General features: G+C 44.6%; 5 protein-coding genes across 8 annotated transcripts; 3 read left to right on the plus strand and 2 right to left on the minus strand.

The window, feature by feature from the left end:
* Nucleotides 1-355: 355 nt before the first annotated feature.
* On the plus strand, nt 356-20,087 carry LOC118091319 (phytanoyl-CoA dioxygenase, peroxisomal). Its single transcript, XM_035128181.3, has 9 exons — nt 356-538; nt 5,846-5,901; nt 7,315-7,425; nt 8,843-9,011; nt 9,545-9,626; nt 15,812-15,993; nt 16,670-16,819; nt 17,054-17,188; nt 18,546-20,087. The coding sequence occupies exons 1-9, from the start codon at nt 398-400 to the stop codon at nt 18,597-18,599; spliced, it is 1,080 nt and encodes a 359-aa protein (XP_034984072.2). The 5' UTR covers nt 356-397; the 3' UTR covers nt 18,600-20,087.
* An 18,051-nt stretch (nt 20,088-38,138) lies between these two features.
* LOC118091093 (phytanoyl-CoA dioxygenase, peroxisomal-like) lies at nt 38,139-50,006 on the plus strand. The gene is made up of 7 exons (XM_088676966.1): nt 38,139-38,244; nt 38,988-39,156; nt 39,980-40,061; nt 41,180-41,361; nt 42,682-42,831; nt 43,081-43,215; nt 48,601-50,006. The coding sequence occupies exons 2-7, from the start codon at nt 38,998-39,000 to the stop codon at nt 48,652-48,654; spliced, it is 762 nt and encodes a 253-aa protein (XP_088533092.1). The 5' UTR covers nt 38,139-38,244; nt 38,988-38,997; the 3' UTR covers nt 48,655-50,006.
* Nucleotides 50,007-54,770: 4,764 nt separating this feature from the next.
* UCMA (upper zone of growth plate and cartilage matrix associated) lies at nt 54,771-65,360 on the plus strand. Its single transcript, XM_035128134.2, has 5 exons — nt 54,771-55,232; nt 55,608-55,676; nt 55,837-55,932; nt 60,535-60,633; nt 64,540-65,360. Exons 1-5 carry the CDS (start codon nt 55,166-55,168, stop codon nt 64,635-64,637), a joined length of 429 nt encoding a protein of 142 aa, XP_034984025.1. The 5' UTR covers nt 54,771-55,165; the 3' UTR covers nt 64,638-65,360.
* Nucleotides 65,361-68,197: 2,837 nt separating this feature from the next.
* Nucleotides 68,198-95,596, minus strand: MCM10 (minichromosome maintenance 10 replication initiation factor). Of its 3 annotated transcripts, none has more exons than XR_015945931.1 (20): nt 95,414-95,596; nt 93,032-93,078; nt 92,288-92,605; nt 91,082-91,186; nt 90,132-90,260; nt 89,085-89,256; nt 88,313-88,478; nt 87,567-87,734; nt 85,480-85,596; nt 84,323-84,522; nt 83,727-83,827; nt 80,923-81,033; nt 80,718-80,835; nt 77,592-77,820; nt 76,364-76,502; nt 75,139-75,381; nt 73,583-73,696; nt 71,388-71,533; nt 70,487-70,529; nt 68,198-69,609 (listed from the first exon to the last, which is right to left on the minus strand). XR_015945931.1 is itself a non-coding variant. In XM_035127655.3 (20 exons), the coding sequence occupies exons 2-20, from the start codon at nt 93,036-93,038 to the stop codon at nt 69,526-69,528; spliced, it is 2,586 nt and encodes an 861-aa protein (XP_034983546.1). In that variant the 5' UTR covers nt 93,039-93,078; nt 95,414-95,596; the 3' UTR covers nt 68,198-69,525. The 3 variants fall into 3 exon arrangements, 2 of the variants coding, with proteins under 2 accessions (XP_034983546.1, XP_060135464.1); XM_035127655.3 differs by having other exon boundaries at nt 75,263-75,381; XM_060279481.2 differs by having other exon boundaries at nt 75,263-75,381; nt 93,032-94,403; nt 95,414-95,556.
* A 504-nt stretch (nt 95,597-96,100) lies between these two features.
* Nucleotides 96,101-112,901, minus strand: OPTN (optineurin). 2 transcript variants are annotated; one of them, XM_088652481.1, is made up of 14 exons: nt 112,760-112,901; nt 111,343-111,495; nt 109,684-109,886; nt 108,575-108,739; nt 108,068-108,144; nt 107,792-107,920; nt 104,120-104,201; nt 103,005-103,120; nt 102,712-102,864; nt 102,028-102,121; nt 101,160-101,318; nt 99,630-99,760; nt 99,346-99,419; nt 96,101-97,281 (listed from the first exon to the last, which is right to left on the minus strand). In XM_088652481.1, exons 2-14 carry the CDS (start codon nt 111,491-111,493, stop codon nt 97,157-97,159), a joined length of 1,659 nt encoding a protein of 552 aa, XP_088508607.1. In that variant the 5' UTR covers nt 111,494-111,495; nt 112,760-112,901; the 3' UTR covers nt 96,101-97,156. The 2 variants fall into 2 exon arrangements, with proteins under 2 accessions (XP_088508607.1, XP_034983549.1); XM_035127658.3 differs by having other exon boundaries at nt 111,343-111,504.
* Nucleotides 112,902-138,571: the final 25,670 nt, after the last annotated feature.

Raw genomic sequence — 138,571 nt, forward strand, 5'->3', positions numbered from 1 at the left:
CGAGCAATACTTTCCCCTTGGGATGGAAATGTGAACCTTGTAAAACGTGCTGCAGTTCCTAATTCCCCCGCGGAATCTCAGGATGGGCGACTGGGGAGGGTACACCGGGGTCATCTAGTCCAACCCCTTGTTGCAAGTCATGACTCGGAGCGGTTTTTTCACACGTGACGCCTTCGAACCTCTGCCCGCCTTCCCTGCCTGCCACGAAGCGCTTGCTAGTCGCGCCGGGTCCTTCCTTCCGGTGGAGAGGAGTACGGGGGGGGGCGGCCCTCTCTCCCTCCCTCCCCCCCCGGTAGGAGGAGCCCCGCAGGGCCCGGCCTCTTCCCCGCCCTGGGCGGCGCTCCTCCGCTCCCTCAGAGACACCGAGGCAGAGGAGGAGTCCGCATTTGAGGGCGCCATGGCGGAGGCCGAGGCCGAGGGACCCAGCCGCGCCGACCCCGCCGCCTCCACCGCCTCGGTCCGGCTGCGCGCCCTGCTGCGCCACGTCCTGCCCTCCTCGCTCGGCGCCCGGCGGGCCTGCGCCTCCTCGCCGCGCCCCGTATCCTTTGGGCCGAGCGGGCAGCCGGGGAGGGAGCCGAGGCCGGCCGGCCGGGAGGAAAAGCACCTGCTCCGCATAGCTGCCAAGTTTTCCCTTTTCTCGTGAGGAAGCCTATTCAGCATAAGGGAAAATCCCTTAAAAAAATGGATAACTTGGCAGCTATGGCTCGGCGGGCGCCGGAGGGGAGGTCTCGCCCGGCTGGGCCGGCCCGGAGGTTGCTCCTCCTCGCCCAGGTCCAGGAGCCGTGGGGTTAAATGGTAGAGCTGGAAGGGACACCCGAGGACCATCGAGTCCAGCCCCCTGCTATGCAGGACTCTTTCCCGACGGGGGACTGGAAGCCACGACGCTCAGGTCCAGAGACTCGCCTGTTTCTCGTGGGGTTCATTTCTCGGACAAGCTTTCTAACTCCATCTGACCCTCATACAATCGAGAGGGTTGGAAGGGTCCCGAGAGGCATCTAGTCCAGCCCTCCTCTGCAAGGCAGGAATCTCAACTGAAGCCCCTCTCTCTCTCTCCTTCGCCTTTCTGTGCTCAATCACTTCCAGGTAGCTGCTCCCTTAACCTGCGTTTCCCTTCCGCGTCTGCAGACAAACAGAGCCATTGAAACTGGGGCTGGACACAATCTCTGGAAGACTTCTTGAGCATATTGGACAACTGCATAGCAGCAGAACTTTTTTTAAAAACCCCATATTTTCATCACATTCAAATGGATAATGGGAAAAAGCTTCACCTGTCAAATTGCTGCTTTTCTGACACTTGTTAGAAGTGCATAAACCTCCTATGGGGAGAGGGCAGAGAAGACCTTGGTAACCGCCTCTCTCAGACATGGCTGACCATGGCTGACCTGGGACTTAATTCTATTTCCCCGACCAGGTGCCTTCTCAGGCCTCACCACTTTTTGGGTTTTGTTTGTATACTGATTAGAGAGCTATGTAATTCTTTCATAACTTGATGGGCCACTTGAATGGCTGTGTGTCTATCATGCAAAGCAGCCCTTTTAATTATAAATCAAATTATCCTGTATCTAGTCAAGATTGCATATGTCTGAGCAAGGCTTGTACAGATTTTAGCCCCGGTGAAGCTGAAACTATTTAAACGTTTGAAGCATTTCAGGGGTTGGACTAGATGACCTTCAGGGTTCCTTCCAACTGTACAATTCTGTGTTTATATAATTTTATCAGTGGGTGACAAATTACTGCAAGTGTGTTTAAGCAAAATTGTGCACAGCACAAAGAATTCTGCAGGAATAGGAAAATACCTGCAGTGGCCTTTGCCCGCCCCCCCATCCTGATGATTTGGACATGTATCAATCTAATTTCTGTTGTCTCTCCATTGTTATTCACGACTTTGCAGGGATATATTTTGACGGAAGAAACATTTCCCTATATTGCATATTAGATCTACAGCTCTGATTGCTGCTAACCTTTTTATTTATTACCATTTTTTTAACTACCAATCTTGTTTTTGACCTTTGTACCTGGTACTGTTACATAAGGTATATGTGATTATCTAATACTTTTTCCTTGATTCTGTTCCTTCCCCTCTTCCCCACTATTACTAATGTGTTTCAAGATGAGGAACAATAGAGAAGTCTGAGCATTTTCAAGGTTTCCTGAAATTTCTTCTATTTGAATACAGACTTAGCAACTCCCTTTAATTCTGTCACTAGTTATGTGTATACAGTGGTACCTTGGTTTACAACCACAATTGGTTCCGGAAGTCTGTACTTAAACTGAAGCATACTTAACCTGAAGCAAACTTTCCCATTGAAAGTAATGGAAAGTGGATTAATCTGTTCCAGACAGGTCCGCAGAGTACTTAAACTGAAAATATTCAAACCGAGGCGTACTTAAGCCGAGGTATGACTGTAGTATTATGCATCCATATACAAACCAGGGACAGTTGAATCAGCACCTGTCCTGGCCCTTCTACTTTGGAGAAAATACTAAAAATGATCAGAATATTGATAGCAACAACAATGGATGTTTCCCTGTTAGAAGTTCCTATTGATGATCATTCCAGACTGAATTCTCTGTGAAAGAAATGAACATGAAATGAACCATGATTGTTCTTTCAGACTGGGCACCAATTCTGGAAAAAAATAGATTGAAAGAGTAGCATGTATGCCTTGGTCTTTTGACTCGTATTTTTGTAATTTTTGTAGATTGGAATGTGTGGCACAATGCGTTTAATGTTGTTGCAAAAATACTTTTTAAAACTGAATAGCGTTAATATCACAAATGGGTTCATCAGTAAGCTATGGTTGTCCACAGTTACCAAAATATACATACTTGCAAAACTGCCTGTGTGGAATGCCTTATTGGATAAATGAGCTTACTTGTATTAATATAAAACACTTTTTTCATTAAAAAAAAGAATGTCAAAGTCAAAATGCATATTTACATTATTACAATCATGAGCATCATAGTCTTGGAATGGATTAATAATTTTGTTGTTGTTGTTCAGTCGTTTAGTCGTGTCCGACTCTTCGTGACCCCATGGACCCCATAATTTAACCAAGTTTAAATAAAAAGGGGGGGGAACCCCAATGTTCTTCCCCTGCTATTACGGCATTTGCAACAAATGTATTTTCGGAATTACATAAATGGCATTTCCATTCTAAAATATATCTCCAGTTGCTATGAAAGACTTATTTACTTTTATTTGGCCATACCAAAGCTGCAACTTCAGAAAGGCCTTCAGTGAAATTAATTGCACTACTTGAGTATGGAAGAAGTCTGATATCCATTTGGAATCTTGCTCTTAAGGGAATACTTCCTGCTGTCAATTCAGTTTTTGCACAGTTCTTTGATATTTCCAACTAAAATTGTTCTATGATTTAGTGGAAGTGCATATCCAGTTCAGCTTATTTCTTCATTGAATTATTTCTTATTTCTATATTTCCATCCAACAAACCTTCATTTTGAAAGTGTTATTCCTACAGTTGTTTCCAACAGTTTCCTTTTTTTATTCTGTAGATTTTTCTGACAAAATGTTATATCACTGGTATTTTTTCTTAATTTTCTTGGAAGACACCACTTTGTGTTTGGCAATTGTTTTCCATCTGGTGTTTTTGTTAATATTTAGAAAGTACAAATATGGAAGGCACTATTGTAAAAAAAAAATGCTTTCCCCAAATACTTTTCCATTTGTCACTTTAAGTTGCCACCAAGGTGAGAAATAAAAACTTAAAGCAATCAATGTTTGTTATCTAAACTCTGTTAACTGTAATATTCGTTATAGAGAGTTTAGAATGCAGTCTATGGGTTACATTAAAATTTCCCCTTCCTATGCAGTTAACTTGCATCAGGGAAGGGAACCTTTGGCTCCAATCCTGTGCCTGATAAACCTCTTGCATTGCACAAGATGATAGATTGCATAACTCAGTTTAAAAAGAGTGAAAACAATGGGGAGTGTGTATGAGGAGAATCACTTCTTTTGTTACAATCTGTGGAGCGGATCCATCCATACATTCTATTCTATCTTCATATATCCATACTGCATCCCAGGCTTAATAATTTGCCAGTGTGGTGTAGTGGTTAAGAGCGGTAGACTCGTAATCTGGGGAACCGGGTTCAGGTCTCCGCTCCTCCACATGCAGCTGCTGGGTGACCTTGGGCTAGTCACACTTCTTTGAAGTCTCTCAGTCCCACTCACCTCACAGAGTGTTTGTTGTGGGGGAAGAAGGGAAAGGAGATTGTTAGCCGCTTTGAGACTCCTTAGGGTAGTGATAAAGCGGGATATCAAAGCCAAACTTCTTCTTCTTCTTCTTCTTCTTCTTCTTCTTCTTCTTCTTCTTCTTCTTCTTCTTCTTCTTCTTCTTCTTCTTCTTCTTCTTCTTCTTCTTCTTCTTCTCTTCAATTCTTATTTCAGCAGAAGGAGCCCTATCCAATGCTACTACTATTCTGCTAGCACAGCAGATTTCTACTGGAACTAAACTTTCCCTCTTCTCCTCTCTTTCTGGCAGTCCCCCTTGGACCCTCAAAATCTGCTCCAAAGGGTTGCAGAACCCTCCTCAGTAGATTGAGGGTGTGCAGGGAGGTCCTGTTATGTCACTGCAGCATTGGAATGTATCATATAATCCAAATATTCCTTATTTGCTCTCCCCTCCTTTCTAATATCATAGTAAGTATTTCAATAGGATAGTTCATCTTCTTTTCTGTTTTTAACCAGCAGGGTTTTTTCATTTCTGAAGGGCCATAATAATCCATATTTGTGAGAGAAGACACAAAGATCATAAACTTTTTAATAGATGCATCTTGTTTCAAATTAAAGTTGTTTGTAGAATCCTTTCCTCAGGTTTCTTTAGAAAAGAGAAGTGGTATATTTCCGGGGGGGGGGGGTATTAATAAAACATTCATTTTCAAAACTACAGTCTTTCCTTTCCAGGAAACTTGTAAGAATAGCAGTTTGCCAGGAAACAGGGAATTATGTCCACATGTTTAAATATGTACTTTTTTTTGCAAAGGGTGTTTAAGGAGATAACAAATCACTGGATTAAAGCTGACCAAAAGTCCAGAGATAGCATTATTATCAATATTATCAATTTATGATGGGGTGGAAGGTTCACAGGCTATGAAGGACTTGCTCACAAATTTATTGACAGCTGTTGCGCAAATTATTATAGGTAGGAAATGGAATGGGCAAGCAGAATATAAAATGGAAGAATGGTATAAAGAGGTGTGGGATATAGCTATTAATGATAAATTAAATTGTCATTAAGGTAAGACGGGGAATATTTTGAGGAGATATGGAGGGTGTTTGTAGAATTTGTACTGTTAAATCTGAAATGGGTCAAACCATCGCAAGAGGTGTTGAAATTTTGGGAAGTTGGATAGTTACAGTAGAATGGTCTCAGTGATGGGGTGCACATTTCAATTCTTATTTATTTATGATTATTGCTTTGTCAAAAAGTGGCAGTTTTCATAATTATCTTACAATTAACATGGAAATTTTTGTTTTATGTCAGGAGGGGAGATAAATGCTTAGGTATTTGATATTGGGTTGCATGAAAATCCCCATGTCTTACTATTTTTTTTAAAATCTACCTTTTTCAACTGTTGCTTAAAATAAATAATAATAATAATGTAGAATGGCTTTCTTCCAGTTGTGCTGCATGCAGATTTAAATTATTAGGAAAACTTGGGAGGTTAGTGGTATACATCAGAATAAAACTAATGTACATTATATTTCCTCCTCCATGTTAATAGTTCCTATGATTCAAAACAAGTTCTGAGTTTTTATTTCACCCCATAAGATATAATATCTATTCAAAACCGTATTTAGGTTCCTTAACTTATGCTCAAGACACAATTTACTACTTCAGCCCAAGTAACTACGGTGAAATATCCAATTCAGTACCGGTAGGTAATTTTTCTTTTTCTGTGTAAACAAACAGATGTGTTATGGTGATCATGGCAATGCTAGGAAACCATATATTTATTTTTGGCTAGAATTCCAAGCTTGGATTTGGTGAAGTTTTGATAATTTGGGGTGGATTAACCATCACATTGCTCTGAATTCCTGCAGATTTTGCAGTCCTGAAATAATAGACTAGCAAATGTTGGGATGCAGGATTGCCCTCTGTTCCCCAGTATTTTGCTATCTTTTTTTTTTTTACTCCTGCTTTCCCAATAGCTCCCTGCAACATCTTTGTGTGAAGTACAGTAAAGATAGGATACATAGTATAAACTAAATATACTAAATAGTTCAGTCTTGTAACAAGTCCCTTTGCATTCTGTGAGGGACAGGGGATATCGCGAAGTCCCTCCCCTCCTGAGTTCCATCCCATCCCCGAGCGCAGGGGAAAGCAGGGAGAGCTCCGTCTCAAGTGGGGAAGCAGGAAGTGGGGTCCGAGGCTCAGGCAGGGTAGCGGAGCCATCGTCCCAGGTGGGACAGGAAGAGGGAAGAAAGGGGGGCAGACCTATTCCCCCAACTCCGGAACTGCGCCGAAAACGTAGGAGGAAGAGGATGGGTCTCCCCAAGTTGTTGTGTTGGAGGAAAACGCGCCAAACGCCATTCGGAGGTTCTGATTCTAGCGGATAAGATGTGTCTCTGTAAATAGCACTGCCTTCAGCACTGTAAATACGCAGCACCAATAAAAAGATAAAATGCAGAGCGGTGTAGAGTCGTTACTCTGAAGTAGCCCACTCCGGCCACTGTGACACATTCATTATGTCAATGCTAAGGATATTTGGATTGCAACCTAAATAGTTTTATTTCATGCAAATATCCCCTTTTTGTTTGTTTCAGATGTTTATATGCCAAATTATCTGTCTCAGCAGCACTCAAAAGGGGCATAAAACATGAAATACAAACATATTTTGCTGATGTGGTTGTTTCTTACCTACTTTGGGGGGCAGGTTACAGTTAGCAATTGCAACACCTAAAACTTAATTTAAAAATATATACATTTATTATTTTGTAAATATGTATTTTTAATTTTATTTTTGTAATGGCATTTCTGGGCATGATTGCATCTGTGTATTTCTGAATTAGTAGAAACTTTTGTGCCTCTATTCTCAAGAAGCAAACAGCAAACTAACTTTGTGCTGATTTCATGGAAATAAATACTTTCACGGCACTGCAGACTTTGAACTTCAGGGGACCCCCCCCCCCAAAAAAAATGGACCTGCCTGTTTTCCATAGAGCTCCTCTGTGCTGCAGGAGACCCCAAGGTGTGTTGTAGGTTGCATAAGAGTTCCCAGGGAGCACTTGTCTCCTAGACCTCATCCTTGTCCTGTGAACTTACCCAGTGTCTGTTCTTATCTCCGCAGTTACACCTTAGATAATAATGTTCTAAGCCCAGAGCAAAGGCATTTCTATGAGGAGAATGGCTATCTCGTCATAAAAAATCTGGTTTCGGATGAGGATGTTGAACATTTCAGGTAAACTGTAGCCATGTGTCCTAATCACATATACTATAGTGATAGGTATCTGAAGAAGTGTGCATGCACACGAAAGCTCATACCAATGACAAACTTAGTTGGTCTCTAAGGTGCTACTGGAAGGAATTTTTTTATTTTGTTTCACATATAGTGAGATTGTCTAAAACAAGTATCTTCAATCTTTTCAGACCCAGAACTCACTTTTCACCCTAACATGCATTCAGGACCCATTTCTTAATCTCTTTTTCCATATCTTTGCAGGGTGGTAGTGCTCTTGTTACAACCCACCTTGGGTCAGTCTTGACCCCCCCCCCACTCCCAGTTGAAGACCAGTGATTTAAAACACACTGGTTGCAGTCCAGAGGTCTCTCTTTCTGGAGGTGGGCCCAAGAGCTTGTGTTTGCCAAGTAAGACCTGAAAGCCACAAAAAGGGCCCCACTCCATGAAGGAAATGAAAATTCCCCCTGGATTTACAAGAACATTCAGCCATTCGATACGAGGCATAATTCATTTCCAGCTTATAAATATAAACCCAAAGCCTCACAGAGAATGAATTATGTGGATCTCTAGATTCTAGTTATAGGGACCCAGGTGGCGCTGTGGTTAAACCACTGAGCCTAGGGCTTGCTGATTAGAAGGTCAGCGGTTCGAATCCCTGTGACGGGGTGAGCTCCCGTTGCTTGGTCCCAGCTCCTGCCCACCTAGCAGTTCGAAAGCACGTCAAAATGCAAGTAGATAAATAGGAACCGCTACAGCGGGAAGGTAAACGGTGTTTCCATGTGCTGCTCTGGTTTGCCAGAAGCGGCTTTGTCATGCTGGCCACATGACCTGGAAGCTATACGCCGGCTCCCTCGGCCAATAATGCGAGATGAGCGCGCAACCCCAGAGTCGGTCACGACTGGACCTAATGGTCAGGGGTCCCTTTACCTTTACCTAGATTCTAGTTATTACCCATAAACTTCATACCACTGCTGTCCACACACTGCTTTGTCACGGGAGGGGGGCAGGGAATCAAGGCCAAAATTTGACACACACACACACCCAGATAAGTGAGGTGCTGGACTTCAGGAAGGAGGCAGAATGCTCTGGCAGAGTTCTAGAGCTTTCCCACCTCTTTTCCAAAGCTGCGATTGTGCTAACTAGGCTTTGGGAATGAGGTGGGAGGACTTTAGGACCCTGTCTGAACCCTTATGCCTTCTTCCCACAGCCCGAGGCCTCTCTTACCTGAGTTTGGGAAGGCAGTCCGAGGGGTGCTGAAAAAGGCCTTAAGGGCTCTTTGTGCTCCTCAGGCTGCGCTTTGAACAGCCTTGTTTTGCGCTATGCAGTAGAAGTATCCAGTTCATTTAGCAAGGGCAATAACATGGTTAAATAGCCTAGTAAACTTTGCCGAAGTAAATTTTTAAAATTCCCTCTTCAGAAATGAGTTCGTGAAGATCTGCAGACGGGAAGTGGTCGTCCCTGGACTGTTGGTCATGAGAGATGTGTCAATTGCCAAGTCTGAATTTATTCCAGATCAAAAAGCAGTTTCAAAACTACAGGATTTCCAGCATCATGAAGAGCTCTTCAGATATTGCACATTGTCTCAGGTTAATTTTTTTTTAAAAAAAGAATATCCTCATCCCATTGAATGAAAAAGTCATGGGCCTCTGGCATCATGTGTCATTTTATTCTCAGGGTCTCTTAAATTTTGATAGATGGTGCTGTTCAATGCCATCCTATTTTGGCAACGTAAATAACGAAGGTGTCTGTTTAGTGCAGGCTTTGCCTGTGGCTAAAGAGCCGTGCAGCAATTTTCTAGAGCAGCATAGTGCAATATCTAGTAGATTGCATATAGAGCTTACAAGTTTCTTCTGAATTAATATACTGTAGTGTGAAGGACCACATATTAAAAAAATGCAGATTATTTGTGTCATAGGGAGACATTGCTGGTGGATTCTGTCAGTAACTTGGATAATGGCAGTTTTTGCACAGGGCAGCGATTTTGCATAAAACTGGTTGCTTCTTCAACACTGGTGTGTGATCATCCGTATTCACTTGAGTCTTGCCCATGAAATATAAGGGGTAATATGTTTTTAGCATGTTTAAATATGCATCTCATGAGAAACTTTCTTCACCTTAGATATTGAAATATGTCGAATGCTTCACAGGACCAAACATCATGGCCATGCACACCATGCTGATAAATAAGCCTCCCGATCCCGGTAAGAAATAATTGAACAGACGAGAAATAAAATACTCTGTTCAAGAATGCAAGTGTGTATTTAAATGCTGTTGGACTCGCCCTTTTTCTTTTTCTTCTGCAAGGTCCGGTAGGTATAATTAGCAAGTTAGCTGCTGTGATGCAAGTCTAAATGAAGATATATACCACTAACATGGTTAATATACATCAGGTTTGGTATTGATACACTCTAAACATTGGGACCTTTTTTCCTGTTTACGGCTTCGTTTCCTCAAGGTAATCTGTGAGCATAGAATCATAGAGTTGGAAGAGACCACAAGGGCCATCCAGGTCATAGAATCATAGAATCGTAGAGTTGGAAGAGACCACAAGGGCCATCCAGTCCAACCCCCTGCCGAGCAGGAAACACCATCAAAGCATTCTTGACATATGCCTGTCAAGTCTCTGCTTAAAGACCTCCAAAGAAGGAGACTCCACCACACTCCTTGGTAGCAAATCCCACTGCCGAACAGCTCTTACTGTCAGGAAGTTCTTCCTAATGTTTAGGTGGAATCTTTCTTGAAGTTTGAATCCATTGCTCTGTGTCCGCTTCTCTGGAGCAGCAGAAAACAATATTTCTCCCTCCTCCATATGACATCCTTTCATATATTTGAACATGGCTATCATATCACCCATTAACCTTCTCTTCTCCAGGCTAAACATACCCAGCTCCCTAAGCCATTCCTCATAAGGCATCGTTTCCAGGCCTTTGACCATTTTGGTTGCCCTCTTCTGGACACGTTCCAGCTTGTCAATATCCTTCTTGAACTGTGGTGCCCAGAACTGGACACAGTACTCCAGGTGAGGTCTGACCAGAGCAGAATACAGTGGTACTATTACTTCCCTTGATCTAGATGCTATACTCCTATTGATGCAGCCCAGAATTGCATTGGCTTTTTTAGCTGCTGCATCACACTGCTGACTCATGTCAAGTTTGTGGTCAACCAAGACTCCTAGATCCTTTTCACATGTACTGCTCTCAAGCCAGGTGTCTCCCATCCTGTATTTGTGCCTTTCATTTTTTTTGCCCAAGTGTAGTACTTTACATTTCTCCTTGTTAAAATTCATCTTGTTTCCTTTGGCCCAGTTGTCTAATCTGTTAAGGTCATTCTGAAGTGTGATCCTGTCCTCTGGGGTGTTAGCCACCCCTCCCAATTTGGTGTCATCTGCAAACTTGCTCAGGATTCCCTCAAGCCCATCATCCAAGTCATTGATAAAGATGTTGAACAAGACTGGGCCCAAGACAGAACCCTGTGGCACCCCACTAGTCACTACTCTCCAGGATGAGGAGGAGCCATTGATGAGCACCCTTTGGGTTCGGTCAGTAAGCCAGTTACAAATCCACTGAATGGTAGCATTGTCTAGCCCACATTTTACCAGCTTCTTTACAAGAATATCATGGGGCACCTTGTCAAAGGCCTTGCTGAAATCAAGATAGGCTACATCCACAGCGTTCCCTTCATCTACCAGGCTTGTAATTCTGTCAAAAAATGAGATCAGATTAGTCTGACATGACTTATTTTTCAGGAACCCATGCTGACTTTTAGTGATCACAGAGTTTCTTTCTAGGTGCTCACAGACTGTTTGCTTAATGATCTGCTCTAGAATCTTTCCTGGTATTGATGTCAGGCTGACTGGGCGGTAATTGTTTGGGTCCTCTCTTTCCCCCTTTTTGAAAATAGGGACAACATTTGCCCTCCTCCAGTCTGCTGGAACTTCGCCTGTTCTCCAGGAATTTTCAAAGATTATTGCCAGTGGTTCTGAAATCACCTCTGCCAGTTCTTTTAATACTCTTGGATGTAGTTCATCTGGCCCTGGAGACTTGAATACATCTAAACTAACCAAGTATTCTTGTACTACCTCCTTACTTATTCTGGGCTGTGTTTCCCCTGGTGAATCATCTGCTCCATATTCTTCAGGTCGGGCGTTGTTTTCTTTCTTTGAGAAGACTGAGGCAAAGAAGGCATTGAGGAGTTCTGCCCTTTCTCTGTCCCCTGTTTGCATTTCACCATCTTCTCCTCTGAGTGACCCCACTGTTTCCTTGTTTTTCCTTTTGCTACGGACATACCCATAAAAGCCCTTTTTGTTGCTTTTAACCTCTCTAGCGAGCCTGAGTTCATTCTGTGCTTTAGCTTTTCTGACTTTGTCTCTACACGTGCTGGCTATATGTTTGAATTCCTCTCTGGAGATTTCCCCCCTTTTCCATTTTTTGTACATATCCCTTTAAAATTTTAACTCAGTCAAAAGTTCTTTAGATAGCCAGCCTGGTTTCTTTAGGCACCTTCCATGTTTCCGTCTCATTGGTATTGCCTGAAGTTGTGCTTTTAATATCTCCCTTTTAACAAACTCCCAACCATCATAAACTCCCTTCCCTTTTAGTATTACTGTCCATGGGATTTCATCCAGCGTTTCCCTAAGTTTTCTGAAGTTGGCTTTCTTAAAGTCTAGAATTTGGACCTTAGTATGCTTGGTTGCTCCTTTCCGCTGGATAATAAACTCCAGAAGAGCATGGTCACTCCCACCTAATGATCCTGCCACTTCTACCCCACTAACCAAGTCATCACTATTGGTTAGGACCAGATCTAAAATGGCTGATCCTCTTGTTGCTTCTCCCACTTTCTGGACAATGAAGTTGTCTGCAAGGCCAGTGAGGAAATCTGTTCGACCTTATGCTCTTGGCTGAGTTTGACATCCAACAAATATCAGGATAGTTGAAATCCCCCATTACTACTATCTCACTTCCTTTGGAATGCTTGGCCATCTGTTCCAGGAAGGCATCATCTGTGTCCTCAGTTTGGCTTGGGGATCTATAGTAAACTCCCACAATGAGATCACTGTTGTTTTTCTCTCCCTTAATTTTGACCCAGATACTCTCAATTTGGCTTTGAAGTTTTAAATCCTGGATCTCTTCACAGGTATACATATCCCTAACATATAAAGCTACTCCTCCTCCTTTCCTGTTTGGTCTATTTCTCTTAAATAGATTGTATCCCTCTATTACTACATTCCAGTCATGAGACTCATCCCACCAGGTTTCAGTGATGCCTATTATGTCATATTTAGTTTGCTGTACCAAGAGCTCAAGTTCATCTTGTTTATTTCCCATGCTCTGTGCATTAGTATACAGACATTGAAGACCGTTGATCATTCCCCCATGTCTCTTATTTAAGGATATTTTCGTCCCACCACTAGGTCTGCATGCTGCTTGCTCCATTTGGTCCTTGACATTTGGATGATCATCTTCAGCATTTGATAGACTCCTACCTTCAGGACCACTGTCTCCCTCCCCCATATAAGTCAGTTTAAAGCCCTCCTGATGAGGTTTTTGAGTTTCGTGGCAAAAACATTCCTCCCAACTTTTGTGAGGTGCAGTCTATCACTTGCCAGAAGTCCATCTTCAAGAAACTGCAGACCGTGATCTAGGAATCCAAACCGTTCCTGTTTGCACCATTTGCGAAGCCAGTTGTTCACTTCCCCTATTTTTCCCTCTCTCCCTGGGCCATGTCGTTCAACTGGGAGGACAGAAGAGATGACAATTTGTGCATCTAATTGCTTCGACTTCCTGCCCAGAGCCTCATAATCATTTTTGATCTTCTGTAAGCTATGGCTTGCAGTGTCATTGGTTCCCACATGCACCAAAAGGAAGGGGTATTTGTCGGTGGGTTTTATGATTCCTTGCAGCCGTTCTGTTACATCTTTGATCTTGGCCCCAGGTAGACAGCACACCTCTCGAGACATCTTGTCAGGCCCACAGATCACTGCTTCTGTACCCCTCAGTAGGGAATCCCCTATCACCACTACACGCCTCTTCATAGGCTTGGTTGGGATTCTTCCATGTGCTGTCCCTTCCAAGGTTACCTGCATATTCCCGGAGGACTGACTTTGCTGCTCGTCTTCATATTCCTCATCAACTGTGATGAGGGAGAGATCCTCAGGTGGAGTCTGTTCCTCGTCTTCCATGAGCACTTCAAAACGGTTGTGTAATTCTAAGCACTCAGAGCGATCCCTGGGCCTTCTACTTCTATGAGTCACGTTCCTCCATACATCTGGCTGCTGTGTTGGGGAACTGACCTCCTCCTCAGGGAGGTCCCCTGTCTCCTCCTTGGTGCAGACAGTGTGCTCTGCTGCATCCAAGTAAAGCTCCAGTTCTTTAATTCTCTGGAGCGTAGATACACGCCCCTGAAGCTGCTGCACCTTCTATTCCAGAAGGGCAACCTTGTTTTCTAGTAGGGCAACCAACTTGCAATTGTTGCAGGTGTAGCTACCCACATCATTTGGCAAGAAAACAAACATTGCACAGGAATTGCAGGTGACAATGGTTGTTCCCTCCACCTCCATCTTGAAAACCTTGAAGTCAAGGGGGAAAGAGGAAGAGGCCTAGGTCCCCCCTAACAAACGTGTGAGACTTGCTGCCCTAGATAAAAAAGATGGGTCAAACTGCGCGCGCCACTAGGCGCGCGCCGCTGCACTCCAAGCTCTGACTAGCTCCGCCCACAGCTAATCACCTGACCCTCCTGACTCACACTTCTAGGTGAAAGGTCACAGCCAGAAACAAACAAGGTCACAGCCAGAAACAAACACCCACACAAGCCTGGACAGTCACCCAAATCCAAGAGGCAGCAGCCCTAGAAAACCAGCACAAGCACACAAACAAGTAAGAAAACAAATAAGCACACAAACTTACTCACACACAGCCCCAAAAGACAAAGCCACAAAACCTACAGAGTGTCTCCCAAGCTCAGCTCACCTTCTGCTCCTTCCTCAGTCGCTGCACTCCAAGCTCTGACTAGCTCCGCCCACAGCTAATCACCTGACCCTCCTGACTCACACTTCTAGGTGAAAGGTCACAGCCAGAAACAAACAAGGTCACAGCCAGAAACAAACACCCACACAAGCCTGGACAGTCACCCAAATCCAAGAGGCAGCAGCCCTTCTGCTCCTTCCTCAGTCGCTGCACTCCAAGCTCTGGAGTTTCATACCTTACAGGCCTTCAAAGTAGGTCCCCTCTGATACAATGCACCATTGACAATGTTTGTTGAATTATTGGAAACTTCTGGAGAAGTCTTCTTTCTGCTTTCAGTTCCCTCATCACAGCAGCTTGGACGTGTGAAATGTTGGAAAATCTGTGCCCTTTCAGCGCAAATTTCAGTTTTGGAAAAAGAAATCCGATGGGGCCAGATTGGGAGAATATGGAGAGTGGGATAACTCAGTAACCTTAGTAACAATTTCACATGGAATATGCAGTTATTCCGCCATCATTCGGATGGACAGACGCCGATCCCGCATCTGCCAGACCGAGGGTCATCTTTGATGGTTTGCCCACCCTTCACGGAAACGCTTAAACTACTCATACACTGTCTTTCAAGTTACAGCTTCATCTCCGTACACAATTGTGACCATTTTGTGGGTTTCCGATGCCGATTGTATGTTCGAATATTTCTCACTGTCCAATTTCTGTGACCATTCACCGAACTTTCCAGTCATACCTTGTAAAACATTTAATGTAGCTTATTCCACACCTGCCCACAAAAACAAGCTGAAATGCAGCAATCGTCTAATTGAGTGTGGTTTAAAACACGCCCACACATAACAGTGCTATTGCAAATCCCAAACCGATATAGTTCACTGTTCCCATATTGCTGGTTGGACGGATAATGTATTATGGCAGCTTTGTGGTATAACCATTTGAGCATCTTGCAACAATCCTGCCATGTTAATCCATTGTTTTTTCTCTCCACTTTGTGGATTAAGAAAGAGAGTTGTGCACAACTGCACCCTATTGCAGGCATGAGGACTGTGTTGTGATAACAGCAGTCCTGCCACAAAGTCCACTGTTAATATTGAAGGCCAGAGGCAGGGCTGCTTCAGTCTTATCCTAGGCAAAAGCCAGAACTCAGCTGCAAGATCAACTTCACATTTCATGCAGGTAGACCAGATACATTTTGAAATGTAAAAAAAAAATTAAAAATTGCACACAAAGAAAAACAAGTTAGTGCAGCAAGACCTGTTTGGGATGCAAACTTTTGTTCTGTAAACCCCCAGCTATAGACTCAGGTAAAACACACACAGCAGGGCCACACTCTGACAATTTTTTGTCTCATTGTGCTTGTATTTTCTTAACTAATTCTGCAGCTGTACTATGAAAGCTAATACAAATAATTTTTGCAGGAAAGAAGACCTCTCGCCATCCAATGCACCAGGATTTGCACTATTTCCCATTCCGACCTGCAGATCGCATTGTTTGTGCCTGGACTGCCATGGAGAAGATTGATCGCAGAAACGGATGCCTGGTAGTTTTGCCAGGAAGTCATAAGGGGTCTCTGAAACAGCATGATTATCCTGAGTGGGAGGTAATTTCTTTATGACTTCATCACAGGGAGGAACGGAGGGTGGAAGTATCTGCAAATTTGGAGGTAGCCAATAGCAGTTTTGCTAACTGAGTAGTATTTTCAGTGTCCTTACAAATAAATAAGAGGGCATTAAATTGAACTCGGCTGAATGGGGAGCCAGGGGATTTGAGTTACATTCCGAACACCAGGAGTAGGAAAAGCAAAGGCAAGAAAAATTAATTTCCCTATTTGGGAAAACCTGCAAGGTTTGGAATGGGGAAATCATGTTAGCTCTGAGTCTGGAGTTGCTGTACCACCAGGTGTGGGGAGGGCCATGAGCTCAAATGGCTTAGACAAAATGAATTAGACACGATCCTGGGAAATAGGCTTCTTAAATGCTGTGATAGGAAGCTAGGACATCCATGTTTCATTGCGGCATGCATCTCCATGCAAGATGCAAGGGAGAAAAGAGGCAGGGTGGCCATCAGCTTCACATTCAGCTTGTGAATTTCTCAAGGAACATTGCTGTCCTTTGTTGGAAATTGAATCCTGGGCTACATAGGCCTTGCTCTCATGTAGCTATGGTATGTAAACCTTTTGTATGAAAATAAGTTCTAAAAGTTTTTGAAGCTTGGATGATTGAAAATATTAAGCTTTTTAGGATAAAGAATATAATTCAATGCATTGATTTTTCTAGGGTGGTGTAAACAAGATGTACCATGGAGTGCGTGACTATGATAAAACTATTCCGAGGGTTCACCTTGCTATGGAGAAAGGAGACACAGTGTTCTTCCATCCCTTGCTAATCCATGGCTCTGGAATGAACAAGACTGAAGGGTTTCGTAAGGTAAGCACCTAGTTAAAGTTGCAGGTGTTGGAACACCTGGATTGTGTTCCTCAAGCAAAGTCAAGTCAAAGCTTCCCCATGTTTTTAATTAACATTTGATGTTTCTTAATCCTCTTGTTTAATTTGTTTTCGAGAGTGACTTAGACCTACATATTTTTAGTTTAAAGCTGGTATACAAAATTAGTGAAGTGCTTACAAAAGAGAAAAAAGTAAATAATTTGGGTCTTTTTACAGGCAATTTCTTGTCATTATGCAAGTTCTGACTGCCACTATATTGACGTGAAAGGTACAATTCAAGAGAACATTGAGAAAGAAGTTGTGGAAATTGCAAGAACAAAGTATGGTATAGACTCTCCTCTTCCTCTGAAGGTATTGTTTGTGAATGTCCTGTATCAAAAACTTTTCACGTCATATGTCGGACATAATGGTATTGGGAATAATTATTCCATTGGTGGTAGTCATGTACAGTGGGACCTCGACTTATGAACTACTCGAAATCCGATGTTTTCGACTTACGAGCGGAAAAAGTGGCCGCACGCTTACAATTTTTTCGACATCTGAACGGAAACTCGTTCGCGGCTAGATGCGGTTTCCTCGACTTACGAGTTTTTAGATGCGGTTTCCTCGACTTACGAATTTTTCCGTTTCCAATGCATTCCTATGGGAAACCGCTTTTCCTATGGGAAACTCGACTTACGAAGTTTTCAACCTACAAGTGTGCATTCGGAACGGATTAAATTCGTACGTCGAGGTCCCACTGTACTTTGATTTTGAGCAGGTCCACATATTACAATTCTCACTACCATACCACACCATTGGGGGACAAGCACTAGGCATGCTGTGTGATTTGTGTTGCTGGCAGTGAACTGAGGTGTTGCCTTGCTCAGAGAGATTATTGGATGAGTACAAAGGCCTCTAGCTGGAGGGTAAGATGTTCCTCCTCTCAATAACTTCTGCCGCACTCCGTGCCAAGAATAGACATTTATCGTTCTGCATGAAGGTCCCTACTGGATCCATAATCAGGACAGTGGAAAACATGCTTTAAAATGGCGTTCTGTAATGAATTAAATATATTGCTATTCACTTGTTCTCTTTATGCAACTGCCCTAATATTTTTTTTACTGATGGCTGGCATAGAAATTTCTGCAATTGTATCAACCTGTAATACTGGTTGTTCGTGGAATTACATAGTAATTCTGCTCACCATGAAGAAAGCAGTGTAGAGAATTAAATCACCACAACCCCCAATATGGAAAATTCAATTCAGCTGCCTCTTTGGCTTCTAAGATTTGAGCATGCATTGCTCACCTTTTTTGAAACCATATTTCTGCATGGTACAGAATGTAGAAAATCGCAATGTAACCAAAATACACTGGTTCTCTCTTCACTGAAGCTCTCGTTTCCCCTGTTGAACAGAGGATCAGCACTGTCCGCCCCTGAAAGGGGGAATAGGCGCCTTGGGCAGGGCAGGAGGCTCCAACTGTGCCATAGTTAGCCTGTTTGCTGCTGCTGCTGCTGCTGCTGCTGCTACTACTACTACTACTACTACTTTTCACTGAGATCTTGCAAAGCCTTGTACAGAACCCAAACTACTGGGTGTTGTGGGGTGTTTCTTCCATATACATACAGCTGTTTCTATGTACAACGGGAACGATGTACAACGGGCACAAAACAAGGTTTTTCCTGTCCCACACCATAACTTTATTTCCTTTTTTTCGGTCTTTAGGATGTTTGGATGTTGCGAAGTCGTCTTGTTAAAGGAGAAAGGAGAAGTCTGTAGAATGTTATCTGGATGCCAAGGCTTAGTTCATGAACCCAGCATATCATTTTCTAACTGGGAGAAACCATGATCCTTTGGTTGGATGTGTTCAGAATTTTTCTTGCACTGAATATTTTTCAATTACTATGCAGTAAAACAGTTCTGAGGTATGTTTACTTAGGTATGATGCTTAGGCGAGAATTCTAGGCACACCTACTTGAACACGCCTACTGTTCTGAGTAAACAATATTGTTAAATTCAAGAATAGTTTTAACTATTTTAAATGATGCACTTTATGATCTACCGTACTTTATCCAGTATTGAATGGTAGACAGCTGCCTTTATGCAGTGATTTAGAATCTTCAAGCCATATCCTATATTCTTAGTAGCGTAGCATTATTCTCTCCAAACTAGGTGAATAAATGAACAAAATGGCAAATGCAGTTCCATGTAAGTTAAAGCAATATACTTTGGGGCAAAACTAACTAAATAAGAACTTCATGTATGCTGGTAGACTTCTCCCTGGCAGTGACTAATCAGGAAAGGCCTCTCCATTTCCGAATGCCCCATCTCGAAAGGCTGTGGCAGAGTTGGAAGCCATGTAGAAAAGCCCCCCCCCCATGACCAGAATACTGTCTTGTGTGTTCTCCTCTCACATTCTCCACTGAACAGAGCTAGGCTCAGCCTCCAACAGTGTTTCGCACCAATGGGATGCACCAATGACATACACAGGCTCTGCATAGGGGCTACATTTGTTACCAAAGCCGTAAAGGTAAAGGGGCCCCTGACCATCAGGTCCAGTCGTGTCCGACTCTGGGGTTGCGACACTCATCTCGCTCTATAGGCCGAGGAAGCGGGCGTTTGTCTGCAGACAACTTCCGGGTCATGTGGCCAGCATGACAAAGCTGCTTCTGGCGAACCAGAGCAGCGCACGGAAACACCTTTTACCTTCCCACTGGAGCGGTCCCTATTTATCTACTTTCACTTTGATGTGCTTTCGAACTGCTAGGTGGGCAGGAGCTGGGACCGAGCAACGGGAGCTCACCCCCGTTGCAGGGATTCGAACCACCGACCTTCTGATCAGCAAGCCCTAGACTCTGTGGTTTAACCCACGGTGCCACCTGGTTCCCTTACCTAAGCCGTACAAAGCACAAACTAAAAGCTGTGTATTAGACTGTCAAAAGCCTATTGCAGTCAGCTTCATCGGTTTTTTCAAGAAATGACTAGTGGATTTAATCTCATTTGGAAAGTGCAATGTTACCCATATGACAGACACATAATGTAATGCATAGAGCACAACATTTTTAAAAATCAACTAAAGAGATTCAACTTAAATAGAAAATTAAGAAAGACAAATGACTAAAAAATAAAGTAATTACAATAATGAAAAAGAAAACCAGCCTTATGTCGTTTGGAATTATGTGTGAAAATAATATATAAGATTGCGTGCTTTCTTGGTTTTTGTTTTGTATTCTCAGAGTTAATAAATAAATGTTGTGCTTCAATGAATATTTCTTGTGCTTCTCCTTTCCTTCATTTATAGTATGTAAGCTTAGTCCAAAACACTACCACCCAGACATGTTCATAACAGTTCAAGGGAAATAGACTTTGGAGTTTTCCATTGCAAAGCTATTTGTCTTACTGCTATGAGTTAAGAGTAGTCAATTCCAGTTCTAAATCTTTCTTATTAGCAATATTTTCCAAGTACACAATAAGAGTTGGAGGGATATTGGTCCTAGTTATATCTTTTATAACTGCAAGTACCCCTTTTCCAAAGTTACAGTATTTAGGTCAGGGCCAGAAAATATGAACTAAATCATCTAAAGCTTGATGCCTCTCATCATCTCTTCTGTTGGAGGCTGTAGATTTAGTTTAAGTAAATTCTGATCGATCTGGGCGAAGGATCTTGAAAGCCTTTTTGGGGACAAGAGTCTCTTCCCCCCCAAAAAAGATGATAGAATAAACTTCATGCTAGTACTACACCTCAACATTGTAGTGCTCCCCTGCTGTGTGCTTTTTACTAAAAAGCATTAGATTCAGTAGAATGGAACCCTTTGATTCATGGCAAGGGGCTTCATTCTAGGGAGGGTTCCAAAAACAAAAGGAGGGGAGCCATTTTTTGTCATTTCCCATTCATTCTGCTATACCCCCTCTCATGTTGTCCTGGAGGGTCAGACTTTTTGGAGGTGGATGTGAACAAGAGGTTCTAGGGGGAAGATGGAAGTTGCAGAAATCTCCACCCCACTTTTTCCATTTCCTTGATTTATTCTGAACATTTTGTAGATGGCCTCACCTATTGTACAAGAGGAAGTAATTGTTCATGCTGCAAGGCACACAAATGATTCAAACTATTGGCAAATCAATGACCCTTGCTGCTTCTGTATGTGTGTGATGCATAACTGTTCTGTTCCTCAACAAAACTGGACGTAAAGCATGACCTATTCTTGGAATCGGGATAAATGAAGGGCCGGTTGCTTAGAGGGGAGAATTTTCTAATCCATTAATAAACATGCAGTCCCCCCTTTACAGCTGATAAAAGACTGGATCAATGAGATAAATAATGTTTAAACCAAATTAAGTTCACCCAAACATCCTTTCTCAAGCTGTTGTGATTTTGATTTAGGTTGTTGATGCCATGATATCAACATCTACCCCACCTACAGAAGGCTATTTCTCATCACCAAACACTTTAAACATATTGTGAACAATGCTTGGACACGAATTAATGTCACAGGAATTATGTATATTACCTAAACAAGTGCATTTTATGGGATTTCCTAAAAAGTGTTTTGTTTTTTTAAAAATGACCTTTGAGCGTTATTTTACTTTTTTAAAAAGAATATCAACACAAATAATCTAAATTACAGGCAAATAATAATAATAATAATAATAATAATAATATAATTTATTATTTATACCCCGCCCATCTGGCCGGGTTCCCCCAGCCACTCTGGGTGGCTTCCAACAAAACAGAAATTCTAAAATACAGAAATCCATCAAACATTAAAAGCTTCCCTAAACAGGGCTGCCTTGAGATGCCTTCTAAAGGTCTGGTAATTGTTGTTCTCTTTGACCTCTAGTGGGAGGGCATTCCACAGGGTGGGTGCCACTACCGAGAAGGCCCTCTGCCTGGTTCCCTGTAACTTGGCTTCTCGTAGTGAGGGAACCGCCAGAAGGCCCTCTGAGCTGGACCTCAGTGGCAGAACGATGGGGGTGGAGACGCTCCTTCAGGTATACCGGACCGAGGCCTTTTAGGGCTTTAAAGGTCAACACCAACACTTTGAATTGTGCTCGGAAACGTACTGGGAGCCAATGTAGGTATTTCAGGACCGGTTTTATGTGGTCTCGGCGGCCACTCCCAGTCACCAGTCTAGCTGCCGCATTCTGGATTAGTTGTAGTTTCCGGGTCACCTTCAAAGGTAGCCCCACGTAGAGCGCATTGCAGTAGTCCAAGCGAGAGATAACTAGAGCATGCACCACTCTGGAGAGACAGTCAGTGGGCAGGTAGGGACTCAGCCTGCGTACCAGATGGAGCTGATAAACAGCTGCCCTGGACACAGAGTTGACCTGCGCCTCCATGGACAGCTGTGAGTCCAAAATGACTCCCAGGCTGCGAACCTGGTCCTTCAGGGGCACAGTTACCCCATTCAGGACCAGGGAGTCCTCCACACCCGCCTGCCTCCTGTCCCCCACAAACAGTACTTCTGTCTTGTCAGGATTCAACCTCAATCTGTTAGCCGCCATCCATCCTCCAACCGCCTCCAAGCACTCACACAGGAACTTCACCGCCTTCACTGGTTCTGATTTGAAAGAGAGGTAGAGCTGGGTGTCATCCAGCATGGGGGAGAGGACAGAACCCTGAGGCACCCCACAAGTGAGAGCCCAGGGGTCTGAACACTCATCCCCCACCACAAGTCCAGTCTCTGTGGCTAATGCACATTATAATTCTGAATATTTTCTCTCTCCTCAGTGGGTTGAGGTAGTGGAAGAGCAGAACCAGTTTCCAGAATTGGCACTGAGCCAGATGCAGGCCAATAAACTGAATCAAACTCCTGACAAATGAGGTTCTATCAGTACTTTAGTTGCTCAAGGACGTGATGTTCAGTCTGCTCTAGACTGAGTTACAAAGGATTGTGTTTGCAGTTTGGCGATACTGTTGTGCCAGAGGTGGGTCAAACTTGGCCTGCGAGGCTCTTTTCTTCAAACCCTGCCCACCTGCCATCATATGTCACATCGGGTGGAGCCTTGGGCACAATGGGGCACTCCTGGTCATGCACTGGCAAGTGGAAGCAGCTTTGGCTCTATTGCCCCTAAGCTGATGGGCAATTGAGCCAAGGCACGCTGGATTGGGTGTGAAAAGTTGGTACAAAAAAAATGCAGTCTACTTTTCAAACACCATCTAAGGAACTTTCTGAAGATCCTTTTGGAAAGTGAATGGGATACCAACTTGATACCATCAACCTTCTGACGCGCCTGTCTGAGTTAGGGGAGGGTGGCATCACTTTACGGTGGTTGCAGTCCTACTTGGATTGACGTTGCTGGATGGGTGGTACTTTGGGAGTGCTCTTCAACCCCAAGCAGCCTTCAATGGGGGCGTTCCTCAGGGTTGGATTTTATCCCTTATGCTGTTTAACATCTACATGAAACTGCTCAGTGGGCTTATGAATGCATTGTCAGCAATATCCTTATGGCACACAGCTCTGCTCCTTTACATCTGCACACAGTGAATGGCTTGACTGTTGTCACGCTTCAGTAGTAGACTGGATTATTGCAGATACTAATAGTGTGCCGTTTGAAATGATGGGATGCTTTAAAAACTCTTCCTTTTGGAACGAAGCATTGTCCAGACCCATAAGTTATTATTCAAAATTTTACTTGCAGAACTTTCTTTTAAAATAATTAAAACATCAAATGTACCTCAAAAATATGTCCAGCACAGGCTTAGCATATTAGAAAATATGAAATAATCCAAACAGACCTATAAGCAAAGGTCTTTCTCCTTCAGAATTCATTTTTCCCAAAGCTGTTTTCCTTGAGAGCTTCATTTACATCTTCGCTCCACAGAGTTTGAGACAAAGGACTCCCTTCAAAATGGAGATTTGCAACCAAATCCCTTTGTCACAAAATCTAAGGTTACTTACTGACAGTTTAGCTACTAGGAAACAACAATAGTTAATTATCAACTAGTTAAAGCTCAGAGACTCTTTAAAGCTCTTTTTGCTTTTAATATAGTCCCATGGGAAACCTCCATGTGTCAGGTGTGGAGAGTCCTCCTCTCCTTTTGGTAACTTCACAGATAAGAATTAATGCGCAGTTGATACATTTATAGTCCTTTTATTACAGATTCAATGTTATTACTGATTCAATTAGCAGATTATTTTATCTCTCCTAGTTCAGAGAATGCCTGTTAATTAAGTCTGAATTTCATCTTAAAAACAGGTATCCTCCACTCATGGGAACAGCTTTGGAGAGTTGCCAAAACGCTCAGTGCATTGCACCCAGCTCCCCCTGCCCCCGCATTCCTTTGGGGCAGGTGGTAGGTATCACACGATCTGCAGGTGAAGCAGCCCCTTCCCAACCCTGATTTTTTTGGGGGGGAGGATAATTACTCCCATATTATCCTCATTAGCTGCACGGAAAGGCACTTATGGGTGCAGCTGTTCGCCATGGCAGTCAGTCCCGCCTGTCGACATGATTTAATTGCTCCTCCAGCAATTGGCGTAATTGGAGAGTAGCCAAGCTGTCAGGCGTGGAGAGTCCTCCTCTCCCTTTGGTAACTTCACAAATAAGAATTTACCTGCAGTTGATACATTTATAGTTCTTTTATTACAGCATCACGTTGCAAGCACAAATACACAGCTCTCCGCAAGGACAGCATTTGGCTACTCTAAATCCTCCTTCTGACTTCTGCAGCATTTTAGGTGCCAACGGAAGTTCATCCCTCCCTCTGACTCCTTTTCTCTCTGACACGTTTGGACCTCCGAGCCCAGGGGGGGGGTTCCCCACACTCTCAAGTGATGTCTCAACTACAGGTAGATGCCCCCTCCCTTCTGGTTCCCTTGTCATGATCTCTTAACTGGGTAAAGGTAAAGGGACCCCTGACCATTAGGTCCAGTCATGACCGACTCTGGGGTTGCGCACTCATCTCACGTTATTGGCCGAGGGAGCCAGCGTACAGCTTCCAGGTCATGTGACCAGCATGATAAAGTCGCTTCTGGAGAACCAGAGCAGCGCACAGAAACTCAGTTTACCTTTCCGCTTGGAACAGTACCTATTTATCTACTTGCACTTTGACGTGCTTTTGAACTGCTAGGTTGGCAGGAGCTGGGACCGAGCAACGGGAGCTCACCCCGTTGCAGGGATTTGAACCACCAACCTTCTGATCAGCAAGCCCTAGGCTCTGGTTTAACCCACAGTGCCACCTGCGTCCCTTCTTAGCTGGGTAACTCCTCCCTAAGCTGTTCAGCTTCTGCCTGTCTCTCTGCTTCTGAACACACTGTGTCAGGAGTATGGGCAGGAGTCAGGCTCTGGGGCCTGTAGTGCTTTGCAGGACTGGGGCATGCCTCAACTTGTGCTGGAGAAGCAAGGCGTGGCCACACAGGTGAAGTCCTCAGCTTGTTCTGGAGAAGCAAGGAGTAATCACCCAGGTGAGGCCACTTGAGATCTCACTGCACCTGGTGGCAGGAGCTGGGAGGGATAAAAGCCCAGCATTTCCCTTCAGCTCTTTGCCACAGCAACGCTATCGCTGCGTGGTTGCATCTGGCCTCCTGTTCCTGGGACCCTTGCCTTGTTGCTGCCGTGCTTCTTGGACCCCTGCCTCGCCTTCGCCTTGCTCCTGCCCCGTGGACCTTCGCCTTGCTTCTTGTTCCTGGATCCTTCGCCTTGCTCCTTGCTCCTTGGACCTTTGCTTCGCCTTCGCCTTGCTCTTGCCCCGTGGACCTTCGCCTTGCTTCTTGTTCCTGGACCCTCGCTTTGCCTTCGCCCTGCTTCATGCCCCGTGGACCTTCGCCTCTGCCTTCGACCCTGCTTCTTCACCACCATCTTGCCTCTGGTCCTGACGCCCGCCGACCGGACCGTGACAGTTTGCTGTGGCCAAACCCCGTCCCGGCCAGGGTGCAAGATGGACGAAGCCTGGCCTATAGACCTCATCGCTGTGCTGCAGAACCTCCACACACAGGTAGCTACACTTCAGGGGGAGGTGCAAGGACTTCGAGCGGCCCTTGCTGCAGCCCCAGCCCAACGGGCTCCCCCAGTCCCATCGCCAGAGAGGTTAGGGGGAGAGCGTGGCGCCCTGCGGGGTTTTGTAAATCAGTGCCGGTTGTTGTTCGCCACCTGTGCTGCGGACTTTCCAACTCAACGGAGCCAGGTGTGCTTTATGGTGGGTCTGCTCACGGGCCCGGCCCTTGCTTGGGTTACACCATACCTTGAGGCCGATGACCCTCTGCTGGGGCATTTGGACAATTTCATTGCCGCCCTGGAAGGCATGTTTGGGGAACCGAATCGTGCTCAGACGGCTGAGATGGCCCTGCAGAAACTCCGGCAGGGGGCCCGCCCGGTGGCTGAATATGCCGCCGAGTTCCAGCGCTGGGCTGCGGACACTCAGTGGAATGAGGCAGCCCGTCGGTTCTATTTTCATCAGGGACTTCATCCCCGCATCAAAGACGAACTGGCGCGGGTGACCTCCCCGGCAGCCCTGGCAGACTTTATCACGTTGTGTATTAATATTGACACCCGCCTTTCTGAAAGGGATTCTGAATGCGGGTTCAGGAACCCTCCGGGGGCTAGCGCTGCAGGGGGGTTGGAAGAGGAGCCCATGCAACTAGGCGCAGCCCACTGTTCCCTCTCCTGCCAAGAGAAGAGTCGGAGGCGGACCCTTGGACTATGCTTGTATTGTGGGGAAAGGGGCCATTTCGCAGCAGAGTGCTCGGCGAAGAGGTCCGCACCGAGAAAATGTCAGGCCCCGGCTGAACTAGGAGGGGTTCAGCCAGGACCCAGTCTTCGCGCACCCCACTTCCTGCTCCGTTTGCTTCCTCCTTCCCCAGGGAGGCACGCTGACCCTGGAGGCGATGATCGACTCTGGAGCCTCTGGCGTTTTCATGGACATAAATTTCGCCAAAAAATACCAAGTACCGTCAGTGGCGAAAGCCTCGCCGTTTCCAGTGGTTGGGTTGGATGGAACTCCCCTCGCTTCCGGCCCCGTTACCCGTGAGACCTGCCCGCTGGCCATGTTAGTGGCACCCCGACATCAGGAACTATTAGTCTTTGACCTGATCCAGACGCCTAATTTCCCGGTGGTCCTGGGTAGTCCCTGGTTGATCCGGCATGACCCCACCATTTCATGGGCACAGCGGACACTGTCTTTTTCATCATCCTTCTGCCAGGATGTCTGTGCTCAACCCCCAGTGTTACCTCCATTGCCACCAGCGCCGGGGGCGTCTCACCAGCCGACTCTTACTTCTTCCACCTTACAGGGGACTGCCCCTGACGGAATAGCATCTCCGGATGTCCGGTTAATCCCGGAGCCCTACCAGGACTTGGTGGACGTGTCTGAGAAGAAAGGGGCCGAGACTTTGCCCCCCCCCATCGGACTTATGATTGCCCCATTGATCTGCAGCCGGGAGCAAAGAGACCCTTTGGCCGCATTTATGCCTTGTCGGCCCCTGAACTTGGGGCCCTCCGAGGGTGCCACCCACGCACTCATCCCTGCACCCCCGTGGCTTCTCTTGTGCCTTCCGCCAATGATCGGGTCTCCCACATCCAGGAGACACAAGCCGACCTGGCACAGCACCTAGAGAGGGCCAAAGCGGACTATAAGGTGCAAGCGGATCGACTGCGGTGGCAAGGACCTGCGTTCCAGGTTGGGGATAAGGTTCGGCTGTTCCTGGAACGTCACTGCACCGGATGTCGCCCCTTGAACTTGTCGGCTCCTGAACTTGGGGCCCTCCAAGCGTACCACCCACGCAATCATCCCTGCACCCCCGCGGCTTCTCTCGTGCCTTCCGCCAATGATCGGGTCTCCCACATCCAGGAGACACAAGCCGACCTGGTACAGCACCCAGAGAGGGCCGAAGCGGACTGTAAGGCGCAAGCGGATCGACGGTGGTGGCAAGGGCCTGCGTTCCAGGTTGGGGATAAGGTTCAGTTGTCCCTGGAACGATCTTGGGAACCAGCTGACTTTGTGCACGCACCCGCCAAGGTTCGGGCCTTCCATCGGAAGTTCCCAGATAAACCTGGGCCATGACCGGGGGTGGAACCCCGTATTCCTATGGGGGGGAGTACTGTCAGGAGTATGGGCAGGAGTCAGGCTCTGGGGCCTGTAGTGCTTTGCAGGACTGGGGCATGCCTCAACTTGTGCTGGAGAAGCAAGGCGTGGCCACACAGGTGAAGTCCTCAGCTTGTGCTGGAGAAGCAAGGAGTAATCACCCAGGTGAGGCCACTTGAGATCTCACTGCACCTGGTGGCAGGAGCTGGGAGGGATAAAAGCCCAGCATTTCCCTTCAGCTCTTTGCCACAGCAACGCTATCGCTGCGTGGTTGCATCTGGCCTCCTGTTCCTGGGACCCTTGCCTTGTTGCTGCCGTGCTTCTTGGACCCCTGCCTCGCCTTCGCCTTGCTCCTGCCCCGTGGACCTTCGCCTTGCTTCTTGTTCCTGGATCCTTCGCCTTGCCCCTTGCTCCTTGGACCTTTGCTTCGCCTTCGCCTTGCTCTTGCCCCGTGGACCTTCGCCTTGCTTCTTGTTCCCGGACCCTCGCTTTGCCTTCGCCCTGCTTCATGCCCCGTGGACCTTCGCCTCTGTCTTCGACCCTGCTTCTTCACCACCATCTTGCCTCTGGTCCTGATGCCCGCCGACCGGACCGTGACACACTGTGGACAAGGGGGGGCACTCTCCCCCCCCAGCTTTCCATCGGAGAGAAGCTGGTCTGCCATAGAATGCATTCCCCAGTCCCGTCTTCAGACCATTCCCTGACACCATATTAAAACCGATTCCCCAATACACAGGCATTCTCATTTTCAGTGTGAATTACGTAAATCAATTATACTTAACATGGATGACAGCCAATCTACTGAAGCTCAATCCACATAAGACGTTGTTAGACTGGATGGCTGGGAGGTTGCCTGCAGTTGAAGGGGTGCCACTCCCTCTGAAGGAGCAGAGACGTAGTTTGTGGGTCCTCCTGGATCCTCTGCTGTCCCTTGAGGCTCAGGTGGTGTCAGTGGCGCAAAGTGCCTTCCTTCAGCTGGTGGCTCAGCTATGCCCCTATCTGGACAGGGATAGCCCAACTTCTGCTGTCTCTGCTCCAGTAACCTCTTGGTTAGATTCCTGCAATGCATTAAAACCAGGGCTGCCCCTGAAGATGGTGCAGAATTCAGCCGCCAGGTTGCTCACTGGGACAAGATGGTTTGAGCATGGAATGCCACCCCTGGCCCAACTGCAGGGGCTGCTCATTAGTTTTCAGGCCCAAATCAAAGTGCTGGTTTTGACCCATAAAGCCTGTCATTAGTGTGCTGCCAAAGGTTTATGTGGCTGCTATAGGGGGTTGCATTGTTATAGGAGGTTGTGTGTACAAGCACACATTGACAGTACATTTACCCCCCCCCCAAAAAGAAAAAGAATACCAGAAACTGTATTCTACAGTTACAGGGCTACAATTCCCAGAGCCCAACTACAGTTCCCAAGATCCTTCTTTTGAGGCAGGGATAATATACTTTAAATGTGATTTAAATGTACACAGCCTTGGTTTTCAATTGTGTTGTCAGTCACTTGTAGACCTTCGGGACAAGTATAACAAGTAAGAAGAAGGACATAAGAAGAACCTGCTGGATCAGGCCAGTGCCCCATCTAGTCCAGGATCCTATTCTCGCTTGCAGTATGTGTGTTCATGTGTGCTAGGTTCCATTAGCCCTGGCTGAGCCAGTTGTTGTTTAATGTGGCGAGAGAGAGGCATTATCGCTTATGTATGAAAGGTCAGGATGCAACCCTGTGACATGGACGAAGGACTTTGTTGGGCTGGACGCCAAGTTCTCAGGCTGTCTCTGTTTTTCTCCCTCACTTGTTTTACTTTGTCTGTTAATGGAGCTGCTGGCCAGTGTACCTATCTGCAGGGACCAAGCACGTTTAGCAAGGGAGTCAGAACAAATACAAGCAAGAGCTCAAGAGAGGACAGGCATATGACTAGAAATCCGTTTCATCATTTAGGGTGGACGAACCATCAATTTCACTTTCTGTTTCTCGCTTTCCTAATTGTTAGCATCACATTTCAGTATCAACTAGCAATTAATTTTTGTTTTTAATTCTCATGGGACTCTTTCTCTCCCTAGCAACATTATTTGGAGCAAAATTCTAATACAGTAGTACCTTGGTTTTAAAACAGATTAGTTTATGAACAACTTGGAAACCTGCAAACCTGGAAGTAGGTATTCTAGTTTGTGAACTTTGCCTTGGAAGCTGAACATGTTCCGCTTCCTGTTGAGTGTGTACCATTTGTAAATTGAGTCCCCTGCTGCTTCCTGTTGAGTCTGTTGGCTGCTGAGTCCCGAGCACCCACACAACACAGAGGTGATATTTGGAGCTTTTGTTTTTGCTAATTTTTTGCATTTTGTTTGTGTGGCTTTTTCGGTTTTTTGACTGTGACTTGTTCTTTTTTTTGTGGGACTAACTTGTGACTGTGGCTTGTGACTTCGTTTTTGTGACTTGTTTTTGTGACTGTGTGGAACCCAGTTCAGCTACTGATTGATTGATTGATTGATTGTGTGACTGCAGAAATGGATAAAAGCAAACAACAACTATCATCAGTGGACGTAAAAAATTTTTTGAAATTATTTTATCATCTACAATACTGTCTTATTCATTTTATAGTACAGTACATTGATTATTGCTTTCATTTTATGGATCAATGGTCTTGTTAGATAGTAAAATTCATGTTAAATTGCTGTTTTAGGGTATTTAAAAGTCTGGAACGGATTAATCCATTTTGCATTACTTTCTATGGGAAAGTGTGCCTTGCTTTTGGAACGATTTGGTTTTGGAACAGACTTTGGGAATGGATTAAGTTTGGTAACCAAGGTAGCACTGTAGATCTGTACAAAACCGGACCAACAAATGCAAAACTCTTACCATCACATATGTAATGGTCATGGATGTCCTTAATTATGCTATGTATTTTTGTTGTATGTTATGATTTTAATCGTTGATTTTAAAATAATGATTTAAAATCAATGATTCAAAATACTGATTTAAACATATCAGAGATTTAAATCATGATTTTGAAATCGATGGTTTGAATCGTGATGATTTTGAAATCAGTGATTTTTTAATGGTTTTTGAAATCTGATTCCCCCCCAAATAATTTTTATTCGTTTTCCAATCTTGCCAAAATACAAAAACAACATTGCAAAAGCAAAAACACACACAAAAAACTGCTGCGCTGGAGCAGTCCCCCCCCCTCCTCGAAGGCACCGTGTTCTCAGCCGAGGAAAACAGCGCCCACCATTGCTCCGCGGTCGGCCGGAAGTCGCTGATTTTAATCATGATTCTGAAATCGATGCTTTAAATCATGATTTCTGAAGTGATGATTTAGAATTTAATCGTTGATTTTAAAAGCATGATGCTTCAAACCATTGATTTTGAAATCATCATAATTCAATTCCTCGATTTCTAAAATCATCATGATTTAAATCACTGATTTTAAAATCATCATGATTTAAATCACTGGCTTTAAAAAACACCACGATTTAAATCACTGATTTAAAATTACAGTGATTAAAATCATTGATTTTAAAATCACAATGATTTGACATGATTGATTTTTAAAAATATTGATTTAAAAATCCCCTTCGCTATGCCCATGACTAGGAACCCTAGGGAGCTGCTACCAAGGCATATCCATATGGGTCAGTTGTCTTACTCAGTAAAAGGCTTCCCCCTAGGGGCCCTTGAGCCTTTGGCAAAGAGCCGTATTGGCATCCTCCCCACCTTGCCCCCCCCCAAATCTGAGACACAGTCCAGGTTGCTTGTACAGGAGGAATGCGTCCTCATGCCTGGACGGGATGCCTGCACTGGTCTCTTCCTGGAAGCTGCTCCAAGGACCACTTTGTTCCCACTCTTGCAGCAGATCTCAGCAGAGTCCTTCCAAGAGCAAAGCAGGTGCTGGAGTCCTGAGCTGGGGGATGACAACACTCCAGGTGTTGTGGGAGGGTGCCGATGCCTGATAGGTGAATTTTGCATCCCTGGCGAACCCCTATGCAGCCACCTGTGTTCATGAAAAGCATCTGTAGCTCAGTGAACATCTGCCTCATGTGTGGAAGGCCCAGGTGCATTGGACAAGTGGTCTGATTCTGTACAGGGAAGCTTCCTGTAAATGGCTCAGGATCACCTCTCCCTATATGAATCGGCCCAGACCCCGTGACCATCATATGTTGGCGTCATTCGTAAGGTGCCTCCTATGCCAAAGGTCTGGAGAGCAGCAACACAAGACAGGCCTTTTCTGCATTCCTCTTCTCCTAGGCCTTTGGCTATTTAAACAATATATGGTCTTTTACCCTCGTTTTTGTTAGTTATTGTGTTATGCATTTTTGTATTTTTATACTGTAAACTGCCCTGTGATCCTTGGAGAAAGGGGAGAGAATGATGATGATGATGCCTAATATTTTTGTTCTCTGCCTCAAATTCATTTTTGATCAAGCTTTTGTGATGTCTTTAATATCTAAATAATTATTTCAGAATATACATGCATTGGATTGTCACTTGTAGAATGCAGCATCCTAGGGGTTTCCATATCTTTTCAAGAGCATGAATGTGGAAGCTAAAATGATAGGATTTATAGGGTTGCAGTGGGTCTCTGTGCTACGCATGAGGGAGGATGGATAGTAAGCTCTGTGGTTCATGGTTAGAAAAAAGGTTCAATGAACTGATTTGAAAACTGGCAGTGTAGGAGAGGCAAGTTTAAGGGGAATATGTGCGTCGAGTGACTTGGGAAAAGTGAGACAGGAGGTGTGTATTTTTCTTCCATAGCCTTTGTTGGAATGGTTTGGCAGGCATTTCTCCATTGGTACTGTGCCTTTGGGGCAACTATTGCATTAGGTTGAGGAGAATGGCATATGCCATAAATTATGTAATACATTTGCAGTTTTTATTTAAAATGAATTTATGTGACCTGTATTAACCAGCCAGATTTCATGTCCCACCCACATGTATGAACCTGTTGTGAAAAAGGTGAAGCAAAGGGGGATGGTAGAACGTGGAGTTGAGTGAAAGTGAGTGATGGGGAGAGAGGTAGCATTGCAAAACAGCCAGGAGTGTGACTATGTGAGGGACTGAAAGGGGGCTTGGTGGGCGGGGAGAGAGAGAGGGAGCTGAACCGTTGTTTTATTCCGGATCAGCAAACTTTTTCAGCAGGGGGCCGGTCCACTGTCCCTCAGACCTTGTGGGGGGCCAGACTATATTTTGAAAAACATATATAAATGAATTCCTATGCCCCACAAATAACCCAGAGATGCATTTTAAATAAAAGGACACATTCTACTCATGTAAAAACATGCTGATTCCTGGACCATCCGCAGGCTGGATTTAAAAGGTGATTGAGCCGCATCCGGGCCCTGGGCCTTAGTTTGGGGATCCCTGTTTTATTCCTAGCACAACTTTCGTCTTACGGATCTCAAGGTGGCAAACATGGTTCTCTTCCTCCACATTTTATTGCTGTAATAACCCTTGGAGGCAACTTGGGGTGAGGGGCACCCTATGAGTTCCGTATTACCTGACGGCTTTACTTTTAAGTAGACATGCAGATGGTAGCACTTTTTGTCTCAAAAATCTTAGCAAACTTTCCCCAGGCCTTTTTATAACATAAGCCATTTCAGTATTTTTTAGTGTGCAAAGAGAGAATCAGAACAAAATACAAGCAACAAGCTGGGCAGGGGCAAAAGTAGAGTAGAAGATTAATTAAATAAACGTTTGACATTGATAATGTTAGAATGAAGCAGGGGCAGAGCATTGCCGTATGTGATGCGTATAATGAATATATAATGAATCTCATTCTGACAATATAACCAGGAAGTGGGGGGGGGAGGGTCATTTCTCTCAGTTCCTCATAGGCTCTTCAGGAGGCAAGATCTCAGTGAGGCTTCTGGACTGAGACAAGGCTTCGTCGGATCAAGGCCTCCAATCGAGACACTCAGGTATTTTGATAATATTACTATTACTACTTGTATTGTGCTCTCCACCACCTTCTGGACAGATACTATTGTAAATTCATAAACAGTTCCTTATTATAGAGAACAGCTATGCATGCAGAACATATTTTTGAGCAGCCATTTTGTGTAGAGACTCAGTTAGCCTCCAATATATGTACGGTATCATAACAGAAGATACTAAAAAGAACTTTGAAATCGGCCATGACCGTTTTGTCATGGAGGACAAATCCTAACCCCCACTATGATAATAGGGATGTGCTCAGCCCCTTCAGTTATGCTGTCCGTGATGGAGAGAGAGATGGAGGGAGAATTCAAAAAACTTCAGACTTTAAGGCAGAGCTTTCTAAACTTTTCATGTTGGTGACACACTTTTTCAACATGCATCATTTCATGACACAGTAATTCAGTTTTACTGGCAAATCGGAGGTTAAACTAGCTCCTTTCCAGCCCCGGGAGGAGAGTGAGGAGCATTCGAGGGACACACCTACACACTGTGGCCGACACACTAACACACAGTTTGGAAAGCTCTGGTTTAAGGTGTGGACTCTTCAGCATCTTCATCAGAGTTTGGTTCTTTATTTTTCACTTCACAAATTAGCCACTTAATTAGACATAAGATAAATTGCATGTGGCCTCATATTCACAAAATTCCATGCCTTTAACTTCCTGGTGTGTTGCAGCTTGAGGGAACCCGGACTTAACACATGCTCATGGGAGCCAACGGGGGGGGGGGGCTGAGGTCCCTTTGGTCCCCCCAATAAAATATTTCAGGGGGCTGAGGCCTCCCAAATTGATGGGCACCGGTTGCCATTCAAATGGTGTGCATGTGCCACATCTTGTGGTTGATGATGCAGGGCGGGGCTTACACACACCCCAAAAATTTATTCGTTGGCACCCCTGCACGTGTTAAACCAAGAGGTTTTAAAAACAGTATTTTAGTTCCTTGTGTAGAAGTAATAATTAAAAAGTGCCAGTACTGGTATGTAACCCATTTTCCGGGATGCCACCACCTGAGCAGGCACACCTGTAGGGTAGTATTTGGGTCATGCGCTAGAATGTCTCAGGCCAGAACTCTAGTTACAGGTAGGCAGCCGTGTTGGTCTGCCGTAGTCGAAACAAAATAAAAAAAATTCCTTCCAGTAGCACCTTGAAGCTCATACCAATGACAAACTTAGTTGTTCTCTGAGGTGCTACTGGAAGGATTTTTTATTATTATTTTGTTTCATACCATAAGGGCCGCCTTATGTCTCTGGAGCAGTGTCGCCTTGGGCTTCCTCTCTTGGTGGGGATTTCTCTCTCTCTCTCTCTCTCTCTCCCTCCGAAACTGCTGCTGCTTCTGCTGGCGGCCCCTGTCCGTCGCTCGCTCTTCTTTCGCCCGGCAGCCCAGCGATGCCTCTCTTATTCTCGCCTTCAGAGACGCACCGAGAAGGAAGGAAGGAAGGAGCCGCGAGAGCCACGCCGGCCGGGCTCATCTCCGGGGCCTCCTCGCCATGGCCCGCGCCACCATCTCCGCCTCGGTCCGGCTGCGCGCCCTGCTGCGCCACGTCCTGCCCTCCTCGCTCGGCGCCCGGCGGGCCTGCGCCTCCTCGCCGCGCCCCGTATCCTTTGGGCCGAGCGGGCAGCCGGGGAGGGAGCAGGGCAGACAGAAGTGTGGAGAAGCCCTCAGACTTGCCTTTGCCCCACAGCTTCCCCCCAGGAAAACCTGATCTTTACAGCTGAATTGGAGCAAACACCAATCAGGTTTGCTTTTCCTAATGAAAGTGGCAGGACAGGGGCAGACTGCTCAGCCCCGTGCCTAAAAAGCTTGGAACAAGCAGGAAACTGCTCAGCCCCATGATTTCTGGGCACATGGCAAGCACAAGCCTGTCGCTCTTCTCTTCTTGCACTGGAATCTCCACATGCATTAATAATAAGCACCAGCTTCCCAGCTCTCCAGGTTGTGTTTACTGGATAGTTTCTTTACCCCAGAAAGTCCTCAGATGCCATTGTGGCCGTATACATATCTATATATCTATATGTCAAATATCTTTTTTTAAAAAGACAATTTATTAAATTTTCCAATTAAACACATTAAACAAAAACAAAACATTCAACCACACACACAACAACACATAATAAACACAAAATTTCCTCTTTTTAGCATCTAATCAATTATTACAATTTACTTTGCTCTGCCGAGCTTTGGCTTCCCTCCTTCCCCCCAATCGGTTTTCTTATCCACTCCTATCTCACAGTTTCTGTATTCCTTCTACTTAAAGTCAATTCGTAGGATTTATTTCAGTCCTGCAAGTGATCTATATGTCAAATATCAAATAATGCAGTACAACCCAATACAAGGGAAAAAGGAGGAGTGGAGCTTTGGTCTGTTCTAGTAAAACAATTACATCAGCCATGTCTGTCTTTGAAAAGTGTCCTGTCAAAGGTTTCCATGAAGCACAGTGGTCTATATCTGGTTCTGTAGTTGCTGCATAAGAAATAAAACCTGTCTAAATATTCTAAGTATTTCCAGAATATTTAGAGTTAGCTAAATTGACAGATATAGTAAGACAAAAACCAAAAAGTGAAGTGAAAAGGGAATAGGAGTGCCTAAACGAATATCTTAAAAGTCAAGGTTTGAGGACAGAAATCTGGCTGAGTCTGGAATAGCCTTGTGAAGTGAAAGGATAAGAAAGAGGGATTTATATCTAGATGTTCGGATTGAGAGGATAAGGAAAACAGAAAAACAGAAAGATACAATGAGAGGTAAAGGAGGAGCTATGGGAATGATGGAAATCAATGTTTGTTTTCTTTTTAAGTGTTTATAATATTAATTTGTAAGACTTGGATTTGTTTTTCATATGTGTGTTTTTGTATTTGGTGTATTGTGATTTTTCTTTTTTCTTTTTCTTTTTTTGTTATGTGGGAAATATTAATAAAATTTACTATTAAAAAGAAATAAAGAAATAAAACCTGTCTAAATAGCTTAAAGAATTGTCTGCATCTTTCTACAAGCTCAAAGCTAACAGGTTGATTATTCCATGACTGCCAAGTCCCAAAGTTGCCGATACCAGACATCCATAAAATCAGAGTCCCAAGTTCTCCGGAATCTAGTTGTTGTGAGTTTTGTTGCAATAATTAATGATGTGATTAAGCCCTGGTGGCCCATTCCAAGGCTATGATGCTCATGACTGTAATATTGTAAATATGCCATTTGACTTTGACACTCTTTTAAAAAAAAGTTTTTAGATTAATACAAATAAACTCATTTATACAGAAGGGTATTTAATGCATCACACAGGGGCAGTTTTACCATTATTTGTGGCTTCCAGCAGTTTCCATTTTTGTTTTGTAGATTTTTCATCTCAGTGTTACAGTATATCACTGGTATTTTTTCTTAATTTTCTGGGAAGACACCACTTTGTGTTTGGCAATTGTTTTCCATCGGGTGTTTTTGCTGATATTTAGAAAGTGCCAATATGGAAGGCACTATTGTAAAAATATTTGCTTTCCCCAAATAGTTTTCCATTTGCCATTATAAATTGCTGCCGGGGTGACCTTCGGAGTTTAATAAAAACTTAACAAAGTTTTGATAACAAACATTGATTGTTTTAACTCTAATATTCATTATACAGAGTTTAGAATGTAGTCTATGAGTTACATTTAAATACCCCCTTCCTATGCAGTTAACTTGCATCGGGGAAGGGAGCCATTGATACAAAAGCTTGGATATAAATTTGAAGATTAATTTAAGCATAATATAGTACAGTACATTAAATTTCCTCTACCATATCAATAGTTATTATGATTCAGAATCAATTCTGAGTTTTTATATCATCCCATAATATATAAAAATCTAAATAAAACAAATGTAAGTTCCTTAACATGTGGTCCAGACACGATTTCCTACTTCAGCCGAATTTACTACAGTGAAATACCCAGTTCAATACCAGTAGGTGACGACTTTCTTCTATTAAAAAATTAGATATGTTGGTTAATTTCTTTAGAATTCGATCATTGAGTGTGGTGAACCTTTGAGAATTTGGGGTGCATTAACCATCAAATTGCTGCCTCACAAGAGTCCTGTAAAATTTGCTATTCTGAAGCAGTGGCTGCTTCTGTGTATTTCTGGATTAGTAGAAACTTTTGTGCCACTATTCTCAAGAAGCAAACAGCAAACTAACTTTGTGCTGACTTCATGTAAATAAATACCTTCATGGTACTGCAGACTTTGAACTTCATGGACCTGCCTGTTTTCCATAGAGCTCCTCTGTGCTGCAGGAGACCCCAAGGTGTGTTGTAGGTTGCATAAGAGTTCCCAGGGAGCACTTGTCTCCTAGACCTCATCCTTGTCCTGTGAACTTATCCAGTGTCTGTTCTTATCTCCGCAGTTACACCTTAGATAATAATGTTCTAAGCCCAGTGCAAAGGCATTTCTATGAGGAGAATGGCTATCTCGTCATAAAAAATCTGGTCTTGGATGAGGATGTTGAACATTTCAGGTAAAGTGTAGCCATGTGTCCTAATCACATATACTACCGGTATACTGACAGGTATCTGAAGAAGTGTGCATGCACACGAAAGCTCATACCAATGACAAACTTAGTTGGTCTCTAAGGTGCTACCGGAAGGAATTTTTTTTATTTTGTTTCACATATAGTGAGATTGTCTAAAACAAGTATCTTCAACCTTTTCAGACCCAGAACTCACTTTTCACCCTAACATGCATTCAGGACCCATTTCTTAATCTCTTTTTCCATATCTTTGCAGGGTGGTAGTGCTCTTGTTACAACCCACCTTGGGTCAGTCTTGACCCCCCCCCACTCCCAGTTGAAGACCAGTGATTTAAAACACACTGGTTGCAGTCCAGAGGTCTCTCTTTCTGGAGGTGGGCCCAAGAGCTTGTGTTTGCCAAGTAAGACCTGAAAGCCACAAAAAGGGCCCCACTCCATGAGGGAAAGGAAAATTCCCCCTGGATTTACAAGAACATTCAGCCATTTGATATGAGGCATAATTCATTTCCAGCTTCTAAATATAAACCCAAAGCCTCACAGAGAATGAGTTATGTGGATCGCTAAATCTATGGATGATGGGTGGTATACAAATTTAATAAATTAAAGAAATAAATTTATTACCCATGATTTTGCACAGTAGAAGCATCCAATTTTATTTACAAAGGCAATCACATGGTTAAACAGCATAGCAAACTTTGCCATGAATAACTTTTTTAAAATTCTCTCCTCAGAAATGAGTTCATGAAGATCTGCAGACAGGAAGTGATTGTCCCTGGTCTGACGGTCATGAGAGATGTTTCAGTTTCCAAGTCGGAGTTTGTTCTAGATCAGAAAACAGTTTCCAAAATACAGGATTTCCAGCAACATGAGAAGCTCTTCAGATATTGTAGATTGCCTCAGGTCAAAAAGGGGGGCAGGGGAATATCCTGAAGACCACAAGTAGTCTGCATTTTTTTCATATGTGATCTTTATATGTCTTCTATGTTGCTGCCGTGCTCTTCAGCCACGGGGAAGACCTGCACGAAATAGGAACCTTCATTAGTAATTAACTTGCTAGCATAGTAAGGCAGTCATTTTCTATCAGTAACAGCACAATATAACAAAAGTTAAGTGACACCAAGGGTGAAATGATGCCAGAGATGCATGAACAGGATGTCCCATGGCTCCTTATTTTTTAAAATAAAGGTTGAAAGCAGCCAGAGGTGTGAAATGAAAAAACCAAGCAACTTCCTCCTGGTACCAGAGTCCTTCCGTATTTACCTCGCCCCCTGTGTAAAGAGATTTACACTGAGAATATGGCCTGGGGAGGAGCAAAGTATGACACCCATCACTTAGTGCTGCAGTCCTATTCAAAATATGTCCTCTTCACTTCCATATGGTTGCTTTTAAATTAAGGAAGCAAAAACTGCAGTAGATTTGATCTCCTATTTTGTCTCATTCAATAGATGCTTTTAAGCAGAGCTTAACTTTTGCAGATTGTACCCAATGTCTAGTGAAATTAGGCATCTATGTAGTGATGATCACTGTGTGTGATATTTAACCAACTTTTTGTGCTAGCTCAAGGATTAGCATTAGCCCAAGGGAAGTGCATAGCACTGTTTGTTTCTTCAACACTGGTGTATTGATCATGTGTATTCACTTGGGTCTTGCCCATGAAATATAAGGGGTAATATGTTTTAGCATGTTTAAATATGCATCTCATGAGAAACTTTCTTCACCTTAGATATTGAAATGTGTCGAATGCTTCACAGGACCAAACATCATGGCCATGCACGCCATGTTGATAAATAAGCCTCCAGATTCTGGTAAGAAATAATTGAACAGATGAGAAATAAAATATTCTGTTCAAGAATGCTAGCGTGTATGTAAATATTGTTGGACTTGCCCTTTTTCTTTTGCAAGGTCCTGCAGGTATGTATACTTAGAGAGTTAGCTACTGTGATGCAAGTCTAAACAAAGAAGTATAGTTGTATACAACATGGTTGATTCTGATATACATCTTGATTTAACTTCTCTCAGATTTTGTATTGGTACTCACTACATTAGAGGTGGGACCTTTATTTTTCCTGTTTACTGCGACTGTGGCACACTTTTCTCCCTTGCCATCCTCTCTTCCCCATTCCCCACCTTTCTGGCAGACCTCTGCCTGATTTCATTCTTTAAAAGGTTTTTATTCATTTTCCATTGAATATCACATGTACTGCACATGTCACAACACACCAACCACAATGTCACAGAAGATCAGATCTTTTAATGTTCAACAAATTAGTGTATTTTAATGTTTCTGTTGGAAGCTGCCCAGAGTAGCTGGGGAAACCCGGCCAGATGGGTGGGGTATAAATAATAAATTATTATTATTATTATTATTATTATTATTATTATTATTATTATTCACACTGAGAATCTTCCTGAGAAATGGAAGTCCGAGATACCCAGATGCACTGTGGAGAAAGTCCCTCATGCTGCTGTCCACAAAAATGAACAACAACAACAAACCCAAAAGGGAGCAAAGAGGAGAGTTCCTCCTGTAATTTAGTGTGGTTTAAACACACACAGCACTATTATTACTAATTCCAAAGGAGATACAGCTCACTGTTTAAATACTGCAAGTTGGAAGGGGAATATATTGTATTATCACAGCTCTGTGGTGGAGTTCACACTGAATATAACAACCTCGTGTTGTTCTTGTAGTAGTTGTAGTAGTATTTGGTTAGAGGAGATATGGTATAAAAATTGCACACAAAGAAAAACAAGTTAGTGCAGCAAGTCCTGTTTGGGATGCAAACTTTTGTTCTGTAAACCCCCAGCTATTGACTCAGGTAAAACACACACAGCAGGGCCACACTCTGACATTTTGTTGTCTCGTTGTGCTTGTATTTTCTTAACTAATTCTGCAGCTGTACTATGAAACAATTTTTTGCAGGAAAGAAGACCTCTCGCCAACCAATGCACCAGGATTTGCTCTATTTCCCATTCCGACCTGCAGATCGCATTGTTTGTGCCTGGACTGCCATGGAGAAGATTGATCGCAGAAACGGATGCCTGGCAGTTTTGCCAGGAAGTCATAAGGGGTCTCTGAAACAGCATGATTATCCTGAGTGGGAGGTAATTTCTTTATGACTTCATCACAGGGAGGAACGGAGGACGGAAGTATCTGCAAATTTGGAGGTAGCCAATAGCAGTTTTGCTAACTGAGTAGTATTTTCAGTGTCCTTACAAATAAAAAAGAGGGCATTAAATTGAGATGAATGGGCAGCCAGGGCAACTGATATGGACCTGATGTATTATAATTAGAACAAACACATCTCCAAGCATCTTGGTGACTGCATTCTGCACCAATAGGAAGTTTCCAAACTCTCTTTGAAGGCAGCCTCACAGATAACATTTTGTTGTTACTGGGATCCACCCGTCCAGGAGACATACACAAGTCCAACCAAAGTTCTTGAATGTCCATCATGAAGTTAACTATGAAAAGTCTCAGCTAGAGATCAGTGCACTTACAGGCAATTGTATCATGCTCTCTCCACAAGTTGCATTTTTTAAAAAAAGTATTTTTAATGATTTCCCCCCCATATAACCAAAATAAGAAGAAAAATTGTGAGACAGACAATTTAAGGTAAACCTAATCAAATCAGGGCAAGCATGGGATGTTACATTCAGAAGACAAATGATAAAGCTGGTTAGCGAGATTTTCGTGACAAAATAAGTGGAGAGTACCACAAAGTGCAAGTAGATAAATAGATACTGCTACAGCGGGAAGGTAAACGGCATTTCCATGTGCTGCTCTGGTTTGCCAGAAGCGGCTTTGTCATGCTGGCCACATGACCTGGAAGCTGTACGCCAGCTCCTTCGGCCAATAATGCGAGATGAGCGCTGCAACCCCAGAGTCGCTCACAACTGGACCTAATGGTCAGGGGTCCCTTTACCTTTGCCTTTACTCTACCATAGAGACAATGTTTTCTATCTTTGGGTAGTCAATATACATGCAACAATAAGGGTAACGTAGCAAATCTTTTCATTTTATCATTTTATTCTCTCCCTTTGAAAAAGATACCAACGTGGGTATGAATACAATATTTTCTTTTAGTATCTTATTTATTTAATCAAATAAACATTCTCTATTTCAGCGCCACCAGTTGGGGGCAGGGCCATAAGCTCAAATGGCTTAGACAAAATGAATTAGACAGGATCCCGGGAAATAGGCTTCTCAAGTGCTGTGATAGGAAGCTAGAGCATCCATGTTTGGTTGTGGCATCATGCATGCATGCTCCTAGAAGATGCAAGGGAGAAAAGAGGCAGGATGGCCATCGGCTTCACATTCAGCATGTGAGCTTCTGAAGTTCTAAAAGTTTTTGAAGTGTGGAGGTTTCGAAAGATTAAGTTCTTTAGGATAAAGAATATAATTCAATGCATTGATTTTTCTAGGGTGGTGTAAACAAGATGTACCATGGAGTGCGTGATTATGATAAAACTATTCCGAGGGTTCACCTTGCTATGGAGAAAGGAGACACAGTGTTCTTCCATCCCTTGCTAATCCATGGCTCTGGAATGAACAAGACTGAAGGGTTTCGTAAGGTAAGCACCTAGTTAAAGTTGCAGGTGTTGGAACACCTGGATTGTGTTCCTCAAGCAAAGTCAAGTCAAAGTTTCCCCATGTTTGAGCTATTAATATCAAAACCTGAAGTTGCACCTTATTATTTCTATGTTTCTTTGTTGGAGGGCTGGAGGTGAGGGGTAAAACCTATCCTCCATATGGGGTGCATGCCTTTGCAGAAAGGCACTTACAAATGAAAACAAATAAGTTATATTGGTCTTTTTATGCAGACAATTTCTTGTCATTATGCAAGTTCTGACTGCCACTATATTGACATGAAGGGTACAATTCAAGAGAACATGGAGAAAGAAGTAGTAGATGTTGCAAGAGCAAAGTATGGTACAGACTCACCTGTCACCTTGAGGGTATGTATTATTGCTTCCCCTGCCCCATAGTTTTTATTAAAGTTTGGAAAAAAGATATATAAAGTAAATATTGAATATAACGTTAATATTGAATGCCCTATGGGACCCAGGTGGCGCTGTGGTTAAACCCAGGTGGCGCTGTGGCTTGCTGATCAGAAGGTCGGCGGTTTGAATCCCTGTGACGGGGTGAGCTCCCGTTGCTTGGTCCCAGCTCCTGCCAACTTAACAGTTCGAAAGCACGTCAAAATGCAAGTAGATAAATAGGAACCGCTCCAGCGGGAAGGTAAACGGCGTTTCCATGTGCTGCTCTGGTTTGCCAGAAGCGGCTTAGTCATGCTGGCCACATGACCTGGAAGCTATACGCCGGTTCCCTCGGCCAATAACGAGAGATGAGCGCTGCAACCCCAGAGTCGGTCATGACTGGACCTAATGGTCAGGGGTCCCTTTACCTTTACCTATTGAATGCCCAATATACACAAAGAAAAAGAGGAAAAGAAAAAAAGAAAAAAGAAACAAAGGAGAAACTTCCGGGGGAGGGATGATGGCCGATGGACCATCTCCATCAGCTCATCTGTCTCTGATATGGTAGTTGTGTGGTGTTTGATAATTGTTGTGTTTAGTCGTTTAGTTGTGTCTGACTCTTCATGACTCCATGGACCGGAACACGCCAGGTACTCCTGTCTTCCACTCACTGGTGGAAGAAGAGGAGTGCGGGGGGAGCCCACCGCCCCCAGCAGGGAAATCCCGGTGGGGTGCCATCGCGGCTGGGCCCCCACCCGCACTGTGTGCCACGCCTGCGCGGGTGGCGCACCACACCCCCAGGATGCGCGTCACGCCCCTGCGGGTGGTGTGCCATGCCCCCGAGCAGTGCACCAGCCCCGCCCCTGCCTGCTCTCCACCCCCCACCCCGGTGCTGGAGCATGCAGCTCCGCCACTGCTTCCACTGCCTCCCGCAGTTTGGTCAAACTCATGTTCGTAGCTTCGAGAACACTGTCCAACCATCTCGTCCTCTGTTGTCCCCTTCTCCTAGTGCCCTCAATCTTTCCCAACATCAAGGTCTTTTCCAGGGAGTCTTCTCTTCTCATGAGGTGGCCAAAGTATTGGAGCCCTCAGCTTCAGGATCTGTCCTTCCATTGAGCACTCAGGGCTGATTTCCTTCAGAATGGATAGGTTTGATCTTCGCGCAGTCCATGGGACTCTCAAGAGTCTCCTCCAGCACCAGCACTTCCTGGAGGCCCTGGTAGGTTGAGAGACTTGGAAGCTGAGGAAATTTCACCTTGCCCAAACCATACAACAACAACAACAACAACAACAACAACAACAACAACAACAACAACAACAAATTATTATTTGTACCCCGCCCATCTGGCCGGGCCTCCCCAGCCAAGAAAGATTTAAAATACATTAACATGTCACAGATTAAAAACTTCCCTGAACAGGGCTGCCTTCAGATGTCTTCTGAATGTCAGGTAGTTATTCATCTCTTTGACAGCTGATGGGAGGGCGTTCTACAGGGTGGGTGCCACTACCGAGAAGGCCCTCTGCCTGGTTCCCTGTAGCTTTGCTTCTCGCAGTGAGGGAAGAAGGCCCTCGGTGCTGGACCTCAGTGTCCGGGCAGAATGATGGGGGAGGAGACGCTCCTTCAGGTATACTGGGCCGAGGCTGTTTAGGCCTTTAAAGGTCAACACCAACACTTAGAATTGTTTACAGGTAGGTAGCCGTGTTGGTCTGGGTCGAAGTAAAATAAAAAAATTCCTTCAGTAGCACCTTAAAGACCAACTAAGTTTTTATTTTGGTATGAGCTTTCGTGTGCATGCACACTTCTTCAGATACAGTGAAATAGAAGTCCCCAGGCACTTATGTAGAGAAGGGGTGGGGAGGGGTGGGGATGGGGACTTAGAATTGTGCTCGGAAACGTACTGGGAGCCAATGTAACTCTTTCAGGTGTTATATGGTCTCGGTGGCTGCCCCCTGTCACCAGTCTAGCTGCCGCATACAACAGCCAATATGGACACTGGATCCTCTTTCTTAATTATTTTTGGAATAAAATAATTTACAACTTAAGTGAGTTACTTCATCTGCCAGTGAGAACTTCTATCCAGTGAACTAGCTACTTTCTACAACTTAGAAGGGAGGAGGACTGCTGTTTAAGCTGTTGAGTGCAAACAAAAGGCTTGATTTATGGTCTGAGATAAGAAAGCTTTAAACAGACAAAGGAGTTTCTGTGTTAAGTTCTAAGTGGATTATTTTTATTTATTTATTTATTTTCTTGACAAAAGTGTGCCTAAGAATATAAAAGCTACTTTGCCAGTTGAAATTTCCTCTGTGAGAATGGAATTGGTTTATCTTATATGGGCTACATTTATTGATGCTGCAGCCAGAACAAGATATCTGGGGAAGCTGTCCTGTTGCTGAAGTTTTTATGAGAGCAGTAAAGAGACAGAAGGGCTGACATTCTTATTAAGCGAAGCAGAAACAGCTGGTGAAAATAGAAATTGGCTTTAAAAGAAAGACGGTTTGTTTTTATACTCCCAATACTCAGCAAGAAAAAGGCAGCAGAGGAAATAAAAACATCTTTTGATACCTTTTGACCCTTTTGACATTTTTCAGCAGATGATGGCAGAACAAACAAAATCTCTAAAATTAGAGACAAATGAAATTAAAAACAATATGGACCATTTGGATAAAAATAGATGAAAAACCGGCAACATTTAGAAGGAACAGTTAGTAAAATAGAAGAATCCTATACCCTGTTGTCTGGAGAAATGAAGCAATTAAATGAAAACGTGTAGGCTTTGGTGTCAGGGGCTGGTCTGACTCAGATGCCAGAGATGCCCTGACTCTGAAGATGAAGGAATGCAGACACAGACAGAGCAGCCTCTGACAGAAGAAGAAGGGGAGAGTTTGCCCCCCCCTTTCTTCAACTTTCCCAGCAGCTGATTCAGAGACGGCACAGTCGGGGGAAGAGCTAGATAACTCTGAGTCAGAAGCTAGGCAACCAGGAGGGAGCGACCGCTTGGGAAACTCTTCCTTCGAGAGCGTCAGGGGCCTCCCTCCCTCCTCTTGTACTAGGAGGGTTGAAAGGGTGAAGGCTCAACAGAAGCACCGGGGCGGGAGAGTGGTGCGGTGGTGTGCTTCTTGCTGCAGAAGGGGCGGGATTCAGAGTGAAGAACTGAGATCCTGAAGGAGGGTGGCTCCATGCCTCTGTCTAAATAAAATGGACTATAAACTTGTCAGAGGCTCGTTGATTCTTATCGGAAGCTCCCAGAGAGAGGGGGAAACTCCCATGTCTGCCAACATCTGGAAAGTAGAAATGAAGCTGCAAACAGATATTTGGAGAATTTGGCATTAATGGAGTTGAGAGAAAAAAAGATCTATCTACAATTCAGAGAGATTCCAGAAGAGGATAGTAAAGATATTAGGGGTAAAGTCATTAATTCCCTGACATGCTTTTTGAAAAAGGATGTGCTTGATATGGAGGCAGAAATAGACAAAATAGACAAAATTAATACATGTTTTGCAAAACTAAGGTTCCAAGAGATGTTTTGGTCCAATTTGCTAGAAGGAAAACTAGAGACGAAGTCTTACAGTAACATTTTCAGACAAAGTTGAAAATTGATGATATAGATGTGATTGAAATGAAAGAAATTCCACTGAGGGTACTGCAAAAAAGAAAAGGCAACTATTTTTTGACAAATAAACCTTAGCAGAAAAGAATTCAATCAAGATAGGACATACAGGAGGGAGTGATTTTTATCTTTAAGCAACAAACATTTCAACTTGATTCAATACAGAAAGCAAGAGACTTTGTGGAGAAATTTAAATTTGAAATGGAATAAATACAAATGGATGAGACTAAAGAAACAGAAATGGGAGCTGTAGGTATGACAAAATAACCTTCTCAGCTATGGATTACAAGTACAGTCGTACCTCGGTTTACGACCCGCTCGGGTTGCGAACACTTCGGGTTACGAACTCCACACCCCCAGAAGTGTTTTCGGCGCGCGTGCGTCCCGCGCATGCGCAGAAGCGGCGCGCACGCGCAAAGCGTGAAAATCACGAAAATCTCGTTTTGCGCATGCGCAGAAGCGGCGCTCGGTTTGCGACCTTTTCGGGTTACGAACCGCGATCCGGAACGGATCGTTTTCGTAACCCGAGGTACTACTGTACTTAACATGGAATATAAATGGAGTAAATGCTCCTCAAAAGAGAAAAAATATATTTCTTGAAAAAAAATTGGATCTAATTTGTTTACAAGAAACACATATTAGTGAAAAGGATATAAAATATTTGACAAAAAATTTTTTGGTGAGGAATTGATCTCTGCAGGATTGAAAAAAAAATGGAGTTCTTTTGCTCAAAACTGATAATCTCTGATGAACAATGTAGATATGTTGGGGTGGAAGTTAATATCCAAGGCTGTAAATTTTTTTTATAAAGGACTTGTGGGCTTGTGGTTGATGAACTTTTCATCTGAAAACTGGTGCCTCATGGGAGACTGGGATGGAGTGGTCTTTCCAATGCAGGACAGAACTTCAAAGAAAAATATTAAAACTCCCCAGGATAAAGTACCTAAGGTTTTCTTTGAAATGATGGATAATTTGGAACTTGTTGTCATCTGGAAATATAAATATTTCTCTGAAAGACACAGATGCTTCTCAAGAAAAATATGATTTGGTTGACTAAGACATTGGCAACTCCATAGACATATTACCAAAGACTTTCTTAGATCACAATTCAGTAATTATGACTTTTAAAAAGAACCTCCTGCATCAAAAACTTTTCACGTCATATGTCTGACATAATGGTATTGGGAATAATTATTCCATTGGTGGTAGCCTACTCAATCACGTGCTTTGGTGTTGAGCAGGACTGATCCTGATCTCTCTCCCAGCTTCTACATATGTAAAGGTAAAGGGACCCCTGACCATTAGGTCCAGTCGTGACCGACTCTGGGGTTGCGACGCTCATCTCACATTATTGGCCAAGGGAGCCAGCGTACAGCTTCCAGGTCATGTGGCCAGCATGACTAAGCCACTTCTGGCGAACCAGAGCAGCACATGGAAACGCCGTTTACCTTCGTGCTGGAGTGGTCCCTATTTATCTACTTGCACTTTGACGTGCTTTCAAGTTGCTAGGTTGGCAGTAAAGAATGTGTTTTCATGCGGAAAGTGGTAAGACAATGGGGGAAAAGTTGTCAGACCTGGAAAGCTCAGACCTGTGGCTAGAAATTGAGCAAAAGTGTGGATGAGCCCTCAGTTCAGAAGCAAAGCTTCATGCAGAACCAAAACAGCTGGGCGTGGTGGGTTTCCTTCCATATACAGCTGCTTGTATGTGCAGTGGGAATGAACTTGTGCACAAAACAAGGTTCTTTTCTGTCCTTAGGATATTTGGATCATGCAAAGTCGTCTTGTTAAAGGAGAAAGGAGAAGTCTGTAGAATGTTATCTGGATGCCCAGGCTTAGTTCATGAACCCAGCGTATCATTTTCTAACTGGGAGAAACCATGATCCTTTGGTTGGATGTGTTCGGAATTTTTCTTGCACTGAATATTTTCAATGACTATGCAGTAAAACAGTTCTGAGGTATAGTATGTTTATATTTGATAATGATGCTTAGGTGAGAATTCTACTGTTCTGAGTAAACAATATTGTTAAATTCAAGAATAGTTTTAACTATTTTAATTGATGCACTTCATGATCTACCGTACTTTATCCAGTATTGAATGGTAGACAGCTGTGTGATTCAACAAGGCACTGAAACAGCTGCCTTTATGCAGTGATTTAGAATGTTCAAGCCATATCCTGTATTATTAGTAGCGTAGCATTATTCTCTCCAAACTAGGTGAATAAATGAACAAAACGGCAAATGCAGTTCCATGTAAGTTAAAGGAATATACTTTGGGGCAAAAATAACTAAATAAGAACTTCATGTATGCTGGTAGACTTCTCCCTGGCAGTGACTAATCAGGAAACGGCTCTCCATTTCCAAATGCCCCATCTCGAATGGCTGTGGCAGAGTTGGAAGCCATGTAGAAAATGGGGCCCCCAATGACCAGAAGGCTGTCTTGTGTGTTCTCCTCTCACATTCTCCTCTGAGCAGAGCTAGGCTCAGCTTCCAACAGTTTATTGGGGCTACATTCATTCAACAGTGAAATGGACCCCCTTGGAAGGTAGCGGACTCTCCTTCCTTGGAGGTTTTTAAGAGGTTGGATGGCCATCTGTCATGTATGATCTAGTTGAGATGCCTGCCTTGCAGGGGGCTGGACTAGATGACCCTTGAGGTACCTTCCAACTCTATGATTCTATGATTCTGTGCTTTGTTACTCAGCCTTATAAAATTCTTTTTAAAAAGTTTTTATTGAACAAATTTAACAAAATACATTATTGATCATTGTAACCAATTACATTTCCCCCCTTTTTTATACCTTCCCACCCTCCCGAGACTTCCCTCAGCTCCCCCCTCTGGTTTGTTTGCACTTGATATTCTCTGCATGTTATGTCAGCCTTATAAAACTCGACCTAAAAGCGTTGTACTTGACTGTCAAAACCCTATTGCAGTCAGCTTTGTAAGCTTTTGTAAGAAATGACTGGTGGATGTAATCTCATTTGGAAACTGCAGTGAAACTAAACAGAAGATCAACTTACATAGACGATTAAGAAAGAGACATGACTAAACAAGAATGTAATTGCTATCATGCAAAAAGAGAAAACCAGCCTTATGAACTGTGTCATTTGAAACTGTATGTAAAAATATATATTATTGAAGAACACGCAATTAAATATCTGTTCCAAAGAGTGTCCTGCTCCCAGACCCTCTAGGTGGCGCCCTTGAGCAACATCAAAATATAAAAGTCCATAACCAGGGACGTGGCGCGTGTGTTTTGGTAGCGGGCAGCCGCGATGGCACCCCTGGGATCGCACTGCCCTTATCTTCCTACGCTACTGTCCATAACAACAGAGTACGGTACCATCTACCATTTTCATTGAAATTAAGAGGATGTAATATTTTTGAGGAATTGCTACCCTCCAGTTCCAATCCCCACTAGAAATCCATTCTCGAACAGCCCCTGGATGCTCAGGCTGCTCTTCAGACCTCTCCGCCATGAGGAACCTGGGCAATACAAAGTGCCTCCAGCAGAATGTCCTGGCAGGCAGGCTCAACCCACCATAAGGAGAGAAGCCAGCATACCTAGCTGGGGGCAAGGCTTGCTTGTGTCTCCGTGCCCTGGCCACATCCATAGTGTAAACATTAATCCTTTGGGTGCTCAGACTGATGTCTGAACCTTTGTGGTTTCTTATGGCAGAAAAACGTGTTAAAAATTTGTTTGGAACAGTTTCCTTCCATGTCTCCAATATATCTCTGTCATGTTTTAGTGGCAAAGTTAAGAGAACAATTTTATCTTGAGCATGCCAATTTTAGTTAGCCAGCATAGTTAGCCAGTGATTCAGCTTTCCTAAAACTCCCAGCTGCTCCCAAATAATAAATTTGGATTATTACTCTGTGCTATGAGATCTAAATTATTATGGAGCTGAATCCCAAGTTATTGAGTTGGTTTACAGTGCAATTCTATACACGTTCACTCAGAAGTAAGCTTCACTGGATTCAGTAGGGCTCCTTTTAAGGTAAGATGGTATAAAATTACAGCCTAAATATTATTTGGGGCAGAGTATTCTTTAAAAATACTATTTACCACAGGTTTTTCTATATTAACACCCATCCATTCAAAATGGTTTTGTCTTGTCTTGTAACCGGAAATTAAGCTGAATTGAGAGAGAAAATTTGAAACAGTATTGAAAATGATTTTTTTCAGGTGGGTTAATGCAAGTGTCACATTATCAACAGACAGACAGATCTTCATATCCTGTTTTACCAATAGAACCTCAGTAACTTCCTTATTTGTTCCAATTTAAATTACTATGAGTTCAAAGTCTAGAGCAAATAATGAGGCCATCAAGACCCGCCCCCCCGTTTAATTGCACAACCAAGTAAATAAACACCATAAGATCTACGGATGAAGGGTGGTATACTACTGTTAATGCTAATGCTAATGCTAATAAGTCCTAACTGAATGGTCTGTTGGTTGATGCTTCATTTCCTCTTGCCATGTGGCTGAGGAGCTCCTCCATGTGAAGGAATAATTAACACATATATGAACTTTGGCTAAGATCATGAGAAAAATAACATCCTTAGGTTGCAAAAAGCATTCTTCCATTGTGTCCTACCACTCACTCTATAAAATTATCCCTTCAAAATCCTTCACCAGCTTCCCCTGAAGACGGTTGTAAAGGTAAAGGTAAAGGGACCCCTGACCATTAGGTCCAGTCGTGACCGACTCTGGGGTTGCGCGCTCATCTCGCATTATTGGCCGAGGGAGCCGGCGTATGGCTTCCAGGTCATGTGGCCAGCATGACAAAGCTGCTTCTGGCAAACCAGAGCAGCACATGGAAACGCCGTTTACCTTCCCGCTGGAGCGGTTCCTATTTATCTACTTGCATTTTGACGTGCTTTCGAACTGCTAGGTTGGCAGGAGCTGGGACCAAGCAACGGGAGCTCACCCCGTCACAGGGATTCGAACTGCCGACCTTCTGATCAGCAAGCCCTAGGCTCAGTGGTTTAACCACAGCGCCACCTGGGAAGACGGTTGTAGCTCGTGCTAAATCCTTGGATGCAAGGTCACTTGTGTTCTCCCAATTCTTCATAGTGTAAGTGTAGAATAATTTGGAAGCTGACACACATTACGGCATAAACTCTGTAAACTCTGGTTTGGGAATCACCTGGGGATAGGTGCACTTTAAGAGGACAGAACCGACCACAACAAAAATAACAGAAAAATACTGAAGGGGCAGAAGAGCCCTTGAAATCTCCATCACAGGGTGAGAAAGCAATGCTGTTTAGCATTTTAAATTAAAGCTTAAAATGAAGAGTTGCTATCCTCTTCAAGCGGGACAAGCAGCTGCAATGAAAACCTTGGTTCGCCCTCATGCTTGAATACAATGTGTTGTTGCAACACAGCAGCTAAGACAACTTCAGCTTTAATCAGAAGCCTCTCAAATGCTCTTCCACTTCGTGGCCATATAGTATGAAGACATGATGAATAGCTTCCTTATTGGTTCCAAGGAAAGCAAAACCACCCTGGTCCACCCCAGTCAACATAGTTCCAAGAGCCTCTCAAGTAGGGAAGGAATAAGGTTAATGACTAGATGACCCTCTGGGTCCCTTCCAACTCGACAATGCTATGAAGGTGTGTCAATTTTTGTTCAGTGTGGGAAAAATATCCTTAGACACTTACACATTCAGTAGTTTTATGGTATCCTGTGTGGTACATGAAGGAACATCATGTGCTGTTTGTGGCAGAAGCATCAGAAGTGGCAAAGACATCTTCAGGGCATAAACCCCCATTCATCCGATTCACAGGCTACTCTGCCAGGGGAACAAACTCAGTATTTACTTTCAAGCACTCCTGTACATTCCATAACTTGAGTGCTGCCAAAGCAGCATTTCAGGACTGAAGTGGTAGTTTTGAACATGAATGTTTACACCTCAGTTCTGCAGCATTCAGATACAGCTTCTCTTTTAGACTGCCCTCTTAACCCAGTCCTTCTCCAATCTCTTTCCACTAGCTTTTGGTTATTTTCTGTTAAAACAGTAAACTTGAATGAATGACACTGAATCTTCACTGGAATTACTTAATGGATAAAAGCCTCATCAAATCCAGCATTCTTTTTTGTTATGTGTCCCAGTTATTGAATGCTCCCCCAGGAAGGAAGGGACCTGCCTGGAACACTCTTGGATGTATTTTTGGCACCAGGTGAAGATATTTTTTATTTTCTTAGATCTCCCGCCCCCCCCCCCTTTGGATTCTCTGCTACTTGATCATTGATTGTTTAGTTTATTTCATTGCTTAATGTTGCTCATTCCACAGCTTGCTTGGAGGGAATATCTATCTGTCTGTCATCTATCAATCAATCAATCATCTATCTATCTATCTATCTATCTATCCATCTATCTATCTATCTATCTATCAATAATCTGTCTGTCTGTCTGTCTGTCATCTTTTTAGTTACAGGTAGGTAGCCATGTTGGTCTGGCGTAGTCAAAACAAAATAGAAAAAAATAATTTTTTTTCTTCCAGTAGCACCTTAGAGACCAACTAAGTTTGTCATTGGTATGAGCTTTCGTGTGCATGCACACTTCTTCAGATACAGACTTCTGTTTAAGTGTATCTGAAGAAGTGTGCATGCACACGAAAGCTCATACCAAGAACAAACTTAGTTGGTCTCTAAGATGCTACCGGTACTGGAATAATTTTAATTTTTTTAAATTTTGTTTTGTCATCTTTTAAAAAGAGAAGTTATTTTACTCTCACCACCACAGATGTGCTTTGAACACATATTTGCTGCTTTGTTTTCAGGGCACCTAAAATGGAGCTTAGGTCTTCACCCTCAAGTTGTCTGAGAGCAAAGTGCCCACCTGGACACAAGTTTCTCTAGCCCAAGTGAAACATCATCAACCTCACTTGTTCCTGTTAAGAAAGATACTTAACTCTTAGTTCAACATTCATTTTTGACATAAAAAATGATAGCTATAAATACCAGTAAGTCAGCTGTTGAGGAGGCTTTAATAAGAAACATTCACTGAATGGCATTGGTAGAGTGCACTAACATCACAATGTGATTTTTTGTTGTTGTTTAGTCGTTTAGTCGTGTCTGACTCTTCGTGACCCCATGGACCAGAGCACGCCAGGCACTCCTGTCTCAGGGCCAGCTCTAAAGCAAGGTGGCGCAGGGCGCCAGGGTGCCGGGCTGTCAGGGGGGCGCCGTGCAGCTGCGCCCACTGTGGTGAGAAACGGGGCGGGCAGGGGGCGCCGCCGGAGCGACCATCGCACCACGGCGCCCGGGCGCTTGATATGCTTAAGACGGCCCTGTCCTGTCTTCCACTGCCTCCCGCAGTTTGGTCAGACTCATGTTGGTGGCTTTGAGAACACTGTCCAACCATCTCGTCCTCTGTCGTCCCCCTTCTCCTTGTGCCCCTCAATCTTTCCCAACATCAGGGCCTTTTCCAGGGTGTCTTCTCTTCTCATGAGGTGGCCAAAGTATTGGAGCCTCAGCTTCAGCACCTGTCCTTCCAGTGAGCACTTGGGGCTGATTTCCTTCAGAATGGATAGGTTTGATCTTCTTGCAGTCCATGGGACTCTCAAGAGTCTCCTCCAGCACCATCTACATTACTCCATCAAAAAAGGAATCAGGTCTTCATAAAGAATCATTAGCAAAGCATCATCAGCATCGTCCATATGGGACAGACATTTACTCCCAGTCTCTGCTGTTTGCCTCCTCCAAGAAAGTGCATCTTGATTGTACTAAATTGCAGTAAGGCTCTACCCCTTCCACCTTCTGCCTGAAAATAGTGAGCTCACGAAACTCAGTAACTTACTTTCCCTTTGGTCTGATGCACAAGGTTCTTCACATAGTGAATTCAGTTGCTACTGAAAACTAGATGCAATCAGACACATATATTAGTTCTGCCACCACCCTAAAGTTGCAGCTGCTGCTACTGCCCTTGCCACCCAGGTGCCCTTCAGCATTCAGACTGTTTCTTGCTTAAATCTGTACTTCCCTGTCACCATTTTTGCAAATAATATGTCTCGTTTCCATGAATCTCCCCACTTTGCCTGGCTGTTCACAACTCATTCCCTGCTGGGCACAATGAGTGTGTGTCACAGAGCCAACATGTTTGCTACACAATAGTTCCTATGCTGAGTTTTCCATGCTCCCTTGAACCTGTCTATACAGCCAAGTCAAGTGCCATCCAAGGTTCCTCCTCTCTCCCTCCCACCCTAAGGGAAGAGCATCACTTTCTGCTTCATTTCCTAGAAAGAGAACAGGACTCTTTTTACTCTTTTTTCTGTGTGCAAAAGTCGCTGGGACATTCATTACTGTGCCGGCTGGAACATGGCAAAGATGAACTGGAAGCAAGTGCTTTTTCGTTCCTGCCTCGTGGCTTTAGTGCTTCTGATTGGTATGTATGATTTGCAATAATAACTACAAGGAAAGGTTGAATTTCAGCAAGGAATAATAGGGCAACAAATGGGAGCATTTGTCAGTTAATGGGATGAGAGAGGCTGCAGTTTCCCCACCAAATCACCAAATGCTAAAAGATACTCAGTTTCCAGCTACTACACCAGCAATGCTGCTTTTAAGCTGTGTCTAGGATATAGACTGGACCTTAGTGCATTGGCATGTTAAGAAGAACAATTACCTTTGCCAGGTTATAATATAAGGCTGGCACGGCTTTAGCAGGTAACAGTTTTAAAAAATTATCTGTGATTTTCACCAAGATTCTGTACTTACTCTCACTAAATCCAAAACTGGCTTTATACTTCACCTTCTCTAGTTATTGAAGAAGGTGATGCTGTGGCTGTGGAGTCCAAGAAAGCAGCAGCTGGAGAACTCAGCAAGGAAAGTAAGTGGGGAGATTCAAGATTATTCATTAACTGGCTTTGGAAAGGGATAAGATAAGATAAACTAGACACATACTTACTTTAAACATTTTTGAAAATAAATAACCCAATAGCCCATTTCTCACCAGTGGTCAGACTCCCCCCTTTTTTCCCTACTTCCAGGTGTTAAAAAAAGAGTCTTCGTGAAGGAATCAGATGCATCTAACTTTTTCAAGAAAAGAGGCAAAAGATCTACCAAATCGAGAGACGAGCTCAATGGTGAGACTGTTTGGAAGTTGTTTACGGAAAACTGTGATTAATTTAATGCTCCTTTAATCTCGTGTTTTTTGGGCACATTCCTAAATTGTCTGCCACGCTGTGAAAGATTTATTAACTGATCAGAGAAGATTAGAACAGGCTCCTTACTCTTCTGATTTTCATATCGAACACATGTATGCAGTGGTCACCACTATCCATTTATCCAATTGAATACGACTACTCTAGAGTAATAGGCAGTGGGATGTCAAAGACTGGCACAAGGGTGCGGAGGAGTGATAGCAGGAGGCAGCAAGAAGGAAAAACAAGAAAGTTTGCTTGTGTAAGTCAGCATTGGAAAAACTCTTCGTAGCTGGGGGTTTTCATTTAATTTCTTAATATGCATATTTATTGGCTGCATTTCTAAATTAGCTAAGTTGTTGCTTTGGAAACTGAAATATATTTGAAAGTATGAGATGTTTCTTAATTAGTTTAAACCACATGGTGGTCCAGGGAGTGATTAGGAGGACAGAGTGGGAGGTGCAGGGCATCACGGTGAACGAAAGATACCTGCGTGCAATGCAGAGACCTGCTCTGTCTCCTTTTGCAGTTTAGGGAAGAAGCTGAACAGGCAGCAGGTCTGAAGCACAGGCTTGGCCACATTCAGATGTTATTTAGCTGTTAATCCTCTTTGCCCTCATTGGAATTAGACCAGACCAGATTTTGTATTTGTATATGGGGAGCAACTTTGGCCTTTTTGTGTTTGTCCCTGCCTTTTAATCTGTTGCCTTCTAATCTAATACGCCAGTTGAGTACCGACAGGCTGTGCGCAGATAGCTTTGCGTGCCCCTTGCATTCTTAAGAAAAATCCTGACCCAAGTCGTATGCAAAAGCATGCAGCCAGGCAATTGAAAATTTGCTTGTGCACTTTCCTGGTTCTGTAAAAATGTGCAGAACCAATATGTATATAACTAGACTGCATCATTCAGGAGTGTGCAGTTACACGCACATTCAGAAGTAATGGGTGTGGAAAGGGGAGTGACAGGAAATGATGATTGATCTACCCACTTAGGAATACAGAACAAACCATCTGCAAACATGAGTAGAGTGGTTTGGAGCCCAGTTCACCCCAATTTACTAGATTATCTCTGTTTTGGTTTTCCCAAAACCAAATCCTTTCTGATTTTACAGAGGGGGAAAAGCACTGAGAAGACATCTGAAGGCAGCCCTGTTTAGGGAAGCTTTTAATGTTTAACAGACCAGTGTATTTTAATATTTTGTTGGAAGCCGCCCGGAGTGGCTGGGGAAACCCAGCCAGATGGGCGGGGTATAAATAAAAATTATTATTATTATTATTATTATTATTATTATTATTATTATTATTATTGGATTGGTGCTGTTTGATAGTCATGTGGACTATGCAAATTAAATGGAAACACAGCTGCAAGCACACAGGAAACTCTGGGGTGGACAGGCCCTGCAAGACCAGTTTCACCCCTCCTTGGTAGAACTGAAAACAGCATTCAGTTCTGGGCTGCATCAATAGGAGTATAGCGTCTAGATCAAGGGAAGTAATAGTACCACTGTATTCTGCTCTGGTCAGACCTCACCTGGAGTACTGTGTCCAGTTCTAGTCACCACAGTTCAAGAAGGATACTGAAAAGCTGGAACGTGTCCAGAAGAGGGCAACCAAAATGGTCAAAGGCCTGGAAACAATGCCTTATGAGGAACGGCTTAGGGAGCTGGGTATGTTTAGCCTGGAGAAGAGAAGGTTAAGGGGTAATCATAGAATCATAGAATCATAGAGTTGGAAGAGACCACAAGGGCCATCCAGTCCAACCCCCTGCCAAGCAGGAAACACCATCAAAGCATTCCTGACAGATGGCTGTCAAGCCTCTGCTTAAAGACCTCCAAAGAAGGAGACTCCACCACACTCCTTGGCAGCAAATTCCACTGTCGAACAGCTCTTACTGTCAGGAAGTTCTTCCTAATGTTTAGGTGGAATTTTCTTTCTTGTAGTTTGAATCCGTTGCTCCGTGTCCGCTTCTCTGGAGCAGCAGAAAACAACCTTTCTCCCTCCTCTATATGACATCCTTTTATATATTTGAACATGGCTATCATATCATGGAGAAGAGAAGGTTAAGGGGTGATATGATAACCATGTTCAAATATATAAAAGGATGTCATATAGAGGAGGGAGAAAGGTTGTTTTCTGCTGCTCCAGAGAAGCGGACACGGAGCAATGGATTCAAACTACAAGAAAGAAGATTCCACCTAAACATTAGGAAGAACTTCCTGACAGTAAGAGCTGTTCGACAGTGGAATTTGCTGCCAAGAAGTGTGGTGGAGTCTCCTTCTTTGGAGGTCTTTAAGCAGAGGCTTGACAGCCATATGTCAAGAATGCTTTGATGGTGTTTCCTGCTTGGCAGGGGGTTGGACTGGATGGCCCTTGTGGTCTCTTCCAATTCTATGATTCTATGCTTCATAGAAATGCACACCTGACTTAATTTAAAGTAATTATTGAAAAAGTATGGACTAAGATAAATTTTTTTATCTGTAGTGTACACTGGAAGCGGTATTGTCAGTTAGCGATTGGCTTTGCCTTCTAGCAACCAGGGCTGGCTCAAACTGTTTTGTCACCTCTGGGCAGGCAGCATTTTGCATCCCTGCCTCCTGCATTTTTTGTCACTAGCTTAATAACACAAAGTGCATTGTGTGCAGGCAGCACTTTCCCGGGGCTAGCATGCAAAAACATGCCTAGAGTGCTTGTGGGCAAGCAACCAGACTTGCCCACAAGGGATATAACGGTAGCTGGCACACAGTCTGAGACACATGCAGGCAGCATGGCACCTCCTGCATTTCATTTTCTCACCACTCCCAGGAAATTTAACAGCTGGAAGTGACCACCAAACATGACCCCTCTCAACATAAAACTTGACTGAGACAATAATAAAGACAATACTATCTCTTTCCTTGTGCATCACGTTGATGGAGCACTTAAAATGCAGGAAATGAAAGCCAAACATGGTTGATCCAATGTGTGTCGTGTCTTTCCAAAGCCAGAATTCCTTTATTGGCATCTCTCCGCCACTGCTTGCTACCCTCAACTCAACAAAAATATATTTTAATACGGTACCCATAATACTTAAACTGAACAACAAAAAATACACAGGGTCCTTGCTTCTTGGCACCCATCAAAAGATAATGGAGTGTGCCTCCAGGGCTGAAACCAAACTGCTGGATTTGCAACACCCAAGTGACCTTTCTGGGGCACAAGCCTGGAGGTATGGAGGTCCTGGGCTGCCCAGATGACAAAACCCCCCTTTCAGCCTCTCTGATGGGGTCCAAAGGAAAGCAGAGCAAGTCTTTTGGCACTAGCTGGGCTGCAGGAGTTGCTGGAAGGAGGCACACAAGGCGCCATCCAACCGTTTTACACAGGATCCCTGAAACAGTGTTAGTTCTCCTTTTGAATACTTTTGACTTTACAGTGTGATGCTCCTTGATTAAGGGGCAGCTGAGTGATGCAGCTGGGTGCAGTGCCTTGGACAGGTCAGAAATCCTCATCCTCATCTATCTTCCTACAAGATAGTGCAGACTAGCAAGAGAGGAAAGTTTCCATTCCCTCTTCTGAGAACCTCACTCAGAGCAGAGGTGAGTCTCTCCATTGGGCAGTTAATGCAATCTACAGAATCCAGTGGTAAAGCTTTTTCTGGACTGTACTACTGCAGAATACAGGTCTGGGGCTGTGTTTATTACACCCCTCCCAATCCTTTTTACTTAAAAACACAACAGCCCCTAGCATTATCAGGGACTCGGGGAAAAGGTTAGGCTGAACTTTTCTCCCTGAAATGCTACTTTTCTACACATGGAGTGTTTTCTGTGGGGCAGCATGCATCAAAATAAACAAAGACCTTAGAATATAGAACAGCAGTGAACTTTTATGTTGTTAATTGCACTTTCTGTTAATGATCAGCTGGGAAGATGCAGGGCATGCGTAGATTTCTTCAAGTGCAGGTATTCCAAACTCACAGAAACACCATCAGAGGCACCAAAAGGCCATCCAGTTCTAATTCCCTGACTCAGAGTGGAACCATTCACACCCCAAACTCACTCAGGTTACCCCCCCCCCAGCCTAGAATAAATTATGTTGATATCAGAGCAAGAACCTCATGAGGATGAAAGTGAATAATGCAATCTAGCTGCTTGCTGCAAGCAAAATAAGGTAACTAATTTTGAGGGTATAAAACATCACCAGTTTGGATTCTTTTTGCCTATTTAGTCTAAAAAACACGTTAATTCTTGCTACTTCAAGGGGTGGGCTAGGGCTTTTGCACTCCTTTTTAGCTGCTGGATTAACTCTTAAATAGTTGGGGTTAATCCAATAATTGGATAGCATTAGTAAATGTTATTTTTCCGTTTTAAAATAGAAAAGCATTTTGAGACTTGCAGGTGGCATGTGAGCTGGAGGCTTTCCATTCTTGCTCTATGGTTAATCACTCAAAGGGTTACAGTCAAGGGAGATTTAGAGGGTATTTATATTGCAGTGACTCTGTGCAACAAGAGCCAAGCATCCCTCAGTCCTTTTTCAGGCCTGCTGGCTAATACTCTGCTCATCTTTCAATACAGCCGAGACCCGCCAGATGCTGGCTGCTGACGAACAAAGGAGGGAATACTATGAGGAGCAGAGGAATGAGTTTGAGAACTTTGTTGAGGAAGAGCGTGATGGTAAGACCAGAGGGTTTAGCAACAGCAGCAAAAGGGGTGTCATGTGTTTTCCATGCTTTGGGTGCACACTTGACCACTGCAAGCGCCACACTCCACAGCGTAGAGAAATGCATGTGCTGGTATCCTCACAATCTGCGGGGGACGATGGAGAAACAGCCAGGTTTGGGGAAGTGCCACTGTACCCTTTGAAGCAGAGGTGGTGAACCCCTGGCCAAGTCTGGATGGCTGCAGTTTAGCCACCTGTGCCCTAAATAAAAACCTCATGGAGTCTTCCTTAGCTTGTGAATTCTGGCTTGCAGTGACGACAGAAGGGTTCTTGTGAAATACAAGCAATGCTAAGAAAGAAAACATTCTTTGCTTTCAGGATACTGTTGCAAAAGTCTCCATTTCATGAGATCTTATCTATAGTTTTGAAGAGAATTGTTCTTAACATGTGAGTTACTTAATACCGCTAGGACACACACAACAAGCTCCTTCTTGTCTCAGGTTGCCAATTGTTCTGATTTTGTGAGCGTCGTTCAGCGGAGGACAATCATGTATTGAATATTTTTTTTTAATAAAAACAAACAAACCCTGAAAGCATATTCAGAGGGAGGCAGAAACAGTTTGGGAAACGCACTAAATATGGGAATTAACTTTCTAAACTATGGCACACTTTGCTGCTTAAGAGCCGTTGGGTCCCCGGATCCTGTGCATAGGCTGGTAGCCACTTTGTCAGCTAAGCAGGTGTGGAAGCTCTGATTCAATTCCCTTTCAAAGCAAGTACTGTATTTGGATGGAATTTCGAATGTAGCCTTTTTTCAGGCCCCATAACAAAACGCTTTGCATTTCCTGCCAGCCTCCTGCCCTAGCATGGCACAAGCCCTCCAACATTCCCCTGATGAAAATAAGGACATTCTATTCTACATCAGTACAACTGCTAGTTAGTTGTATTTATTGATTTGGGGTTTCCATTCCCCCCTCAGGCTTCCCTATAAATGCACTTCATAAGTTCAGATTTCTGTGCTTAAAATACTGCAGTCTTGTGTGTTTCCTCTAATAACTTTTGTACTTGACCAGGAGAAAATGCTTAAGCAATGATTCTGATGTAGAATAGAATGTCCCTATTTTCATCTGAGAAATGTTGGAGGATATGATAAAAATCATGCTATCAATTCCATCTTGGTCAGTGCTCAGCGCTGACAGAATGCCTCACCATTACTTTTAAATGCATAGGAAACCTAGTAGGAAAGCAAAAAAGACCAAACCTGAGGTACCCAACAAGCCAGAGATGCCTGTGTAGCAAATCCTGGCGAAATCCTGGTGAAATCCCCAACGCACCATCTAGTTCCACCTTTGGAGATCGGTTTGAGGATGTGGACAGAACACAGCTTAACCACAGTCCCTCTTGACAGATCCCCACTTCTTTGAAGGAGGCAAGCCCTCTCTGAGCCCAGGGGGTATTAGATAACTCTCTCTCAATTGTGGAACTTCCCTTTTTTTTGGTGTGTGTGGGGGGGGAGTAAATTGCTTGAGAGGGTGGTGGGTGGACAATTGCCCCTTGGATGAAGCCGAGTAGCCAGATACATTTAAGCTTCTCATTAAAATGGCAGAATTAAATTCATCCGACTAACTCTTTTTAACACAAGTCCAACATATGTATACCCAAGGGTGATTTTGGGCTGGCTTCCTTTAAATGACCCGGTCCCATTATCTGCTTTGGAAACTTCCCTCTGTTTCAAAAGTAATACATTGTGCAGCATGTTGAGAAACTCAGTCCAAAACCTTCTTCATTGCAAAGAACTAAGCAGGTCTGTGTGGTTTTTTGGATTCTGATTTTTTAATGTAATAACAGTTATTCAAGAAATACAAGTTACATCATGGATTCTGGCATAACACAGAGGGGCTTCAGAAACCCTGAAGAGCAAAAAAATCAGTCTGAATTGTTGCCTTGTGCTTTGCTTGCTCCTCAGGCACAAATGAAAGTACTTCTTCCTATACATATTTTTCCTACCTAGTAAATCATGTTGCTTTTAACCATTCCACCACATCATTTCCTACCATATCCGCATTCAGCAGGGAACGCAAATATGGAAGTTTTCCGTCAAATTTTGTTCTCTGGAATTCCTAGTGGAGCCCGAACTGGAACGCTGCTCTTTGCATCAAGTGTGTCTGCCTGGTGTGTCACTAAATCCAGATATTTTTCCAGAGGTGCCCTTTCCCTGTAATGGTGGATACTCTTGACATATGCTGATACTGCCGGATTTCTAGATATTCTGAAGCTGGGAAAGGGGAGATTCATTTTACTCTCAGTTTTTACTTCTTAAACAGCCCAATCCTATGCTTGTCGCCTCAGATGTAAGCTCCACTTAGTTCAACGGGGCAGGAATTGTATATGCAAACCTTAGAACATGAAGGCATGTACAAATTGTAATGTCTGCTGTTCTTATTGAAAAGGATAGTTTGAACTTGGTATAGAATAGTTAAAGATTAATAATGTAAAATCTCAAAATTGGAAGACCAGGAAATCATAAATAATCAAGAACCTCATTGGTTTGAAGACCTACAAAAAATGTATGTTAAAAAGCTTCAAGATTTCATTTAGAAAAAAACAAAACAAAATGCACCACTGGTATTATTCTTTTTTCTAATTAATATATTTCTATTAGAACTTTCAGTAAATGTAGTAAGTGAAGCATTTGCGATAAAATGTGTGCACATTTAGAGAGTAACCTATTTTGGGAATAACTTTGTACAGTATTAATTTGAAGGTAAGTTTGCTACATATTACAGAAAGCCAATATAAAACACTTCACAGGTTGTTTAAAATCACAAGTGGTTGTAATCAAACATTGTACAAAGGAGTAAGGAGTAAGAAATAACTTTTGATATTTTATTGTGACCTTACCCATATAGAAATATTGAAAATGTTAGATATTTAATTTACAGACTCACAAATATTTATAGATTCAGAACCTGTGATACTTTAATTGACCTACAAAATATCTTCGTTAGAACCTATCAGGAGTTATTTTCTTACATGATGAGTACTGCAAGGATGCTAAATATTGGAGATCAGAAATTCCATTTTAGTTAGAATAAAGATTAGGTCTATCCCTATTGGAAAAACAAACTATATCTTTGTAAACCCTGTATGGGGATTTACTATAAAAAGGTGCTAGATAAAACCCAGTATAAAAAAAATTCCTTCCAGTAGCACTGAAATAGAAGTCACCAGTGTATCAGTGTTTCTGAAGAAGGGTGCATGCACACGAAAGCTCATACCAATAACAAACTTAGTTGGTCTCTAAGGTGCCCATTGCTCGGTCCCAGCTCCTGCCAACCTAGCAGTTTGAAAGCACCTCAAAGTGCAAGTAGATAAATAGGGGAAGGTAAATGGCGTTTCCGTGCGCTGCTCTGGTTTGCCAGAAGCAGTTTTGTCATGCTGGCCACATGACCTGGAAGCTGTACACCAGCTCCCTCGGCCAATAATGTGAGATGAGCGCCGCAACCCGAGTCGGTCACGATTGGACCTAATGGTCAGGGGTCCCTCTACCTTTAAGGTGCTACTGGAAGGAATTTATTTTGTTTCGACTACGGCAGACCAACATGGCTACCTACCTGTAGAAAAAATCCAGACAATGTTGGCTAAGAGAAGAGGTGTCTTTGGCATGGGAGACTGCAGGCTTTGTGACCTCCATTCTGCAGGAAATTTTCATGGATCCCCAATCGTTCCATCCCAGAGCTGAGATCACACTCCCCCCGACTCCTGATTTCCCCCCTCTACACCCCCCCTTGAATTGTCCTTATGAATATACAAAAGGAGTCTCCCCCTGAGGTGAAGAAGCAACAAGCAAGCCAAACCAAACCTGAACGTGGGTCATGTTCACCACTAATGATTTAATTTTACTTCTCTTCCCTCTACAGAGCAGGACGAGAGAAGCCGAGAGCAGATTGAGCAATGGCGCCAGTACCATTATGACGGTCTCTACCCACCGTACCTATATAACCGGCACATCGTCTAGAGCGCAGAGGAAGAGAGGAAAACACAAAACCATGAAAATGGGAAATCCCTGCTGAGCGTGCGATTGGCAGGACGGTCAGAAAGGCAATGTAGATGAAGTCATGGAAACATGACTGATCCCCTCTCCATGGAACCTGTTTCACCAGGGCTTCCGCTAGTATCGAGTTGTCTCATAGGTGCTGCTTTGCTTTGTTTCATGAAGCGCTGGTACGCCGCCACCTCCAGTCCTTGGAGCAAAGGCCAAATCACTGCAGGCAAAACGGGATCTTTCAGACCTGTGCATATCTGAAGAAGGGAGCAAAGGGAAGCGAAACCCCTGCTTAGTCCAGCACCCTGGCAGGAAGACTAACCACCTCCTCAGCCATCAATCTGATGTGTGGGGAGGTGGCAATAACCCTCCCTCCCCTGCTGATCTGCATGGATCAACTGCTTGGGTGCTTTGTGCTGGTTTGGGTGTGTGTCCTGCAAGTGTGTGCTAAGAATGCGGAGTGGGCACTGTTGCTTGCAGCCCTGGGCTGGTCCTTGGACCAAAAAAGGTTGACCAAACTTTATATTAGAGCAAATGCATAAGCAGTATTCTAAAATAATCACTGTATTTTGATAGGGACATTGAAAAAAACAACCCCAATGCCAGCTTGTGCTGTATCTATTTCAAATGATTTTAGAATATGGAGCAAAGAACACTGTATTTGTTTATTAAAAATATATTAGCCTCTTGCAATCACTTTTCTTAGTTTATATATTTATTTACTATTACATTTATTTCCTGCCTTTCCTGGCCGGCATGGTTCTTCCCCATCTTATCTTCACAGGCTAGGCTGAATTCCATGGTTCCCCAGGGTTTCCCCAGGTCCAACACTCCAACTACACCACTAGAGTCGCTGCCAGTTAAAGATTTTACAAATAAGGATGTGAGGAATCTTTAGTTTTGCACTTGACATACTGATGGCAAGATTAACTTAGGATTCAAATGAAGTATTTAAAGTGATTTATCACTTCTCCTAGGCTAGGGGACACTGGTGGCGCTGTGGGTTAAACCGCAGAGCCTAGGGCTTGTTGATCAGAAGGTTGGCAGTTCTAATCCCCGTGACGGGGTGAGCTCCTGTTGCTCGGTCCCAGTTCCTGCCAACCTAGCAGTTCAGAAGCACGTCAAAGTGCAAGTAGATAAATATGTACCGCTCTGGCGGGAAGGTAAACAGTGTTTCTATGTGCTGCTCTGGTTTCGCCAGAAGCGGCTTAGTCCTGCTGGCCACATGACCCGGAAAAACTAACTGTGGACAAACGCCGACTCCCTCGGCCTTTAAGGTGAGATGAGCGCTGCAACCCGAGAGTTGTTCGCGACTGGACTTAATTGTCAGGGGTCCCTTTACCTTTACCACTTCTCCTACAAACTCTAACCTAGCCCTCATTTTCTATATGCAGCCAGGTTCTCTGGATGGAGGCGCATTCTGTAACCTGCATCATGGTTCTGCAGAAAGAAAAATGTCAAAGCAGTTCTTTTTCTGTTATGCAGAAAGATTTGTTTTCAGTTGCATAATTTACCTGTCCTCCTTCTATGCAAGTCCCTGCAGTCCCACACCCCACCAAATGACATAGCTGCCAAGTTCTCCCTTTTTTTAAGGGAAATTCCCTCATGCTGAATAGGCTTCCTCGCGAGAAAGGGGAAAACTTGGCAGCTATGCCAAATGAGCTCGAGGGCAGCTTTGAAGTTTTCGCAGGGCACATGTGAAAGCCTGTGTCTGTTGTCCTAAGGGCTAGAAATGTCATTTATACCACATCAAACACAAAAACTCTCCACTTAATGTCTTTCTCCAGCTAATAACAATCAACTTATGTGGCTTTTGGGGAGCATTGCAGAGTGCACCCAATGCCTACCTAGGCCTGGGCACAGCCTGCTCAGGCCAACCAAAATTGCTCCCAGCTATCCTACCCCGTCTTCAGCCAGGGCTCTTTGAAAAATGAGAACCAAAAAAACAGCTGACTTTAAGATGGCTGCACCATTTCAAGCAAGCAAACACAGCAACATTTCCATTTATTTATGAAGGCAGCCTTTGATGAAGCAAACTGTTTGTAGTGGAACTGCTGACAACCATGCGTAGGCCCCAACGTGAGTGGTTTCGCAGTGTCTCCTGCCAAACGCCCCATCATCGTGACTCACCAACAACAGCGCCAGCCAAGCACGCAAAATTAGACACTATTCACTGCGATATAGAAGTGTCCTATGAAAATGTTACGTTTTACTACAGGTGCTTTTAGATGCTGTCCATGCACATACCTACATTTCCAAGAGACTTTTTATTATTATTTAACACTTAATGAGACAGAGCAAGTGCGTGAAAAGTTAAGACTCTTAGGTGTTCCAAGAACAACAGAAAGAAATCCACAAATCCAGGGCAACTGTGGAGCACCAAATGAAAACAAAGTTGTTAATGGAAGGGTTAGGATTCCTCTTTGCTTTCAATAGGGGAGCTTGGCAGTTGGCGTCTGGAAAATAACCCAGTGGATAAGCAAACATTTCTTACCTAGGAATTCCATTAGCAGCTGGCCTGCTACTTCTTCCAGCAAGAAAACAACGCAACCCTTTACAAAGCACATTTCTAACATACTGCATCAAATTCCAGTCACGTTTATCCTAATGGTTTGAAAGAAATGCCAAGCCAGAAACTTCAAAGGCCTTTATATTACTCTCAAAAGCAGGCACATTGCTCTTCCTTCACTAGAACATTCCCCCAGGCTTGAGGATCTCCACCTGCCATTCATCTCAGTACCTTGTTTTTCATGATCTCCACTCAAAATCCTCTTAATCCCAATGTCTTCTGCAGCAACACCCCTCAGGCAACTGCAGCCACAAGAAGAAAATCAGAATCAATGGCTAGTGCTGAATCCTGCAAAGTGCATGACTAGACAAGCTGGAGAGCGATTTTAAAATCGTCCACCTCCCAGGGCTAATTCAGTAGGTTTTTTTAAAAATGGGTTTGTAAAGTATAGGAAGAGGCTCTTTTTCATCTCTGTATCTTAGGTGCCTGTCTTCTTTCCTCCTCCTGAGATTAGACACAAACCAGCAGTTGCCTTAATGCCTCCTCACTGTAATTACGATGATGTTGGATCTTGGAGAAAGCCCTTTTTAATGATGGTGTTGCAGATTTCAGATTTGCTCAGAGATTCCACCAAAAGAGATCTGACATAGTCAATAAAATGAGGCTAGTGGGAAACTTCTCAGCTGAAATCATTCAGCTGTGGTATCACCTCTAAGCAGTGAATGCCTTATGACTGCTGACGTATATTGCCCATAAAACATAAAACCAGGGCCATTCCTCCTTTCGCCTCTTCACGCTTGCTGAAGACTTGCTGCAATTTTTAAGCATGTTAAGAAGGATGATGTTATTAAATTCTTGGACAGTTAAGTGTCAAACTATCAGCCATAGACAAAAAAATCCCACCCCAGTCTTCTAAAGCCGACAGCCAATCATGGTACTTGAGGGCAAAGCAAGTCATTTTGCCTTGTTCAAAACTTCCAAAAGAAAGAGGGAGGGGAAATAAGAAACTCAAAGCACCTCAACACAGATTTTTATGAGTGTTTATTGTAAACAATATATGTTGGGCTGTTTAGGCACCCTCTGTACATTTTACAATGCTGCATAAACACAAGGCTCCAATACAACCTGGTGACATTTTCAATCACAGCACTGCAGTTAAGATATTTACAGTTTTCAAGAGATTCCAGTAACAATAACATGCCAAGAAATTGTACCCCACTGGTTCACTGAACAAAATACACTAGTGATTGAAGGAAACACTTTTGATATTCGCAGTACATATGGGCACAACTGAAGGGAAGCAAATTAATTGGTGGTAAACTGGTGAATAGATAAGAACGTTTCTAAGCCACATCTCAAAGTACCTCTCTACATAATGTCGCAAGGGAAGACAGAAGAGCCAACTTGGCACACATTCAGAAAAAAAGCCCTTTGTTTTATGAGGTTTTAGCTCCATTTCACACAGCCGTATGTTCTAATTTTTGGGATTCCATTGTTTCTTGCTGTGTTTAATAAGAAACCTTATAGCCATTTGGAGAGAAGAAATACAGGTTTTTCTGACTGCTTCAACAGAAGATCATGTTTTTGCAGCAGACCGTTCACAGTCTGAAACAGCCCGTACCCTCTAAACTATTGATAAAAGATTCCAGACCCAATTAAAAATTCCAGAACAATTTTTAAACATCAAGCTAGATAAAAACAGATTTAAAAGCAAAGGCAATAAAAACAAGGCAACTTGCCTCATTAAAAATCACAAACTACTTTCCCCTTCAATAGGAAAATTATTCTAGGTGGGTATTTGGGAAAATACATTAGTGTGGAGAGCATATTACAAATATATAAACAATCACACAGTTGGTGTAAGTTATAGAAAGAAAAAGGGCTATTTAATGCTGATATCACTCTCTAGACCTGGGCCTAGCCTGGTCAATATTTATTGTGGCACTTCTGAGGTAGTGTCAGATAATACAGCTGAATTTGGCTACAGTTAGATTAGCAGAAACTGCAGTTTGAAAGAAGCACCCTCTAATTCCTTGGAAAACATACAACACGCAGTCTAAGAAAATAGCTCTCTCTTCTGACATCAAGTGACAAGCAAATCCTAAAGAATGACTGAGCAAAGACAGCCCAAAGCAAAGGATCATTCAGACTTCATGAAGGAAAGATGGCTGGGGGTCTCTAGAGCTGAATCCTACCCACATCTACCTCACTGAATTCGATGGGGGATACTCAGTCTATGTCTTTCAGAAGGAACTCCTCATTCATTCTGAAACGCAGAGCTACTTGCACCTTACCAGATATGAGATATTAATTCAAAAGGCAAGCGTAAAGGAGAGAAAGAACTTTTCATAGCTATTTCATACTGTTGAGGAATTGAGGTTGTTCTTCCCCTCTTGGTAAAAGAGTTTCCGCACCAATCTTGGGACCTTTCTTCTCCTGGAAAGGAGAAACGTACAATGAGGTTGTGTGTCCAATGTGGTAGAATAAAAGCCAGCTCAACAAATAATTCTCAATAAATTACCAAGAAGCAAACCACAGGGATATAATCTTCCTCAGGTAAAACTCACCAGAAAGTTCACCTACTATGCAATCCTCATTCATTTCATTTCAGTGAGGCTCACACAGGATAACATCCCAGGGGATTAGAGATATAAACCAATAAAAGCTAGTATAGGAGGACAATTCCAAAGATGGAACTCCGCTCCCAGCCTAGTCCCAGTGGAGAGGACTATTCAGGCTCTTCCCTCACTCGTTTCCCCTCAGGCCTAATTGCTGTGCACATTCCAGGAGTTTTACTTGAAAAGCAATATATAAAGATAAGTTTCTTAGGATGAGTTGCAGCCTGCAGGGGCCACTGGGGTGGGGCACGGAAGTGTATGGGGCTATTTTCGGGAGGGTCCCAGCACACAGGGAGGCCTAATCCTTCCCTCCTCAGCTGCAATTAGGATTCCCCCCCCCCCCGGTGCCAATCAAGCTTGTAAAAGTTGAGCTCTCAGAAGCATCATTGGGTCCCAGGAGGTTTTTCTAAAAGCTCAGTTGCTCTGGGGCAGGAGTGAGGAGAAGAAACAGTTGAGGGAAGGAGGGGAAAGGAAAATGGAATGGATGGGATGTGTGTGTGTGTGTTAAGAGAGGGGGGGTGACCGTCTCTGGCTCCACTCTCACCTGCCACTGGTATGCCACCCCTAGGTATGTTCCTAATGAGGGAACCTTGGGCTGATAAAAGGGACCAAGTTGGACCAAATTAAAACAATAAAAATAAACAACAGCTTCCCCGGCTTCTTAACGTAGGTAGACAGCCTTGGGTGACTCTTACCTTGAGCATTCCATCACGCTCCCATTTAAAGAGACCACAATTGCTGAAAAGGGAAGACAGAAAAATCAGGGTTGCTTCAGTAGCTGTTGGTAGCGGTGCTGCACCCAACTGTTTTAAGGTTTCATTTCCTACATGAACGTTGCCATTTAAGTGTCCAAGAAAACCCCCCACATTCCACTGCTCTGGGCATTATCTTCATGCCTCTTCATAGCCATTTCTCATTGGAAAGGACTGCCCAGACCACTGGTCTCAAACCTTTCTCTCTGGGCCACACTTTCAGAATAAAAACCTGCTTGCATCACATCCAATGTTTTATTGACAAGAAAGATAGTTGGAAAACACAACTAGGATTGTCCACGGTATCACTTGAGGCTCTTGCTCTCATTTTAAAAGGATCTCTAGCCATATTCTGCATATTAAAAAATATATATTTTGATACTACACTATACTGCACTGAAATATTTAAATGTTTCTTTGATTGTCCTTGAATCCTCCAGCCACTCTTGCCATCCTCTCCTGCCACACCAGGGTGGCATGCTGCACCCTTTGAGGGCCACTGGTCTAGACAAACGATGAAGTGAGCTCTTGCCCACCAAACAAAAATGAATAAAAATAAACAAAATGAATAAACCACTATTATTTAGCAAGTCTTTTCAGAGTCTACAGCAAAGGATGAGAGATGCACGTTGACAAACCTTTGCAGATAAAATGCAGTAGGGTTTAGAGCAGGCATCCCCAAACTGCGGCCCTCCAGATGTTTTGGCCTACAACTCCCATGATCCCTAGCTAACAGGACCAGTGGTCGGGGAAGATGGGAATTGTAGTCCAAAGCATCTGGAGGGCCGAAGTTTGGGGGTCCCTGCTTTAGAGACTGAGAAAGAGGGAATGTAGCTCCTCTTACCTGCAGTGTTTTTTGGGCAGCTTGTCAAGAGATATGGCTCTATTTCCACACTGACACTTGAAAAATCGTTTTACACCATCATGCCAGTGATAGTCATGGTTTTGTTCCTTACATGAATCCAGGAGCTTGAAATAGGTATACTTGCACTTGTGTAAAAGGAAGAGAGAGGGAAATAAAGAGTCACACACACGTTGCCCAACTTTTTCAAAGTCACAGTTGTGGTGGAAACCCAGTCCTCTGCTGCGCCAGAAGAGCAAAATACTCTGCGAACCAGGGGGAAGCAGCTATATTATATACCTGAGAGGACATCCCCTTTGAACTCTTTGCTTCTGCTCCCCCAACACTGGCCCCTCTTCCTCTTTAAGACCACCTCTGCCACCAGTGTAAATCCTGGCAAAATGCAGATCGCATCAATGGTGAAACTCAGCAAAGGATCAGGGCATTTTAATGATGGAAAAGAGGCCCACCTTCTGCAGGTCTTAAATACAAATATGTAGCCACATCACCAGCAATTAATACAATGAAATGCTATGTGATGGGTTTGTTCTTGTTCTTATGGTGTATTTTGTGTTTTTATGCTGTGAACCGCCCTGGGGAGCTACAGATGAAGGGTGATAACTATTCTGGATTATTCAGAAGGACAGGCTACCAGTGTGAAAAATACAACTTGAATCTGCTTATCAGGGGGTTGGACTGGATGGCCCTTGTGGTCTCTTCCAACTCTACGATTCTGTGATCATTGTATTCAACAGGACTTGGCTACAAAGTTTTAGATGGTTATAAGACTGGAAATGCTGGATTAGGACCTAGGAGACCAAGGTTCAAAGCCCACTCTGCCATGAAGCTCCCTGGGTGGCCCTGGGCCAGGAACTATTGCTCTGCCTACCCTCTCTCACAGGGTGGTTGGGAGAGGAGGAAAGGTGCATGTCACCTTCAGCTTCTTGGAGGAAAGCTGGGGTGAAAATGTAATAACAAATAAGTAAGAGTGGGCTTTTAACTGTGAATATTTCTTTTTGGAGAGCAAACTGACCTGTGCATGAATCCAACAAGGACATTCTCCCTCCCTGGGACTTCGTGTGCTACGAGAGGCACAGGAAAGCTAAAGCTTGTTTCTTGGCACCAACCCCCCCTCTAATGCTATTATTTTTACATGGGAGGATCGCTTTCCACTGACCTGGGGCTGCCTTCAAAACTCAGGTCATGTCGCGATATGCTTGGGAGGTGCAGTTTAAGCCCCTAGCAGGATGCGCTGTGTTTTTGCAGGAGTGTGAGAAAAGGCAGTGTGGAGCGTGGAGTCCTTGACATGTCTGACTGGGGGTGGGGAGGACTGCAGTTCACTTCATACTTTGGAACATACCTACCTATTTTGCCTGCCCATCAGACCCATGCATGGATCAGAATATAGATCTTCAGGTTAAGCCACATAATTGATGAACCGATTCATGCATGCATCCATATGTGACCCTTCAGATGCTGCTGAAGTACAACTCCCATCAGCCCTGGCAAGCATGGCCAATGGTGGGGAGGATGGAAGAAGAGAAGAGTTTGGATTTGATATCCCGCTTTATCACTACCCAAAGGAGTCTAAAAGCGGCTAACATTCTCCTTTCCCTTCCTCCCCCACAACAAACACTCTGTGAGGTGAGTGGGGCTGAGAGACTTCAGAGAAGTGTGACTAGCCCAAGGTCACCCAGCAGCTGCATGTGGAGAAGCGGAGATGCGAACCCAGTTTCCCCGATTACGAGTCCACTGCTCTGAACCACTACACCACACTGGCTCTCAGTGATGGGAGTAAATGCTGTCCAATAATATCTGGAGAGTCACAGGTTCCTCATCCCTGGACCATACTTAGGGTTGCCAGGCTCAATAGTGGACAGGACTTCTGTGCCTTTAATTGCCCTGCTCTCTTTTGAGTCTGGAAACCTTAAAGAGAAACCAGCAGACCCTTTGTTTAATTTCCAAGCAAGGGACAGCATCTATGACGTAGTCATTTCAAAGCAACCTTTTTTCTGTGCAGCCATGGAGGATGTTATTAGCTGTTTTAAGCAGCTGTAATCATTAAAGGAAAAAGGCAGCCCTGGATCCCCTCATGAGCAGATTTCTCTAGTAAAGGTTCCCGAGGGTCAAAATGAACTTTTCACCCAACACTGATCAAGTGGGACTTTGAGCCATCTTCAAGCGGCTGCTTCACTCACCGATTTGCACGTTGCAACACGGCATTTTACTTCTCGGATGCTCCGCATTTTATCTTCCATTTGCTCCTTCTTCACCAGGGGCTCAAAATAGCGTTCCTGCAGCTCAGCCTCAAACTGTGGCAGGAGGAGAGATGAAACTTTAATATAGATGTGAAAACAGCTAACATAAAACTTGTTAACACTGTAAATGAAACTTAACCCCCCCACATATCTGAAAAGAGGATTTTCAGAAGCAATAAGCTATTAATTTCAATTGAATCCCCATCCTGAAATTATAAAAAGATTTTTTAAAAAAATCAAACACACAGTTTTTTTAGCACGTTCAGACCTCTTCTTGAACTAAGAGATTCTGATGCGCTGCTTGGAAACATTTTCATCCCTGAAATGCAGTCACTCTTAGAGCCAGTTCAAATATATTATGTAAAACCACTTGATCTTTCATCACTCAAAAGCCCAACATCTGACAATTTGTAGCTGAACCGTTCTCCCTCAAAAGACATTGCACCTGAGGAAATCCGAAAGCTCTAGCTGTGGTAACTAACTAACTAACTAACTAACTAACTAACTAACTAACTAACTAACTAACTAACTAACTACACAATGTCTCATTTGGAGGCAGCTTGTAAGGTAGCCAAGTGTTCAACATGTATGGGTGCAAAAAGGGCGTGGACACACAAAAGACCGCAGAGAATATAGACTTAAACAGGGCTGTCAGGACTCTGCTGGCTGATGCTTAAGGCATCCTGCATTTCATTTCCAAAAGAACAGAAGGGAACTGACTCAGAGGAAGAGTGCCATCTACTGAACAAACAGCAAAACCAGAGGCCTTGTGAAAAGACAAGGTTCGGTTGTTCAAGATGAAAAGCATATATTGGGATATTTAATGGTACTCAAAACTGAATAAAACAAATAATAAAATAAATCAGACACCTGCTCCTCCCACTGCAAACATCAACAAATAAGGTGAACGCCTGAAAACAAAAAATGAAGTTGTGTAATCTTTTTCAGCCTGTGGGCCACACTCCCTCACAGGCACACTTGCCCAGGCCAGAGGCAAATACAGCAACAGGCAACTCTCACCCACCCACCTCGCAAACAAGAGGCACGGTTGCAGCTTAAGAACACATTCCAGCCAGGAAAAGCCACTTGAGGGGGAAGAGCAGGGCCACTGAGGGGGTATAGTCTGGGAAGGGTCCCAAGGGCCAGACAGAGAGCCCAGGGGCCCTCATTTGGCCCCCTGGGTCTGAGGCCCCCACCCCTGCTTTGCAGATTTATGAAGAACTCATATTTTTGCCTTTGTCAGAAAAATGTTTCTCTGCATTCAGACTCTTCTTTGGTCAGCAACTACATTTCCCAGAAGTCTGCTTGGCCTTGCCACATTCTTCAAGCAGACGTCTGGAAACGCAGTTGCGGGGTCAGATGTGAAGCCCACTGCAGTTTGTTCTCCTGCATTGAAAATGGTCAATGCTGAATTTCTGGTAGTGAATTCTGACACAAAATGCAGGTCCGCAGATCATATCATAGTGATGCCTCTCTTGCAGAACTGTTAGGCATACCTCTTGAAGGTGACACAGTCCTATTTTCTGCTGCTGGGCAGGATCCTTTCCTCTTTATCCGCTCCCAATAGCACCCACATGCAGGCATTCCTAGCCAGCTCCCTTGTATACGGGAGATGCTCACCTCCTTAAGGACACCCGTATGTTTGGATCTAGCATTCAAGATCTCTTGAAATTCATCAGACTCCAAGTACGCAAGCTGCTGGCATAGTTTCTTTCTGGCAGGTTCTGCTGCATCAACATCTATAGAAACGGAAGAGAACAATATACGTGCTTAGCCATTATTTCCAAAGGATATTCTGCTTCAACAGAAACTAAAGTAATGACAGTAGGTGTTGCATAGATAGTGTGCCATCTCACAGATAGTGTGCTTTTACCTGTGCCTTTCTAATGTGCAGAATTTTGATTTGTTTGTGTCACCCCAGACAAAAAACAGGGCAGGCCTTCCTCCACCATGCCCCTACTTACCAGATTCCTCAGGGTCACCTGGCTGGGAACTTCTGGAGACAAGGGCTACCCCAGATGGGCCTTTGGTCGGATCCAAGAGGGAAATTATTTCAACAATATACAGTGAACCTATTACATAACCTGCCAAGGTCCTTCATTTCCCAGTCATTCCAAGGAGCAAACTCTTGCTGCTGTGGGGGTTTTTTTGGTCATGCATCTCAGCTGCAACTCTCAGGGTAAACTCAAGAGGCTTGCCACTTGACAGCCAATGGTTGACAACAGAGGCAAAGGGAACGAGATCTGCTCAGAGGTAAATGGGTCTGTCGGCTAGTGGTGGGAAATGAATTTCTAAAAATGGATGAGGAAGAGAGAATTCAAAATTTGTATAAATATCTACTGGCAGGAATATTGAAGCCACAGAAGGCAGTAAGTTATCTTGAGGGACTTTATACAAATGTTATGAATCAAGTCAGGAGAAGTCAGGAGAGCTACCTCAATTCTGCTCGTACAGAAACCAGGGATTTTCAGCACAGAAATCTCAGGGATTTCCACAGAGCAGGCATGTAGCCCGTAACCACACATTTAAGAGAGAAAGGAAAGATGGACTCCTGTTGCCTATAGTCTGCACTGTTTTCTGCCCATTGTCTCAAGGTAGCAACTTCAAGCCAAACCATTCAGCTTGACACCAGCTGGTTGCAACACTGGGTTGGACCCAAGCGACTTAATTCCAATGCAAGTCTGTGGTTATCTTTGTAAAAAGGTTCTACACTTTCCATACCTTGGGAGAGAGGGGTGCTTTTCTCAGCTCTCTCAGAAATCTCTGGAATGTCTAGACTGGATCGTTTTCTTTTTATGCTGTTTGGGTCCACTTTGGCGAGGATCCGGCCTTTTGCACGTAGTTTCTTTATAGCTGCCATCTAAAAGCAACAAAAGAAAGACTCAAGACATGTAGCAAAAGCCAGCAATTAAAACCAGTATGAAAAGCCAGCAAGGATCACTGGAGCTGAATGTCAGTTTGCATTTCTTAGTGTAGAAAGTATTGATCCGATGTGTAATTAATTCAAGAGGGTTCTGGGAGCCTCTGGAAGATTCTCTGTGTGAAAGAAGCAAGCATAAGGTTCATGATGTTTGGGTTATTCCTTCAGAGAAGCTGAGTACAGCTGCTTAAACTGGGCCTGTTATCTCTTCCTCTCAAAGTCATGCGGACTATAATAATAGGCCAGAAGGAGCCTGGCTTTCTCTTTCTCCTGGCACGATGTTCTGTACATAGTATGCTTCGTGTTAAGGTTTAGTCTTATTATGTTGTAAGCTTAAGTTAAGTCTGCTGCGACTAGATTTCTTATGGACAGTGCCAATCCTGAAGGTATTGGATTTGTGACCATTATGTTCATTTGCCTTCAGTAGCAGTAAAGCTCTGCTAGATGAAATATAATTGCCTCTGGTCTATTTTTTGGGAACCCTGCAACGTGTTTAAGTTTTTACTCTGCTAACTATACACTGGAATCTGCTCTGGATCAATACTGAGTAGACTTTAAATGACACTGAAGACCATATAACCTTCTCACAGCTCTACTGTGCTTGTGGAAACTAGGCCAATGCTTGTTCTCCGTCACACAAAAATATCATACACCCACAAACACTCCATTGCACAGATCAGACACACACACACCCCGAATCCTGGGAACTGTAGCTAAATTGGCTAAAAGTCTATTACAACTGAACATACACATTAAAAGCTACAATTGAAATAATCAGTTTTTTTAAATAATAAAACCCATCCTGTTATTGTCTTTTAGCACAGTGTATGTCCAGTCCTGAAAACTCCCATAGTCCTTTGTGCTGGGCTAAAAAGCTGGCAACCTTATCACAAATCTTTGACAACCCAATGGTTGGTCTCCAAGCCCATCTGGAATGATGAAGTTACAGGCTAATAGAAGCTTGACTGATCCTTGCCTCTATACTCTTACCATGGGGCAGCAGTTAAGGAGAATTTGAGGAGCTGATACCTTTTTAGCTTCTGCCAAGCCATTCAGTTTGGGCACCGAAGGAGGCAAACTATCGAAGAAGAGAACATCGTCTCCTTCAGAGAAGCCTGTGCCAAGTCTAGGAGTTTTGGGGCTTGACAGTTTGGCAGCTTTGGGAAACTCTGCCCCGGGAGTTGGAGAGCGCAGCACCGCTGGTCCTGAGGAAGGTGGCATTGCTGCCACAGTTGCATGGCATGTATTTTGAAGAAACCTTAAACAAAAGGACAAAATCCATTATAATCTTGCTTGGGGAGGTGGTGCAGGAAAACAGGATTCTGACCCAAAAATCCTGTTAAGATTCTGCTAGAGCAGGGGCTTTTCAGACTGTTGTGGTGAAACCGGGAGCCCTTCAGAAGCTCACCAGGGTTTCTCAGTGAGAAAATCAGTAATGACAGACAAGCTTTCCTGAAAGACAGCTGGGCCACATATGCAAGGTGAATCTACTCTATTAGGCATGCCTGGTTTGGAGGCCACGACCTTTCAATTCACACATGCTACTGAGTGCTTTGCAATGCATGGAGGTTTCATGGAAGGTGAGCAGGGTGTAGGAAAGTTCACTAAAGGTAGAAAGTTTGGAAACTACAATGCTAGAGGAAGAGGTTTAAATACTCAAGGTCAGGAGACATCCTGCTTTCATACAGCCAAATAATCTTTTGGCTTAGCCTTCCCCCAACACATGTCGGGGGGGGGGGAGTGTCAACCAGGCAGCACATAAGCCTCAGGCCAGCTTCTAGGTTCATGGCATGTAGGCAGAAAACGACAAGACACCCTGCTTGCCTCCTCAGCCAAAGACAACATGGTGAGAAACAGGACTTTCCATCTCCACCACCAACTGCACGCTCCTCTCTCCAGAGAATTTCATCTGCAATGATTAACAATTGACTCTATTTTTTTTCAAATAATATTTATTAATTTTCAAACATTTTAACACAAAAACAAAAAAGCAAAAATAAAGCAATCAAAAAAGAAAAAGAATATCAATTCATTACATTAACTTGACATTGTGGACTTCCTCGATGCCCCCCACGCTGGGTCCATTTATTAAATCTAAATTAAGCAATTTTCCTTTATCATCTTAATCATTCTGACACAATTTTTCCATTATTTCCCAACCAATTCTAATCTACTAAAAAAAAGACATTGACTATCCTCAATTTCTAATTCATTAATTAATCAATCTAAATCTAACTTTATTTTCCCATCCATCTCTAATTTTTCCTTTAGCCTCACAATTTGTACACCAAAATTTTTCCATACATTCAAATGTTATTTCTTCTATCATAATAACCTTTAACCACATTTATCTAATTCTACCCCCCTTCCACTGGACTCCGGATCTCCCAGATGTATCAACCAGCTCCATAAAACGTTCACGTTTTGGACCATTTTAATCAATCAGAAAATAACCCATTGTTACTCCTCACCCTATTCCCACTCTTTCGCCACCTGTCTACCACTCTCCCTTCCTTGTTCCCTGCTGCCCCCCAATTTTCTAACTGTAGCACAGTACCATCCAGCTATTTTCCCACTTTTCAGCCCTATCTCAATCCCCCCCAACAGTTAAGCTCATTCCCCAGCATGGATCCCACCCTCCCTCTCTCACTGGGAGGACATTATTCCATGCTGGTTCTTCTTTGAGGACTCCTTGAATCAAACATAAGTCTTGTTCACCCTCTCCCACTGGGGGAACAGTATTCCATACATCTTCCTCCTCTTTTTTAAGTTCAGTTATATTGTCCAGGACTGATGGGTCTTCCTCCTCTTCTGCAAAGTCATTTACAATGCCCCCGGATGATGCTTGTTCATCTTGCTTCAGTTTTCTTATTTTGCGAATCTCTATATTGTTCTGCTGAAATTCATCTCTCACATCCAAAATCAGTTCAGGAGTTTTTGATAATCCACAAAGTCTGAAGAGCCAGATGATGTTGTGTCTACTGACATCCTGTTTGTCTCAAATTCCATGGGAGCTGCAGAAATTACAATGCAGGAAGTGGCACTGTTCGTATTTCCAAACCTCAAAAACAAAGTTTACATCCGATCTGGTTATCAGCTCTCATTTTTAATTCTTGTTCATATTTTAAAAATCTTGTGTCCATTTCTGAAAAGAACATTATCAAACTTCTTGTACACAGCCTTATATTTGCTCTCTCTTCAAAGTTAACAGTTCTCAGCCTCAAAGAGGTAAACAAATTCCTTCCTATTGTGATGTCATAATGGCTGCTGGCTGATCCCTTCAGGGACCCGACTCCAGTTCCAGGGGGGCTTCCCCCACTCCAAATTAAAAATTTTACAGGGATTTTAATGTTATCAATCCTTCTCTCCTTTACCCTGCCTCAGGGGGAAGGTTTTAAGTCCAATCCTTGGAAGTTGTTAAAGTTCTGTCAAACTCTCCGGCTGCAGGCAAGTTAACTGCATTGCTGTTCTCTCAATGGGGGAGACCGACTTCCTGTTTAAATCTCCTCCCATGGCCAATTCTTTTCAATTGATTTTTTTTTTAAAAAAATCTTTCTGTTACTCATGGTGTCCAATGTCTTCCAAATCCTTTTTTCTTCTTCTTCTTTTTTTTGGAAAATCCACCGCTCTCCGCTGCCGGCTCGGAGCTTCGCTCTGTGAGGATAGCAGTAGACTCGAAAATGGCACCCACGACTGCAACTCTGCTCTAACTTGGAGCTCTCAAAGAGAGCTTGCTGGTGAGCAGAGGAGTCACCTTTGGGCGCAGCCGAGCTCTCATGCCCCCAGAAAGCTCAATCTGGGGTTCTTAGGGGAGCCACAGTTGTTCAGCTTCTTTGGGGGGAGCCAATGATCTACCAGTGATCTACTTCAGACACCCAGTGATCTACTGGTAGATCACTATCTACCTGTTGGACATGCCTGGCTTAGTTGGTAGAGCATGAGTCTCTTAAATGTCAGGGCTGTGCGTTCAAGCCCCACATTGGAGAAGATTACTGCATTGCAGAGGGTTGGACTAGATGGCTCACATGCTCCCTTCCAACTCTACAGTTCTATGATTCTAAGTTACTTAGTATATCACACCTACAGTGAATAATACTACAAAAGAAGCCGTTTGAACTACTGAACCATTTCCTCACATGACCATCATGGTGTTACCTCTTCTGCATCTCTTCAGACTTCCTTTTCCTGGCTTCCAGCATTTGCTGCTTCTGTTGCTTAATCAGTGCTGAAGCAGAGATGGACTGGAATGCTGGATTTTGCTTCCCAACAGATACTGGAGGGGACATAAAGAAAGTTGTGGGTGAGTCAGATGTTGCTCAGCAGGAGTCAAATAGGTTGCTTCCCCCCCCCCCCGACATACCTGGTGCACTGGCTTTGGCTAGGTGTTTATTCAGGTTCCTTGCTCCAAAAGAGGGCGTTGACAATAGTTCTTTGAATTCCTCTGAACATGGCAAAGGTTGTTTTGGCAAACCTGAAACAGAACATGCAATGTAACAATGCAGCAGACTCGCAGGCTAGTCCCAGGCGGTTGATGACCCAGAGTCCTGCTTGCCCTTCAAAGAAAATCCAAAACAAATGTCTAGCCCTTAGGAGACATTAAAAACTGGACAAGTGAACAATCCCTACGGTACTAAAACTGCAGAAGCCTGTGAGATAGCTAAATAAATCTCCACTGGTTGGCAACTCTAAGGGCAATGCAGCCTCAAGGAACACAATTCGTGTGTTGTGACTAGTCAAAATTATACTACTCGAAGCACACACAAAGAAGCCTAAACCTGGGATGAAAGCAGCGCACAGATTAATAACAGCCTAGGCCAGTGGTGGTGAACCTATGGCACGCATGTCAGAGGGGACATTCAGAGCACTCTCTGTGCGCAGGCGTGCGGTCGTCCAGGAGCTCCTGGCCACTTCCGTGGGGGGGGGGGGGAGAGGAGGAATAGAGGAAGGCTCCCGCGATGCAGGAAACTGCCGCTCTGTCAAGCCTGCAGCTCTGCCTCCCAGCGATCAGCTGTTCCGCGGGAGTGGGAGAAAGAGAGGAGGGCTTGCAGGGCACCCCATCCAACAACCAAACCTGACAACCGCCTCTTGGCTGGCTCCTCCTCCCCGCCATCAAGTCTGGTTGTGCCCAACCTGCCTTCCTGCTCTGCTCTTGGGTGCATTTAGAGCTGCGTGACACTGGCATGTGAGTGAGGTGCTGAGCGGGTGTGACTGTTTATGCTCCGTGGCTTCACTCCAGTCTGTTCCTACTCAGGAGTAAGCCATCTTCAGTTCAACAGGGTTTAACTCCCAGGTCAGTCAGTAAGCATATAAAGATAGCAACCTAAGAAGGGACTGATAGGTTTACACGTTCGCTGGGCTTTCCTGCAGAAGCCAACAAAGAAATTCATTCCGTGGAGGCTGTGATCAAACGACAGCTGAAGAAACAGTGAAAATAAAAAAAATTATAATAATACATTATTTTAAACCTGCCAGTCTGGCTGGGTTTCCCCAGCCACTTGGGAAGGCTTCCAACAGGACATTAAAAACAGGAAAAAAATTCAAATGTAAAATACTTCCCTGAACAGCCCTGCCTTCAGATGTCTTCTAAAAGTCAGATAGTTGTTTATTTCTTTGACATCTGATGCAAAGAAAGGGCTCATGATGAAGCTCAAGCCTTCTTTCTTGAGGGGAATATTTATTTATTTGTGTGTGTGTGTATGTGTGTGTGTGTGTTAGTATAGCCCTCCAGTGTACACTAGTCTAGTGGCCAAAATGGTGGAACCTTCTAGAAAAAGTGTATTTCCGAGGCTCATACCACCACTTTTTGGGGAATAATATCAGTGCTTTTTTCTGTGGGGACACATACCCCTAAACATTTTGTGAATATAACAGGAGAAGAAATTCACTATATTTATTTTTCCCAATTTGAACTGTATTTATTTTTCCCGATGGTGATTTTCTAGAGTCAAAATTAGAGTACTCCTAAACATTTTTAAAGGAAAAAAGCACTGAGTTATACCATAAAATTATATATAAATGGAAAGATAAATTTAATGAAGAATGTAATGTAATAACTTTTATGAAGGATTTTTTATTACAACAGCAGTCATGAAGAAGAAACGTGAAACACACAGAAAAATGAGATACAGTCATACCTCTAGTTACGTACTGCTCTGGTTACGTAACTTTCAGGTTATGAATGCAGCAAACCTGGAAGTGTTTACTTCCGGGTTCACCATGCAGTTTGCGCAGAAGCGATCTGCACACTTCGTGCACATGCAGTAGTGACACTCTGAAAGGTAAAGGGAACCCTGACCATTAGGTCGAGTAGTAACCGACTCTGGGTTTGCGGTGCTCATCTCGCGTTCTTGGCCGAGGGAGCCGGCGTACAGCTTCCGGGTCATGTGGCCAGCATGACTAAGCCACTTCTGGCGAACCAGAGCAGAGCACGGAAATGCTGTTTACCTTCCCGCTGCATCGGTATCTATTTATCTACTTGCATTTTGACGTGCTTTTGAACTGCTAGGTTGGCAGGAGCTGGGACCGAGCAAGGGGAGCTCACCCCGTCGCGGGGATTCAAACCGCTGATCTTCTGAACGGCACCCTGGAACGGATTGTGTTTTTAAGTAGAGGTACCACTGTATACAGGTTAAATTGCCGTCTTGGCACTTTGTGATAAGTAAGTGGGTTTTGGGTTGCAGTTTTGGCACTCAATCTCTAAAAGATTCACCACTGGCCTAGGCATACTTAAAATTGAGTGCCTGCCTTGGAAATATACTTGTTCTTCCTTAGTCAGTCTCTGGAACATGTCCTCCTTCTCTTCCCTTTGAATATTAATATTATTCCCTTTGAGTATTAACCATGCTTTCTAGCTACCTGTGAACCGAAAGTAACATCATGAACACCAGCCAAGTTCCATTCATGAGCCACAATTTGAAACAGGTCATGAGGAAACGTGGTTAGGGCTGGCCATGGCTTGTGCCAGTCTTCAAGTAACACAAAATCCTGAAGCTGACAGAGAAAGGGAGAAGGTGAAAGATTATACATTCCCAAGGCTGGCTCCCAGCTGCAAATCATGGTTTACAGAGTCTCCTGCACAACTGACTGAGCTATCCATGTTTGATGGAAGTTAAATACATTTTACAGCAAGGGGACAGTTTAAGAAAACAAAAGAGAGTGTGTTACCCAGTTTCTGCTTGGTCTCCTGTAGAATTGCATCAACTCCCCTTACAACCAAACTGGACAGAGTTGTTTGGATTTTCTTCTTTGGAGCAGCAGCTGCTGCACTGAAGAGGTAAAAGCAGAGCACAACTCAACAGAGGGAATGACATCACCCATATAAGTCCTGGGGGAGGGGGAATTACCCTGGTTGTGATTATAGCAGGGTAGTTAAAAACTGCGTCTAATTATCTGTTTTCTACTATCCAATTGCGTTCTGTTGGCCATTCACAGCATGTAAAACCAATAAACCAACCACTAAAAACCCCAGCAACACAAAACATTTAACACAATTTGAAACAGCAGTTAAATGTTTTGCACCAGCACAAGTCCACGGAGTCTTCCATACAAAGGGAAAATTTACTTTTGTCTCAGGCCTTGCTCATTGCCAATTTGTGGCCCCAGAAGGTTGCCCATGTGGTCCTCTGGCTGAAAAGGTCCCCTGCCCCTGTTTTAAACTGATCTAATAAAGTTAAATTCATAAAGAAATGCAAGTGAACAACATTCACAATCATCAGGAGGGGAACTTCCACAGAAGGACACTGAGATGTAGTTTCTCTTACGCTGAAGCTGCATAAGCAGCTGAGGAAACCCCGCCATAGTAAAAGCCCTCCTGACAAAGCCTCTCTTTCAAGCCAAGGCTCTTCTTTGCTGTCCTTTTTGGAGCTCGGGAATTTGAGAAGGTAGACTGCAGGTCCGCCCGCTTTGAACTGAGCCGCCGGTACTGGGACTGGACATGATACTGGCAATATTCACATTCATTCTGAAGAAAGAGAAAGACAGAGGGGAGTTCGTCCTAGTGTACTTGTCACAACAGAGCAAAATATGAGAAAAGGAAACATGCTTGTGTTTGCAACTAGCATTGGGCTCTAGTGGGAAAACTGGGAAATCAGAAGTTTCCAGCAAACACTAAGCATAGAAATGTGAGGCACCAGTTGTCTCTGAGATGCCTTCAAAATCTGGGTTGATCAGGTGTTTGGCTGACAAAAGGGCTATCCTACAAACAACACAGGAGGCCTCAATACCAGCACTGCCCCAACCTCCATTAGGTTAGCAGAACTGGTATCCACGTGTGCAGAACCAGGCTATCAGGGCAGGAGGCCTGGAGGATATAGTTGGCACATCTGGGGAGACACTTGGAATGGAGATGCAGGAAGCAGGAAATGCCAAGCCCACATATTTGTACATGCAAATGGAAAAAGAGAAGAACCCGTGACTGAGGAGTGGTATTGATCAAGGGATTTTGGCAGGCAAAATATGGAAGGGGAAATCCTATTACTGTCTTCTCTTGCCCTTTCCCATCAAAACCTGGTAAATTGTCAGTGGGGAGAAAAATAACAGGTGTGCCTTTTGGCCATTTGCTGGTTGGACAGTTTGGCCCTCTAACACATGTGAGGTCAACACCTCTGCTCTAATATAAAGGGCTGCCAATATGGTGGCTGCAGACACGTACGGTATGTGCCAACAGAGCCTTTCCTGGTGACCACAGGGTTCCCTTCCCACTCTGAAATCAAGCTTGGAAGTAGCATTAGACTCTATGCAACACAGCAGGTTGTGGTGCCCACACCAGCATGCACATGTGCCCATCAGCCACCAAAAGTCAGCAACTTCTGCTATAAATTGTGACTAGCACAATCACAAAACTAAACCGTAAACCCTCAGGTGACATCTGCACAACCTCACACCAAGCACAGGGTAATGTCAGACAAGCTATACATACCAGGTTAACCATCTGTGCACAGGGCTCACCATTTTTCTTCCTTGCTTTACAGGTTCCCAAGTCCATGGCCTCACCCAGAAGTAAGATCTTCTGGGGATGATCGACAGACACACACACCTAACCAGAAGAAGTACAACACACTTCAGTATTCAGAGAGAGATGAAGGGACTCGTCTCAGTCAGGGGCATTAGCTTTCACTGGAGGTGGTAGTGCTTTAAGTGCCATTATCAAGGGAAAATTTGTGTTGCTGTGAGAAGTCAGTAGGGGTCCACAGATTTTGACTCTGCTCGGTCACCAGTTGTTTCTAGCAAGCACCAAGGCTTGGCTTTCCCATTTCCTGCTCAGAAAAGATACAGGAAAATGTGTGTTCCTTTGGTTTGCTCCCCAGCAAAGTTGTTGTTGTTGTCTTAGATACAGTGGTACCTCAGGTTACAGACTCTGCTAACCCAGAAATAGTACCTCAGGTTAAGAACTTTGCTTCAGGATGAGAACAGAAATCGTGCGGCAGCAGCGGGAGGCCCCATTAGCTAAAGTGGTACCTCAGGTTAAGAACAGTTTCAGGTTAAGAACAGACCTCCGGAATGAATTCAGTTCTTAACCAGAGGTACCACTGTAGATAGATAGATAGATAGATAGATTGATAGGGGGAGAATGGTAGATAGGCTGTGTATATTTGTAACATTGCATCCCCCTCTTCAAGCCATGAGAGTCCCAGCCAAGATGCTGCCTGGCGCTATTTTGAAACAGGGACTTCTCTGCCTCTTTTTGTTGCCAGCAAGGGTTTCCAAATTTTTTTTCAGTCAAATAGTGGACTATACTGGCAGGCACTTGCATTTCCTCCACGCCCTTCGCCCATGGCTTGATAGCTGCCATCAGGTGAAAAGAATGCAGCATTTCCTCAGCCTTGAATAGGGTCTCATTGAACAGGGCACCTGGATGTGACTGGGATGCCCTGCCAGTAACCATGTGAGATTTAGTCCGAGGACAAACACCATTTATTCTTTTTCATCAACGTTATCCTTTTCATGCACAGCATTCTTTTGAACTGAAAATAGCCAAGCATTCAGTCCAGGGCTCAAATTAACATCTTGCTATGCCAAGGATTCTGTGCCACTTCTTCCTTAAAAACTTGAGAAGTGGTGGGAGGATTTTCCACACACAGCTGCGCAATCCTTCCTCTGTGGGTCTATGACATCTGCCTCCCTCCCACTGCCTCATTGCTACACATCATGGTCAGGACAACCGCCATTTCCTAACAAGCCCCATACCCTGCTCAATAAAAACCTCAGCAGTGAGGCTGGATCAGGTCAGATGAGTGAGAGATCCAATAAAAAAGCAGAGAGTGAAAGCGACCTCTGGATCTGTAGGGCGAGGCATTTGCAAGTAAAGAGAACTGCAAATTGTCTGCAAACTTGTGACAGCTCTATTTTCTCTTAGTGAATCTCACCAACTGCTTCCCTCAGCTAACTGCCACCAGGTCTCATCTCCCGAACAAAATCTGAACTTGAAGCCAGCCAATATGATCAGAGGTGCACTGTTCAGCTATGCCAGGCATCCCCAAACTGCGGCCCTCCAGATGTTTTGGCCTACAACTCCCATGATCCCTAGCTAACAGGACCAGTGGTCAGGGATGATGGGAATTGTAGTCCAAAACATCTGGAGGGCCGAAGTTTGGGGATGCCTGAGCTATGCTATTTGCCTTTACAGGTTTCCACAGTGATATGTACCCTCCGCAAAGGGGATACAAAGGCAGAGCCCTTGCTTCCCTCGTCGTCAGAGACCCTCCAGGGACTGAGCAGCCACCAAGAGAGGCAAGGGTCTGCTACTTCAAGACGTAGTTAAAGAGAAGCCTTCAAAGATTTCCTGTGAGACAGATGCAACTGTGGCCAAGGAGCAGGAATATTTATATGGGGAGACAGAGAAAACAAAGGATTTCCTCATCTTTTCTACACTGATGTCTATGCAAAGCATGTTATGCAATATGCTTGAAGGAGTTCCCTATGGAGAAATCAAGAAAATGTATGTCAAAAAACCCAAATCACCTGTTTTTAAATATATATTTTATATAGAGACAGATCTACACACACCTCGTCTGATCCTTCTCTCGGTTTCATGAGATTAGCATTGAGTAGTCCAATGACCATGCCTTGCTCTGTCTTCCAGTGATCTTTGTGAACATCACCAAACAGAAACAACGAGACACAGCGGCTGAAATTACGCAGGTCATTCAAGCGCCAGATGCTGAAGGTTCTACCCTGGATATGCAGAGCGGGAGCAAATAAAAAGAATAACAAAATAACGACAATCCTTCGAGTCAGCCTTAAAATAATTACCATCACCAGCGAACATTATATACACAGCAAGATGTCTGCTGTAAAGCTGTTTAATAGCACAATCCTATGCATGTTTGTGCAGAAATCCCACTGTGTTCAATGGAGCTTGCTCCCTAGTAAGTATGCTTATGGTGACCTGCTTTGGGAAGCAGCTACTTTGAATGCTTTAACCATAGCAGCCACTATGGTTTGTTTTCAGCCAAGCACTGCCTATACTCCATATACTGACCAATCACTGTGTGCTGCATGAATAAGTACAATAAGTACTTTCTTTTATCTGCCAACGTTCAGCTTCATCAGGAATGTGGAGAGGACAGCCCTACCTGTGATGGCGTTTACAGCAGCAGTACTGCAATAGGGCAGAGGGCAACATTCAAGGTGCCCAAGAGGACTGTAGGCTTATCCATACATTAAACAAAACAAGAATTTTGAGATGGGAACCGATTTTTTACTTCAACAAAATGTCGTACTTGAGGACATAATATCATAAAACTATTTACGTTATTGGAGCTCTGAGGCGTGACTTTCTTTATGATGACTCCAAACGTCACCCAGTCTGTTTCCTCAAGGTTTAATGAAGCAAGCTTGTCTTGCAATTGAGAAAGCTGAATAAACTTTCGGCCTGTCATTTTTCTTTCCATCTCAACAGAGGACACCCGGGGTTTTCTGCAAGGAAAACAAGGAGGAAACTATTAGAATGACAAAGGGATAGGGAAACTTCCACCAAATCCCCGAGGTAGAGCTCAACCAAATACCCTGTACTCAGGGCAACAAGAGGGGGTTCAGCACTAGTCTGTGTAAACATTTCCAGCCCAGGGAAAGAAGAAGTGTGGAGTTTCAAAAATACACAGAGCTCAGAATTGGTATGGGATGCAAAAATCAGCTTCCTGAGCATCTCCACTTTCTTTTTGAAGTATATATATATATATGTTGTTGTTGTTTAGTCGTTTAGTCGTGTCCGACTCTTCGTGACCCCATGGACCAGAGCACACCAGGCACTCCTGTCTTCCACTGCCTCCCGCAGTTTGGTCAGACAATTCAGTCTCAGAAATTAGCTTCTAAGCTTTTCAGTGGCTGAAATTCAATGAAGTATGTTTTTTAAAAAAATATTCAAAAGAAATGAATTTGCACCTTTCATGCAGAAGTCAAAATCCATAAATTTGTGGTGCTTTTTTTTTAAAAAAATTTTTTTTAGCAAGGTATCTAAACAGTTTTAGGCGACAAGCTATAGTCAAGGAACAAACCCACCATTTCCCCAATAAGCTTGCTGACCTTAGCCTCAGTCCAGAGAAAGTTTCAAAGGAGACTTCTTGACTATTCACACTGGCATTCTTTGGCCCTTGGGATCTCTGACTGGGGCCCAAATCAGGTCTGTTCCCAGTTACGGACTTCAGAGGCTGAGGCGACAAACCTGAAGCTGGCTTTGAAGCATGTCTTTTATTCTCTGTAAGAGGAACAGGGGGGGAAAGGAACAATAATAACTCGTGAAAAGCACAGTTGGTGAACTTTTTTCAGAAAAAGAATCTTTGGCAAAAGCTGTGCGTCATGTCACAGAGCCAAGACAGACAACTAATTCTGCATTAAAATGTTTTCACCTTCCCATCCCACTGCCAAAAGCTAGCCGTTTTGAGCAACAGAGGACAAGCGAGAAGCAGTGGCTGACACAAGAAGTCTTGGTGGCTGTGTCCTCCCAGGAACCTGAGAGTACCAGTTGCTGGGAAGCCCAAGAAGGGAGGGCTGCTGTGCTCATCTCCTCTGTGCAATTTCCCATAGGTAGCCGGTTGGTGAGAACTGGATGCTGGACTAGTTGGGCCTTAGGTCTGATCCAGCAGGGGTCTCCAGTGTAAACACCATCTCCCTCAGCATCAGTCCCTCTTCAGCACACATGCCTGTAATTCACACATGTACAGGCTCCCCATGCTCAACACATCTCAAACTCTGCAGGCAGAATTATATCCAGCCTGCCTGCTACATTCTTGCTGCAGGATTCACAAGAAGAGTAAGCCCATTTTCTTTAGGGGTGACCTGCGATTATGTGTGACCTTCTCTATTAGAGCTCTGTTCCAGAGTAAGTGGTACTAAGCACCCAGTGTAATATTCGGGGTTGTTTTCCACTGAATTGCAATTCTTAGTCATGCTGCCAAGACAATACATAAGATCAATTCTTTTGACAACATATCCACATTGGCAGCATCAAAAATATTCGGCAACATTAATTTCAGAAAACAGGCAAAGTAATATTTATCATTTCTGTGAAAATGAAATTCAAAACATTGTGTACCAACTGACGTGACTGAGAACAAATATTGACTACTATACCTGACTGTGTAGGTTTCAGCTTCTGGCCCTGGCCTGTGTTCGGGGTCAACGCAGGACAGCTCAGCTGGGCTGAGAAACAAGGTGACTCATGAAGCTTTCTTTGCTTTAAGGGGGCAGCAGGAGACTCACCTGGTTAAGAAATGGAAGAATATTTAAAAGACTTACAGTGACTTACAGTGCATTTACAATATGTAATGGGGTTACTCCCCAGTTAAGTGCATTTTAAAGACTGCAGCCCTAATGGCTTCCTTGATAATAAATTATGAACTGACCCAGACGGTGAAACAGAGTGTGCAAACTCAAGTTAGGGTCAGGGTGGCCTTCCAGCAGTTTGTTGGACTCCAACTTCCATCACTCCACTCCCAGCCAGCATGGTCAATGGTCAGGATGATGGTAGCTGGCGTCCAGCAACATCTAGAAGACCTCATGGTTGAGTCAGACACAGCTTTACATTCCCCAGAGAAGAAATAAGCCTCTTAAATAAAACATCCTGTATATGAATAGCAAACTCAGTTCTACTCCTTATGCAGCCAAAGCAGCAATACCTATGGAGGGATTAGCATGCAAGTTTTGCTGGTGTACAAAAAGATTATATTTACTCCCAAATGGAGATGGTACGTCCTCCATTTTGAGGGATGAGAAGCATACGTTTCCATATTTTTAAATGGGGATTTTTTGGGCCATCAATGCACCAAGCTTCAAGTTCATGGGTAATATGGAATTCTGGTTATTATCTTGATATTCCTAGGAATGCACCAGCAAGCCTCTAATGTAGTGAGTCTAACAACTTGCTCAGGCTGGCTTTTATAAAAATCCACATAATCAAATAGAATGTTTTGATATTAAAGACTCCAAAGAGATACGGTATCACTAAGGATTACCACAATAACCAAAACAACAAGCTTGAGTTTAGATGCTCAACAGCTACATAAAACAAATAATCCAGTTACCAGAACTTTTCTTGCTAGGGACTAAGTTAGCAGGCTGCCCTATTGCTGTCTTTTGCAGTTGCTCCTGGAGTGTCTTCATCTGCTCCCGCAATTTCCTCAGTTCATCTAAGATGAAAACAATAAATGGACATTTAAATACATGGTTAATTAAACAGCCATTTTTCATCAATAAAAATAACTTAGGTAAAAAGTGAAGTGCATAACCAAAACTCGAATTTTTACCATGTTTCTTGTAAAGTGCCCAAATCTCACTCCCCAAGAGCCAGACTTTAATAGGAGAGATCGCCTGTGATATAATTGGCTCCATTTAACACCGCACCATACTGGATTTCTCTCTGATCCCAAACCATCATTTCTGCCGCCTTGAACAATGTGAAATGCTTAACACAGTGGTGTCCAAACTTTTTTCAAAGAGGGCCAGATCTGATGAAGTGGAGGGCCATGAGGGCTGACCAAAGTTGTTAAGCTTTTTTTAAGGATTGAAGTTTTTGAGGTTGTTATTTTTAGGATTTTACCCCAGGAAATAAACTGCCACAGGGGACAGATTAGGCCCCCAAAATGGACTTTGGACATGCCTGGCCTAACAAGTGTCATCACAACCACTACTCTTTCTCTAGGTCTATCCTTCCTAATCTGTGCCATGACAGAACACAGGGATGTTTGAGTCTAGAGGTCTTATTTAATATTTTTAATTACTGTTGTGTTGATATTTGTGTAAAGGCATGGTCCTCACAATAAACGGATTTGATTTGATTTGAGTCTAGAGGTCCTTGATTATTTCCCTATCCTCCCACTTGCTTTCAAATCGAAACCTTCAGCTAGAAGGCACAGAAGGAAATCTTCCGAGAACAGAGGAGCTGAGAGCACAGCACAGAGGTCCTTCACACGATCCAAGCGTATCATCTCTAGGGCAGCTCCAAACAGATCCCACTGCGCCACACTTGTGGAGTCCTGTAAAATCCATTCTTTCTTCCATAGCCCCAATTCGGTCAGTTAAAAATCCATATGAACTTAAGCACTGAAATCAGCACAAACCTAAGAATCCGCTTTCCAAATCCAAGGAAAAAGCCAGTGGGGAGGGAGGATTTGGCTAGATTAGATTAAGCATTGAAATTTTTTTGTATTAATAGGTATGGTTAAGACAAAAACCTCAGGTTTGCAAGGTGAGCAACTTTAAACCATCCAAAATGAAAGAATGATTTTTACCTTGCAGATGTTGATTGGTCTTCTCCTTTTCAGCTAGAGAATGAGATGTTTCCTGCAGAGTTTTCTCCTCCTCTTCCTCTGACAGGTCACCCACATCTCCAAACAACTCAGACACATTTTCTTTGCAGCTACTGGACTCTCCCTCATCAGCTTCCACTTCCTCAGTATAGGATTCATCATCTTCTGCATCAAACAGCTCATTATAATCATCTGGCTCTCCATCTGCAGCCACATTAACACCATTCTCCTCACACTCCAGTCCCATAGCTGCCTCATTCTCTTCTAACAGGGAGGCTAGCAGGTCCAAGTTATCATCACCTGGAAGAAAATAATTAAAAAGGACCAACTTACCAGGGCTCAGATGACACACAACCCCCAGCCCCAATACAATGCAAGTGTGCATCTAATGAGAGCCACGATTAGAAAACAGACAGTGCTTAATCTAGTTCCAGTATTCAAGCCAGCTCAGAAATGATGTTCCAGAAACAAATGGGGATGCAGTTCAGCAGCAGAGCACATCAAATAATTCTGCACAGGAATTCACAAAATTCAAGTTCTTCAAGCATCCCTCCACGTGCCATTTATCTGGCTGAAAAGAACAGAATGGGACTGCCTCCAAATCAACTGGCAACAACCTTCTCTTCCTGGCTGGTCTGTTCTACCTTGCGTAAGGAGTAGTGACAACATTTTCAAGCCTGGAAGAAACTGAATGGCTTTAGAAGATTAGAAAAATTCAAAACTCACCATCCATATTTTTTCCAGCAGAGACTTAACTGAAGAATTCACGTACCCTAGAGACACATAAGAACAATACTGTATAAACATGTAATGTCTAATAAATGAAGCTAATTTCTGTGGAGCGCCATAAAATTAAAAGGCTAGCAGAAGGTTAATGTATCACTAATATTCAAAGCGGTAGAGAAGCCATGTAGCACCTGAGTGGAGAAGCAGAAGAGAGTATATAATCAATAACTGCTGGGGCTCTCATCAGCCTTGCATGGTACAAGACAGGTGTCCCCAGACTATGGCCCGGGGGCCACATACGGCCTGCAAGACTCATTTATCCGCCCCCCGGCAACCCCTGCTGCCCGCTCTTATCGGCGCAGTGTGACTGCCCACTTCCAGGTTGCCGGGAGCGTTGGAAATAGCTTGTGCGCATGCGCCAGTGTCATTTCCTGTGCACTTCCGACTTGGAGGAGGCCATGCACATGCACACAATTTATTTCCGGTGTTCCGTCAACCCGGAAGTGCATCAGAAATGACGCTGGCGCATGTGCACAAGCTATTTCCGATGCTCCCAGCGACCTGGAAGTATGCCGGAAATCGCATATGGGTGCGCGCTCGAGGCACTGGCCCAAGGCCAGGTAAGTCTGGGGACCCCTGGTCCAAGATAACCCTTTTCAGCAGAATACACCCCAACAGTCCAATACCCAGAAAGTATGATTAAGTACTGCTGCCTCCACAGCAATGCTGGAAACCTCAAGAGGGGAGAGATGCTCTTGTGCTCGGATCTGCTCCTAGGTTTCCCATAATAGGAATCTGGTTGGCTGCTGTGACAGTGATTTCCCCCCCCCCCCTTGCCTTTAATATTCCAGCTGATCATAGAATCCTTGAGCCGGAAGGGATCCCAGGGTCATCTAGCCCAACCCCTAAGATGCAGTAATCTCAACTAAATCCTAGGGCCGGCTGGTCACCCAACCTCTGGATCCAGAAGGAATGCTGCTCAATGGCAAAAAGCATTACTGCTACTGACCTGATAGATACAGTATTAGATAAGATAATCTTTATTGTCATTGTCCCCTTGTGGGAACAACGAAATTACTGTTACCACTTCCACTCAGATCCACATAATCCAAAATTTCTACAAAACCTAATTAAAACAGTGCAATACGATACAATATAACAAGTAAAATAAGATGACTTCAAAATTCAGACTTCCCATTTAAGGCCAAAATTGCTCCAGAGAAGAAACTGTTCATGAGACGGCTCGTTCTTGCTTGCATTGTTCTATATCTCCATCCCGATGGCAGGAGCTCAAAGAAATGGTGACCAGGGTGCGCTGGATCTCTTGATATGTCTACTGCTTTTCTATGGCACCTGGTGGTGTAGATTTGTTCTAAGGTAGAGAGTGAGCAGCCAATAATGCTCTCTGCTGTTTTAATAATTCTGCACAGCCCTGCTCTATCCTGAGAAGTACAGCTTCCGTACTACACACATAAACCGTACGTGAGCACGCTCTGTATGGCACAGTGATAGAAGGCAAGCAGCAGCTGGTTTTTCCTTAAAATTCTCAAAAAATAGTCTCTGCTGCGCCTTCTTCACAAGCCCCATTGCATTAACACTCCAGGACAGATCCTCCTGTAGCTCAATGCCTAGAAATCTGAACGTTGTTACCCTTTCCACACAGATTCCATCAATCAAAAGTGGCTGGACCTGGTTCTTCTGTCTCCTAAAGTCCACCACAAGCTCCTTTGTTTTCTTTGTATTTATGAGCAAGTTATTAACTGTGCACCAATGTCAGCCGCTCCACCTCATCTCTATAGTCCGTTTCACCCTCCTTACCAGAGATGAGCCCGATCACGGTTGTGTCATCTGCAAATCTGACAACCCTATTTCTGGCAGGAGTGCCTGGCGTGCCCTGGTTCATGGGGTCACGAGGAGTCGGACACGACTAAACGACTAAACAACAACAACAACATTATTTCTGGGGTGAGCTGCAGCGACACAATCATACTGTAGTATAGAGAGTATAAAGGATTAGATCCAGATGCCACTGGGCCCTCGCTTTATTTCTCACAACGGCAGAAAAGAATCACGCCTGACCCTTTGTGGATTAATCCATGGATCTTAAACTGTATTTGGCGATGCTGCTTTGTCTGGTGGTTATTTGCTGTTTGAGCCGCTTTGGGATTTGAATGAGATTTCCCACCCCGGGCAGGACCCTTGCCCTCCATCTAGGAGAGACACGCGAGATCCCAGGGCAGCGGGCCGGCGCCTTCGCTCTCTCGCCCGGGGCCTGCTGGCTGGCGGGAGCCTCGTGTGGCTTCCCCCGGCGCTTCTAGGCCTCTTTCCCGGCTCTCGGGCGCCTCTCGCCTTCCTGCGCGTGGCCTTTGGGTGCCGCCTCACCTTTTCCCTCCGAGGCTGCCCCTCGCTCGCCGGTGCGCAGCTGACCCGGCCCTCGAGGCTCCCGACCTCCTTCGCTCCCGCGGGAATCCGGCACCGCCCGACCGACCTTCGGCCTTCTTCGTCTTTCTCCGCGTCGCGCTCCCGCCAGAATTCCAACTCGAGAGCCCGCCCGCCCGCGCCCGACGCTCCGCCCCGATTCCACGTGGGTTCGACTCCGGAAAACTAAAACCTGCGGCCCCGCCCACTCTCTGCCGAGCTCTCTCGTTAACGCGCATGCCTAAGAAGGGAGGCTTCCTCGTCCGCTCCGTGGGCCACGGAATCCTAGAGCTACAAAGGGGGCGAAATAATAAGAGTCGCTCTTCAGGTTTCTAGAGAGAAACCTTCCTGTCTCCTTAGGGAGCATTTTAAAATAATAGTAATGATTTTTCAAAAAAATACTCCCCATGGCGGCAGTGTCCACAGAAAACAATGGAGAAACCCAGGATTATTACAGAGCGTTTCTCACCTACCGCAAGGGAGAAGGGCTGACCCTGCGCTGGAAAGACTGTTAGCATCTCTCTTTTTCTCCTCAAATGTTTAAAGTGTGGCACTCGCTGTAACAACTTGCTCTGATTCTTCAGAGTCTCTTGCATAAAAGTTCCTGCTGGCAAATGTACAAAAATGGAAAAACCCCCACATACAAACCAGTTTTTGCAACGTAATTTTATTTTTGTTGGATTGCTGTTAATTATGAGAACTAATTGAGTATCTCTTCTTCAAGCATAAACTTGCCTCTTTTTCAAGGTTAGGTGAATTTTTTAAAACATTTATTTTTATATTTATATTAAACCGGATACAACATACCAACATGATGTTTCTAGGACCAATTAATCTTAGTCTATAGTTTAAAAGAAGCAAGATCAACAAGCCCCTGAAAACTTTGCATCATTAAGGTGCCTTTGGAGGGACAACAGGATTTCCTCTTCAAGTATTCAATTACTAAAATATACTGTATTATTAAACCAACAATTTAGTTTCCCCGAATAGAATTAAGTGAAACGGCAAATGAAGTCAGACACACTTTTGCCTCCTTGATATTTCCTAACATAGTTCTCCATTCCATTCCAAAGCTACACAGGTAATAGCCTTTATCCTCTTGAAAAGTGCTGGGCATGGGCTGCCAATGGTCCAGACCAAGAACAGCCACATTTGAGCATGTAGAAAGCATGAGTTTTATAAATGGGACCTTCGTAGCTGTTGAAGTCAAGAACCAAGTTCTCTAGACCCATCTTTCTTCCCAACTGTGAGAAGAAAAACCCATCACTTTCATTCACCCATCAGATATGTATAGGCAGAGAACATGGACTCTCATGAAGCACCTGAGCTTATGCAGGCAGGCAAACAGCTGCATAGGCTCAGTTGCACTTACAGATGCCCAGAAGACTTCTAAAATGGGCACACACATGCACATACATGAATGCACATCCTTTCGATTCTCATACAATTCTACCTCTTATAAATATTTTAGTTCAAATAATCATTATGGTGTTGGCATCCTCAGCTTTAGCCAGCTTTTTTTTTTTTTTTAAAAAAAAGCTAACTGGCTAACCCAAGGCATAAAATGAAAACCTAAAAATTCCTGTTGAAATAAATAGAAAAAGACTATTAAATTTCAAAAATCAGGCTCCTTGCTAAGGAGTGTGAATTGACATATTCTGTTTAAAAAGTGCATTTCTCATCTTTGAGAATTCTTGAGGCCAGTGCTTAGATGATACAGTCCATGACATGAATCTGAAGTGTGTCCATATCAGGAAGAATTGTTCCACACTTCGGACAAGAATGTATTGGGACACTCCTTTGTTGCTGCTGCCAAACCCGATCTTCTGTTCCTGCAGAGACAAATTTCATTTTTGAGAATGAAAGGAAGAGATATAATATAATAATCAAGATGGTCAGGTCCTCTTGTTGAAAAGTCAGTGTTGCTAATCTTTTTGCACTTGTGGGCACATAGGGAATTTTGAGAGACAGCTGTGGGCACCAACCCCTCAAGTAACTTTTCTCCTCTCTCCCCCGAGAGAACACACACACTTTGCTTTTTTCCACTGGGTCTCAGTAAAAGTCAGATCCAATAGAACTGAAATGGATCCTCTTGAACTTGCATGATTTTACATCATATCCCCCCCCCAAACACCACAATAACAGTGACCTATGGAATGAGTCCTCATGATTCCCCCCCTCCCGAATGACAATAAAGCAACCAACAAATTGCAGAAGACATTTGTAGATAAATAAGCGGCCCAAGTGGGTTCTCAGGTGGATTTCAAAGCCAATCCCTATGCCCACAGAATTCTGGAGAAAGTTCCTAAGAGAAAATATGGGCCATCTAACAATTGCAGCACCCTTAACAAACTACAGTTCCCAGGATCCTTTGGGGGAGCCCATAACTGCTTAGAGTTCTATGATGCTACTTTAAATGCACAGTGCAGATGGGTCCCGAATGCTGTACCATACAAAAGTCCTTGCATATAGAAACGATCTCCTATATGTATTTTGAAGCTCAACATAAAAAAAACCAAGATCATGGCCACTGGTCTCACCACCTCCTGGCAAAAAGAAGGGGAAGAAATGGAGACAGTGAGAGATTTTACTTTCTTGGGCTCCTTGGTCACTGCAGATGGTGACAGCAGTCACGAAATTAAAAGACACCTGCTTCTTGGGAGAAAAGCAATGTCAAACCTAGACAGCATCTTATAAAGCAGAGACATCACCTTGCCTACAAAGGTCCCTATAGTTAAAGCTATAGTTTTCCCAGTAGTGATGTATGGAAGTGAGAGCTAGACCATAAAGAAGGCTGATCGCCGAAGAATTGATGCTTTTGAATTATGGTGCTGGAGGAGACTCTTGAGAGTCCCATGGACTGCAAGAAGATCAAACCTATCCATTCTTAAGGAAATCAGCCCTGAGTGCTCACTGGAAGGACAGATCGTGAAGCTGAGGCTCCAATACTTTGGCCACCTCATGAGAAGAGAAGACTCCCTGGAAAAGATCCTGATGTTGGGAAAGATGGAGGGCACAAGGAGAAGGGGACGACAGAGGACGAGATGGTTGGACAATGTTCTCAAAGCTACCAACATGAGTTTGACCAAACTGCGGGAGGCAGTGGAAGACAGGAGTGCCTGGTGTGCTCTGGTCCATGGGGTCACGAAGAGTCGGACACAACTAAACAATGTATTTTGAAGCCACATAGCCCAGGAGTAGATTTATCTCTTAAACTAGGCTTCCTCAAACTCAGCCCTCCAATTGAGACTACAATTCCCATCATCCCTGACCACTGGGTCCTGCTAGCTAGGGATCATGGGAGTTGTAGGCCAAATACATCTGCAGGGCCGAGTTTGAGGAAGCCTGTCTTAAACTGTTGTGTGAGAACCGGACCTATGGAAATCTCAACAGTTATGCCACATGAGGAGCTATTTTTTGGATGTGTCTAATAATCTTGCAAGGAGGCATACTCAATGAGCAATTACAGTCTATTCACAGCTTCTGGAATAGGTAGGTTTGCAAAAAGTAAGTTTTGATGGCAAAAATCTGAGGGTGGCATTCCATTATGTTTTACTCGGAGGTGATCCACTGAAGTTATTACTTGGAGTAATTCCTGGAAAAGACCCTGATGTTGGGAAAGATTGAGGGCACAAGGAGAAGGGGATGACAGAGGACGAGATGGTTGGACAGTGTTCTGGAAGCTACGAACATGAGTTTGACCAAACTGCGGGAGGCAGTGAAAGACAGGAGTGCCTGGCGTGCTATGGTCCATGGGGTCACGAAGAGTCGGACATGACTAAACGACTAAACGACAACAATTTGGAGTAAAGGTTAGTTGGATGCCACCCTGAGTTTGTTGTGTGAACCAAGAGCTGTGGTGTGACAAGTTTCTCAGTTTGACCTTTTAATTTTACCTCCTTGAGAAAAGTGAGGCTGGCCTTGATCTGATGGGAGTCTGTGCCGAGTTTGCATTTCTGCCAGCATATTCCTGGAGAGAGAGAAAAAGATTGCTAATGCCATACCCTCATTTTTATGGCTCCCCCCCCCCCAAATCAGCACGGCAGTGAAGAACTGAAAATGGAGAGAAAGGATGCAGCCCAATAAACTTAATTTTTTAAAACAGTCACACTGTTCTCTCCTCTCACAAAATATTGAAGACGTTTCAGTATCTAAACATTTCCTCTGATCCATTTCTCACCTCCCAAGATCTTCATGGTTTTGCTTCTCTGCCAGCAAGTATGCTAGCTGGGCAGCTAATTGCTCCTTTTCCTCGTGGATCTTCTCCCGTGCTGCTCGTTCAGCGTGGAAGTCAGAACAATAGAGCTCCATCTAATCAGGGAACAAACAGGAGTAAAGATCATGGCATGCTTTAAAAGGAGATAAATGAGTCAATTTGAGTTAATATGCTGCCCTAATCCTGGTTGTACTAGCTAAAGGATCCTGCCTCACCAAGCATCCTCAGCCACCACCCGCCATGAACCACCATTGGCAGCAACAGCTGCAGGTATGTTCTATGCTTACGATAATATTTTATTCTCTTGCTAGTTGTGCTATTTAAGTGTGCATTTTATACTTGACTTCCTCTAGTAATGTTTTCTCTTGAAATCTTTTAATATAATATTTTAGTTTTTTGTTAATTATGTAGCTCTGAATGTATACTTGTTTGTCTTCAGTATTGTTTTATTTGATCCTTTAATGTAGGTTGTAAACTGGTTTGAGATTTTTTTTCTTAAAAAATAAAGCAGTATAGAAATGAAAATTAACAACAACAACAACTTATTTGTTTACACAATCAAGACTTCAGAATTTGGATTACAATCATAGCAGAAAGACAGAATAATCTTAGCACTAATCAGTTGGATTTATCAAAAAGCAGAAAACTGCAATCAACATCAAATGCCTAATTAATTGCATAAAAATATTACAGTCAAACCAAGAACAATAAGTAGTTATTTTCCCCAATGTGTAAAAAGCTTTTGACCATGTAAAGTGGTATTTCTTATATAATACTCTTGAATCATTGCATTGTTAAGTATAATAAAGGGTCACAGTTTAAAAACTAGATTACTTTAATGTACTACAAACCCTCAAACGTCTATGTAAATGGTTCACTCTCCTCCCAATTTAATTTACAAAGTGATATACGCCAAGGATGTCCATCCTTATGTACTGAATTATTTAATTAAGTGGCACACATAAAAAGGTAAAGGGACCCCTGACCATTAGGTCCAGTCATTACCGACTCTGGGGTTGCGGCGCTCATCTCGCTTTAATGGTTGAGGGAGCCGGCGTACAGCTTCCAGGTCATGTGGCCAGCATGACAAAGCCGCTTCTGGCGAACCAGAGTAGCACACGGAAACGCCGTTTACCTTCCTGCTGTAGCGGTACCTATTTATCTACTTGCACATTGAGGTGCTTTCGAACTGCTACACACATGCATATGATCGATTCCTATATGCCTGTTATAATAAATAAAACTTTTTAAAGGGGAAAAAATAAACAATAACAATAATTTTATTATTTATACCTGGCCATCTGGCTAGGTTTCTCCAGCCACTCTGGGCAGCTTACAAAATAAATGGATTATCTTCAATGTTAGTCATACTTAAGAGCAGACCCACTCAAATCAACGGGCTCAAGTATTTTAAGTCAATTGATTTCATTCTCTCTGCTTAAGAGTGGAGCAGGATTTCACCCAACCACCACATGACAGGTGTCCTTACAATACCTGAGCTCGGAGGATAGCCACGGTTTCCAGTTCTTCCTCTTGCCTTGCAATGGTCTGCTTCATTTCATCTATCTGGAACTGTTTGGCAGCTAGGGCTTCCTCCGCCATAGCCAGTCTGTGAATAAGTTCCTCAGCTGTAGCCTTATTGACCCTTTCAGCCTGCAGCAGGTTTAATCAGGGTGAGGAACAAAGTGCAATCAGAGACATCTTATGGTTTCTGGTGGCCTGGCAGTCTAAACCTGTGAATGAGCCACATCGCAGTGCAAGCAGCTGCTCCCAGTGCAAAAATCAGGAGGGGGAAACACTGTGGTCACAGCTTGGTTATGTGGGGCTCTGCATCCTGTTCTACTTCCCCTGTCTGGAAACCTGTACTAAAGAATGGAAAAGTATGGCTGCACTATGTTGCCGGTGAAGGAGACCATGATCTCTCCTTAGGACGCAGTCATCCCTCCCCATTTTCTGCTCCCATACCAATAAATGCTCTAAAGCATAAATGCATATGTCATGACCCACCTCTCCCACAATTATCGTTTATCAATTGCACTTCCTCTTTAGTCTTCTTTCTTTTTTCTCTTCTACACTACTTAAATTAGGGAAGTTTTTATTAAAGCTGGGCTAAACCTCAGTACTGTCTAATGTTGCCATTTTTAGTCATTTTTGCTGTTGCATTTTATTATGAAAAATGCAAATGGAAAAAAGCAGCTTGTGCAACACAGCTGGAATCATGCAGAACCACTGGGAGATGTGGGCACCTCCTGCATGTTCTGAACCTATTGAACCCCGAAGGAACTTTCACAAAGGGGGTGGAAATGCTAGTCATTCCACTTCCTTACATAGCACTGGGACTATTCTTCAGAGCAAGGCTTACCTCTTTGTCTTTTAGTTCTTCAACTGTCTGCTTTGCTTTGGTCAGTTCAGGTACAAGCTTGCTATAAGCATCCTGCAATGTGTTAAATTTCTGTCTGTTGGAAAAGACAAGTAAGACAGATAGGAAAATAAGCCTTTCTTCCTAAAATTGCTTATTTGACGACTTTCTGCTTTGTTCACTTGTGTCCTTCAATGATTTCAGAGTTCCTCAATAAAAGAGAGATAATTTCTGGGTGTATTAAATTTCAACAACAAAATACGTATAGACTGTGTGCCAGCCTTAGGACCGTTTCACATATATTGCACTTCAACAAACAGAATGTACACCAGAACAGGGATCTATGGCAAATCCTCTGATAAGTGTATCATTTTATCATATTCACATTTTCTCTACATATATTGGGGGAGAGGGGAGAAACTGAATGTATCCTTGTAAAATGCAATGCATGAAGAGGCCCTATACCTTTTCTTCACACAATGAATTACCAGGGTAGGGCAATTTCAGTTGGAAACCTAATCAGCACCACAGCTTTCCCTAAAGAGAAGGATTTTTTTGGTCAGATTTGCAAGCTCAGTTTAGCTGAACAGTACAGTAGTGACAAACATGGAGGCGGAAATAGAAGGTGCACACCGCAGCCGCATTTTGAGTCTCACTTTCACCACCCGCTCCTGAGCCTATACTCACTGCTCTTCGTTTGCTCTGGCTTCCTCCAGCTTGATTTCCGACTGCATGCTCTCCACTTGAAGCTCCAGCTTCTTAATGGTGTACAGCAGCTGCTGCTTCTCATCCAAGTCTCCAGCACTTCCGCCATGCTGCTGTCTCTCAAGAGCCTGGCACCTGCGAAGGAGATCATGGGGAACTTCACCAAGGGAGGGAGAGAAATGCTCCGCCGGAAACTGGTTGCCCCCCTTGAGGGATGCTCTGCCTCAAGAAAATATAAATGCCTGTTCTGATAGGTAATTTAACAGCACTCTTACTTTTCTTGCAGCTTCTTCTGGATTATCTCAGCATCTTTTAATTTAGCATGCGTCTCCTGAAGTTCTTTGAACAGGGCAGACACTTGTAGGTTTAGAGTCTCTATTTCATCACCCACCTGCAAGAAACGGGCAAAACCACCTAAAAACACAGGTTGAGTCCATACACTTACTCCAAACTGAATTAACAATACAGCCCTGCTATTATGCTTCTAGTTTTTCGCATAACTAGTCAGAAAAGAATGTCACTAGTAGCAGATTTGAGTTTAAATAGTCTGAACGTACAAACAAAAAGGAGCCTCTTGTCTGCAGCAGAGGCAGGATAGGCACAAGAGCCATTTCTATAATGGAGCAAGGGGCTTCTGCAAAACCAATTTGCATTCCCAACTGTTTCTACCAAGCAAACAATTGTTCCTCTCTTTGAGGAGGCCACACAGACCCTGAGCTGCAAGGGATCCATGCCAACTCCCCTGACCTCCCTCATTTGGTGTCTACATGGGTATGGCCAACCCATTGGCGGTGTCATCTCCAGTTCAATGAGGCCATGGAACTCTGCCTGTCAAGTTTCCCAGAGGCAAGTTTACAGCATGCGTGAGATATTCTGAGACACAATGATGGTCCAGATCAGCATTTGCATTAGTGGGCAGTTGTGTGCAAATGAAGGCATGAGAAACTTTAGAAAGTTCACTCTGCCCATTGGGTGACGAGCATTCTAGAGCCCATCCGTAGGAAGGACAATTCTACCCAAAAGCTACCAACAAGCATGTGCTGCTTGGCTGCCCGGGGAGGTACATACGCAGACTGCCCTGGTGCGTGCGTCGTGACGTCACGACGCAGCCTGACGCATGCGTCGTGCCATCACGACGCACGCACCAGGCCGGACTGTGCATGTCCACACATATGCAGTCCATCCGCAGCGGTGTGTTTGGGCGGCTGCGGCAGCGGCCAGTGTGCTCAGGCGGCGCGCTCGGCCGGAGGAGGCGAGGGGCGGGCCAGGGGCTGGCAGCGCTGCCCCGTGAGCTGCCCCCACCAGACTGGGGCCAGGGGCACCCCGCCCCCCGCCCCTCCCTTGCTATGCGCCTGCTGGCATGGTGCATTAATAAATGAGCCACACTTACGCTTTCTGCTCTCTCTTTTCCTTCCTCCTCCTCCTGTTCCGTCTGAGTGCCTTTCTCTGCAGTTTTATTTTCTAACAGAAGTCTGTGAAACACAAGAATCCAATTCCAATTTAAACATACTAGTACGTAAGTCATATTGCTATAGATTTGATGGGAAAGGTCATGAGAACATGTGACAGTCAATGATATTTTCCAGAAGCCCTTCTCCACTCTTAAAGCAAGTGGGATTCATTGCAGAATCTCTTCACTGTCAACACAAGAATACAAGATTGCTGCATTTGGGGGAATGTGTAAATGCGTAAGTAGCACAGGTCAAAACTACTCCAGCCACAGGGCATTCTCTCTTGCAGAGTAGAACAAACAGTTGCCAGTGAACTAAGAGCATAATTGTTTTTTTCATGCTACTAAAGTATTTAAATTTTTTTTTAAAAAAAGTTTGTAAGTACAGTAGTATAATGGGGGACGCGGGTGGTGCTGTGGTCTAAACCACTGAGCCTCTTGGGCTTGCCGATCAGAAGGTCGGCAGTTCGAATCTCCCTGAAAGGGTGAGCTCCCGTTGTTTCGTCCCAGCTCCTGCCAACCTAGCAGTTCGAAAGCACGCCCAAAAGTGCAAGTAGATAAATAGGTACTGCTACGACGGGAAGGTAAACGGCGTTTCCGTGTGCTGCTCTTGTTTTGCTGGCCACATGAACCAGAAAAACTGTCTGCGGACAAATGCCAACTCCCTTGGCCTGTAAAGCGAGATGAGCGCCGCAACCCCAGAGTTGTCTATGACTGGACTTAACTGTCAGGGGTCCTTTACCTTTTTATTTTTTATTTTTATTTTTTTTAAAGAGATTTTTATTAATTTTCAAACAAGAAATACACAAACTAAACATATAATATAACACTGTCCCTTCATTTTCCCTCCACACACCGGTCCACTTCTGCCACCAGTAGGACCCGTGTGCTTTAGGAAACAAAGGGGTCCAATTGTGAATTGAGTTCTGCTTCCCCCCTCCCTCCTCCCTCCATATCCCCCCCTGCCACTGAGAGAACAGGGAGGAAGGGGTTATGGGGATCTGCATCCCCCAACTCTTTCATAATCATAATTAATTAACCTAAAAAGAAAAAAAAAGAAAGAAAGAAAGAAAAGAGAAAAAAAACAAAAGGAAAATTGGGAAGAGTTCAAACTTCCCAGTTCTTATTATTTTAACATCTTAATTGCGACTCCCTCGATAGTCTTCCTTATGGTTTTCCTGACAAATTCTGATTACTTATGGCGAATTTTCCAACTCAGTTTCAAATCTTAATCTTATAATATTAACTCAATCCTCCTCCTTTTTCATGCTGCCCTCCCACAGGTCCCCTCCTGCCACAAGAGGTGCCTGCAGGGCACAGCACTTCCAAGGTTCCATTTCCTCCTCACCCCTCTGGGCACCCCCTGCCACTGAGTGCCTCAGAGTAAGGAGAGGGGGGCAGGCAGCTTTCTGCCTAAACACCTCACTTAACCTGCAATAATTTACAGTAACTTAAAAATTCTTTCCCAACCATTCTTATACTCCCTTAAGGAAACATAACTTTTTTTTCCCTTTCTTTCTTACATTCCATCTCCTCTCCCTAAGTCTTTTTCCCCCAATTGGTTCAGCATTTCCATTGTCATGCCAAGATTTCGAAGACCGTCTTTCAGAAACCAAAACAATACCTTTTAACTAAAGTTTTTACCCCACACCCATTCTTTCCCAAATCCATCTCCAGGCCTTTGCCCCCCCCTGCCCCTGTCCTTCCCATCCCTCAAAAACCCCACTCCACATTTTAACCCCTCCAGGATCTTCAAATCCATTAAACTTTAAGTCCCTTTGTCTCTCATCTTCTTGTTCTAGTTGTTTTTCTTCCTTTTGGAGGTCATATTTTGCTTCACCCCAAACAAATTTGTCATAGTCCAAGTCCTCTTCCAGTTGTTTCTCCTCACACACAGTCTCAGAATCAGCAGTCTCCAAATTTAAATTATCCTCTAAGTCCTGGACTTGGACTTCAATCTCAACTGGTGGTAAGTTGGGATGTTGCCGTTCCTTGTAAAAATCTTCCCATGACAGCAAGTAGTTCAGCACAGTCTCCTGGAAGGCTCGAGACAGCTTTGTTTTCATACCTCTCGTAACCGCAGATAAACAGGGGGTAGGGAACAATGGGTACTGGAAAATTCCTTTCTCAGACGATCGACTCCATTTTGGCTGTTCTTTTTCTTAATTCTTAACTCAGTCCCAAATCCATTCTTACTTCCAATTTAAATAGTTCTTTCACATTTTCAAACAATTTTTCCTGTTCACAGCAGTACAATCAATCCACCCGGTCTTTTGACAGTTTGACAGCTTTTGACAGCTGTCAAAACACTCTTCCCCTTAATGCCGCTGTACCTCAAGGGGTGCCGGACTCAGGGGCTGAGATGGTTCCAAAAAGTCTTTTTTCCCTCTCGGGTCCACAGTTTCAAATTCTTTCGTTATTCGGCTTGGGATTTTTTTTTTCCAAACGCCTCCCAGTTTCCCATTAGGAAGAGACCGGCTTCCGTTTCTTTAAGTCTCTCCTATTTTCCAATCAGCAAATTTAGGATCCAGATCAAAGTTCCACTTACTTCTTTAGGAATCTTTAGTTTCAAATCGGAAGAATCCGCCGCTTGCCGGGTCAGGACTCGGAGCTTCGCTTCCCGGAGGTAAGATGTGGCCCAAAATGGCTCCCGCGGTTCAACCCCACCGGCTCACGATCGCTCTATTGAGCTCTCGGGCGGCGGGGGATCCGCCAAACGGAGCAGCCGCTGGACGCCTGAGTCATCGGAACTCTCGATCCGATGCTTTTACGGGGAGTCCGCTCGCTCTGCGGACTTCCCCCCCCTCCGAGAAGCCAGGGACTTCGGCACGCGAAGTCCCTGCGTCCTTCTCACCGCCGCGACGAACCGGAACCCAATATTCAAATAAATACCTTTTTAACTAGTATAATGGTTAGAGTGTTGGACCTGGGGGACCAGGGTTCAAATCTCCACTCAGCCTTCATGAAACTTACTGGGTGACCTTGGGCCAGTCACCGCGTCTCAGTCTAACCTACCTCACAGGGTTGTTGTGGAGATTAAATGAGGAGGGGGAGAACCACGTACACCACACCTTGAGCTCCTTGGAGAAAAAGGCAGCATATAAATGCCATAAATATAAATATTAAAATCCCAAACACTTTAGATGCAACTTAGGTTATTAGGGGCTTACAAAAACAGCATTAATGGCCTTACAGTGTAGCTCAGGCACCCCCAAACTGCGACCCTCCAGATGTTTTGGCCTACAACTCCCATGATCCCTAGCTAACAGGACCAGTGGTCAGGGATGATGGGAATTGTGGTCCAAAACATCTGGAGGGCCAAAGTTTGGGGATGTCTGGTGTAGCTGAACAGATGGTAGGGACAACATGTGTGAAATGCTTAGGAGAAACTCTCAGAAATACGATTGTAAGTTCAGGACTTAACAGCCTTGTTTGAGATCATGTCTATACATCAAAACACTGAAAAATGGATTGTATTCAACGTTAGCAGTGCTTAGAGCAGACCCACTGAAATTAATGGACATGACTACCTGAGGTCCATTAACTTCAGTAGGTCGCCTCTGAGTAATGTTGGATTCAACCCAATAATTATAAGCTATAGAAGGTCGCCACCTTTCCTTCTGCTCCTGGAGCTCCTTTTCCAAGCCTTCTCTCTTCTGGATCTCGCTCCTGAGGGAATGAAGAAGCTGGCTGACAGTCAACGCTTCGGTTTCCAACTTTTTTTTTGCTTCATCCAGAGATCTGCAAAACAGAAGAGAGCAGTGAGTGCCGTGGCTGGAGTGTTGCACTTCACTCTTCTTGTTTTAATTCCCTTTCTCCAACAGAAGACTAGGAAGAGTAGCACAAATCAAAACCTACCCTTAGGAGCAGCCTAGAAATTCTACTCACACACTGGGAGCTGCATCCCTCATTGTTTTGCCATGAAGGTCTTGAATTTCTTTCACACCTCCGTTTAATTCTCCTTCCTGTGGAAAATTGGAAGGGGGGAACATGGCAACTCTGAATCTGACATGTTGCAGTTATGTGATGCATTGCATTAATCTCCCTCTAACATAATCTAAGAAAATACACACGGAAGACACTAGGTCAATAATAATATGAACCAACAAAGCCCAATCTACAACTCAGTTAAGCCAGAGTGCTGAGATTTCTAGACAGTGGTGATCAAAAGCTCAGGGCCCCCGTCAGCTGGATGAGCCGGATTCTCCCCCCTCCAACACCAGTGGGCTAACTTCCCACATTTTGAAATAAGTGAATAATGAACATTAGCATCTAAAGTGGGGGGGGGCACACCGTAAGACTATGAAGCCCAGAGATTACCCAACTGCACAATTGGCTCCAGGCCCACCTCATCATGTCTTTCTTTCTCTGGGGGAAGGGACAGCTCTTGCTTACGTGCATCCTGATCTCCACAAATGAGTCCTCAGTTCCGATGTTGAGTTTAAGCTGTAGCTCTGAAATGATGGCAACCAGATCAGCCTTCTCAGCCTGTAGCTTCACCACTTGCGTCCTCAGCTGCTCTAGCTCCTGGGCCATCTCCTTTTTGGAAACCGTGCATCCCTAGGAGAAGCAGTTTAGATGGAGAGGGTTAGAGAAGCCAGGAGATACAGGAGGAGAGTGTGAAGGACGTGCCAAATATTAACTATGCCCTTTTAAAATGTGGTTCTTTTTTGGGGGCGGTTGTTATTGGGTTGTTTTTATTTGGATTTTATATATTGTGGTTTTATATTTTGATTTTGTTCTGTGAACCGCCCTGAGACCACCGGGTATAGGCCAGTATATAAATGCAATAAATAATAATAACAATAATAACTGGACATTGAGATCATATAAGCCCAAGCTCTCTGCCCCTGCCGTCTTATTTATTCGTATTAAAATTTGTATTCCAGACATCTAGTGCCTATGTGTTTATCTTCCCCTTTTATAATATTGCAGATTGTAAATCTTACTGTTTTATTCCTTTGATCCGTTTTAAACTTTTGGCATATACAGTTGTACCTTGGTTCTCAAATGCCTTGGTACTTGTACGTTTTGGCTCCCGAACACCAAAAACCCAGAAGCAAATGTTCCAGTTTACGACCGTTTTTTGGAAGCTGAATGTCCAACACGGTTTCAGATTGAGTGCAGGAAGCTCCTGCAGCCAATTGGAAGCTGCGCCTCGGCTTTTGAATGTTTCTGAAGTTGAATAGACTTCCAGAATGGATTACGTTCGAGAACCAAGGTGTGACTGTGTGTGTGTGTGTGTGTGTGTGTGTGTGCGCGCACACACACACACACACAAAACAACAACTGCAAGTTATTTTGAAGCATTTTATGTAGTTAGTGACAAATCAATGTAATAAAGAATATGAACTGCACCTACGACTGCAGCCTTAGACAGTTAGCTATTCACAGTGTCCTCTTTTTTTTTTTTTTTGTCTGGCAATTTAAAAAAAGTTTCTCTAGCTGTATCAATTTTTATAGATGTGCCCCAGGCATGCACACACGCTCATAGTTTTATTCACCTTTGTGGACCCTTCCTCTCTCTCTTCTAGAGTCTGGAGTTGCTTTTTCAGGGCTTCATTCTCTACACATTTGGTTGCCAAACACTGCCTGGCTTCCTTGAATTTAGTTTCATAGAACTCCCGCTCTTCCTTCAGCTTCTCTCTCCACGTGGAAAGCTCTTCAAAGCGATCCTTCATAGCTTGATTACGCTGCCTCATGGCTTCTGTTGGGACACGCCAAAATACTGCATTAACAGCATGTATCAATCTACTCCTGCTACTCTCCCTCCCCAAACCTGAACTTGGATACAGTATAGGCAAAATACACTGAAGAAGGCAGGGCTTGCCCGAGACATTTTGGCACCCGAGGCAAAACACAAACGGGGAAGGAGGAGTGAAGATCTACATCAGGAACAAGTGGGGAATAAAGCTCTACTTTGGGATCTGCTGCCCCTGTGGATCCTGCCACCTGAGGTGGTTGCCTCACCTTTCCTCATGGCCCTGGAAAGTTTCATGGATGAAACTGCACTTTTTTCAGTGCTGCCTGGCCCACTGGGGCGAAAGGGGCACTGCTCTGCCAACCTCGGTCTGCCTTTGGCCAGCCCCCACCTGCCTGCTTTCTTACTTACTTACAACCTATCCAGGGGGTGGCACTGGCTGTCAGCTCCTACCTCAAGTTTTGTAGAACTCAGCAGGTGCGGAGGACAACTGGAATTGGAAAAGAGAGTGCCTCTGAGCACTCACACAGTGCTTTGCTAGTGAAGTAACTACAGTTGACGGTCTAAGCATCAAGAACTAAGGGAACACAGACTCATAAGCTAAGACCCCTAGGTCATTTTCACATGTACTACTAGCAAGTCAAGTGTCCCCCATCTTCCTGCCTAAGTGTAGAACCTTACATCTGACCCTACTGAAATACATATTGTTAGTTTTGGCCCAGTTCTCCAACCCCGATTCTGTCTTCTGCAGCACTGGCTACCCCTCCCAGTCTGGTGTCATCTGCAAATTTAATGAGCACCCCCTCAATACCGTCATCGGCCCAGTATACCTGAAGGAGCATCTCCACCCCCATCGTTCTGCCCGGACACTGAGGTCCAGCTCCGAGGGCCTTCTGGTGGTTCCCTTACTGTGAGAAGCAAAGCTACAGGGAACCAGGCAGAGGGCCTTCTCGGTAGTGGCACCCACCCTGTGGAACGCCCTCCCATCAGATGTCAAGGAGATAAATAACTACCTGACATTTAGAAGACATACGAAGGCAGACCTGTTCAGGGAAGTTTTTAATGTGTGACATTTTAATGTATTTTAAATTTTTGTTGGAAGCCACCCAGAGTGGCTGGGGAAACCCAGCCAAATGGGTGGGGTGGGGTACAAATAAATTATTATTATTAATAATAAAGATGGGCTGTTTGTGAGGTGGGAAGAAAGCACATTGTTCAGGCTACCTTAAGTCCCACATATATTAACAATCATATCATGCATCTCTCTAATCATGCCACCATAGAAGCAGGCAGTCTCCACGGACTAGACCCAGATCTGCTTAGCTTCAGCGTGTGCCATGTGCCTCATGCCCCAAGCTGAGCACTCAGGACTCAGTCAGAGGGCAATTGGCTCAAACAAGCCGACCATTCAAGGCCATCTCCATGAAGCCATGTGGAAGTGCATGCAATGCAAATGGTTTACCTTTAAGCTCATTGTTCTCAGTAATGAGCTCTTTCATCTGCTGGACCATCTCCTCAACCGTGGATGTGCCAAGGGGGGGAGGCGACACACTTGGGTGCCCATTTTCCACCTCAGTCTTGCTACACTGCCCATTTAATGGCTTCTTGGACATTGCTATAGTTACTTTGTAAAGAAAGAAAGAATAGATAATTATAATAATATACCTTCCAATGATAGATCGTGAAGCTGAGGCTCCAATATTTTGGCCACCTCATGAGAAGAGAAGACTCCCTGGAAAAGACCCTGATGTTGGGAAAGATTGAGGGAACTATGAGAAGGGGACGACAGAGGACGAGATGGCTGGACAGTGTTCTTGAAGCTACGAACATGAGTTTGACCAAACTGCGGGAGGCAGTGGAAGACAGTAGTGCCTGGCGTGCTATGGTCCATGGGGTCACGAAGAGTCGGACACAACTAAACGACTAAACAACAACAACAACCTTCCAATGGGCTGTGGTTTATATACATGAGGAGGAGTTATCTAGACTATGGAATTTTGATGAATGAAAACATTTTACTAATTAGTACACCTAGTTCTCATCAGCACTTCTGTAGACATTGGTCAGGCCAGTACGATGTTTAGAAGTTTCTGGACAAGTGTGCCAAGGGGAGGGGAGGAGAGCAGGAACACACCGACTGCCCATGCCCCACCAATGCAGGTATTGGATGTTAATGAGAAAGGGATTGGCCCCGATTGGCCCAGGCTTTGCAACTGCATGGAAGATTTCTCATTAACGTTGTACACACAACCACTGGAGAGGCACAGCCAACAATGGAGTGTGCCTCTGGGGGTGAAGTCTAACCACTGTTAGCAGCACCAAAGTGATCTCACTGGGGTGCAAGCCTGGCCTGGGCAGTGTGCCTGGAGGTCCTGACGACAAGACCCCCCTCTAGACCTCACTGATGTGGTCCGGTATCAGCTGGGCTGCAGGAGTTGCCCAAAAGAGGCGTACAGGACGGCATCCAACTGTCTTAAGGACTCCACTCTGAATTTGTGTAGGGTTTACTCCCGAGCCTTTTCTTCTCCTGAAGTTCTCCCGCAAGGCAGCGAAGGTTTAGGATCAGAGCTCTCCTCCTCCTCTGCGTCATGGCAGAAGGGGCGGGGCTGAGCTCTTGTCTCCCTCGGCCCGCTCCCCTCCTGCCCCTTCCGCGCAGGGAGCCCCCCAGGGCAGACACGGCGCTCGTGCCGGGACGCAGGACGGGCGCGCCCCCGTCTCCTGCAAGGACGAAGGACCGCCTCGCGCAAGCGGACCCGCCCTGGGCTTGGCGGCCTCTGGTGGCGGCTGCCCCGCCTTCCCCCGCGACCGAGGGGCTCCAGGGAAAGCGCTGCCACTCAGGGAAGGCGCTGACCCCCCGCCCGCCCCGCCGGGCCACTCACCGAGGCAGCAGCCCCGGCAGCTTCTCTTGCCAGCCGGGGGGGGAGGGAGCGGTCGGAGTTCCTCTTCTCGGGCGCCGGTTCCCGCGGCGGCGGCGGCGGCTGTGGTTTCCGCAGCTGCCGGCGCTCCTCCTCCTCCGGCCGCGAGCGAGCGAGCAGCGGCGCCGCGAGGAGGCGCTGGGCTGGGAAGGCCGGCCTTTCCCCCTCCCGGCCAGTCAGCTGACGGAAGCGGCGGCCTCCTCCGCTCAGGTGCCTTTCGGGGAATCCCCGTGCGCGAGGGGAAGGGCGTGTCGCCTTTCTCAGGCTTGCTTCAGTTCTGCTTGTCCCTTGCATTGCTGTGACCTGCCGGCGGCTCCGTTTAAAATGCACCGTTTTAAGGAAACGCGCCTGTGCTCTTCGGTGCTTTCGCATTGCGTTCCTACTTTGCAAAATCCATCTCCCGCTACCCGTAACTGGCGGCATTTTATGCCCAATGCGCCCACTCTCGGCGCCCCGGGTCACCATTCCTAACACTCGACTAAGTGGGAGTCGGGCTGTTTAAAGCCCGTTTCTTCCCCCAAAGAATCCGGGGAAGTTAGGCGACCCCCGAGCCAAGGAGGATAAGTAACTAGACAACATTAAGAAGACGCCTGAAGGCAGCCCTGGATAGGGGAGGTTTTTTAAAAGGCGTTTAATGCTTTGTTATGTGTTATATGTTGGGAGCCGCCCAGAGTGGCTAGGGCAACCAAGTCAGAGGGAGCCGCTACTGCTTAATGCAGGAGGATTCTGCTTCAAATGAGAAAATGGGGCCTGAGTGTGTGGGCTAGCTAGGGGTGCAGCCTCAATAGCCTCCTGGGGCACAGTGTTGCACCCACACAGACTATGGCACCTTGAGTTCCTTGGAAGGAAGGAAAGTAGTATAAATACAGTTGAATAGTGGGTTGACATAGCAGATGACCCAGCTATTTCTCCAAAGCAGCTCTTTATTTGGAAGCTGGAACAGAAATGACAGAACAGCTCAGCCGGCCTCCTCCTCCTGATCGCCGAAGAATTGATGCTTTTGAATTTTGGTGCTGGAGGAGACTCTTGAGAGTCCCATGGACTGCAAGAAGATCAAACCTATCCATTCTTAAGGAAATCAGCCCTGAGTGCTCCCTGGAAGGACAGGTCGTGAAGCTGAGGCTCCAATACTTTGGCCACCTCATGAGAAGAGAAGAATCCTTGGAAAAGACCCTGATGTTGGGAAAGATTAAGGGCACTAGGAGAAGGGGACGTCAGAGGACAAGATGGTTGGACAGTGTTCTCGAAGCTACGAACATGAGTTTGTCCAAACTGCGGGAGGCAGTGCAAGACAGGAGTGCCTGGCGTGCTATGGTCCATGGGGTCACGAAGAGTCGGACACGACTAAACGACTAAACACAAGGCTGGCAATAATGCAACATTGTAACACAACAACAACAACCACCTACGGTTTCCCGCCTAAACTAACTGAGGAGGAGCTGAGTGGAAACTATATACAGTATCCCCCTGCTGGCCCAGGGTGAGAACTTCAATACATAACACCCCTCCCCACCGAGATAAGGTGTTGGTTACAATCGTAATGGTTTCATTATATACAGCACTACTTGTGTTGGTTCAGTTAGGCACATAAGCATATTGGTTTCATTATATACATACGTCCCCTTAGTAATGCAGCATTGCATGTCCAACAACATAGTCTTTTAAATAAGTTGGCGTTTGGAAACCCTTCCGGACCATCGAGGACCAGTGCCAGAGTCCGGGAGGCCGCCCGAGTCTTGTTGAAGCTGCGGTGCATCCAGAGGTGGTGTAGAACCCAAGTTCCCTGGATCCACTGGTGTGGACGGAACCACCACGAGCGGATTTGGCAGAAGGTCTGGCACAGCAGTGGTCTGAGTCTCTGGAGAGTCAGGCAGACCCTCCGAAACTGCTCCCTACACTTGAGGGAGGTGTAGGCTGAGCCTCACCTTCTGTATGCGTCTGTTCTCGAGCTAGGGGCGCAGTTGGGGTCACAGCGGTAGTGTCCAAATCCCCAACCCTGCGCCTAAGCTGTTCAAAATGCCAGTGACACAAACGTCTGTTTTCGAGCGCCACCTGGTACGAGAGAGGCCCAGTGACTCCCACTACTGTGGCTGGCACCCAAGGAATGTCCCTGACAAAGTTCCGGGCAAAGACCTGATTCCCTGGAACAAAGGACCGTGGCGTGTTAGCACAGCCCGGGGGTTCAGCCACAGTAAATTCTGCGTGAAGCCGGTCGAGCGGAGATCTGAGGTGGCGGCCCATAAGCAGTTTGGCAGGACTCCGCCCAGTGGCCGCATGAGGGGTGATGTGTTGCACGAGCAAGTATTCGGCCACCCGCTCGTGCCAGTCTCCCTGGTTCAGGTGTGCCAGTGCCTCTTTAGCCGAGTGCACCATTCTCTCCGCTTGCCCGTTGCTGGATGGGTGAAATGATGCCGTTAGGGCATGGTGGGTGCCCAGTCCCCAAAGGTACCGCTCAATAATGCCTGATGTGAACTGCGGTCCGTTGTCAGAGACAAGGGCATCAGGACACCCATGCATTGCAAAAAGACCCCGCAGCACCTGGATGACGGTCTCAGTAGTGGTGGAGGGCATCAGGGCCACCTCCAGGCATTTGGAATAGGCGTCCACCACTACCATAAAGGTCCAGCTGTGAAACGGGCCGGCAAGATTGATGTGCACCCTCGACCAGGGTGTCTTGGGTGTCTCCCAGGTATGTCCCTTGGCTGCTGGCAGTGCAGGCCTCGATTCTTGGCATGCTTGGCAGGTGGAAACCCAAGAAGTGATGGCATCGTTCATATTAGGCCACCAGACATAACACTGAGCCAATGCCTTCATCTTGACGATTCCTGGGTGGTCAATGTGCAGAGCCTCAAGCCTCAAGGACACGTTGACAGAGTCTTTGGGGAATCACGACGCAGTTTCACCACAGCAGACAGCCATGATGAGATGAGAGTTTGTGTTGTCTGGTTGCAAATGGCTGGAACTCTTGATGCGAAAGGCCCTTGTGGCCACCCCCTCCACACCCAGTTGAGCGCACGGCTGATGGTGCGGTCCTGGACAGATGCGGAGGCCACATTGGCAGCCGATACTGGTGCTGCTGGATGCTGCTGGGTGAAAGAGGAGAGCGCAAAATATGGTCTGAAGCTCAACATCAAAAAAACCAAGATCATGGCCACTGGTCCCATCACCTCCTGGCAAATGGAAGGGGAAGAAATGGAGGCAGTGAGAGATTTTACTTTCTTGGGCTCCTTGATCACTGCAGATGGTGACAGCAGTCACGAAATTAAAAGACGCCTGTTTCTTGGGAGAAAAGCAATGACAAACCTAGACAGCATCTTAAAAAGCAGAGACATCATCTTGCCGACAAAGGTCCGTATAGTTAAAACTATGGTTTTCCCAGTAGTGATGTATGGAAGTGAGAGCTGGACCATAAAGAAGGCTGATCGCCGAAGAATTGATGCTTTTGAACTATGGTGCTGGAGGAGACTCTTGAGAGTCCAATGAACTGCAAGAAGATCTTTAAGCAGGTCTTTAAGCAGAGGCTTGACAGGCATATGTCAAGAATGCTTTGATGGTGTTTCCTGCTTGGCAGGGGGTTGGACTGGATGGCCCTCGCCAAAGAATTGATGCTTTTGAATTATGGTGCTGGAGGAGACTCTTGAGAGTCCCATGGACTGCAAGAAGATCAAACCTATCCATTCTTAAGGAAATCAGCCCTGAGTGCTCCCTGGAAGGACAGATCCTGAAGCTGAGGCTCCAATACTTTGGCCACCTCATGAGAAGAGAAGAATCCTTGGAAAAGACCCTGATGTTGGGAAAGATTGAGGGCACTAGGAGAAGGGGACGACAGAGGACGAGATGGTTGGACAGTGTTCTCGAAGCTACGAACATGAGTTTGACCAAACTGCGGGAAGCAGTGGAAGACAGGAGTGCCTGGCGTGCTATGGTCTATGGGGTCACGAAGAGTCGGACACGACTAAATGACTAAACAACAACAACTGGTGCTGCAGGAAGGTCCTCAATCAGGAGGAGCGATGAAGCAGGAGCCGGGTCTTCCACAAGCGCTGGAAGAGGGCAACGGCTGAGGGCGTCGGCATGGCCCAGTGATTTCCCCGGGCGATGGACGAGGTGGTAGCGGTAGGCAGCCAGGAAAACAGTCCATTGCAGCATGTGTGGCGAGAGGACCAGTGGAGTTGGTCGATCACCGGCTTGTGGTCGGTGATGAGGTCGAAAGTCCTGCCGTAGAGGTACCGTATTCATGGAACCTCTTCACTCCAGCCACAAGTGCCAGTGCCTCGTTGTCGAGCTGGCGGTAATTCAGTTCAGCTGGAGATAGCATCCTGGAAAAGTAGGCGAGCATCTTCTCTTCCGTCTGGAAAACGGTGACTGAGGACGGCGCCGGTGCCAAAAGGTGAGGCGTCGCAGGCAAGGACCAGCGGCCTGGCTTCACCAGCACACTGTCCAATGAAAGGAGAGCCTTGACCGCATTGAAGGCCGCCGTCTCCCGATGACCCCAGGACCAAGGTGTCTTCGTGCTGAGGAGTCGGTGGAGAGGCTCAGCTACAGTCGCTTTGTGGGGCAGCAACATGTTATAAAAGTTCAGCAGTCCCAGGAATGCCTGCAACTCCGTTTTATTCTTTGGGATGGGGGCCTGCTGGATGGCCTGGATCTTGGATGTCGTCGGGTGAAGGCCGGAGGCGTCAATAAGGTAGCCCAGAAACTCCACCTGTGGAACGACGATCTGGCACTTTTACTTCTTCACCTTGAGCCCAGCCTCCTGGAACCTGGTCAGCACGGCGTGGAAGCGTGAAGATTTTGCTCGGTGAGCGTCCAAATCTGGCTGTGCTCTGATGTCCATCAAATCCCATCCTTGTCGCCAGTGTTGAATAGTGGGTTGACATAGCAGACGACACAGCTATTTCTCCAAAGCAGCTCTTTATTTGGAAGCGGGAACAGAACTGGCAGAACAGCTCAGCCGGCCTCGTTTTATAGGCAGCCGGCTGGCAATAATGCAACATTGTAACACAACAACAACAACCTACGGTTTCCCGCCTAAACTAACTGAGGAGGAGCTGAGTGGAAACTATATGCCCCTGCTGGCCCAGGGTGGAGAACTTCAATACATAACAAATACGTATAATAAACAGGTAAAGGGGCCCTGTAATTTGAGCACTCTGCAAAGCAAGGCAAATTCCCCTTCTGGTACCCTTCAGCCAAGATAGCCTCTGATGATGCGCAGAGCAGGGTGGAGATGAGAAAAAGTTGTTGTTTAGTTGTGCGATCCTTCATGACCTCAAATAAGCCTATTTGGTCTCTCTTGTTATGAGTCCTGCCTGCCTTCAGGCCTTTGCAATGCAAAACTGCCGGCTTTCATCTTGAGGTTGTGCAGCCATTTCTCTGGCTTCTGCAATTTCAGCAGGCATTGCTCCATTGTCAAGCCTACATTTTAAACAGTAAAAACATGCTGTTAAAAAAGAAAGCAGAAACTAATTTTGTGGCAAGTGCTTCATGCAACATCATGCCACATGCAGCCCCAGATGGAAGGCACGACTAGCCTTATACTATGGCAAACTTCGCTCTGCATCTATGTCAGCCTCCAACAACCGTGTTTTGGACCACAACTCCCATCCCTCTCGGCCACTATTCCGTAACACTGGAGGGCACCAGGTTGGTGAAGGCAGAGTTGTGTGAATATTAGCTTTGCTCTTCTATTAAAATGGAATAATCTGTTAGGAATTGTATAACATGGAGGATGTTTCCTTGCTGCAAACTGAATGTCCTCCAGCTTACACAATCCCTGCCAGCTCTGCAGTGCTATGATTCTTTGTTTGAGACAGGGAGCTGTCACACACTTTCTGGGAGCCTTGACTTAAGGCCATCATTCATCTCTGCCGCAGTCTTCCTCTGCTACTTCTAGTTTTTGGTCCAATGCCATGACCTCTAATCGTCAACATCAGTGCTGCAGTAAGTTGCAAATTAATTTTACCAATTTATGAGAAATGCATTGCTTTTCTAGCAGCCTATATAAAGAGCAGCTAGGGTACTGCAGAGAAACGGGCACAGTTAAACACCTTTGTCTTCTTGCCAAGATAAGAGAATGCTATGCATTCAGGCTATCTTAACTTTTATTCCAAGCAGCAGGGAATTTAAAGCACCGTGAAGAACTGCCCCTTCCAAATTTAAGTATAATTTTGAAAGCTGGGTGCTTTTCCCAGCAGTATCACAGAATGAATGTCACATCATAATTAATGCATTAAAAAATCATTGTCAACTGCTGTTCAGCTAGTGGAATGAACTAGGACCTATTATTGGGTTTTTAAAGGACAAGTCTAAATGTTAGGAATCTTTTTTATTTTATTTAAAATATACATGTGTTCATTGACCATGGGGAAGGACCATAGCTCAGAATCCCAAGACGGGCATAAGTACAAAAACACTTTAGGGGGGAAATCTGGGAGTAGGGAAAAGACTCAAAAACAGCCTGGTGACGACTGAGCATGCTCAGTGCTAATGGAATCCTGAATGAATGTTGGGGATAATGGCAATAATGGCGATAATGGCAATAAGTAATAATAATAATAATAATAATGATAATAATAATAGTATATTATTTATACCCCGCCCATCTGGCCGGGTTTCCCCAGCCACTCTGGGCGGCTTCCAACAGAAACATTAAAATATACTAATTTCTTAAACATTAAAAGCCTCCCTAAACACGGCTGCCTTCAGATGTCTTCTAAAAATCTGGTAGCTGTTTTCCTTTTTGACATCTGATGGGAGGGCGTTCCACAGGGCAGGTGCCACCACCGAGAAGGCCCTCTGCCTGGTTCCCTGCAACTTGGCTTCTCGCAATGAGGGAACAGCCAGAAGGCCCTCGGAGCTGGACCTCAGTGTCCGGGCAGAACGATGGGGGTAGAGACGCTCCTTCAGGTATACAGGACCAAGGCCGTTTAGGGCTTTAAAGGTCAGCACCAACACTTTGAACTGTGCTCGGAAACGTACTGGAAGCCAATGTAGATCTTTCAAGACCGGTGTTATGTGGTCTCGGCGGCCGCTCCCAGTCACCAGTCTAGCTGCCGCATTCTGGATTAGTTGTAGTTTCTGGGTCACTTTCAAAGGTAGCCCCACGTAGAGCGCATTGCAGTAGTCCAAGCGAGGGATAACTAGAGCATGTACCACTCTGGCGAGACAATCCGCAGGCAGGTAGGGTCTCAGCCTGCGTACCAGGTGGAGCTGATAGACAGCTGCCCTGGACACAGAATTGACCTGTGCCTCCATGGACAGCTGTGAGTCCAGAATGACTCCCAGGCTGCGCACCTGGTCCTTCAGGGGCACAGTTACCCCATTCTGGACCAGGGAGTCCTCCACACCTGCCAGAAAAAGACTGGAGAAAGGTAAGGTTCTTTGGTCAGAATCTTGAATAGGGTCACTTCCAAACTAGCCTGTTTATTGAGGATTCATCCTGATATATTTGGACAAAGTTTGGGGGAAGGTTAAAAAATGCTGGCTGTTTATTGAGCATTCCTTCCTAATAATTTGTTATTCCACTTTAAATTCTGCAATCTGAATTTGCTAAGATGTGACTGAATCCCACCTGCCAAATAACACCAATCTGGAAACGCCTGATGAGCACTTCAGCTGCAGCATTTTTCTGCAGGGCACTGTGTTTTACTCATTTATTTTTGCCTAAAAGAATAAACACTGTACTCTGTTTGCTTACATCACTGCAGGAGAGACTCTTGAAAAATAAAGGAATACAGCAGTTGCTGTTGATTGTATGTACATTAGCCAGTGATCCTTATTGAGCTGATAACTACATGAAGTATAACTTCTTTTTTTTAAAAAGAAATCATCTGCACAGTGTTGGAGGGTATGTCCCAACATTCAGGCAGTACATGAAGGCTGCCAATGTGCATCCAGTCTGCTTGCAAATGACCCATGTCATTTGTCTTCAAGTGGTAAGGCAAATTAGTATTCTGTAAAAATAAGGAAAATGGAGGGAGGGCTGATTAGCTTGTGTGCAGAAGATGCAGACTCAATCCCAGGAATAGCTGCATCATATGCAAAATATTTCAATTATCATGACAATGAAAGAACTTCAAGTCATGTTTGCGTGTCTCCAGCAGATGGCACTGACATTCTAGCTAGCTCAAGCAGATAGGTTGGATTACACAGGTTGACAATATTCATAGCTGTCAAGGTTTCCCTTTTCTCGTGAGGAAGCCTATTCAGCATAAGGGAATTTCCCTTTAAAAAAGGGGGAGAACTTGACAGCTATGACAATATTGAATATACAGTGGTACCTTGATTTATGAACTTGATCCGTTCCGGACGTCTGTTCTTAAACCAAGGCGTGCTTTCCCATAGCAGCGTTAGACTCAATTTACAAATGGAACACACTCAGCAGGAAGTGAAGCGTGTTCTTATTCCAAGGCAAAGTTCACAAACCAAAACACCTACTTCCGGGTTTGCAGCGTTCTTAATCCAAGTTGTTCATATGCTAAGCTGTTCTTAAACCAAGGTACCACTGTATTAAGATGACTTGTTCAGGGCTGTTCCAAACGTTTGGAGGGCACCAGACTGGCAAAGGTTGCATTAGACAATATAGATCAGCTGGAGCAGTTGCCATCATTAAGTTAATATACTTTGTGTGTTGGTCCCAGCAGAATTTCCCATCCAAATCTACAATTTGTTCTATTGGATACAGTATGTAATGCCCTTCCAGGTTCTCCCTAATGGGGCAAATTCAATGGGAAAACTGTTCTACAGATCTCATCTGAATTGCCCACTGCCTCCCATGGCTGCTATTTCTGAACATTGAAAGAAATGATCTTAACACAGATCTCAGTTTTCTGTTAAGGCCTTGGCTTGGATGTGTGAAAATTCTCTAAATTGAACACAGTCCAAGCTAAGGAACAAACAACCCATATAGTGAGAGGTATGTGACAGGCTAGCCTATAATCTAAACAGCAGCAACAACTAAAACCAAAGCTTATGATGAACGGTTGAGGGAATTTGATATGTTTCGCCTGGCAAACAGGAAACTGAGAGGAGATATGATAGCCATCGTCAAATATCTCAAGGGCTGTCACGTGGAGGATGCAGCAAGCTTCTTTTCTCCTGCTCTGGAAGGTGGGATTTGAACCAATGTCTTCAAGTTTCAGGAAAGAAAATTCTGACTAGACATATGAAAAAAACTTTCTGACAGAGCTGTTCCACAGTGGAGGGGTCTCCCTCAGGAGGTGGTGGACTCTCCTTCCTTGGAGGTTTTTAAGCAGAGATTAGATAGTGATCTGTCATGGGTGATCTAGTTGAGATTCCTGAATTGCAGGGGGTTGGACTAGATGACCCTTGGGGTTACCTCCAACTCTACAGTTTTACAATTCTCCAACTCTAAAACATCTAATTGGTGAGACTCTGGCTTTGATCAGAGCAGTGGTGCTGAAGGAGAGGACATTCTGCATTCGTTCCCACTTTCTAAGAAGACTTCCACCCTAAGGTGCTATTTATTAAGCCTGTTGGGCAGGAAATACCTGCATGATATGTAGCTCTAGTGGGGCTAATAGCCAGAGAGAGGGGGAGAGAGAGAGAGAGAAAGAGAGAGAAAGAGAGAGAGAGAGAAAGAAGGAAGGAAGGAAGGAAGGAAGGAAGGAAGGAAGGAAGGAAGAGGGGTCAATTTAGATCAAGGGGGAAATGATTCAATCTTCCCACACAGTACAGCAGCTCCAATTAAAATCTGCCCCCTTCCTCACCGACCCACCGGTGCTTTAAAATAAATCAAAACAACAACATAATGGGCATCTGATCACAGTTCTGTGTGGCGTGTTGTTTGACCCTCTCAGATACACGCTTAAATATAAATAAAGGAGAAACAGTTTGATGTTTGAAAGCAGGACTCGGTAAAACCAACATTAAAGAAGCAACACAGGTTAAGCTAAGAAGACAAAAGAGCAACTGCTGCTTTTCTAGAGCTGCTTTGTCAGTTACCTTGAACTGTAATGCTGATGCTCCTTTCTAGCTGCCCATTCCTGATGACAGCATGACATGACCTAGTTGGGTGGGGTATAAATGATAAATTATTATTATTATTATTAGTCAAAACTCATTCATCCTCCTGCGGATCAGAGGCAACACTTTTCACAACATCACTTTATGGTCCCTTATTCCTTTGATGCTTCCTTGAGTTTAGCTGGCAGATTCAGTTAAATGTAGTTTGCAGTTGTTGGTTAGAATCCCTGTGACGGGGTGAGCTCCCATTACTTGGTCCCAGCTCCTGCCCACCTAGCAGTTCAAAAGCACGTCAAGTGCAAGTAGATAAATAGGGACCGCTACAGTGGGAAGGTAAACACTGTTTCCGTGTGCTGCTCTGGTTCGCCAGGAGCAGCCTGGTCATGCTGGCCACATGACCCGGAAGCTGTACACCAGCTCCTTGGCCTATAGAGCGAGATGAGCACGCAACCCCAGAGTCGTCTGCAACTGGACCTAATGGTCAGGGGTACATTTACCGTTACCTTTTATGCTTGGCCATTGAGAGCAGGCAATAAGTACTAATGAGCAGTTGCCTATTTGAAACACCAGGAACTTGAGTCGCCCCCCAAGTGCCAGGGGCTGGGGCTAGTTTTACCAGCAGAGTATAGGCATGTAGGGGAGGGGGACAGATACAGCTTGGAATCTGGGTGGGATACACATTGGGGGAGGACTTTAGGGTACTGATGTTCCTTTGGGGTTATCAGTGCTTTTTTCTGCGCTCATTTCCATGCCTATTCAGCAGTATATTTGTAATTGATGGCATTCTAAGTAAGACTGCTATACCTTGCCAGGCACAGGATGCCTCTTTAGTGCCCTGAAATATCCTATGTGCTGCTGCAGGTGAAACAGATTTGTAGAACGTGGCTGGCAATTCTCTCCCAGGTGTCTGTAGGCCATTCTGACAAGTACTTAATAATTGATTTTAAATTTTCTGATATTTCATAACAGAGCATCATATAAGATCTTTGTAAGGAACTTTTAGAGCATCGCATATCAACATTTCATATATAAATGGCAGAATAATGGCCGTTTGGCTGGCTTTTAGCTTTTGTAGCTGGGCTGAGCTTCTTGGATTGCTTGCTGAGGTTTTGTGTCTGCTTCTGTTGCGTTTTATAGCAGAATTTGGGGTTGGTTTTATTAAGTTGTTGTATGGGCTGTTTTAATATTGCCTGTTTTACTGTAGCTGAGAGAATAGTTTGATTAGGAGACTTATAAATTGAACAATGATTTTTAAGTTTATAATTATTAATGGTTTTTATTAGGTTGTCTGTTTTAAGTGTGTGTGTGCGCATGTCCATTCCACTAGGTTCAGACCAATGCTGCTGGTCTGAAATTACTACAGTACAGTACTTAAAAAGGATCTAACTAGTAGAACATTTCTTCCTGCTTCCTGTGGATTAATCTAATTATAAAAAGGAAAAAAAACCATACATGGTTTAGCACATAGTGGAGTCTTTTTCTTTCAGACCAAACGTTTAGGTTTTGTCAAGAGCTCATGCCTAACCATTAAAGATGCATGGGCCCTTGAGTCCTTCCTCCCCTGGAGATGGGCCCAGAGACAAAGGCTGGGCTATATTAGGCTTGCTCAATTCATGGTAGTACAACTCTTCAAATATGAATATTAAATGCATTTAAATGCTTGCAAATAAACATGTTAATTTGGTTTGGGGGACCAGAAGGAAATTTTTCCCTTCAGGAGTAAAAAGCAGATGGAGGATATTTTTAAGGTGCTGGTTTGGGTGGGAGGAAAAGGGTGAAGTAGCAGAAATAGGCATACACAGGGCTGTCTTAAGCGCCTCTGGCGCCGTGGTGCGCCCAATCCCTCCGGCGCCCTCCCACCCCGTTTCCCAGCGCGGTGCACGGGTGGGCACCGCGCACAGCGCAGCTGCCACAGGTGCTGCTGCGCGGCGGACCGGCCGGGCAGCGGGTGGGCGCAGCTCGCGGTGCCCCTCCTGGCGGGCCGGCGCCGTGGTGCCCTGCGCCACCCAGCTTGCACGTAGGGCCGGCCCTGGGCATACACACAATGGAATATTGGGCTTGGACCACCTCAATAAAATACTGGTTACGCTGCCATTTTCGCTGCTCCCCATCAAGTCTGCTCGCTGATTTGCTCAAAGACAAAGATAAATCAAGATGGTATCAGCACCTCGAAAAAAAGATTGAATCTATAGGCATCGAGTTGGAGCCCTTGTACAATTCTAGCGAGCAATACATTTTCCATAATATGCTAACTAGACTAAAGGATGTCGAGAGACAAAATATTGTGGCAGCTGTAAACAAAATTTGCTCCCCTATATTCTATGATTTAAATATCCTAGATAGCAGAGCCAATTACGTCACTAAGTTAATAATCCCAGCCCAATGTAGGGCTTTTATGTTGGCCTGTCTGAATGTTTTTCCCTCGGCATTTGTCAGGGGAAGATATCAAAACATTCCTCGAAACAAGAGATTCTGCAGATGTTCTTTGAATGTCCCGGACTCTGTAGAGCATATTCTCTTTCATTGTCCATTGTACAGTACACTCCGTCAACGTTTGCTGTCCCCTCTTTTGGGTGGTCTGGAACCCCAGCAAGGTGAAAGTGTGGGATTCTGCCTATCTGACGTTGACCAAAGGGTAACGGCGGGGGTGGCCGAGTTTTTGGTTATGGAAATGCTTTATAAACTAATGAATGGTGCAAAGAGAGTAGGTAGAAACTTTAGAAGGGCATCAGCCAAATTTATGAAGGGCATGTATTTCTGTGTTCACACCATTCTTGGTGTCCCTTGCAATCCAGAATTTCCATTCGTACCCTACAAGTCATACTCAGTCCTCACTGGGCTGTGTTAGGAGTCACTCACCCTAGCTTCTCCCTGTCTGCCCAAGTATTTTTCATGCTTCTGCAAACCTCAAAATGTGCCCAGTTCTGGGTCTACCTCCATTTTGCCTGTGGGTGGTTTTGGCTGCATAAACAACAGCATTCACAACCTGAGCAATGGGAATATAGAGAATGTTTGATGAAAGCCTTCTCCATTTTCAAAGGAGGTATCATTGCTTTTGAAGGCCAGTTGATAGGGAACAAACTATTAAGAGGGAGAGCTTCATACCTGCTTGAACACCTGGAAAGGCTTTTCTTTTCTTTAGCGATGATAATATTTATCTACAAAGCTTAATCAAAGCCTAAATAGAGACATGCCCTATGAGTGTTCATAGATGTGTGTCCTGCCATATTAACAGGGCTTGCTCTCTAGTAATTGTGTTTAGGGTTGTAGCCTAAATGCTTTGCATGCTTTAAAAAAATCTATAAAAGACCAAAATTAGGCAAGGAGTATGTGACATATGGAAGGTAAGAGAATGGAGGAGTTGATGATTAGGGGGGAAATGCCTGAGAATAATAGTGGGTGTGCTGCCACTGTTTAAATCTAGACACAGATTTTCATGGTGGGAGCAGTGCTATTTTTCTAGCAAAAGAGGTGCTGGAGCTCATCCTGAATACCTCACTTATTCTCTTAGAATGGCAATGGTGTTGGAACTGAGTCCCTGCAAGTTCTGGCTGGAAAAAAGCCCTGGATGGGAGGCAAGTGTTCCACAGGGATGGAGAAGAGAGAACATTAGGATGGAGAAGGGAAATGGAAGAAGAGTAGACTTAGAAGGGAGGCAGCGATGAAGAACCAACATGAGGCATCATGGAACAAGACAGCAAGCCATGGATTAAGAAACCAGAATTGCTGCTTTCCAACTCCCACCAGCCACCAGGCCCAATGGTCAAGGGTGACAGGAGCTGCAGATTTAACAACATTTTGAGGGCCAAAAGTCCCTCGTCCCTCATTTAAGCATCTGAAATAAAAGAGCAGATGTTGCTATGGTATTTCAATGCCACAGTTTTTGCTGTGCACTGCATGCATCAGAGATTGGGAACAAATAGCTGGGGCGTTTGTGTGGTGTTCAGGAAATCAAATGCAGGTTGGACTGTTTCATGTGGGTCTTGACATGGGGCTGTTGCATTGGGCTGCACAAGCAGGGACCATATTAATCAAATCCAATGTGAAAATTACCCACCCATTAAGACACTCATTGGCCTGCTTTATAGGCATTTGTCACATTCATGGTCTGAAAGACACATTCACGGTCTGAAAGAAGGTGAAAAAATCCAGCCAATTCTCCCCATTTTCAAAGATTTCCCTTCCTGATTACCTGTGTATGCCATTTGCTCAGCATGGATGACCTGGCAAGCAACCGTTTACAGTAATATTTGCCTGCTGACCTTCATATTCCTAAACTGGATTCCAATACAACAGCATGCCCAGTTGTGATATGGGATCTGTCAAACAACTTTCACCAATATTTGTGGGCAGGTGTTCTTAGCCATGATTCTAGTACCACAAATTGTGGTTGACCCCACTAAAGGATCTTTCACAACGGTGGCACCAGCTTGCCCCCGCGACTGCAGGTGCCCAGGGCCATACTTTGTGGGTGCCCTGCCCTCTCATTCAAAACGTTGTGGGAGCCCCTGGGACCTGGTGCCTGTGTTTTACACTAAAATGTCTACCATTGCGAATGTGGCCTTTTGGCTCCTTTCTTGGACAGTCCTGCTCTGTCAACCCCTCACTGCACACGCTGCTTGCTTACATGCTGCAATACACGTAACCTTTGAATTTGCAGGATCTCAATGGCCCAGCATGCAGGAGGCTTTTCAAAGCAAGAGGAAACTGAGTTAACCGAGCCACTGGTGAGCTGAGTGCATTAATGTTCTGGAAAGACAGGGCCACGTATGGGGAGCCTTGTGCGTAATGAAGGGTGTCACAGCGGGTGACAGAAAGCAAGATTCTGAAAGCTTCAGCGGGAATGGTTTGTCTCTTGCAGAGAGGTAACAGGATCCCCCTGGGAGATGTGGGAGTTAAATTTTCTCAAATTAAAGAACCATTTTAAAAAATCTTTTAAACCTGGCAAAAGGGAGGCAACCATATCAATTTCATTTTATGTGACAACTAAAAAAAAGTCAGCATACTGAGCATTAGTTTGAGAATATCAGGAATATTTTTTATTCTAATAGCATACCTAATAATAGAGCTGTGGCATATTCCAGCTGGTATATACAATTCTACAAGTTTCTAAAATCTGTGGGGATCTTTGGAGTCAGCCACATATTTGCAGTTTGCCTTTCCCCGCTTTTTTTGGAGAGCACCATGCTTGCCTCTCTCAGATTGGCTGCAGTTGCCACAGAGCATCAATCTGCAGCATAATGTGGGGATCCTGACCCAGTCAGCCCCTTTTCTCATGCCTTCATGGTGCTGGGAAGGATAGCCTCCCTGCTCAGCACCAGAGACCTCAAGAGACATAAACCACAGCAATATACTGGAGCCTCTCATCTGATCTTCCTACTTCCAATTCTAGATACTTCTCTTAAAATCAGCCCATTTATTTTATCCAAGTCCTATGTATTGGACAAAACTGGATATGAAGCATTCTGTTAGGCACTGCTTATCTGCGTTTCTTATCCTTCCTTTCCTGTGCAGCAGATGGCAGAGTGGAGAAGCACAGGAGCCGATGGTCTGTAGCCATGTAGAATGATTCCAGGAAGACTATTTGTATACCGGTAGGAAGACCTTGGGCTCAGGCATTGGGTGTTTTCCTTCCCCAGTCCTCAGCTGGGGATCTGGGGGACTTCAGGGTTATCCAGAATGTATGGGGGTTGGGCTAGCTCTGGAGAACATATGTTCAAGCAGAGAGAGCCTGCCCCCGTTCGCCGCTGCTGGAGAGGGAAAGCAATGACAACCACTTGGTGTATGGCCAATGCTTCCCCCCCAAGACCCCTTTAATGGGGGGAACCGACTGCTGCTTGCAGGTAAGATTCAAATTCTATTGTGTGGGCTGGACAGTCCCTCCCCTTACCTGGCCTGCCCCCTGGCAACACCTCCCCAGGTGGGATTGGACGATAGGCTGGTGTAGGCGGAGACCCCAGGTATCCAGCCTGGAGAGGTGGTGGCCAGATCCGAACTACCAGGTAGCTGCACTGTGGTCCAGGGGGCTGTGCACGACCACACAAAATGCCCCCCCCGGTTTAATGTGGGGAGTGGTCATTCTCACGATTGCGGCTTGAGAATGTGAGGTGCAGCTAAAGGGAAAAAAAGAGGCGGCACATTAAAAAAAACTTATTGGTGATGTTTACACAGCAGATACATAAAGGCTAATACTTTTGAGGGAGGCATAGTATGTTGGCAAAATCTGCTGGGGGTTTCAAAGAGAGTTAGCAACAATTAAGCACGTTTCTCAGTGTTTTGTTTGCAGCTGATTTATTGAAAGCATATAAGGATGCTGGGGAAGGACTGACTTCACTTTTTCTTCCTAGAATGTTTATCTATGAACAACAAAAATCATTGTGTAAAAGGTCTGACGCAATGCATTGTGCATGAAGGGCCTTGAATAACTCAGAGTCGTCAGTTTGAGCCCCACAATGGGCAAAAGATTCCTGCATTGCAGGGGGTTGGACTTGATGACCCCCATGGTCCCTTCCAACTCTACAATTCTATTATTCTAAGGGTTGGAGGAGGCAAGGATGTAACAGGCAGATGGACAACTGGGTCTCTTGTGTGAGATGCATTTAACGTGAGGGTGCCAAAATGTTTGGACACAAAAATGTTTACAGCCCTAATTGCCCATGGGAAATCCTGAAGTGTTTATATGCAGCATTGCCGTTTCAGGGGTGGCTGTGCATAAGATACTCCTCAGCTTTGGACTATCTTCAAGAATGTGATTTAACCCATTCATTTGTAGGGAGTTCTATGAATTTCCCATGGAGAGCTCTCCCTCCCTCCCTCTCTCATTTAATTTCCATGCTAATTATCTAAAACACATTAATTTTGTTTGACTTCTCTTTGAGCTTTGGCCTTTTAGCTTTTCCCTCATATATTCCTTACTTAGGCAACTTGGAGGGATGAGGGAAGATGACCTTCTGGGCCAGACTACTTCTTAAGTCTTATTATTTCTATATATAAACATGAGAACATTCTTCATCTTGATCAAGAAAAAAAGTTGGCATATTCTGGAGTTTCTGTTTAAAGAGGCTGCCAAAGAGCCAATATATTTTGGAGGTTTATAGTGCCTGATGTCAATATGTTGGTTGCTTGGCAGCCTCTTTATACAGAGGTATGTCATTCAGATTGACGGAGGTGAGCTCCTCTCTCTCTCTCTCTCTCTCTCTCTCTCTCTCTCTCTCTCTCTCTCTCTCTCTCCCAGACCAGCTAAGACAGGCATCCCCAAACTTCGGCCCTCCAGATGTTTTGGACTACAATTCCCATCTTCCTTGACCACTGGTCCTGTTAGCTAGGGATCATGGGAGTTGTAGGCCAAAACATCTGGCGGGCCGCAGGTTGGGGATGCCTGAGCTAAGGGCTGGCTTTGCATTTTTGCACCTGAGACAAGCCACCAAATGATGCTCCCCTGCCAGGGAAGATCTACACCTGGAACAACAAAGGAAGGAAGGAATAAAGCTCTAAGTGTGTTACCGTCTGCTGAGCGTAGGGGGCATATGCCATGATTTATTGGCCCATATATGGTCTTTGTGGCTTTAAAGAAACTCTGTGCATCATGAGTGTCGGCTAAGTGCTGGATCTCTTGAGCTTTTTTTATCCACCTGATGTTTTTTAGTTCCATTACCACAAACCTCCCCTTCATGGATCAATGCCTTGTCGTGGCGAAGGGGCTTGAATAACTCAGAGAAGCTATGAGCTATGCCATGCAGGGCCACCCAAGATGGACAGGTCATAGTGGAGAGTTTTGACTAAACGTGATCCACCTGGAGAAGGAACTGGCAAGCCACTCCAGTATCCCTGCCAAGAAAACTCCATGGACAAAGACAACAGGCATATAAAAGTTATGACGCTGGAAGATGAGCCCCTCAGGTCGGAAGGCGTCCAACATGCTACTGAGGAAGAGCGGAGGACAAGTACAAGTAGATTCAGAGCTGATGAAGTGGCTGGGCCAAAGCCGAAAGGACGCTCAGTTGCGGATATGCCTGGAAGCGAAAGGAAAGTCCGATGCTGTAAAGAAAAATATTGCATAGGAACCTGGAATGTAAGAACCATGAATAGAGGTAAGCTGGATGTGGTCAAAAATGAGATGACAAGAATAAATATCGACATCCTGGGCATCAGTGAACTAAAATGGAAGGGAATGGGTGAATTCAGTTCGGGTGACTATCATATCTACTACTGTGGGCAAGAATCCTGTGGAAGAAATGGAGTGGCCCTCATAGTCAACAAAAGAGTGGCAAAAGCTGTGATGGGATGCAATCTCAAAAATGACAGAATGATCTCGATACGAATCCAAGGCAGACCTTTTAACATCACAGTAATCCAAGTTTATGCACCAACTACCGGTGCTGAAGAAAGTGAAATTGACCAATTCTATGAAGACCTACAACACCTTCTAGAAATGACACCAAAGAAGGATGTTCTTCTCATTACAGGGGATTGGAATGCTAAAGTAGGGAATCAAGAGATAAAAGGAACAACTGGCAAGTTTGGCCTTGGAGTTCAAAATGAAGCAGGGCAAAGGCTAATAGAGTTCTGTCAAGAGAACAAGCTGGTCATCACAAACACTCTCTTCCAACAACACAAGAGACGACTCTACACATGGATATCACCAAATGGGCAGCATCGAAATCAGATTGATTATATTCTCTGCAGCCAAAGATGGAGAAGCTCTATACAGTCAGCAAAAACAAGACCTGGAGCTGACTGTAACTCAGATCATCAGCTTCTTATAGCAAAATTCCAGCTTAAACTGAAGAAAGTAGGAAAAACCACTGGGCCAGTAAGATACAATCTGAATCAAATCCCTTATGAATACACAGTGGAAGTGAGGAACAGGTTTAAGGATTTAGATTTGGTGGACAGAGTGCCTGAAGAACTATGGATGGAGGCTCGTAACATTATACAGGAGGCAGCAACGAAAACCATCCCAAGGAAAAGGAAATGCAAGAAAGCAAAATGGCTGTCCAACGAGGCCTTACAAATAGCGGAGGAGAGGAGGCAAGCAAAATGCAAGGGAGATAGGGAAAGATACAGGAAACTGAATGCAGATTTCCAAAAAACAGCAAGGAGAGACAAGAGGGTCTTCTTAAATGAGCAATGCAAAGAAATAGAGGAAAACAATAGAATGGGGAAAACCAGAGATCTGTTCAATAAAATTGGAGATATGAAAGGAACATTTCGTACAAAGATTACCATAATCAAGGACAAAAGTGGTAAGGACCTAACAGAAGCAGAAGACATCAAGAAGAGGTGGCAAGAATACACAGAGGAATTATACCAGAAAGATATGGAGGTCTCGTACACCCCAGGTAGTGTGGTTGCTGACCTTGAGCCAGACATCTTGGAGAGTGAAGTCAAATGGGCCTTAGAAAGCACTGCTAATAACAAGGCCAGTGGAAGTGATGATATTCCAGCTGAACTATTTAAAATTTTAAAAGATGATGCTGTTAAGGTGCTACACCCAATATGCCAGCAAGTTTGGAAAACTCAGCAATGGCCAGAGGATTGGAGAAGATCAGTCTACATCCCAATTCCAAAGAAGGGCAGTGCCAAAGAATGCTCCAACTACCGCACAATTGCGCTCATTTCACACGCTAACAAGGTTATGCTTAAAATTCTACAAGGCAGGCTTAGGCAGTATGTGGACCGAGAACTCCCAGAAGTGCAAGCTGGATTTCGAAAGGGCAGAGGAACCAGAGACCAAATAGCAAACATGCGCTGGATTATGGAGAAAGCAAGAGAGTTCCAGAAAAACGTCTACTTCTGCTTCATTGACTATGCAAAAGCCTTTGACTGTGTCGACCACAGCAAACTATGGCAAGTTCTTAAAGAAATGGGAGTGCCTGATCACCTCATCTGTCTCCTGAGAAATCTCTATGTGGGACAAGAAGCTACAGTTAGAACTGGATATGGAACAACGGATTGGTTCAAAATTGGGAAAGGAGTACGACAAGGTTGTATATTGTCTCCCTGCTTATTTAACTTATATGCAGAATTCATCATGCGAAAGGCTGGACTAGATGAATCCCAAGCAGGAATTAAGATTGCCGGAAGAAATATCAACAACCTCAGATATGCAGATGACACAACCTTGATGGCAGAAAGTGAGGAGGAATTAAAGAACCTTTTAATGAGGGTGAAAGAGGAGAGCGCAAAATATGGTCTGAAGCTCAACATCAAAAAAACCAAGATCATGGCCACTGGTCCCATCACCTCCTGGCAAATAGAAGGGGAAGAAATGGAGGCAGTGAGAGATTTTACTTTCTTGGGCTCCTTGATCACTGCAGATGGTGACAGCAGTCACGAAATTAAAAGACGCCTGCTTCTTGGGAGAAAAGCAATGACAAACCTAGACAGCATCTTAAAAAGCAGAGACATCACCTTGCCGACAAAGGTCCGTATAGTTAAAGCTATGGTTTTCCCAGTAGTGATGTATGGAAGTGAGAGCTGGACCATAAAGAAGGCTGATCGCCGAAGAATTGATGCTTTTGAATTATGGTGCTGGAGGAGACTCTTGAGAGTCCCATGGACTGCTAGAAGATCAAACCTATCCATTCTTAAGGAAATCAGCCCTGAGTGCTCCCTGGAAGGACAGATCGTGAAGCTGAGGCTCCAATACTTTGGCCACCTCATGAGAAGAGAAGAATCCTTGGAAAAGACCCTGATGTTGGGAAAGATTGAGGGCACTAGGAGAAGGGGACGACAGAGGACAAGATGGTTGGACAGTGTTCTCGAAGCTACGAACATGAGTTTGACCAAACTACGGGAGGCAGTGGAAGACAGGAGTGCCTGGCGTGCTATGGTCCATGGGGTCACGAAGAGTCGGACACGACTAAACGACTAAACAACAACAACAACCACAAACCTAAAAGATCAAAGTCTCTTGGGCTGCTGTCGTACATATACAATGACATCTCCTGAGGGACAGACTTGGCAATAAAATCTGCCTTCAGAGACTGCACTTTGTCTGTTGGTCAAGGGGCATTGCGGACCATGGAACCGAGGAGTTCGTGGCCTCAATAGCCAGAGGAGCACCATTTTTATAAAAATCAAGTAGGCGAAACAGTTTATGCGATTTCCAGAGCTCAACATTGCATGCCATATTCTTGTTTTTGAAAATAAGAACATCCCAGGTGCCAGGACTGCCACCCATTTAATCCAGATTTTGCACAGCACTAATGAAAAACAATTTCCCAAGCAGCACAGAGGGTGGGATTTATATTAACAAAAGGAAAGGGCACTCTCTCATTCTCCATAATAAGACAGACCATGTGACTGAGTTGGCATACATTAAACTATAATGCAAGATTTGGTGGCTGGATTTTCTAGACATGGGCTGAAGAAGTGAGCACTGGCAATTTTCACTCCTGTTTCTGTTTTTGGCAGAATTCTCTGACATCTCTACTTGCAACCCACCAACCTGAGCACAATCCACCACTCCTGTAATGTGGCCTGTCCATTGCTTGATGACCCTCTGTCACATCCTGTAGGCACCTGTAGCAGACGAAGGTGAGCTTCCATACATGACTGGTGGAGCAAGCAAGGTGTTGGCTATAAACATCATCCTGAAGTATGACAAGTGAACATACTTTTTTTGTTCACTGAAAGGTGCAGTAATTCCATAAGGACTGGTAATTCTAGTTTCAGCAGGGAGCCAGACAAGTGTAAAGGGACATAAAAGGGAATCAAACAAGGATCTGGTTGTGAAACCTGAGCATATTCCTAGTTCAGTCATACAGAGTGCAAGTTCTGCCAAAACTGCCTTTAATCAACACTTCTTTGCAGTCTTTAACAATTCACTGCCAAAATGCACAAGGAGATAACTGGCTCATGTAATAATTCACAAAGTCACTCAAACCATATTTAATAATTTATTAAACTCTTTCATAAATGGGGGGGTTGGGGTGTATGTGTGTGTTATGTCAGTTGTGACTTCACACAGTGAGAGGGAGCCCAGCACACACTCCAAAAGGCCCAATGGGGCCTGCCACAGCTGCGGCTAGGCCCAAGGGAGGACCCAACAGGGCCCACCCAGCTGTGGAATATTGAGGGGGCCCAGCCCCCTCACTGAAAATTTGGGGGCCTTGGCCCCCATGGCCCCACATAGATGGCATACCTGTCCTGGTCTCAATTGTACTACCACAGAACAGGGTACATTCAGATGGAACTATATTCTGTTTCAATAATAACCTTAAGTCTATGAATTCACAAGTTCAGAATTGCTAGTTTACACATATTTGGGAAAGTTAAAAGTTTGTTATGCTTCTGCCAAGGAAAACAGGATGTTAGAAAGTTGCATGTATAGAATGCTCTACTTATCTCCCTGGGGTTGGGGTTGCTGCCCTGTGGGTCCTTGGCAAAGGAACACATATTTCACTACAGAGGTTATCAAAGGGAAATTAATTAGATTTAGCTTCCTGTGGATGATGAACAACACCACAAGGTAAGTATTTATCACTTTGTTTCACATCTCTCTATTAACACAACAGTTGTTTCATTAGTACAGTTACTGTGCACTCCCAACTTTCTTGAATGCCAAGAAGTTCCGGGGAACTTAGTTTGTTTTGGATTAAAGCCAGCCCTGGAGACTCATGATGTCTTCCTTTGTCCTCACTTTCCGCTGCTTGCATACTTGTAAATAAGCAGGCTCTACACCAGGCACCCCCAAACTTTGGCCCTCCAGATGTTTTGGACTACAATTCCCATCTTGCCCAACCACTGGTCCTGTTAGCTAGGGATCATGGGAGTTGTAGGCTAAAACATCTGGAGGGCCGCAGTTTGGGGGTGCCTGCTCTACACGAAGTAGCACAACTAGCAATCCTGAATCACATTCCTAAAGAACTACACTCTGAGGGCACTCCAATTTTAGCCAACTTTGAGCTAAAATTCTGACCAAACTGAAAGTGCAAAGTCCCTCAGATTAGCTGGGCAAAACCATTGTGATAGGCCCATTCACAATCATCAAGGCAGCCAAACTCATAAGATGGCAGACAAAAAGTTGACAGTGCTCCCTGTTCTTAAGGTACTGTGAAATAAATTATATTGCTTGCTGGGTGGCAAAAGGTCTTAGACAGGCACCCCCAAACTTCAGCTCTCCAGATGTTTTGGACTACAATTCCCATCTTCCCCAACCACTGGTCCTGTTAACTAGGGATCATGGGAGTTGTAGGCCAAAACATCTGGAGGGCCGCAGTTTGGGGGTGCCTGGTCTTAGACATGGATACTTTGCCAAAGGCAAAAATTAAGACCTGTCTGATTTTACAAAGAATCATAGAGTTGGAAGAGACCACAAGGGCCACCCAGTCCAACCCCCTGCCAAGCAGGAAACACCATCAAAGCATTCTTGACATATGCCTGTCAAGCCTCTGCTTAAAGACCTCCAAAGAAGGAGACTCCACCACACTCCTTGGTAGCAAATTCCACTGCCGAACAGCTCTTACTTTCAGGAAGTTCTTCCTAATGTTTAGGTGGAATCTTCTTTCTTGTAGTTTGAATCCATTGCTCCGTGTCCGCTTCTCTGAAGCAGCAGAAAACATCCTCCAACATTCATTGGTCTCAAGACACGTAATGCGGGGGGGGGGGCATCCTTTGGTAACTCCAGCATGATTTGCACCTGTGTTCTCTGTGCTGAATGCTACATCAATGCAAGGGGGAGAGGGCTGGCCATATGAGAGTGGTTAGGACTGCAGCTCATTTCACGACTCCTCTACCCCTTTCATCACCCACTTCTGTGCTGAGTAAGGCTTTGGGATTTACAGCCAGCACAATTGTGTGGTCCAAAACCTTTGTGTTGACAGCGTCAAAGCCCTTATTTTGTGCTGACTGTGCTGTATGACAGATGTGCCAAATCCTGGAGGAGCTGAGCCCACAGAAGTGTTGGAAGAACAGATTTTCACAAGTTATCTGGGGCAGCTGGGGAGGCTACTGACCAGCAATGTTCAGTTGTGGGTCAAGAAATCAGGAAACAAGGGCAATCAGGAGACAGGTCTTTCAGAACCCTGGACAGATCTCACAGAGCAGACAACTTGTTCCAACAACTAGTTTCATCTGAGTTCTTATATGTCATAAACTCCACCCCTTTTCTGAAGAGTAGAACTTAAAAAGAGCATTCCATTAGACACCGGCTAGTTCTCACTGGGTATGTGATCTGCACTCATGTATGAACCCTGATCATTGTGAGACTCTGGGTGTGTGTGTGTTGCAGTCTTGGGAGGTTATAGCAGCTGGATTTGGCATCAGAGTCCATGTCCAGAGCATGTCCAGTCTGTGCCACTGTCCCTTCCAGCTCGAATGATCTCTCTCTCTCTGAGGTGAGGGGCCCTGAAACAGCCCTATCCAATTCAGGGTTTCTGGAGAACAGGCTTGCACCCTTCTAAATCACACTTGAGAGTTGTAAGCTACTATTCATATCCTGATATTTATTCTGAGGTCCTTTGTATATTTTCTCAAAGGAAAGAACTCTTTACAAGAAGGGGCTGTTTGGTCCAATAAGGAAGTACCACCAGAAATGGATAATATGAGAATATTGAAGTACATGCAACAAAAATATTAGGAGATGACTTCTAAAAAGAATTGCTTTCTTTTCCAGCTTTGTAGATTCTCAGGTTTAAAGCTGTTGGGGTGGGGGAATTTGTGCTTGATATCTTGTGCCCCAGACTACAAAGGAATGGGTGCGGATATGGAAATGAAAGACAGCTGGATCACAGTTTCAGGTCACCTATGCCCATCAACAAGTTCCTGAATACAGTACTGTACTTCTTTTGTTTGGTACCTGGTCCTAGTGGTCAACATCATGAAGGCATCACAGGCAAAGTGGCATTCACATTCTGAAATCACCTGCATTACCATAGAAACAGGGAAGGAAATGTCAAATCCCACCTGGGGAAAAGAATTTTTAATTTACATGTCTATAAAGAAGTGGAAGTGAAAGTTTGGAGGTGGGGGGGGGGTCTATTTCCCACTTATCTGAGAAAAGGAAGTCAAGGCGGGAGGGGCAGACGACCCACTTGCATGAATGGCTAAGAGCATGGGCCCAGCAGTAATGGGCTCTATTGAGTTTATTCTGATTAGCTAGTTTTGGCTACAGCTGCTTTGTCAGATCCATGCTGAGTTCAGATGTGGGGGAAGGATTTTATGCAAACTACTCAGAAGAATGTTTCAGATCAACCTTCAGATCCCCTGTGAAGAAACAGCAAACACAGGATTTGAAAAATGTGAGCTTCTCAGCTGGGTTTTAAAAACCACCACTTTATATTACTGATACCTTGGTGTGCAGAGTTGGAAGACAGTTAAAAGAATCCAATGAAGCTCAATTCTGGAGGATTAAGGACAGAAAGCAGTTCTCCTCCTCACTTTGCAAAGTGCACAAACCACAGAATTCACTCTCACAGGAAGTAACCTTGGCCATCAGCAAGCATGACTTCAAAAGAAGATCAGACCAATTCATTCATGGCTTTCAGTGGCTTCTAGCCAGGATGCTTCCGCTCGGCCTCTGCTGTTGGAGTCACTATGCCTCTGGGAATCCCAAGCGGGGGAGAGTGCTGTGGTGCTCATCTCCTGCTTCTGGGCTTCCCACTAGGGTGGCTGGGGAATGGAATGGTGGACTAGAGGGGCCATTAGTCTGTTCCAATAGGCTCTCCTTATGTTCAGAATCCAGTTCAGAACCTGGAGAGCTTTTTCCATTTCAGTGCCTTGACTAAGGGAGGAAAGTGGATGCCTAGGATGTGCACATGGAACCTCCATGCCCAAACACAGCAT

This window comes from Zootoca vivipara, chromosome 9, assembly GCF_965207765.1.
Source record: "Zootoca vivipara chromosome 9, rZooViv2.hap1.1, whole genome shotgun sequence".
In the NCBI taxonomy this organism is placed as follows: domain Eukaryota; kingdom Metazoa; phylum Chordata; class Lepidosauria; order Squamata; family Lacertidae; genus Zootoca; species Zootoca vivipara.

Excerpts from the sequence above, each read along its gene's own strand:
- LOC118091319 (XM_035128181.3), top strand. The coding sequence starts at position 398 with ATGGCGGAGGCCGAGGCCGAGGGACCCAGCCGCGCCGACCCCGCCGCC. Across the intron at positions 539-5,845 it reads GCGCCTCCTCGCCGCGCCCC|ACACAATTTACTACTTCAGC; the intron begins GTATCCTTTGGG and ends CTTATGCTCAAG. Across the intron at positions 5,902-7,314 it reads AAATATCCAATTCAGTACCG|TTACACCTTAGATAATAATG; the intron begins GTAGGTAATTTT and ends TTATCTCCGCAG.
- LOC118091093 (XM_088676966.1), top strand. The coding sequence starts at position 38,998 with ATGAAGATCTGCAGACAGGAAGTGATTGTCCCTGGTCTGACGGTCATG. Across the intron at positions 40,062-41,179 it reads AAATAAGCCTCCAGATTCTG|GAAAGAAGACCTCTCGCCAA; the intron begins GTAAGAAATAAT and ends AATTTTTTGCAG. Across the intron at positions 41,362-42,681 it reads ATGATTATCCTGAGTGGGAG|GGTGGTGTAAACAAGATGTA; the intron begins GTAATTTCTTTA and ends TGATTTTTCTAG.
- UCMA (XM_035128134.2), top strand. The coding sequence starts at position 55,166 with ATGGCAAAGATGAACTGGAAGCAAGTGCTTTTTCGTTCCTGCCTCGTG. Across the intron at positions 55,233-55,607 it reads GGCTTTAGTGCTTCTGATTG|TTATTGAAGAAGGTGATGCT; the intron begins GTATGTATGATT and ends CACCTTCTCTAG. Across the intron at positions 55,933-60,534 it reads ATCGAGAGACGAGCTCAATG|CCGAGACCCGCCAGATGCTG; the intron begins GTGAGACTGTTT and ends CTTTCAATACAG.
- MCM10 (XM_035127655.3), bottom strand. Across the intron at positions 83,828-84,322 it reads GCTGCTTATGCAGCTTCAGC|TGCAGCAGCTGCTGCTCCAA; the intron begins GTAAGAGAAACT and ends TTACCTCTTCAG. Across the intron at positions 75,382-76,363 it reads AAGCACCCCTCTCTCCCAAG|ATGTTGATGCAGCAGAACCT; the intron begins GTATGGAAAGTG and ends CCGTTTCTATAG.
- OPTN (XM_088652481.1), bottom strand. The coding sequence starts at position 111,493 with ATGTCCAAGAAGCCATTAAATGGGCAGTGTAGCAAGACTGAGGTGGAA. Across the intron at positions 109,887-111,342 it reads TGAGAACAATGAGCTTAAAG|AAGCCATGAGGCAGCGTAAT; the intron begins GTAAACCATTTG and ends GTGTCCCAACAG. Across the intron at positions 99,761-101,159 it reads TGGCTATCCTCCGAGCTCAG|ATGGAGCTCTATTGTTCTGA; the intron begins GTATTGTAAGGA and ends TTCCCTGATTAG.